The sequence below is a fragment of the Tachypleus tridentatus genome, chromosome 4 (assembly GCF_004210375.1).
Source record: "Tachypleus tridentatus isolate NWPU-2018 chromosome 4, ASM421037v1, whole genome shotgun sequence".
Lineage (NCBI taxonomy): Eukaryota > Metazoa > Arthropoda > Merostomata > Xiphosura > Limulidae > Tachypleus > Tachypleus tridentatus.
Genome location: NC_134828.1, coordinates 61,469,911 through 61,591,806, shown reverse-complemented (window position 1 = coordinate 61,591,806; position 121,896 = coordinate 61,469,911). Strand labels below are relative to the sequence as shown.

General features: G+C 33.7%; 2 protein-coding genes across 3 annotated transcripts; one reads left to right on the top strand and one right to left on the bottom strand.

Annotated features, from left to right (window-relative positions):
• Positions 1–913: 913 nt before the first annotated feature.
• Positions 914–93,719, top strand: LOC143249249 (chondroitin sulfate proteoglycan 4-like). 2 transcript variants are annotated; one of them, XM_076498762.1, is made up of 6 exons: positions 914–1,048; positions 32,673–32,749; positions 47,409–47,616; positions 76,633–76,796; positions 78,681–83,112; positions 88,258–93,719. In XM_076498762.1, exons 3-6 carry the CDS (start codon positions 47,544–47,546, stop codon positions 89,664–89,666), a joined length of 6,078 nt encoding a protein of 2,025 aa, XP_076354877.1. In that variant the 5' UTR covers positions 914–1,048; positions 32,673–32,749; positions 47,409–47,543; the 3' UTR covers positions 89,667–93,719. The 2 variants fall into 2 exon arrangements, with proteins under 2 accessions (XP_076354877.1, XP_076354878.1); XM_076498763.1 differs by lacking the exon at positions 32,673–32,749.
• A 2,366-nt stretch (positions 93,720–96,085) lies between these two features.
• On the bottom strand, positions 96,086–112,247 carry LOC143249248 (uncharacterized). Its single transcript, XM_076498761.1, has 3 exons — positions 112,131–112,247; positions 102,616–103,621; positions 96,086–98,125 (listed from the first exon to the last, which is right to left on the bottom strand). Exons 2-3 carry the CDS (start codon positions 103,450–103,452, stop codon positions 98,003–98,005), a joined length of 960 nt encoding a protein of 319 aa, XP_076354876.1. The 5' UTR covers positions 103,453–103,621; positions 112,131–112,247; the 3' UTR covers positions 96,086–98,002.
• Positions 112,248–121,896: the final 9,649 nt, after the last annotated feature.

Below are 121,896 nucleotides of genomic sequence, written 5' to 3'. Positions count from 1 at the left end.
CCAGTGTTCTAGCTCTAAGTTGACATGCTGTCTTGTCTAACTAATATCGAATTACAGAAATATATTCTAGCAAGATAACCCTATTTGGTCAGTCTCATGTTTACTTTTCTTCTGTATACCTTGAACAAATGTGCTTATGCCATTCTCATCGTAAGGTGTTGCAAGGTGTATTTTTACCTCGATGTCTGGCGTATACCAGCAGACGTTTCTTAAACAACATTTCCTGCAGTCCACTGACGTTCAGGATTCTGGATACAGTACACTGGGAGTACTCTACCTTCTGGCAATGTCCATTTGATTCATTCCATTTCTGGACATTTGAACAGTTTGACGCCCTATAACTTCTGGCACGTGACGAGGCATGACTCTACATCAACTACAGAAAAATTGTCAGAATAAAGCATTGATCCATTTGGAGAAAGGTTATACCAAAACCACACGTTTTGTACAAAGCACTTGTGCATATGTTTTGAAGAAAAAATGCTGAAAACAATTTATACAGACCAGAATAACAACTTGTACATGGTTTAACGGTCATACAATACCTTCTCTTTTACTACTTTGGCATTTACTCAATACTTTTCCATGCAAGTGGACAGTAACATTAATATAGAACAGTATGCAAATATTTTCGTCAAATATACTGTAGTTAATAATAATAACATATACATTTTAACCACGAACATTTATTTAATTTTATATTATTTTATTTTACAGACAACTCTTAAAATCTAAGTATGCAAGAAAGATATATATACATGTGTGTGTTATTTTTTATGTTTTTTTAGTGTTATATTTTCTGATTCAAGAATCAAACATCTCAGTTTTCTTCACTAGATGGCGTTTGAACATACGCGGGTTGTAGAGTCGTTTTAAATAACCTATCCTTGCTTGATCCTTCAGCAATCGTGGCTCCTTCGTCGAGTTGAAAACAGATACAAACGTTGTTTAGTGTTTTCACTAACATTCCGATAAGTGTAACTGTCAGCGCATTTGGACAGAACCTTGTGGATCTTCAACATTCAGGTCAGAACTACAGAGTTTGTTGGTGAGTACACATTTTCTTTTGTTACCAGAGACGTGACCAACATTAATAATTACGGTTAGAATGTAATTTCCGCACAAGGGACATTTGTGATCAGACTTGTATCGATTGATCTCCACCGCTCTCTCGGGGGAATGTCCCTGCGTGTATTTGACAGGTATATCCCTCCCTCGGTTATCACGCCTCTACTAGATCACAAATCTTGCATTACTTCAGCAACGATAAAAGTCTAGATATACTCTAAAATGGTTTGTTACCGGCCGAAAGGCTTGTTCGCATTGATAACTTGAAGTATTAACAAGGCAGGAAAAAATGCAAAAGAAAATTCATTCTAGTTTTCAGGAGGAACTGGTAATCATAATGATATATATACAGAGAAATAGAATTGACTATGTTTTTGTTGAAAATATATGCAGGACCGTCATGTTGCTTTTTATAATGACTAAATACACAACCATCACAGAACTTGCACCAAATGATTATCATCCATGAGCTTGTGTAACCTTTTTTAAGTGACTAAATATATGACCGTAATGTAATCTTTCCCAATGTAGTATTATAATACACGACTTCTTTGTAGCCTTTCCCAAACAAATATAATACAATACCATCTTATACCTTCTCTTACCCACTAAACAGACGACCATAGTGTAGCCTTTCCAAAACAGAATATGACCCAAGACCATCGTCATATCTTTCCCAGCGACTTCGAGTCGCGTGTTCGAATTTCTGTCACGAACATGTTCGCCCTTTCAGCCAGATGGGACGTTATAATGTACAGCTAATCCCGTTATTCATTGGTAAGAGAGTAGTCTAAGAGTTTGCTAATTGTCTTCCCTATAGCTTACTACTCTTAAAATATGGACTGCTAACACAGATAGTCCTGGAGTACTTTTCGCGAAATTCACAACAAAACAATCCTAATTACTAGATACGCAACCATCATGTAGCGTTTCGCAGCGGTTAATTGAACGACCATCTTGTAGCCATCGCATAGTGACTTTAAAACGTACCGTTGTGTTGCCTTTCTTAAGCGAATGAATTAAACTATTGCGCTGCTTTTTCCCAAGAGACTGTGATTTTCTTACAGCAAAGCCACATCAGGCTATCTGCTTAGCCCACCGAGGGGAATCGAACCCCTGATTTTAGCGTTGTAAGTCCGGAGACATACCGCTGTACTAGCGGGGGGCTTCCAAGAGACTAAAATACAAGACCGATTATTAAAAAAAAGAAAAGTTAGTGCAAAAATGAATTATTTTGGTTTACAATTCGACTTAAGTAGAGTGTTTTGGAGACATGTCAGGATAAATTTATCAGTTTTTTTTTTGTCATAGCAGTATTTTTAGTATATATCTATAAAAACTAAGTATAAGAAATGACAATTATTTAAAAATGCTTATTAATTATATTGTTTCTGGCCGAAGACTAATAATGACATACATTACAGATTTGACTCAAAACTAATTTTTTTTAAAATATTATATTTCCTGCCCCTGGACTCAATATTAATTAAGTCATGTACTACAGGTCTGACTCAAGACTAGTTGTTCAATATGTTTCCAGCTCCCGGACCCGAAACTAATGTATGTGTTTTCTTACAATAAAGCCACATCGGGCTATCTGCTGAGACCAGCGAGAGAAATCGAACCCCTGATTTTAGCGTTGTAAATCCGGAGACATAACGCTGCACTAGCGGAGGATCCCGAAACTAATAAATACCGTGCAGTATTTATTAGATTCAAGACTGCTTCAAGTCATCTTATATTAGTCAATTATACATTCTTTTGTCTCAGAAGTGTACATTATTTCGCTAATTTAGTACTTTTCTGTTCTATTTCTTCTTCGGATTGACCCGTAATTTCACTTTTCAGGTTTAGTTTGCGAAGCTTTCATGATCCAATCAAACATAAAATATTCTGCATAATTTAAGGCGCTGTTGAAGCCTATTACTTATTTATTACAAAGGATTTTGACCATTGCTAAGTAACTCGCACAAAGTCGTTCAGAATATACAATGGTCGTGTATTTAGCCTCATAATTTTCTATGTACTAAAGTGTAAAAATATGTATGGTGATTGTGAAATAGTATGCGCACTTGCTTGTTTTCCACATTGGGTAATTTACTGCGTCCATCGAAGGAAATCGAAACACAGTTTTAGCATTGTAAGTCAGTAGACTGTCCTCTGTCCTTTCAGGTGGCACATGGGTACTTACAACAGCATGTAGAGTGTAAGCTCTCCCATGTAACGCGGAATCATGAAAGTTACATACCACTGCATTCTATACGAAATAGTACTAGAGGGCGCTAGTATTACAACTGTTCTCTGTTTCCATTATCATTTTTCTGTTATTTAGTACTATAATGATACTATATATGGTATCACGCAAAATCGCTCCAAGAACCACCAAATCTCTGTCGCTATGGCATATTTCAATTAAGAAATAGTTTCTGGATTATGAAAAAAAAATCTCTACAAAGTCAGCAGTCAGGGAAGCGTCATGGTGATAGAGTCGCATCCTTAAAAAGACCCGTAACCATTAGTCAAGGGAGTGTAGTTTCCAGGCATGCGGTATGCTTCTGTAATCAGCTAGTTTGATGGTACAGCGACTGAGCTCTGCAAACACTACACTTTAGTTTGCATACAAACGTGGGCGACACTCCTAGTGCTATATCCAGAAGCCAGTGGAATGCCCTTTCTGTGATGCTGTATCATGTACACGAAATATTTGCCTTTTATGTAATGCTTTTCATCCTAGTACTCAAGTAGTCACATTGACTTTGTTCAATAATCACATTATGTATTTCACATTTGTTGGAATTTTCATGTTTTTTTTTTCGTTTTCCTTAGCATCCATAAACTCTTTTAATGCTCAAAGACATAATGACGATATTCTAAAAATATAAAAAGTGTTTAATATGATATTTAAAGGGTCATTTATTAAAATATTAACCATTAATACATATAAATCAGTATTTCGTTCTTGGTTCTGAGGGATGACGACTATTGCCCTCCATTGTTATTTTTATTCTTCCCATTTGTATCAGCTTCTCCATTTTAATCTCATCAGCTCCAATTAATTTGTTAATTTAGCTATGATGTAACTACCTACCTCTTGTGCTTAGTATTTAAACTGTATGGAAATGTAAAAGATGATGGGTGTTACCATGACAAGTCCTACTTTTCTTTTTCTACTGTTTGTTTGTTTTATAATTTAGTGCAAAGCTACATAGGTTATCTGCACTAGCCCTCCCTAATTTAGCGGTATAAGACTAGATGAAAGGCAGCTAGCTACCATCACTTATCGCCAACTCTTGGGCTACTCTTTTACCAAGGAATATTACGATTGACCGACCTTATAACGCCCACACGACTGGAAGAGCGAGCGTGTTATGAAACAAGCGTTCTATCCACTTGACCATGCCATGCTCTCTTTCTACTGTATAATATTGCTTAACCAAGTGAAAATGTAAAATGCAACGTGTCTATTTTAAAACCATAATTACTCCTACTGAGTTACCTCTTCCTACTGTAAAAATATTATTTAAACCGGATCAAAGTATAAAAGAAAACTGGTACTGTTTTTGAACCAAAATGACTTCTACCAGCGTGCTTAATTTTTCATATTGTATAATATTGTTTAATCCAGACGGAAATGTAAAAGAGATTAGGTGAGTAATGGTATCATAATCGCTCCTACTAGTCTACTTTGTTGTATGAATATTGTTTAAACCAAATAAAAAAAAGTAAAACAAACAAACAACATTGGGCATTATTTAAGAACCATAATGACTCTCAGTAACCTATTCAATCTTTCCTATTTTATAAATTTTGTTTAAACTCGATGAAAATATAAAGTTGGGTATTGTTTTTGAACAGTAATGACATGTCTGTCAAGTTTTTCTACTGTAATAAATATTGTTTTGAACAAAATTAGTTTTTGATATCATAAACTAATATAAATAAGACGAAAATTATTAATGAATAGTTGTATATTTTGTTTCGGTTTTTGTCCTCTTCACTTTTATCGTTTGTTTTTTGCAATAATATAAAACTATATTATTTACTACAGTCTATAATTTAATACTCGAGACTTGAGATTTAAGGATATTTTAGAAAATTCATACATTTGTAAATTCAATACCACACGTTTTAATTTCCAAAACATTTGTTAAAAGCCAAATCCAGTAATACTAAGTTGAAATATGTTTAGTTTTACTATACTTTACCACTTTGTATCACACTTGAATATGTCGCGTAAACTGCTGGAAACATTATAAATGCGCTTTATATGGTTTAATATAGAGCTGGGACTCAATATGAAACCTGAAGCAAGCATTTGAATTGTATTTTAGTAACAGAAAGGAAGTTGAATATTAATTATAGTGCTTTATGTTCAGGTTATAAAAAAGTAAAAAAAAAAAATTTGCAAGAAGTTCCTAACGTATTAATATAAAGTAGCTTTTGTATGTTTGTCTGCCAGTAACAAATATTGTGCGTGTGTGTGAATTTCTTATAGCAAAGCAATAGTGGGCTATCTGTGGAGTCCACCGACGTGAATCGAACCCCTAATTTTATCGTTGTAAATCCGAAGACTTATCGCTGTACCAGCGGAGAACGTAACAAATAACCTCCATTTTCCAGCTTTTATACCCATAATCACGAAACTTTCAGGGTTTATTTGATATACCTCATAAGAATTCCAGAACGTCACCAATTATTAATTTCTTCATTAATAACAAGCTTGACAGGTATGTTAATACTTCCTCTCTCTACTGCTGGCAGATGACGCACCCACAACCCGCCCCTGCATCTCCGTGAACTCATTGAAATATTTAATACTTGGCGCGGATACTTTTGGTAGTATTGTATGGTGTACTGGTTCTTATTGTTTTGGATGCTTTACCAGCATTAAATAATTTTAGTTACCGACATATAAAAAAAATAAAAAAAAAATTAAACATATAAACCTTCTTTTGTGGATCAATAGTAAACTTAAAACGCTAGAACTGAGGTTTCGTTACCTGTGGGGTACCTCTGTGTTTAACAACAACCAGCCACAACTTATACAATAAAATCAAAATTACCAGCTAGTGGTGTTTTACCGGAGATCGTTAGAATACACCTGTTAATATTTAACGCTATATAAGTATTATGTATTTTTAGAGGAGTGTGATTAGAATCCGTTTTGAGTACTTCACAAACATTTGTCACTTATATAATAATTGTATTTATGTAACTTATATCAAGTTACCAAAATAAACCAGTTCGGGTTAGTTTACATTTTCTGCTGGTGTCTGTGTTCAAAACAAATAAATGGGTTATGAATTCAATACTCTGCAGAAAACAAATATTTTGCTGTGTTTATCTTGGGCATATATAACTTGAACACACTAAATGTTAAATCCAAAAATTATTTTGTCACGACTAAAGTACACTTGGTAAAAAAAAACACAAAAAAAACTTAAATGAAATTCATCCATGCCAACCAACATTCACCGGCTACACAGAAGTGACACAATATGTTATTTAAAAACCAGTCGTGAAATGAAGTAAAGTTTCAATTTAATACACGTTTCAAAATATACCAGTGTTTTACAAAACATATCAAGTTATTTGTGCTTTAGATCGCAGAAAGAACAAAAAGAAAAGAGAACAAACAACTTACCAAATTAATAATAGGAGAAAAACAAAACAGAACAAACAAGTTATCAAATTAATAATAGACATTAAAAGTAGTTGATATCTTTTAAATCATCACTAGTAAGTAAAACTATTGGACAGTACAAATATGCTGGACATGTTAGCTCTGTTCTTCTAGAATGAATTAACGTATTGTTCAGATGTTTCCATGAGATTCTTTATTATTCCAATACTACTTAATTCATAAGAAAGTGCAAAACCAAAACAACAGAATTACCAATTATGATTTTTTTTTTCAACGACTTTAAGTAATACAACGGTATGTCTGCGAACTTAAAATGCTCGAAATTGAATTTCGATACCTGTGGTGGACAGAGCAATAATATTCCATTGTAGCTTCGGGTTTAACTTCTAACAAACAAACTACGATCCCACAGTGGTGTAGCGGTACGTCTACGTATTTGTACCGCTACAAAGCAGCTTTCAGTACTCGTGGTGGGCAAACTACAGATAGCCTATTGAGTAGCTTGGTGCGTTTGTACATTATTCAAGAGCTACTTTACTTTTCTGAAGTAATTTTAAACGTTAACTGCCTCTCCTAAAGCTATGTTTCAACGAAGGTTTGAGAGAATATAAAACAATTTTTAATCTCTCTTGCTTTTGTGTCAGCTCCCTGGTGATTAGGTAGCATGTGTTCAGGATTATAATAATGTAACCGTCGGGTCACAGCGCTGATAATCCAACGTGTAACTTTGCTCTTAACAGTAAACAAACATTGTTGAATATTTCGCTTATAAAAAATGAGATATGCCCAGAAGGTTCCATTGTGCCATTCTAAAGAGTTTAAGTTAACAACTACAGACAGTAATAATGTTGCTATTCTCTTTAACCCTCCAACGATGAGTATTAAATCTTAGGACGCTAAAAACCAGGTTTCGATAACAGTGGTATGCACAACACACAGCTCCTAGTGTAGCATTGTGTATAATGATTAATGTCCTTCTTGTTTTGTAGTCAGTCCGTATGCACATGATCACTGGACACCATTTTAAAAACATTATACTGAATTCCGACGGTGGCATTCCTGATTGTACGTTTCATTCTATTTTCATATCGTTCTTTGTTGTTAGTTGCGAATTTTCTTTCGGAATGACAAGATACTTATCTATTTTTATTTGCGTAGGTGTTTTATAGCAGTGCCACATCGGGCTATTTGCTGTGTCTACCAGAGAGAATCGAATTTCTTATTTTAGCGTTTTAAGCCCGTAGTCTTACCGCTGTCCCACCAGGGGACCTATTTTTACGACTTAATAAACTTCATATCAACACCCTTCATATGGAATTTTAGCTTCTAACTGACGGGTCATCTGCCCCACAAACTCACGTTATAGGAACAGTTCACAGCGTGTATTATAGCCTTCTTAATACTTTTGATTTTAGAGCTAGGAAAGTGTTTGTTTTGTTTGTATTTATTTTACTTAGACATATAAAATAACTTATGGAATGACTACCCAAATAAAAATGAGATGTACTAAATGTTTTGAATACTGTATAATATTGCGTTAAAGTACGTCATTATAATGTTCTGGTAGTGGAATTAAATCACGTTTCTCGTTAGGCCTAGAAGGAGTGCCATATTATGTTACTACAAGCATTCGGTTCTATCTACGTTCCTCAAGTGACATTATAACAAGACAGACGATGAGTTCCCAGGATGCTTAAATATCTCAGAAATGATGAGGTTATTCTAAAGGTTAACTTTAAAGAATGCTGTATATCTGAGTAAAAAATAGAAACACGAGGAAGCTCTGTTCAGTTAGCTTTCAACGGTCTAATTTATTTTGTAAGTTGGACATAAAGAGTAAACGTGATAGTGTTAGGCAATGATAGAGTTTATGTCTCTTCATTTCATTATATTATATCTTCAGGAATGAGAATTTGGAAGCAATAACAGCATCATATTTGTAGATCCTCATTATATCCTCAAGACTGAACAATGGTTGAAAACAGCAGTGTCATGTTTGCAGCTTATTTCGTTATAAGTGTAAATCAGAGCACTTAATGAAATTGTATTACAATTGTCTTTCTATTCGGCAGCTGATTCAACGTTGATATAAAACTCATTATGCGTGAAATGGTAATGTACTGTTAAATTATGAAGTCGTATCATATAGAATGTGTGTTTGTGTATTTTCTTATAGCAAAGCCACATAGAGATATCTGCTATGTCCATTGAGGGGAATCTAACACCTGATTTTAGCGATGTAAATCGCCGAAATTACTCTAAATACGTTTTCATGTACTACATTTAATCAATTTATTTGTCGATTCGAATTTTCTCTAGGATAATACACCGTACTAGTTAATAAATTACTAGCAGGGATGGGTTTTGTCTTAGGTGACACGCATTTTCAGTTGAGAACTTGATCGAGATGATACACTGTATCAGCAAGGGTTGAGTTTTGACTGAGGATGACATATTGTGCCCAAATACAAACTCTGTTAGGTGTGATATCCTTGAGGAATTCGTGAAAGCCTTCCAGTGTTTCAACTAAGCTAGTCAGATGGATTTTCCTGATATCTAGTTCAGTTTTGTAGTTGTTTTCAGTTTCTCCGAAAATCAAGTTAATCATTTTTAAAATATTAAAGTAGGCCTTTTTCCAATCACAAAGCTGACTGAAAGATGACAAATATATATAGCAAGATATTATACAGTCTTTTAACAATATCGAGAATCATCATAATGGAATATCGCTGTTTGAAAATGTTTAATACGAGGCCTGACCATCTTACTGGAGGTGCTGTAAATTAACCAGGATCAGAGACTGCAGTTAGAGTCGTTTATTTGACATATTCGTTGTCTTTCAAATATTTACGAGAAGTATAATATACATGTTTGGGACTAAAAGGCTACGTGTCATAAGGTATGGAAGACTTCTTGGTTGAGATTATTTTTAAAACATCTCGAGAAAATAAAACATGGCGCATGATTCTCATGCAACTTTAACTATTGAAACTCATATCTAATATATAAAGCTAAGTTTGTGTTTATTTGTTCGCACCTTTTAGCCATTTGTTACTTAAATGTTTCTACATTTCATGATAAATCGATACCAAACCTGATGAAGTAACATAGGATGACACGAGGAAAGTCGTGAAGGTGTTGGGGGTTGGACCCAATTTTCTATATACATAAACATCGATATGTGTGTTTGTATCTGTTGCTTATACATTTTCACATTTCTTAATCAATCAGTACCCAAACTGAGAAAGAGATAAAGGATGACATGAGGGGATTTGATCCTCATCTAATTTCATGCCTAATTTAGGAAAAACTACCAAATCAGCACAACTTGGCAGAGTGATACTTGATGACATGAGAAAGGTCATGAGTGGGGTTGGAACTCCATCTAATTTTCTATTAATAGAATTCTTGGAAACAGTATGTCTTTCTTTTCAGTATTCGCATTTGTATTGCACCTTAAAATGTTTATTATGTTAAAAAACTAGAAGCACAATTTTCTATCCTTAGTTGAAAAGGAGTTTTTATTTCAACTGCCCAATGGACAAGTAATCTAGTTAGTAATCAATAAAATAAATGTTCAGAATGTAGTTTAAATTTTTTTCAAGTAATGTTTTGTAGCATATATATATATGTAAAATATGCGCAATTAGATTTGTTAAGAATAATTTGTCTCTGTTGGATTGACTTTCAATAAAACATTCCCTATTACAAAACTTACAAATTATTTAGGATGTACGCCTGTAGCCTAGCGTAATCTGGTGGTTTGAGCGATTGATTCGCAGTCTAGGGACCACAGGTTCAAATCTTATCACTGAACATGCTCATCCTGTTCAGAAGCGTTACAATATGATGGTCAATCTCACAATCTAACACTCCTAAACGAGAGGAGTGTGCGTGTGTTTTTTCTTCTTAGAGCAAGACCACATCGGACTATCTACTGTGTCCACCGAGGGAAATTGAATCCCTGATTTTAGCGTTGCAGATCCGAAAACTTACCGCTGTCCTAGCGGAAGACAAAAGTTACATGTGCTCTGGCCACCACGGATATCGAAACCCGTTTTCTATCATTGTAACTATGCAGACATTCTACTGTGCTACTGGGTGGGGTCTAAACGAAGGATAACTAACTCAGATTTTAAATTTGCATGAAATTCAAATAAACTTACACTTGTACACAGTTTACTCAAAGCCTTTCATAGTCACAAGGATCTGAGTAAATATACATTACGAAGCTACTGCTGGAAGTTATAGGTTTAGCATATTCGCACTGAACTACTGACTTACTAAATACTTAAAATCTCGCCCATACAAGATCCAATGTCCAAGAAGGACAAAACTAAAGGAGAGAAATGCTGTTTCTTTCTCTTTTTTCTAAAAAATTGCTCATTGTACTGCTTTCTGCTAGTATATTTAACTTACTATGATTTGAAGCTTAAAGTCTGAATAATTTTACAGTTTATATTATTTCAAAATGTCAGCGTGTGTCATCTGACGAATAGAATAATGCTACAGTATGTTATATCATAGTTGATATTAACTCACAATGAGGAAACGTACCGACGTCTATATGTTTAAAAGCGATAACGAAAGATTCGTATTTCTAGAATCATTATAAAATATGATCTGTTTAGTAACCAAATGCAATAATTTTTAAAACATTATTACAAAACTGTGAGTAATTATAATAATCATTATGTAACTGGATAGTCATTCAATGCAAACTTTGCACTTGACTGTAATCTTGTGCCCTGAAATTAACTTTAACCTCCGATCATCGCGCAATGAATGAGACACATTTTGGACCTTGATGACCTTAAAATTGCCAAATGACCGACATGTAAAATTTGATTGAGGTCGACATGGTTTATCATGCAACATGTCTCCCTATAAAATGGTTGATTATAAAACATACACGAGCATAGTTTTCCATTACTGAAAGCTCTTTTATTTAAATATTTTAAAAAGACTTAGAAATAAAGTTATTTAAAAGGTTGCAAGATCATCATTAATGAATGACGTAACTCACACAAGGTGTTTCTTTTTTAAATAGGCGTCTTTTAAGTTTATTTATTTAAATAATTATTAAAATTAATCCAACGATTCAGCATTAGGCGTAAGTTAAGCGTAAGTTGAGGCTTTGAAATAATATTGCCGATTTCACAAATAGCAACAAAAATATTTTCTGTGTAATATAACTAACATAATTAAGAAGCCAAAGCCTTTACATCTGTTTCGAACTGGTAATGCTGATGGATACTGATTCTAGCACCCCGCTAGTACAGCGGTAAGTCTACAGATTTGCAATGCTAAAATCAGGGGTTCGATTCCCCTCGGTGGGCTTTTCAGACAGTTTGATGTGGCTTTGCTACATGAAAACACACACACTCACTGAATCTAATAAAGTATCTTATGTTTACTCTACATATGTGTTTCATTCTTGACTTAAATAATAAAGGTGAAAGTCTTGGATATATAGATAAATAGTGCTATTTAACATTAGATAATGAGATGGAAATGTTTGAGTCGTTATCGTGACCGTAGTGTGAATTCAATAATTCACGGTTCGTGCCCCAAAGCGCAAAAGTACTTTCCGTATTTTGAAGCCGAAAGTGCGCTATAAGAGTGATGGTCAAATTTCACTATTCAGTAAGATAAAGTTAACCCAAAGTTGGTGATGGATGCTGTTGACTAGCTGCCTTCCTTTTGCTATCAATTCAAAAGTAAGGACGGCTTTGCGCGGGAAGCTCATTGTATAGCTTTACTTGAAATTCTAAAACAATCAAGTTAACAATAGAATGTTAAAGAATGTTTGCCCTATCTAGTGAGCATCCCAAAGGTCTTCAAAACGTTTTTTGAGTTTTAGTTACTAAAGGAATATTAAGACATTAGTTATTGCAGCTCACTTTACATTGCATTAATCTAAATTTCTTTTTAACAAATATACAATCTGTATACGTATTTCAGAATTTTTTATAAACCTTCAAAAGGGCTGTATGCGCAGAGTTATCCCTAATTTTGAACGAGAGACCAAAAGGAGGACAGCTAGCACTGGACAACAAAACCTTCTCTGCTGGAGAAAACTTATATAATTCAGGGTAATTTGATGGTGCTGATTTTAAAAGTTTAGTCAGAATTTGTACATCAGTTCCATATATTGATTTTTTGTAATATTTAAATATTTTATCAGCACTGTAAAACACCGTGAAATCAACTCGGTACAATAGATTTATGCTGTGAAATTAAATTTACTTGGACAATTTAACGGGTAAAAGACATGTTTTTGGTAACTTCAAACACTGACTGTATTATATTGGTGTAAAATTCCAAGTATATTATTTGTATGTGCTATCTGACTATAAATTTTGCATGACTAATGTTTCTAGATATTCAGGTAAAACAAAGCAATACATTGAAGATATTAACATTGCATCTGCAATGAAACCAGTACCTCATTGAGATGGTCTTCCAGCGTCACATTCATCAGCGAATTGGGAAACAGAAGAATTATCCTGCGAAGAAGACAATGAATCTTTTTCATATAGTAATACTTTTCTTGTGGCACCTTAACATAAAGAGTCTCAACTGATCATACAAGAAGAGCTAAATCTTCTGATTCGTCATTTTTCTATGTCAAAGTAACATGGGGAACTTCCTGACTCTTGCTTACACCAATGGAATTTATTAGCTCCGAGGATCAGAGTTTCAATTAACTGAAGTCGCCATCACAGTCTTGTTTCTCACTATAGCATGTAAGATACTTTGTGTTTCTTTAGAAATGTTGTTGAATTAATAGAGAAATTAGGTACCAGACATCACCCTAAAAAATTGAGACTTTTAATCGACTCATCTAAAGTTAGTCTGGAAACACTAAGCCATCGATTTCAGTTGCTCTTGCTGTGAACCTGAAAGAAACTTATCATAGTAAGCAGATTATACTTGAGACTATTAAATATGATCGCCATAGAAGGAACATCTGTGATGATCTGAAAGTTATTGCTCTCCTACTAGGTCTGCATAGTAAGTATACCAAACACTATTGCTTTTTTGTGTATCTGGGACAGTAGAGATGGTAAGCACCATTTGAAAAAAGAATGACCAGCGCGCAATAGGGATATCTATCAGGGAAACAAAATAGCGAGTATCAATCTTTATTGAGTTCTAAATATGTGTTTGTACCCCTACTTTATTTTAAACTGGGACTCGTGAAGAATTTTGTAAAAGGAATAAACAAAGATGGTAATAGCTTCAGAATCTGTCATACAAATTTCCAAAAATCAGTGAAATAGAATTGAATTCTTTATTGGTTTACAGATACGGGAAGTTCTGGTGGATAATGATCTTGAAACTACTCAATCAGATAGAACTTGCTGCCTGGAAATCATTCAAACTGGTTGTCAAATATATCTTAGTAAATCACAGAGATGAAAACTATGGTGCAATGAATCATTATATGTTCGAGCACTAAGGAAATATGTGGTCTAGGATGTTTCTAATGGTTGACCTCTTACATTTCGATTTAGACTATTTTTAAATATGGCCCAGCATGGCCAGGTGATTAGGGTGATCAACTCGTAATCTGAGGGCTGCGGGTTCGAATCGCCGTCACACCAAATTTACTGGCTTTTCAGTCATGAGGGCGTTATAATGTGACGGTAAATCCCACTATTCGCTGGTAAAAGAGTAGCCCAAGAATTGGCGATGGGTGGTGACCACTAGCTTCCTTCCCTCTAGTCTTTCACTGTTAAATTAAGGATGGTTAATGCAGATAGCTCTCGAGTAGCTATGCGCGAAAATTCAAAACAAATCCTCCTACGATATCTTTTAAAAAGAAATATTGATTCATATATTCTGAAACAAGAAGTTGTATTCATGCACATAAAAATATTGTTTCAGTGATACATTTCTAGACATCGTGCTCCTTATAGCTAAATTAAACTTATTTGACGATGGTGTTTGAATGCCATATTGGAATCTTTTTCCATTGTTATACCAGTGCTCATGCGTACTTTTTTATGAGCTTCGTTAAGAAAAGGTGGAAAAGAATGAGGTAAAAAATTTATCTATGAGATCTATGAATGTCTTTAAAAGATATTTCATTGTATCTTAAGTGATATTTCAGCGGAGTGCAAGCTGTCAACCTCCAGACACCTTTAACGTGATGTATGCATCTAGAATAAGTAGGACGTCAACTGAAATCCATATTTATTATTCTTGAAGAAGAGCTTTCTTCACGCTGTTACCTTATTCGCGAGTATGCGTGAACCAATACACATGGCACCGTAATGTTGAGCTACAACTTAGTGGAATAAACCTCACAGTCACGCGGTGACCTAAAACATCATCAATAACTCGCTCTTGATTCAAAGATACCTCACCCCTCACGTTTTATCTGTTTACAAAATTTATCTTCCAATTCTATGGTGTCTGGGTGCACTGGTGAACATTACACTCCCTGATTCTCTCCATCTCGTCTCTCCCCCCTGACTGACACGTTAAACCTCCCCAAACACGTTTAAACGGAACAGCTGGTTCACAGTATGGTTGTCGTTAAATCAGGCGAGGAGAGTTTTTAGTGTTCACCAAGAAACACTCGTGACTTTACTACTTAAGCATGTTCAACAAATAAACATACCAATATACAGAGATCAATACAAGCACTTATGTTTATGTATACATTACTATTATTTCAGCACTGTAATAAATTTTAAAAGCCTTTTATCAGAGACTGCACTTTCTTTTTTATGAAACCTGTAAAATTATAATCATATAATTAATAATCGAGTTTTTTCGTATGCGATCGCCACTAAATTATTTATAAACCGATGTTTTTATTTTGCTGTATACAGTAAATCTAACCTAATTGAAAATTAACATTTACTTAAAACTGACAAAGTTTAAATCGTGTTATCATGGAGGATTTACCGAATATTTTGTTTCTTCTCAAAATAAAAGCTTTATTGTGTGTTGAGTCATACTTACGATAAATTAATATTCCGATTGTCCATTCGATACTTGCATATTTGTTAAGGGTAAAAAAATGAATACCGAATTTACCAGACTAATAAATCAGTACTTGACATACTTAATCGTAGGAAAATGAATACCAACTTAACCCAATTGTTCATATTATAGTTCACATTCATCTATTTAGTCAAAAAACAATAACAAATAAGTGTACTAAATGAGCCCCGGCATGGCCAGGTGGGTTAAGGCGTTCGACTCGTAATGTGAGGGTCGCGGGTTCAAATCTCGGTCGCACCAAACATGCTCGCCCTTTCAACCGTGGGGAGATTATAATGTTACGGTCAATCCCACTATTCGTTGGTAAGAGAGTAGCTTAAGAGTTGGCGGTGGGTGGTGATGACTCTAGTCTTACACTGCTAAATTAGGGACGGCTAGCACAGATAGCCCTCGAGTAGCTTTGTGTAAAATTAAAAAAAGAAAACAAACTAAATCATGACTCAATTTTATTTGTTTGTTGGATTTTGCGCCAAGCTATCTGCGTTAGCCTTACCTAATTTAGAAGTGATAAATAAGATAGAAGAAAACCAGTCATCGTTACTGACCCAACTCTTAGGCTACTCTTTTATCAACGAAAACTGAAATTGACCGTAATATTTTAACGACCAACGGCTGAAAGGGCGTGTTTATTCGATGACTATATTGGAACTCTCGACACGCACATCATTATATTCGAGTGCTTAACCTCCAGGTTCATACTAGGATCTACATCAGTTTTAAAACTATTGATGCTTCCGTTCATACTAGGGTCTACATCAGTTTTAAAACTACTGATGCTTCATCGCAATAAGATTTACTTTAAAAATAATATTCTTAATTAACGTCAGCTAGCAGTGAACGGCAAGTAAAGTCTTCATTTCGACCTTTCGGTAAATGTGTAAGTTATAATCTCTAATACAGACATACAAATTTACTATATATAAATTTATATAAATGCTATGAAAATAACCAATAAGCTATAGAACGCTTATGATTTACGTACAGCAATAAAAACGTTGTGAGAGTTTTGTATATGATGGTTTTAAGTCATATTCCAAGACAAAGCTTCTGTTCATTTGCAGTTTTATACAATAATAGCACATATATATTTTTCTCTACAAGTGGATTTTCTCGTCATTACTGATACACTGGATTATGTCTAAGCCTAATACGAAAAAGTGAATGATTGTTAATTAAAGGTTGTCTTCCGTTAAATAATATGAAAAGAACAAACATTGCAATAGACTAAGAACGTTTCCTCTTTTCATAGGAATCTGATGCTTCTCCCTTTTCTGAGGACTCTGATCGTTTTGTAAGACAAACGACATAAACTAGTGGGGTGTGACCTAGGACTGTACAAGGACTTTTTAGAACAAGATGAAACAAACTGTGACACAAAAAACGAATTGAAACGTGAAAGAAGAAGTAGTTAGATTAACAGAATGTACATAAAAAGAACATGCGCATGCGAACGAGACTTAAAAGAACAAAGCGTACGTACAGGAGTTAACTGTATTTACAAGTACGAACCGTATTTATACAAACATACTTTTTCAAAACTATGGAGAATCGTCATGGTAATTCCAGTTGATAAATTCAGTTAGTTTAATGTTTCAGTACCTACAGCTTCTAACGATATTTCGTACACGATTTTACATGTCTTAATTAAATATTTATTGTAAACGGAGAAATATGTGATTCTTGTTGGTTTTAGAGAAGCAAAAACTTTTATAAATTGAAAGGATCTTTCTTTAAGCCTCTAAAGACTGTAAGCTCAATCCAAACCCTTATTTACATCACTTCTGTTCTAATCTTCGTTTATTTCACTGTGTGTAAGGAGTTACACTTGAACATATATTTGTTTTTGTCAGTGTTTACTGTCTTGTTTCTATTATCTGATAATTTCTAATAGTGTAATGACGTTCATAGAATAATATTAAAATAAATGACTTTGTGCAATGATCGATTTTCTTTTCAACGATTTAATGCATTAACCTTTTTAAGCTATTTCCACCAATAAATATTACTATGCTAAAACGTCTAGTTTAAATAAAAGTCAGTTACAAATATTTTAAAGACAAAATACAAAAGCAGGCATTCATGATACTGATAAAAAACGTAGGATCAAAGATTAGGTGAATCGTTTTCCTTATTTGGTTATACCTCTGTTTGGAATCAAACGCAAAGCTACACAACGGGCTATCTGTTTCCTGTCCACCACGGTATCGAAGCCTGGTTTCTAGCGTTGTAGTATGCAGATATACGACTGTGCTTTTCGGAATGTTTTAAATTATTTGACATTCGTAGACGTTCGAATTTTTGGTTAACCGAAATAGTTTATTACTAGACAAAACTAGAAATGGGAAATACTGAAAACAGACCCACACACTGAATACTGTAATGTATATAAAATATATTTAACATTGTGTCCTTATTTCGAAAACGAAATACAAGTGTTAAATAAAGGTTTATTCGTAAATAATAGTAAAGTTGATCACACTATATAAGAACGATGTTCCAGATATCTGAATTTATTTCCTTCATTCTTGTTTATTCTGTACAATTAACATGATTACGTAATATTGTTTGTTTGTTTTGAATTTCGCGCAAAGCTACTCGAGGGCTATCTGCGCTAGTCGTCCCTAATTTTGCAGTGTAAGACTGGAAGAAAGGTAGCTAGTCATCATTACCCTCAGCCAACTGTTGGACTACTCTTTTATCAATGAATAGTGGGATTGACCGTCACATTATAACGCCTTCACGGCTGAAAGGGCGAGCATGTTTGGTGCGACAGGGATTAGAAGTCGAACGCCTTAACCCACCTGGCTATACGGGCGTACGTAATATTGTTCTACATCTTAGATTTTATTGTGACACACTTCTAGGAAGGGTGAGGATATAAGTCACATTCAAAACACTGATGAAACATTTAACAGATCCTCTTCCATGACAACGTTGCAACAGATTGAAGACACAAAAGTATGCTGAAGCTGCATCAAGTGAACTAGACAGGGCTAATAGGATCGGTCTGGATTTTAGTTTATTGTTTTTTATATAAAACTGACTTGTTTCGTGGTATGAATGGAAGTTTGTAATATTTTGCCTTTTGAGTTTTCATAAGTTTAAAGATTTTACTATTATTATTAACAGTACAAAATGTACTAACTTACTCGTAGTTTCTTTTCTGAGAAGAACGGGGTTCTTTTGGAATTATAGTTATCTCTTTAAGACTAATAACGTTTATTTGTGTTAGAAAGAAGATTAGCTCCCTTTCTGTCCTAAACATTGTGTCCTTTGGTTCTACCTTGAACAATATAGTTGTGTGAACATTTCTCTTCCGAAAGGCTTTATATATATACATCTAGCCATAAATATACCATTAAAGTCATTGCACTTTTGAATGGTTTGGAATTTGTGTGAACCGAATATAAGGATGCTAAACATGTCGCTTGTAACGCCTCGCATTGCATCTATGATGATCAGGGCTAACAATAGCTTAACTGGCGCCCTATGCAGTAATTAGGCTACGCTTCTACTCACAATGAAGCCTATGAGAGGTTTCCACTTTCGGAAGCCACCTGTAGCCTAGGGCTGTTCAGTACGTGATTCGTGATGACGAGAAACCCATTTGAAGGAAAAATGTATCTCAAGGTAGCTGGTATGGGTATTAAAACGTTTTATTCAAATAAAGTAGAGAACAGCGTTTTGACCTTCTTAGATCATCTTCAGGTTAACAAAGAGAGAGTTTGCAGCTGACCATTGCCGAGCACATGTCTTAGGAACGACAGTGTAAACGTGTACGGGATTGTAGGTGGCGTTGCAGTTTGGTTATTAATTAGTGTAGGTATAAAGGTATTCATTTATATTGGTTTAATTTCGGTTTCAGTTGTATAAGTAGGGCTTATTCGATTTTGCGTTTGTTTATATTTGTTTCCCTACTTAGCACTTGGGTGTTTTCTGTGGTTATGATGTGGCTATTTGATTTGTAGTGTTCAAACACGTGTGAGGGTGTTGCGTTTTTTTTGTTCTTTGAATCTGGTTTCAGTTCTTTCTGTTTGTTTCTCCAATATAGAAGTCGTGGCAGATGTTGTATAGTATTTTATAAATAATGTTGGTGTTGTGTTTGTTAGTGTAGTTTGTCTAATAATTTAATATTAGGGTAATTGTTCCTCAAAGCAGCTTATTACTTGGCTGGTATTTCAATGACAAGATTTTTGCATCTCAAAACAGCTTATTACTTGACTGTAGATCAGTAATGAAGTATTTTGATATTCATTTTGTCCCGAGACGCATGTTACTTAACATTACGCATTTGCTGGAGGTTAAGTTTTTATTTTATAGTATTTCATTAATTATTTGTATTGTTGGAAAATACAGTAAGGTTTCTTTTGATGTTGTTAACCCGTAACTATATGTAGTTTGTAAAATATATATCAATGCTGGAGAAACATTAAAGACCCCTTGTCAGTTAATAATTCTGCTAGAAATTTTGAAAATTATATTTTGATTATTATACTGACAGGCATATGAATAAGAAGTGGCGTATGTATATTTAACGGAAGACCCAGATATAGCCTATCTCAGTAATCTATCAAAATGTTCATTTTGTTAAGAGCATGAAGCTATTATGAATAAGTGTTTTTAACCATTAGCAACAAATATTGCATTACATCTGGAACTCCCAAGACAATTGTCTTATATTTCGAACTATGCACACAGCCATTAAATATCAACCTGTAATCTATTTTTAAAACCACAAGCTAACTACATCTGCAAGATATTAAGGCTTAACGTTTCAGCAATAATTTAGGTTTAACGTCATTTGAAGAAAATAAACCACAGGGTGAAAAACAGGGAAGAGTTAGTTTAAAGAATTTTTTTTATTTAGTTGTAGTTTGTTATCAAGCACAAAGCTATATAAATAGCTATCTGTGTTATGCTCACTACGAGCATCGAAACTCGTTTTCTAGCAGTACAAGCCATAGACATACCGCTGTGCCACTGTGAGAAGAAATCAGTTATACAGATGGGATAATAAAGACTGCTGTAGTTATAACTTGTTTGCTTCAGAAGTTTCCACAAAGCTATAAAGTGGCTAATTTGTAAATGATCTGCCTAATTTTTAACTTGTAGTCTTTGCGGAAGGATGTTGGTCAACAGCACCCGCCGCCAACTCTTAAGCTACTGTAGTCTGATCAAGTAGTGGGATTCGACTGTCAATGTTATGGTGCAAGTATGACCTCAATACAACTATCGAGTAGGCTACGACCGGCCTGCAATTATAGCAGAACTGTATATCGTATTTTTATTTATTTCATGCATGTATTAACAAATATTTAACATTTTCGCAATTAGCTTAATCTTAGCAAGCTAAGTGTGGATGCACAGTATAATTATGATTATTTCTGTAACTTTTACTGAGAAACAGATAACAGTTGGATGAAAAATAACGACTAGTTTACTGCTCAAATCATTTTACGTAATATTTACTTTGTGTTTGGTTTGTTTTGTTTTGAATTTCGCGCAAAGCTACACAAGGGATATCTGCACTGCCGTCCCTAATTTAGCAGTGTAAAGCTAGAGGGAAAGCAGCTAGTCATCACCACCATCCACCAACTCTTGGGCTACTCTTTTACCAACGAATAGTGGGATTGACTGTCACATTATAACTCCCCTACGGCTGAAAGGGCGAGCATGTTTGGTGCGACGGGGATTCGAACTCGCAACCCTCGGATTACGAATCGAGTGCCTTAACCACCTGACCGTGCCGGGCCTACTTTGTGTTACTTTACAATAAACACAATGACTTATATCTAGAACACTTTTGAAAGGGTTCTTTTTCTGGGTGGGTGAATGAAAATAGAAGTATTTTAATCATATACAAAACAACATATTGTTTAGATTACAACATACTTGTACAATTCTCTGTCGAGATGTAGCTCTGTAGCAGGGCTTTGGATTTGGGAATTTGTGCACCGGGTTCGAATCTGATATCACAAAATATTTCCCAAACTTTAGTCTATGGGTGTGTTATAATAGTAATTGTAAACTCCTAAGTATAGATCATGCATAAATACAACATACAAATATATACAAAGCACAATTACTTGTTTGTTTTGTTGTTATAGATAAAGATACTGATCTGGGCTATCTGTGCTGTGCACATCGCGAGCATAGAAATCTCATTTTAGTGTTATAAGTAGTCAGTCTTAACACTAAGCTACAGAGAAACACAAATCCCAAGAAATATACCTCATGAAGTTTTAATGCGTTGTCGTATTGACGTAGTGAACAACAAATTAAGTCAGGGAAGAAAACAGGAATATAAAACAACTGTCACTATTGTGTCTGCAAAGGAGGAAAGCGACCGTAACAAACGGGTAGGTATGATGAAAGCTAACTTTCCCTTTCTTGCAGTCAGTAGTTCAAAACTAGTAACGTCGTGAAATAGTCTTAGTAATTTTGCCATGAATACAAAATACACATTTTTAAATCTTTGAAATATTAAGTATAATGCATTGATGAGCCGCTTGGTCATCATTTATTGTACAGTTTGCCACACAAATGAATTGTTTCGACTGTGTGTAACACTAGGGAATCTGTGTGTAATATTTAATGTAATGCATTATTGTTTCATATCATTTCGTATTGCCTATTTTATGACAACCAGGTCTAATAATAATAATAATTATTATTATTAATTGTTATATTTTTAATTAAAAGCGTCGTTTTCCGCATTTTGGTTGTTATATAAGTCTGGTAAAAAGAACATATTTCTGGAACATTTTATAATAGTGAATGAGAGAATAATGTATATGATTACTTAGGTGTTGATTGTATAAACATTTAATGGAAGTAATGCAGACTATGCGAGAGTGATCCATTTGGTGGTTGACGTGTTTGCGAAACTAGGATGAATAGGAATGACATTTGAAAAGTCTAAAATTAGTTATGCTGCTTAGCTCTAAGGCCTGACACCTAAAAGGAAAGGATATTAAATAATCAAGTTTTGTAAGTTTGGAGGAATTATTAATTATTTTTCTTGCTAATAATTGTAAGGTGATTGTGCTGTAATTGTTTGTTAGAAAAGAAAGATTTGTAATTTCTTTATTGCGCATTTTTTGCGCAAATCTACACAAATGGTTGTATACGTTAAGTTATTCTTAATTCTGAGTTAACAGAAAACTTCAAGACTTTTGTCTGTGTGAACAGTGGTATTTTTGGCTGTCTTGTTTACAGCGCATCCACGGCTCCAAATTGTGAAAAGTTTTTACGACAACCGGAAGTGGTCTAGGGATAAGGGGATTCACGGTATAAGCACACTATCCAACGGATCATTCCCACCCTCTTAGAAACTGGCAAGATTATGTGTTATATTTCTTACCACCTCATGTAATAAATAGAAACGTTCTCACACATTCGCTTTTATAAATCTTCTGTTCTCTGCCATAACTCGAACACATGCGTTAAGATGGCGGTTTGGATTCATATTTACCCATGGAAAAATCGGTCCTGAATAATCGTTTAGTGTTTGACTTAGAAGTCAACAGATTTAGTGACTGTTAACGTATATGATCTTCTTACTTTGGAAAATATAATTTATTTTGTTCATAGCGATATAAACAGGTCAAGGGACGGCACAACATTTAAACTAACCAGAAAAGCGGTGGTAAGAGATAATATTATATGGTTTAACAAGATTGATTAAATGAATGGTACTTTGAATTAAATCTTTAATTAGCACTGTGATGTATACATATGTAGCTTAGAAATAAAGTATGGAATACAAGCCTCATTTGTATTTTGGAACCCACGGGAATCATTACTGGTTTATGAACTGTACGTTTCTGCTGTATGTAATGTGTTTCTGTGAGAAAAGCTTGATTAAGTTTCAAGGGTTGCATCAAGAGATAGTAATATAACTGTTCACAGGTCAAGATGTTCCACATCACTTCCAGCAATACGATAAATTATATTCATACCACCAGCTGTCCTGGCCGCTATCCAGCATCCACAGGGAACATAGTTAAAAAAGTGGTTACAAGTTCAGCGGAAGTGGATGAGAGCAAAGTTAAACATAATACTTTGTGTACTGAACTCAGATGCAAGCAATACCATTTTTATGTCATAATTAGTAATGCTTTCTTCCACAGGTTGCTTAACGAAATATATCGCAAGCTCTGGTTAAATATAACAAAAGGTTGTAATTTGAAAATGTAAAATTCTCTCATCATTTAATTATTTTTGTTGCTGCTGTTTGGAATTTTTTGTGTCACTTTAAGATCACTCTTATAACGCGCCCAAGGCCCCAATGTGCAAAAAGCGATTCTTTTTGGTAATAAGGTACCAACACTAAACACACAGGTGTACAATTCGGCTCAATAACTAATGAAGAACAGTGGCCAGACCAAAATGACTATCATATATAACCATTTAGTGAATATCAGTTTTTTATGCAACGTACTAGCCATCTACCCTCTGACTTACAATTATGAGAGATTAACCATTAATTTTGTAAATCCCTTACTCTGTTTTAAGTATAAGTAGTTATTTAATTTAATGTTAGAGGAGGAAGCTAGTTCAGTAGATTAATTTGTAATAAATAAGTATATCTAATTTCATCAGCAATATTATTTGAATTAGTTTCACACCATAATGTATTTACAGTATTTAGTTTAGTAAATTAGTTTTAAAAAAAAGTTGTATGCTGATTGTTTGTAATGGGTCAGAAACTCCATAGTTTAGGCATAGTCATTCTAAATTTTGAAGTACTGACTAAAGGGAGGGTAACCAAGCAATAGCACACACCGTTTACACAGTTATTCTTAACCAAATTGTGGGATTGGCTGTCACTTTCACAAAGCGCCCACAGACGAAAGTGCAAAGCACATGACATAGCAACCCCAACTTTGAACTTTCAGATCCACCACATTAACCTCTAGACTATTTTCTCCTCAACAATATTAATATAAAATAAAGTTACAAAAATGAACAAGACCACAGATATAAAAATAATCTATAAATTATTTCAGTTAATATACTGTGTTTTTGTCGAAAAAAGCCTGTGAAAACCTACTAGATGCACATTAAATATAGAGCTTCATATAATTAGATAATAAAAATAAACTATATCTTATTTAAGTAAAAACAACAGTAAAATATGTCTGATAGTTTTCTTAAAATGCGGTGCACGACTATAATTTACCTTGAACGTACGTATTTGCAGTGTGATGTAACCATTATATATAAACATAAACTTATCTTTAAATCACAGAGTAGTAAAAACCTTATTAACATTTTTTTAAATCCCAGTTCTATATTTTCGAATTATGTTCTTAACAAGTTACAGAAGACATATCAAGCATGTAACGTCTAAAACATCATTTATCACGTCTGTGGAACCAATTTTTTTTTTTATATGAGAATGTCTTTATTGTATTTTAAGCGATTTTAGTAACAATTTCACACACGGTAAAGTGTTATAACGTCAAGTGACTTCATATTTAAACGAATATCTGCTTAATCGGCCTGTAAGGTTTGTGATTGGTTATCTTCTGCGTTATTGTATTTCTTTGAGGTCGACATTCGGATAATTTGTATACTTTGAAAGTGAAGTTTTTATCTATCCTTTCTACTAGTGAGAAAAATGGAGAATATAATTTTACCTACTTCATCTGAGAAATACAACAAATACTAAAGATTCATTAGATAAATAGCATGCAAGTCACGATACCATTAATCACAAAAAGTTAAAATGGATTTCTGTCTTTTTTTTGAGCAGCAAGTGTGACATTTTTTTGGTCGATGCTTGAGACAAGAGTAAACAAAAGGCTACATGTTGCTAAAAGACAAACACGCGCCATATAGGAAAATGGATAGCTTGAGTTTTGCTTATTTTTTAATGTGTTTGTTTATTGAATTTCGTACAAAGTTGTTCCAGGCCTATTTGCTCTAGGCTTTCATAATATATAAATGATAAACTACAGGAAATACGGTTAACCAACTCTTGTGTTACTCGACGACAGTGGGGCTGATCTTCAAATTGCAATGACTCCACGGCTGAAAGGACGAGGTTTCGATCCCGCGACCTGTATATTGCTAGTCGAATGGCCTAATTACCAGTATATTCCAGGCCCTAGGAAAATTTTAACGCAAAGCTAAGCAATGGGATAAGGGATAAATGCGCTCTGTTTCTCACGGGTTATGAAGCTCCATAAAATTACCGTTGACCCATCGGGTATGTAGTTTAATCTCAGTTGTAGCATATATATATTAAATAATCCGCCAGCTATCAATTGTAAGAACATTTTCATCAAGCGATCCAGCTACTCACCACAATGATGTTTGTTTGTTTTTGAATTTCGCGCAAAGCTACACGAGAGCTCTCTATGCTACCCCTCTCTGACTTTGTGTGAGACTAGAGAGAAGGCAGCTAGTCATCAACATTCACCGGCAACTTTTGGGTTACTCTTTGACTAACGAATAGTGGAATTGACCGTCACATTATAATGCACCCACGGCCCTCAAATTGATAATCAAGCACCCTGACCACCTGGTCATGCCTGACCTACCATAATGGTGAAATTTTTTAATTGTACGCAAGTCTACTTATGCGATTAAGCTTACCAGTTACATACATTGCGACTTATACATGTTTGAATTTGCTTTTCTCATTGCTGATAAATTTTAGTGAAGCTGCATTGGCCACTGAGTCATCTGCTACACTTGCACCAGCTATAAAGCCTCTTTTGAACGTTGCAGTATTTTTGCCTTTCCTCAGATTTGTTACACTGATTGCAAATGTCTGTATTCTAGTCACTTATAGTGCAGCAGGAATCAACTGATACATAATTTATCAACCTAGCTTGCATTTGCAGCTTATTTCAATGGACAGCCAGTGTATATACAATCTAACGCAGAGTTATCTGTCTGCCTGTCTGTCAAGAGGAACTCCGTTGGACATTCCAGACGTCAAGTTGTAATGAATAAGCAATAGGACGAAGGGTCAGAATTTGGCAGCCATTTAAATTTCTAATACGTTAAGCCGACGCTGAAGGAAAGTAACATTTAACAACACACGTAGCAGGGGTTTTGTGGAAGAATGGTTCGTGTGCTACAGTTGTTTCATTTGATCCTCTTGGTATTTTACTGCCTACTTCCCGATACCCCGTATTAAGTACACCTGTACAACCGTGGCATGGACTTGTTCGGTAGAATATAAATTTAACTGAAAAAATAGGGGAAAATAATCAGAAAAACAGATTGAATATTTAGCTGTTTTTCTTGCTGTCTCTTTTTATCTTAATGTATAAGCTATTTATACGTGGCCTTAATGAAAATAATTCAATTATAAAGTATGGGCTAATTATAAATGTTCTTAATAAAAATAACTGAGTGTATGGTATAGGCTGAGGTGTGTGTGTGTGTATATATATTAACACAAATAGTTAATAACCCTAGTGTAGCTTTACGTGAAATTGTAAAACAAACATTACATAAGCAAATATAATAAATATTAAGTGTCGCTTGGTATAATTTGCGTTTGACTAGCAATTTAAAGGTTGCAGGCTCGAATCCTCGTCCAACCAAACATGTTTGCCCTTTCAGCCGTGGGGCGTTATAATGTTTCGGTCACTCCAACTGTTCGTTAGCAAAAGAGTAGTTCAAGAGTTTATGGTGGGTTGTGATGAATTACTGCTTTCCCTCTAGTCTTTCACTGCTAAATTAATGACAGCTAGCAGATAGCCCTCGTATAACTTGCGGGAAATTCACACCTAACCTAACTTGGAATAATTTATAGATAATTATGTAAACAACTATATGACATACACAAAAATATTCAAGTATGTACTTTTTAAAAATATTATTAATAATATCTTACTAGATATATGCCGAATATTGCACTAACTCTTTCAAACGTACCGACCAGCAAGTTTCCTGCAAGGCACGTGCATTTACCAGTCACTAACCATATGGCCCTGAGAAGTATACGTGACACTTAACAGACACGTTTTCAAACATTGTTTTGGAGACAAAGACCACGTTTGGTTTTATTTCACTTTGGTCCTTGTGCTCCATCTCCTCTTTTCGTAACGACCAAGTCAACAATTACAACTTAGACTCCATCAACGTGCCAAGTTTATCACTAAAAATGTTTTCCTTTCAAAATTACATCTTTTACAAAATCTACTTTAATAACTCTAAAACGAGGACTGTACACCACAGGGCTTAGAACATTAGGAAAAATAATGTAGTTTAATATTTTCACAAAGTTTTGTTTAAAATGTGAGATATATTTCCTGAGTTTAACGCTCTTTCACTGGAGACATGATGAAGCGTTTCTTTTCTCATTTATGCCTGTGCATAAAAGGTTAAATGCCTAGTTCGGAGACTTCTGGGGTTCAGACATAGCCGTTCCTAATTTTGAGTTACTGACAAGTGAGGGAGAAGTCAGCTCATAGATATCACCCCTATAAGGGTCTTTGAACTGATTAAGGACTATAGTTAAAAGTGTGGAGCGTATTCAAAGACAACTCGAAACTAAGACCATGCGATTCACAACTCGGCATGATAGTATCTTGAACACATCCAACCTATATGTCATAATAAGAAAGATGTTAGTAATTAACGTAAGCAATAGTAAAAACAACACTATTACATAATAAACAACAAAAACGGATTATCTAACGTTATTATGCATTTTTTACTAAGACAATGTTCTGTTATACAAGCGAAGAAAAATGTGTGACGATTTAGGGTTCACTATATTTCAAGCAAAAAAATATCAGTCAATATATTTATATATCTATATACTGCAAGTTCCTTCGACTTAAGTAATCTGTGTCGCCAGTAAAATTTATCTGTTATTTTGTTTAGGCTGTAGGGGTAAAGTGCAAAATGGGCTGCTTTCGGAATAGTATAGTTTGTTTTTTTTTAACTTGAGAATATTACTAGTTATTTCATATAGACGTAAAAGTCAGAAAATCATTAAACAAAGGAAGTCTCTAAAAGATTCACAGATGACGGTAAATATATCCTTCATATAATACTAGGTTACCTTGAGAGATCTTTCATTTATCATAAGTTAACGATAATCGGGACAACTCAAATGAATGATATAATTTCCGTTCTTATCAAAAACGATCTAATTTTATAAAGTTAAAGCAGGAGTTATACCTCTTTCTTTTCTTACTGGTCACGAAAAAAGTTTCCCTTAGTTAAGTCAAATGAGATAAAGAGGAAATGACTGGTTGACCCTCAATGCCAGAAGCTAGTAGAGCTGGTACAACAGATCGTGAACGTAGCTCGTTGACCAGTTTGCATTTAACTGGAGCATAAAATTAGAAAAGGAAATTAGATTAGGGACAGAGCATCCAATGTACTTAATGATCATGTGCCCCTACAGCTATTAACGAGACTATGCACTGTGCACTAGCATTAACAAACATGAATGTTCCCCACTGGTATGCAGTGGTAAGTCTACGGATTTACAACACTAAAATCAGGGGTTCCTTTCCCCTCGGTGGACTCAGCAGATAGCTCGATGTGGCTTTGCTACAAGAAAACACACACGTACAGAAACAAACATGGAATATATTCACCGTCTTACACAACTAAGAATACTGACATAATGAACGAACATTTCGATCAGGAATGACCTGATCGTTGGTAAGTAAACTGAGAATATACCAGCGTTGAATTCTGTACGTACCAAGTTTCCACTTCTCCAGTCTTGTAATAAATCTCGTTTTAATTTTCTCTTTTCTTTTGTCCTATGGAAATGCAGCGTGTGACATGCTGATGGTAAGGTTACGATTTTATGAAGGACGTCATAGTGGTTTTCTTCGGTAATTTGTTATAATTCCATCGAAGTAAGAGCGCGAGTTGGTGCTTTGGTAATCATTTTCTCATCAAAAATATTCACCAAACCCCCTTTTTCTTCACGTCCGCTTCACCCTACGTGTTTGCTCTAACAGCGTGACGTATAGGCGTTATAAGTACTTGAACTAGCCCTTACCACCAAAGAAAAGAATCGCTGTGTACAACGTCTTGGGTGGTGAGACTGTGACACTTGAGCGCAGTGAACATGACCTAATTACAAGAGCTGCCAATATCAGGCCAAGACTATGTTGTGATGACTGGTAAAAAGGTTTAGGAAGTCAAATATCATTAAGTGTTTACCGCAACAGAGAGGTGGAAGTTCACATATGCGTGTTTGCTTAATGCTATTCATTACACTGAATAATCAAAGTTCAGCTTTCATTGCAACACATTATTTTCGTTAATAGAATTTTTTCAAGTGAAATTAAAGTTGGCATGCTGTTCTGATACATTTTATTTAATTCTAATGGAAGTATTTATTTTAAACTTGTATTATGCTCCCGAAAATTTGGAAAACTTTATAAATCTTTTGGATTTTTAAGAATTAACCTAGTAGACATGCATTTATTCTTACATTCCAGGCCTGGCATGGCCAAGCGCGTTAAGGCGTGCGACTCGTAATCCGAGGGTCGCGGGTTCGCATCCCCGTCGCGCCAAACATGCTCGCCCCTTTTAACCGTGGGGGCGTTACAATGTGAAGGTCAATCCCACTATTCGTTGGTAAAAGAGTAGCCCAAGAGTTGGCGGTAGGTGGTGATGACTAGCTGCCTTCCCTCTAGACTTACACTGCTATATCAGGAACGGCTAGCACAGATAGCCCTCGAGTAGCTTTGTGCGAAATTCAAAAACAAACTTACATTCCACCAATTAACAGGATTTTACATCTTCATTTATCTCGTGAATTTTTTAGAAGTAACCAGTATATGTGTTATTTCTTTTTAGGTTTAATATATTAATATGATATGAAGGCTTTATTAATCGTCTTAGTTTTTAAAACGTTTTGTTATTTCTTCTCTTTTGCTATGAAACAAGAATGCTGCTTTATATTATTTGAATACATTTGTGTCCGTTGTCTTGTAAAATTCAAATGAACTTCTAGATGCAATTGGTATGTTTGAAAGAAAAGCAGTTTTTTATGCTGAGACGGAAAGCAGTAAAGTTAAGATTCAGTTATTATTATAAAATCTAGTTTTTGATTTGTTCTGAATTTAAAATACCGGTACTGAATGGAAGCTTTACAAGTAACTCATATGATATACAATTCAATGGACTGTTGTTGTTTTTGTGTTAGAAAAACTGAAAATATAGTTCGCGGAAACATATTGATATTTCGAGAACAAATAAGTTATCCCATGCCTGAAATGGCTATAAGGCATATGCTTATAATAATAGCATGGGTTGATAATTTGGAATATGGTTGGCAAGGTTTTTGAATTTTAAGATATCACTTGACTTACTTTTGCTGACTCTCCCAGTGTGCAGTGAATTTTAATAATCATTACTGCCAAACCCAAGCAAAATTTAGGTCATTATCGTGAGAAAGGAGGTGGGGGTGGTAGCAAGAGGCGTCTTGGTGAAATATATATATATCATAATGCTGGTGAGATATTGCTTATAATATCAAAAAGTAAAATACGATGTATATTTATTTTAAATACCAAGAATAAGTTGTTACATATTCTGTTATGCAACCAAAATGTATATTTTGTTTTTCAGATATCATTAGAAACTGATTTAAGTTGACATTAGTAAGAAGATGAGAAGATAAACTTTCTGTTTGAGATTCGTGTAAGAGTTTCATAAATTTTTGCATAGAATGTACATTTTTTCACTACAAATGTGGGTTTAGCAGAATTTTATATTCTGAAAAGTTGGGTAACAATTTTAAAACCATCAACTTGGAATACTAACAGTGTTTGTTTGAAGTTAAGCACAAAGCAACACAGTAGGATATCTGTGCTCTACCCATCGTGGATGTCGATATAAGTCCGCAAACATACCGCTGTGCCACTGGGGAGTCAGTTAGAGTGGCCTAAAATGTTCTGTTAGAAAACAAGCTCAAGATATTACACAATGAAACATATCACGTTGAATTTCTTATGAAAAACTCATTTATGTTTTGTTTCCGTAAAAATCAGTTCATTTAGTTCCAACATCTCTTGCTTTCTAAATTTTATTCATACCATTGGTTCTTTGGAAATAAAAAAAACAACAACTACCATCCAAGTCGAGCAAAACATCTGGAAACAATTAAAACACGCGGTTTACAAAAATGACCGAGTTGTAACATTTCATCATGTTAAATCAGTAACATGATAGACTTCACGAATTATACATTGCTACGCATATCTACCATCACAATGAAATTTTAAACAATCTAAATTCAGTACAGATTACTTCTCTAGATATAACTGGTTTCCTTTTAAGTACCAGTATAGTAGTATTTTCAGCGTTTACCTACTTACAAAATATCAATCAGCGTCATTGTGGAAATATATCAGGCAGACTCATCTCTTCATATAGTTTATTTGTTTTTGTGCAAACTTAAACAGTCGGTTATCTACGTTCTGTCTACCTCAGAGAATCATCACCAGATTATAGCAACGTATCTTTGTATACTTTACCGCTAACCTACTGGGAATACGGAAACTTTATATATTATATTGAAGTTATCGTATTTAGTTCAAAGGTAACTGGTTATTTAAAATTCTATTTAAGACTTAAAGACTGATTTCCATTACATTTTTTTCGAAAGCTAATAATTCAAATAAATTTGTACCATGGCAGCACAAAAAATATATAAAAGATTATGAAACTTTTACTAGTTGATTTCACTCTAATTCACTAATGTATAATATTACTATTTTATATAACGAATTTAGTGAGTTTCTTACGAAAACATGTTTCATGACGGAAAAGTAAATTTAAAATAAGTAAATGCCTGAGGTTAGTACTTAAGTGCAATAGTAAATTGTGTGTGCAATTTTTTAAACGACCATTATACTTTATAGAGAAAAAGGAAATGCAACTCCATACTACACAAAGATGAATTCTGACGCTCTATTTCTTTCTAATATAGATTTTTGGTGCGAAAAAGATAAAAGGAATCAGTTATAAAAGAGGAGAATGCAGACAAGTGGACTCTTAGTAGTTGAGGTATATATTATTTAAAATACTGAAATATATAATATATGTTTAGAATTAAGCACAAACCTCTACAATGGGCTATCTCTTCCCACCATTGGTATCGAAACGCGGTCTCAAGCTGTGTGAGTCCGCAGACATTCCGCTGTGCCATTATGAGGCTTAGTGTGTGTTTGTGTTTTCTTATAGCAAAGCTACAAAGGGCTATCTGCTCAGCCCACCGAGGGGAATCACACCCCTGATTTTAGCGTTGTAAATCCGGAGACATACCGCTGTATTAGCGGGGGGCTAGGGGGCTTAGAAAACAGCCCCTATATAACGACATTTGTAGCATAGAATACGGTTACTGATGTTAGCAGGCTAAGAACAGTTTGAAGTGAGTCTACAAATCACATAAAAATTGTATATAAAGAATGTAATTAATAATACGTAATTCTCAATTTGCTCCTGAAGAAGAAAGGTGCACCTTTCGAAAATGCTCGGGTTGTAGATTTTTTATTCACTTGTATCAAGACTTCTTGAACCTGCGTGTTTTTCTAATATCATGAATTAACAATGCAAGGTATTTAATTAGAAGTATGCTTTGTGTCTCCAGAAATAGTGAGTAAACACTGAATAATTCCTACTTTATTTGGAATCTTGCAAATTAAAAAGAATTACGATATATATGATCTTGTATTAGTTTCTAAGAAAAGTAAATTGTTAAACGATAATAAAGAATAGAAAAATATTTTCTGTGGATATAAACCTTTATTGAGCTTACTTTTCGTAAAAACTTACATAAAATCATATAATTATTTTCAAACTTACACCGTAGTTATTTTTATAATGCTATAGCTAAATATCTATAACAAACTCATTGAAACATGAACTAAAAATTCAAAGAAAAACTTTGGTTTTATGTTCTGCTGTCTTTGCAGAAAAACATTTTTGTGAGCTTAATAATATATACCAAATATTTTCCATCCAGTTTAAGCGAGTTATAATGAAATTCTAGGCTGCACCATTCTAAACATACCATGCCTCGAAATAACGATCGTTAATATCATATGTATTCTGATACTTGACTCCACGTGAAACATCAATTAATTCATTAAGGCAATCTTTATTGGTCCAAGCGACCTAATAATTTAATTCCTTTGGACAAAAGTAAATTGATAACAAGTGTAGGTGTTATGAAGAAAATTAGTTTAATATCATGTTCCGCTAACAGATATTCCCGCGCTTTAATGATATGCACGAATTGATATTGATATAAATTAACAGCATTCTAACTTCCGTTACAATTAATCTTAATTACATTTGGTTATCCATAAATTGTGATTAAAGCAGTGGAAACATTTGTAGTTTCATCTGTGTGAGTTAAGAAAAATTACTTTATAATCATAATTCATGACTATATATGGAAGTATTCATGTGGAACAACTTAAACCTTAATGTAACAAAAAATGCCGTTTCCTTTTAACATTTTAATTTGAAATGATACTTTAAAAAAATCAAAACTTCAACTTTATACATATATTACAAATTTCTTCAAGGGACACAAATGAAAAATTGCTAAAATAAAAAAAGAAATATTAGTATCATTATCACCTGCTTCCCGACGTGCAGCTTTAAAACGTACTTTAATGAAATACGAAGTCACAATCTTAACGTTTGGGTTAAGGCGCTTGACTCGTGACGTGAGGGTCGCGGGTTTGAATTCCCGTCGCCCCAAAGATGCTCGTCCTTTGAGCCGTGGGGGCGTTATAATGGTACGGTCAATCCCACTATTTGCTGGTAAAAGAGTAGCCCAAGAGTTGTCGGTGGGTGGTGATGACTAGCTACCTTCCTTCTAGTCTTACACTGCTAAATTAGGAAAGGCTAGCGCAGATAGCCCGCGTGTAAACCCAGTCTACCGAGCTGTTAGCTGGATGTTAACCTGCGTCAGACTGGCATCCTGTCCACCGAGAATGGATTACCATATCCATCCGCTTGTGTCGCTTGAAACTGGCGTTCGATAGTACCAGACTATATGAGATTTAACTTATTCATTACATTATCTAACTCGTAAAATAGTCAACATTTATTAACCGAAAAATAGCAAGAGTTATAGAATTACGACTAAACAGCGAAAATAATGGAAGTAAATTGTTAAATGTAATATAAAGAAACGTTTCAAATGCGTAAAATAAAAATAATTATTGTCAACTGCTACTTTCTAATGAAATATATGTAGTAGCAAATCATTAATACAGAAATCAACAAACACCGAACTTAAAAATGGCATGGAATACAGTAAGTGCATCATGGTGGTTATCATTCGTGTACAGCATATACATCACTGTAGCTATCGGTAATGTACTGGAAGTACATCATGGTGGTTATCAGCCGTGTATAGCATATACATCACTGTAATTATCGGTAATGTACTGGAAGTACATCATGGTGGTTATTAATACCACTAGTTTATACATTACTGTGGTGAACATCGTTAGCATACAGTGCATACATCACCACCATAGATTTAGCATACAGTGCATACATCACCACCATATCTTTAGCATCCAGTGCATACATTACCTTGATTATCATCAGTAAACTGTGTATGTGTAGTGTCTGAGTTGTTAAAAAATGACGTATTAGATATTCCCTTAGCTCATTAAATCTAGCATTCATGTGTGACGGGTCTCAGCTTCAAATTGAGGCAAAAAACATGTCGTCAAAAAATATTAAAGTATCACACATACGTCAGTGTGATTACCTACAATGTAACTTACGTGCATTACCGTGGGTATGGTTATAATACGCTTAAAATGTCATAATAGATATCGATAGTATATGGTACGTGAATATTGTTAGTATATAGTACGTGTATCATCATGATGATACCTTGTATACATTGAAGTGCGTGACAGTGAACGTTGGTAAAATGCGTATCTCGCCATGGTTATTGGTAATATCAGTATATCGATAGTAACGTAGATGGCAGTAATATGAGAGTACTGTGATTAAAGGTTACTATTTCAAAGTTTATTTTTTATTCTATATTAAAATGTGAAGCGTTCTACCTTTCTGCATCAATATCTTAGAAAGGAACACGTGTGTTTCTAGAACGTAGTGAAGATCCGTTCGCTTACTAGGGTAGATTATATTTTCATAATTTAATTACTGTTAGCACAAGTAGCGTGAATGGTTCTTACCGAACCATTGACTATCACCCTGTCGGTATTCAGTTTTTATATTTTAAATAATAGATAAGTAAACTGAATATTTTTCTCTAAACAATCCTGATATTTGGTGGTATATTTAAGTTTGTTACTTATCTCGAGCAATAATCATTACACCATAAAACGTATCGATGTAAAGGGATTCTACATTCGTAAAGTTAAGCTTCTAGAAAACGGAAGATTGCATTCTGCTACCTCTTATTTGTGATATTTATTTATTTTTTACAGTTTTATGATATTAAATTATTCCCAGCTTCAAATCGAATAATGCTGGTAAACGGTCAGGGTTACAATCTTATAAACCTTGGTGAGAAGACGGTTCTCAGACCATACCAGCAAAGTCGTTTTTTATTTCAAATTAAATGTTTATATACAGGAAACTCCTAACAAGCCTTCAACTTGAAGGTGATGCCCTTGTAGGGGTGATTAGTTCATTTATAACCTCAGATCTTCAGTCCTACTCCACTACCTTTACCACGTAATTACTGCACTGGCTGTCATAAAAAATATAAAATGTACCAGACGTAACGTAACCCCACTCCGTAACCATACTAACCTTCCAGGGATTCTGTTTGCTGGATTTATTTCCGTTAGGAAAAACATTTCCATTTAAGTCCCTTTCTTATCATTTAGCTTACTGTGAATAGTAGCTGCAAATAACTCATCCTTCAAAATATATATACACGGTTTATTTTTACATCCGGTGTCAAGCCTAGTAAAAATGTTTTAACATTTCATTTCTTAGTACCTTAATATTTCGGCATAACCAGATTTTTATATTTGCAAAAGAAAACTTACAACGGCGGTTCATAGTTAAATCCATAGGTTCCTGTAAGAACATGTTTGAAAAGTTAAAGTTCCTGTGAAACAGCAATAATATAAACACAATAATTTATGTGCTATAACAAAATATGATTCAAACAAATACTAAATGATGTACAGATAAATTCTTTTGTTTTATTCATCATGAAGTACAAGTTCTCTAGAAATACGTGTTTACAAATTTGAATTCATAGACAAAATATTTTAGGCTTTTATTTCGTCGCTTGGCTGCCGCTTCTATACAAATGCACTTCATTTACCCATTCCAAGTTTTTATGCGATCATTTTCGTGTTGCGAATGTTTTTGCAGACACTGCGGGATTACATTTCTTAGTGAAGTGGTGTGACAACGCTCAAAGATATCCGCTTCTATCTAATCATTCTGCAGTAGAATAGGTTTGTGTCCTCTCACTCCATCTTTCTGGTGACATGTAGAAGCTAATGATGTGGGTTATATAGCTCTTACGGAACATATAAAGAACTCTAACGTCAAATTCATCTTACTAAGATGGATCGTCTGTCCTCATTAGAGAAAATGAGAATATTATAACTATATGATATTAGCTGACATCGTTACTGTACATAATTCACTGACATCATAAAATAAGTAGCTTATCGTCACAACACAGAGCTTGAGTTAGTTTAAAGATGACATCGTCACAAGTTGCTTTAATGACGAGCATACTAAACTGTGTAATACTATTACATATAAGATTCTATGCGCTTGTAAATATGATCAAATGCCACTCATTATAAATCCAGTGAGATTAGCGAAAGTGGGATATGTGTATCAACTATATTACCGTTATAAACAGTGACCTTAATGAGGTACTGACAATGGAAATTTAAGGTTCATTTTAAAACATAATATTTTCCCATTTATCAGTTTACGCAACATACGCAAACCTAGCATTTCGAATATTTAAATGTATTACGTTTATAAATCCAGACTTCGCAACTAGTACAACTGAACTAGTTAATTAATTTATACACTTACGACCTCGCAATAGTTTGAAATTCATTCACCTAGCTACATTTTATTTTTTTTTTAACTGGCAAACACTGTTACTTTGGCTTCACTAGAGAATTTGAACATTGTCAGTTGAAATCAACGCTTTCCTTGGAGTTACTGTTGCGTCATAATTAGAACTCATTTTTTTCCTTATACATATTATAACACTAGAGTAGGTTTTGTAAGTCCTTAATATTGCTAGTTTTGTAAGTTCTGTACTCGTTGTAGTTCGAAAACCAAAATATTAGTAAATTTAAAGTGTATTTATTTTGTCTTGTCATTCAACACTGACATCAGTTTATGTTTGTTATATTTGTTTTTTTAAATATCGCGCAAAGCTACTCGAAAGCTATCTGCGCTAGCCGTCCCTAATTTAGCAGTGTAAGACTAGAGGGAAGGCAGCTAGTCATCACCACCCACCGCCAAGTCTTGGGTTACTCTTTTACCAACGAATAGTGGATTGACCGTCACATTATAACGCCCCCACGGCTGAAAAGGCGAGCATGTTTGGTGCGACGGGGATGTAAATCCGCGACCCTCAGATTACGAGTCGCACGCCTTAACCCACCTGGCCATGCCGCGCCTAACATAAGATTATATATAGCTTTAAAAAAAAGCATTAACATAGTAATACATGTGCATAAAATGCCGTAACTAAAACTTGCTTTAACATCGATTGGACTACAGAGGGCATCACGGTTTCCGGTATTCAAGTTAGAACCGAAAAATGTGCTTCAGCAAGAGACTGGATCTGTTGAGCAAAGAATAACGTGCTTTACTGCCAACAGAACTCACTTTCCAGTAGTGTTCGATCACGAAGATGCGGAGTTTATGGGGTTCGCCAGACTGTGTTCTATTTGCACAAAATAGTTTAAGTGTTTATGTTCAGGCAGGTATTGCCCTTAGCCGTCTTGCAGCGGCAGTTAAGCTTCGTTGAGCCTTCCTTCGCTATCTCTACCGACACAGCTCATGAAAAACATAGATAAAACGGCTTTATAGAGCCATAAAACCGGTTTTTGTATTCTACCACGTGTCTTTTGTTTAAGAATTTGGATGGGGTACTTGTCTTACTCCCTCACAGCCTAGAAACTGCTTCGAATTCAGCCATACTGGGGAGCAATTCAGATTCTCTTTTTCATAAGGAGCTCAAATCTTTATTCAAAATAAAAAAAGAAGAGACTATGGAATATCTTTGTTTAGAATTAACGCACCAAACATGTCTCCCTGACCTAAAGACAACTATTGTTACGAATGTATCATTAAGTAATAACGTAACACATTGATAACGCAACACACTGCTTACAGAAAAAAAACAGTATTATTGTAACTGGAAATGAGAATCATAAGTATTACAGTAAAGATTAACCTGATATTCCTTAATGTTTTCATAATTATAGTGAAACATGGAGAAAACAGTGGTATGTATATATATATTCTGTTAAAGCAGATAAATATTGTGTGTGATACGTAAGCCCATGATTCCTAGCTTTAGCGGATGATATAGACATATGAAAACGAGAGACTGCTATATTACTGGCACTTCAACTCACATTATAACTTAGGGAGTCGAAAACGAACTTTCTGCTTTTCTAATTGTTTCCCAGTGGAACAGTGACGGATTTACGCACCTAAAATCCGGGGTTCTATATCTCACAAAGAACAGAACAGATAAATATTGTTTTTGCTCTAGAAGAAACAAATAAACCCTTTTTTCAAAGCAAACAAGTAAACTGCTACGTGCGATGTTATAACAAATGTCACAAACAATCAACGGATAACATATATTTAAAGTTATGTTAATATTTTTTGTCATAAGCTGTTTTCATTGTATTTTTCCTGAAACAGGATTAGTAGTATTGCATGAAACTATATTCATTATCTCATCTGAAGCAATTGTTTCGTTCAAGCCATGTGTTCAATGTCTCGTCTGAAACTGTATTTGTTATCTTTTATGAATATGTAATCATTGTCGTTATGAAGTTATGTATTAAATGCCTTGTTTGAAGCTGTATATTAATTGTCTATTTTGAAGCTTTATTCATTATTTCGCCTGAAGATGTATTCATTATCTCGTCAGACGTCGCATTCATTATGTCATGTAAAGTAGGCCTAAAAATTGTCAGTTCATGTCTCGTATTGTTAGAAATAGTTATTTTTCAAAACACATTTAAGAATAACGATTTTCATAGAAGCTATATCGATTAACTTGCTTGAAGCTGTGGTATTTCGTGCTACATTCTAATTTCTAAATGAAATTAGGTTTTATGGTCTCTATTGATATCTGTCATCACCAACTCACAGAGAAAAATTCGTGTTTGTCTCACATTTAACGTCGTGTATTTGTAACAAAGTTTATTTTACTGCTCACTCATGCTGTCTCAAAACTTTAAAATAAGAAGACTTTTAAAACGTGTGATTTTGTTCCCAATGAGCTGTTTAAAAATACACCACTTCCATGAAAAGTGTTCAAAATAATTAGACATTTGAAAACGTAGACGTTATCTTGCACATTTTACAGTTTCTGAGATTGCAGTTTCTAGGATCCTAGCTTCTGGGGTTCTTGGTTCTTAGGTTACAGTTTCTGAGATTAAAAACCTCCATTTAAATTCTAACTTCCATTACCCAACACTCAGTAAAATGGAACACATTTAATAAGTTTATAAAATTACGAAAAACAAAGTAGAATTTAAAGTGTAATAGCGAACATTTTGTTTCCTAAATACGAAAAGGCGTATGTAGTTGGATTATAAAGTTGATTACAGGATGTACTTTGTGCATTCTGGATTAACATTAAGTTAACTTACACCTTGTGTAATACAGTCCCACTAAGTCTAATGCACTTATTAAAATTGTGTTTTTCTCAGTATCTGAACCACTTTGAAGCTGATTTAAAACTTTAAATATTAGTACGTTATGTGATGGAAAGCATCGTTTCAAATTTAGTACCTTGTTAACAAACAAGCTGTAGAGAATAATGAATACATAAGCGATATCTAAATAAGACAATCTATCGTCAGTTTATCAACGACATTTCTGAAAACAGGGCTGCCAAACGAATTAGTGTAAAAAACACGAATAATATCACTAAGATCCATGTTTGTTTGTTTGTTTTTTAGAATTTCGCACAAAGCTACTCGAGAGCTATCTGTGCTAGCCGTCCCTAATTTAGCAGTGTAAGACTAGAGGGAAGGCAGCTAGTCATCACCACCCACCGCCAACTCTTGGGCCACTCTTTTACCAATGAATAGTGGGATTGACCGTCACATTATAACGCTCCCACGGCTGGGAGGGCGAGCATGTTTGGCGCGACTCGGGCGCGAACCCGTGACCCTCAGATTACGAAGCGCACGACTTAACGCGCTAGGCCATGCCAGGCCCACTGAGATCCAAGTGAACTGTGTCAGCTGAGCTTTCACCTGATTTTTACTTCAATGGTTGCGATATTGGACATTCAGCTTTTGTATATTATAACAGTGAAACATATAGGGCGAAACACTGAAAGACTTTTAGTTGGTCACATCTGTTGTAGCTGTCAGTTAGTAAGCATAGCTAATCTTGATGTCAGTCGGGTCACGGCAACTTCCGGTGAAAAACACTTTGGATAAACAATTAAATTTCTACCCTTATTTTAACTTTACGTTGTCGTGTGAGTTAGATAACCTCGAGCTACTCTTGTATTTTTGAACTTTGTCTAGTGGATATGCTAGTGTAGTAATGCAGATTCCATTTTACTAATATTTTGAAATGTGAATTCTTGAAGAAAAAGTTTTAATCTTGGAGGCGTATTCATCTTTGTTGCTTTTTTAATTAGAGTTGAAACACGTTCTTGGCGTAATAAAAATATTCCACAAAATGTTACATTCAACTTGTTGAAAAATGATGACTTATATTATATAAATGTTGAAGCAGGACGACACAAAGTCAAATTTCCAAGATAATCTTAACGTTTTATACTGACACAGTACCAGTAAAAGTTACGAGAGATTACATCAGTTTCTACTTCCGAAACGAGTTTGCGCAGTTTTGTAACATCTGTTTGTGGAATACCTTGTTTTTTGTTTTGTCAGATCTGAATCGAGGTTCTTGAATGACAATACATGCATAATTATGAAAAACCTCTGCACGTTTGTATCTGAAGCTTTCAGTTCCTACTACTGCCTGTTTGCAACTTTGTGGGAAGTTTTAATAATATTTATAATTGTCTAGTTTTGTTTGGTTTCGCTTGAGTCATAACTCCAGTTAAACGTTTCGTTCAGAAAGCATTGAAAATGTGGAGTTCTGTAATAAAACAACTGTACACAATGTAGAAAAAATACTCTAAGAATAAATTATACATCAATCTGAAAGTTGCATTCTTTGTTCAAACCATATGTTGCTGTATAACTTGTATTGCAAATTACAATATTGCAATAATAAGCTCAACTCACTCAACTGTAGAAACAAACTCGAACATGTGTTATTAGGCGTAATACAACATGTGCCTATAATATAAACGATATCTTATAGTGGGCCTATGTAATACTTACTATTATAATATGAAACAAATAGCTGTCACTTCGTTAAACGAGTTTGGTTTTCTGTGTAAGAATATCTGAACAAGACCATGTTAAAGCACAAAGACATAAATTAGACAACGAAACGACAAACTTTTACATTTCTTTGTAAATACCATAGTTCTGTGCATTGACAACACTTTATAATACGTTTGTGAAAGATACGGTTTTATATTGAAACACTAAGAAGTCAATACATAATACGGTTTCCTTTTTATTATATTCCCATTTTTCACAAAACAACACAGAAAAAAATGTAAAACCGTTAAATGGGTTAAACGTTGCACATCATGCGACCAAACAGATGTTTGACTCGCCCCGAGAAACACGTTTTGTGACCTGAAATAAACTTACTATTTTTACCGGTTGTAGCCTGAATTATTACTACTATGTATACACGTTTTTCACATTGCTAAAAGTTACTGTTCTTAGTGTAACTTTATATGATTTTTTTTTTATATACGTGAGTAGATTATCTTTTCTGGACAATTGTAGCCCTTTTGCTGTTCATGCGTAGTACTGTTCGTGAGACAAGTACAGTAACTCAATTTATGTATCAAAATTTTCATCAAAATATAAGCTCTAATTTATTTTGACGGATTTTCAAATAAACAACATCTGAAGAGTGACATAGAAAACAGGTTTACCCAATCTGTGTTATGTTTTATCAGAACAATCTCTCATGACTGTCAGGTTACGTTTCATATGATATTGCAAGATTGATTAACCTCCATATCGTTCACTATCTGAATAAAAGAGAAATGTTCTCCATCCATCTTTTAAGAAATAAAACCTGTTAAAGAGCTCGATCCATCTTTTGGTCTGGCCCATACCTCGGTGAATATCTCAGCATCAGATCCGCCTTGAATCTCTAATCGGATATTTCTGAATAAAACATCAGCGAATTCTCCAAACAGTTGTCTCTGCCATTTGCACTGAGGAACAACAGTTTATAGCAGTATTATTATCTAGTTCATCTTTTCACCCTGTGGGTCAGCTGTAAGTTTACGGTAAGCCCTGGGATTTGATTCCTCACGCTGCACAGAGCAAATAGCCCAACATGACTTTGAGCTAAAACGCGAAAACAAACTAATTCTTTGCTAACAATAGGGGACCTAGCGCTAAGGAAGATATTTGAACATGATTCAATTTATATTTTGTTGTGATTACAATAATTAAGTATGAAGCTGACCTAGTCACCCGCTGGTACAGCGGTAAGTATACAGATTTACACTGCTAAAATCAACGGTTCTATTCCCCTCGCTAGATTCAGCAGGTAGACCGATGTGGCTTTTCTATGAGAAAACACACACTCTAATCTGACTTCACTATATGCTCTGAGTAATGTTATGTTCTCAAATATAGAGAAAAGGTTAATCAATAAATAAGGTATCGAAACTTGGTTTAAAGCATTATATAGCTTCAGACTTTCAGCAGAATCACTGGGGATTTATATAATTCATAAAATTAATTAATCATTTTTATGCATCACAACACTAGCTAGTTTAGCGATATACATGATGGTACTTTCTTTTAAAAACACGGTTATACTACGTTTGTTGCTAATTTCAGTGTTTACTCACTTTCAAGGTAGTTTTATTATTTTATATGTAATTGTTTAGTTGTTTGTTTTGCACAAAATTACACTATCACTCAGTTCTTAGCGGAGAATTGAAACTTTAATGTCAGTGTTGTAAGCTCGTAACCTTACCATTGGTCCGCTATAATACAGCATAATGTTCAGCTGTCCCGTCCTCTAAGCCAAACTAAAAACTATTAAATAAAAACATTTAAAGTCTGCGCTTAAAATTTATTTATATATATAGCTTTCTTTTAAACCAACTCAAATTTACTGTCTCCATAAATCTCGAAGGCAACCCATTCCATAGATCATCACCCTATTTAGAAAATAAACTTGGCTTGGCTTAAGAAGGATTATACCTTGCCTAAATCCATATTTATGTCTCATAGTTCTATAATTCTCACTGTTAAATGTGAAAAATATTGATGCATCAAGATATCCAATTCCTTTTATAATCTTAAACACTTCAATCAGGTCTCCTCTAACTCTTCTTTTTTCAAGGAAAAACTGTTTTTTTCTTTTATTACACTCTTAAGGTTATTCCCACTCATATTATTCTTATACTTAAAATTATGATAACCCATATGCACTATTTTGCATTTCTTGTAATTAAAACCCATCTGCTCAATCACTAAGTGATCTAAATCCTTTTACAAAGCGGCAGCATTCTCTTCACGGCTACTAACTTTCTTCTCATCTATCAGCTATTCAAGATGAGTAATACTGCTTAAGTCTTCATTAGTAAAAGCTAAAAAAAAAAAACAGAACTTAATAACCTATCTATTTCATAATTATCAGAAACAAGCCTTCCTTTGTCATCCCTCATGAGTCCTCTCTCCATTCTAACATTTTGTTTACCCCTAATATATTTAAAAATCCTTACTGTTAATTTTATGTTTTCAGCCATTAGATGTCCTAATTTCTCTTTGACCAACTAAATCTTCTACAATGTGAGTTATTTCAAATTTCTTCACTTTGTGATGCTTTTCTTTAATTTTATCTCTTATACCTTTTGTGACTGAAGCCGATTTTTTACTTGCGTCCACCTTTTCCTTTCCGTAAGGGATATATTTCTTTTGAATATTGAAATTTTTTCTTTACAGATTTTCCACATTTGTTCAGTATCTCTAAGTAGCTCAGCTGCCCAATTTACAAGAAATAATTTTTGTTGCATCCCTTTAAAACTTTTTTTTTTAATTTGGAATCAGAATATGTTTGTACCTGATTTTTAAATTTAGCAAAACATCAAACCCAATACAGCAATGACAGTTCGCCAATTTCTACTCTGTCACCCATTTCTATATTAGAAGTCAGTAATAAATCTAAAATAATATTATTTCTAGTAAGTTCCTTAATCAATTGGTGAAGAAATCCATTTTGAACATTTTCCAAAATCTATTTCCCTGATGGTTTGTCTCTAGCATTTGCCAATCAATGTGTCTGAAAATAAAATCATCCATAATTATGAGTTCATTAACAGCTAAAATCTTTATTTCACTGTAAAGTTTCTCACTAATTTCACCACTTTAATCCAGTGATCTGTAATAAATTCCTACTAAAAGCTTTCTCCTTGATATCACAAACAGAAACCAAAATAGACTCCTTGCTGTTATCCGTAATATTCTATTTTCCAAGAAGATGTAACTCACATTTTACGTTTAGAACCACTCCTCTCCATTTCATTACTACTCTGTCCGTATTAAATAACCTACAACTATTTATCTCAGAGAAATTTCTGTCCTCAAAATAATCTACATTTAACCATGTTTCAGTTATTCCCATTTTATCAAAATCTTCTGTTCCTGCCACTGCTCTAGTAATCTGTTGTATTCCATATACTTCTAGAATTACAATAGTAACAAGTAAATCTATTCTTATAAATACATTCTTACTTATTTTTATGCTGACCTTTCTTCTACATCTCAATTTTGCCTTCACCACTACCTAGTCCAATTTAAAATTTCCTTTACAACTAAGTTGACAATCCTGACAAACATGCCTTTATTCTTCTTATTTAAATGTAAATCAAAAAGTTTCCTCCTCCCACTGAACTGATCTTACGAGCCCAACCAGTCAACCTGCTCATCTTTAGGTACTAATTTCAGCCTAGCATTTAGCCCTAGTGACCTATTAAAAATTTCATCTCAACAATTACTTCTTGGCCATTATCTCTGACGTAATTAATTTATATTATTTATTTTTAAGTGTTTTATCAGTTCCTTGTACTTATTAACTAGCTCCTCTGTCTTACACTTCCTTATACTGTTAGACCAATACGTGCACAGCAAAGACTATATCAGTTGCCAGTTCCCTTCATTATATATATTGCTCTGTCTGTTGTCTTCCACCTGCACCTCAGCTAGCTTAATCTAATTTTTTACTCCCTATTTACCCCACAGACTATTCTATCCACATGCTGTGTCAAGGAATCACCTACAACTATAACCTCTTTAATTTCATAATCTATATCCTTCTTTATTTCTTTTGCTTTCCCTCTCTCGAATAGTTTCTTTTCTACATATGCAAGGACTGAAATCCGTTGCTCAATAGAATAGGGTCTTTAAGATTAAGTTTACTATTTTTAACTCTTCCCTTTCTAACTTCCTGACTATCATTGTTAGGCTTAGCTGATGCATCCCTTGCATATAAATGCTTAAGCTTCTTTTGAAGGCCTGTTGTAGTTCCCACAGTCTGTTTGTACTTCTCTTTATCTATTTCCCCAACTTTAGCTAAGCTAGTCTTTAATCTGTTAACTCAAAATATAAAATGAATATCATAACCACTAGCTTTCTTAAAAGTATATGATAGTCCATAGTTCCTCCAAATGAAACCCATTCATTGCATCTATTGCACATAACAAACTGGGAACGCTTAACCCCCGAACTATTCTTAACCATTATATAGTTTGTAAAATTGAAATAAACACTATGGTACTACAAATGCTATTAAAGTGAGTGTATAATTCAAATGATTATCAAGAATAGCACATTGATTTTATAGATTTTTAGATTGATTTTACACATTTTTAATAATTATTTATTAATAACTATTTGCTTTCGGGTTGTTCACCGGTAATGTGGCCAATTTGAAAACAATTAAATTCATGATTTGATACATACAGTTGGGTGCAACGCAGATAGTTCATTGTGTAGCTTTTCATTCAAAAGCAAAAACTAAATAATAACTAATTAAAACTTTGTTACTATCACTTTCATTACACAAGATATACTTCAAGTTTTTATTGCGTTCATAATAGAATTTTAAAGGAATATAATTGTATGATATATTAGTCATGTTTCAATCATTTACACTGAATATCTTTTACAGCTGTATGCTTTGACAGTAAAATGTTGTTTGGAGTATTCTTATATACAGATATATAGCATTCACTTTCTAAACGCGGTAAGGCTTAGTTTGTAGGTTTGAGCCGGGAAGAAATGTAACTAACTCTGTAGAGTTTTGTCAAAGTTCAACTTTCATTTCTCCTTTGCAGAGAATCTCCTGAAAGAAACGACGAAGAGTGATTGTAAAGTACACTCTCGATGACTACGACATTTGAAACCATCAAATACATTATTCAGCGATTTTAAAAGAAAATGCCAACCCGCTTCTCCTTAATAAAGCAGCTATGACGTCAATTTTCGTAATTGGAATTGGATTGCTAACTATTGTTGATTTCCTGGTAACGCCATCACTAACAGGTAGGTAGAGGCTGCATTTCTGAAACTATAAATAAGAATATAACCACCGCATATTTATTAATTAATAATCAAGTGATCCAATCCAGTACAGTTTTATTAGCACACTTTTATTATTTAACTGAAGATCTATATTAGTGGTATACTGTGCTATTGTTGGGCTTGTACATTCAAGAACTAGCGTACGCATTATGCACACCTTCGCCGTCTGTATTCATTTTATCATTAACATTTTACTAATAATAACTGTTAGAAATGAAGAAAGTAACAGATGAAGTCAGAATACAAAAGGTCTGGAAATTTCAAATAATTTACGCAAATTAATTTATTTCTTTGTTCAGCGTTTTCTTCACGTAATTTCTCCTAGTGATTCTAACAGTCTTAGATTAAGTTGCTCCAAACGAAGTTGCATAATTAAAAGGCTGGGAAATAAATAAATACAATTTCTGGCGCTTGTAGTCTTTCATTTAATTATGTCTAACTTTCTTCAGCACATAATTCAATGTCTTCAATGAAGTTGAGTATATATCATCATTTTCACTTTCATGTTAAAACAGTTGTGATTAGTCTCAGTTTCTGTTAGGTGTTACAGTTCTCATAAGTGTATTTCTCATACAGTAATATTCGCTACTAAAATTGATTAATTATAATTGATATTGATACTCACATTTTTAAATGAATTCCGATTCTCTGCAATAGAGAGAAAATTAAACACTTTACATTGTGCTATGTGTTAGAATAGCTAAGTAATAATCTAACCCAACTTCATAAATATTGTTGTCTCAAACGATAACATTTATCAGACATCAATTGCCTCGTAGCGGTTTGTCTTCGGACTTTCAAGGAAGAAACCAGGTTTCAGTATCCGTAGAGGGCAGGACGCAGATAACCTACTATTAAGCTTTGTGTTTAATTAGAAAGAAACAAACATCAATTTTTGAATATTTGTTTATGTTTAGTTATTTCACTATACTTAAGGCATTAGAGACATTTGTTTAGTATTTATTACTTTCGGTGTAAGCCTCATGCAAAAGTGGTCCTGTTTATGTTGTCCACAGCTGACACCGGAAGAACGTTTTATGAGCTTACGCTATCTGGGTATAAATCACGCGTACAGAACTTTTATATTTATTTTACTGTCATTACAGTTTACGGACTAAACATTAAAAGTCCTTCTGTTTATGTTGCGGTTAGCCGTACTAGCCTTCAGAGATTTAAAAAAAAAAACAAAAAAAAACTTCCGTTTCCTCTATAATCAGGGTGGTACATAGCAGACATGGGAAGTACTTTTTCACCATATTATATTAAGTGCAGCATACCCAACGCACAAGAGACTTCTCTGTCTGTTAAACTATAAAATATTTTGTTTAGTACTAGCTCTTTCATTTATTGATCCAGCTGCTTACACATTTAAAATATATTACCAAAGATCTAACACCAGCAAGTCATCTGTTAAATAATGATCAAGTATTGCACGTGCAGGTTTCTCAGCCATGAGAAAGAATAAAGGTTACTGATTATTCTTCATATAAGTTTCTGCAACTAAAGTATTTTCTCTGATAAAATTATGACAAAAAGTATTTACTAACGTTTCTTGCCATCTTTTGTAACCGTCGTCTTTCCTGTCATTTATTTTCTTACAGTCTTCAGTTCTAACAGTAGTAGTAGTTTACATATCTTAAGAAGATTTCCTGGTATAAATGTACAAATTTTACATATTATAAATATTTTATGTAGAGTATTTGTTACCTAAAAATTCTAATAGCAGGAACAAAATTACTCAAACCAAATTTCGTTAATAGCACTGATTTTTCCTTACCGAACTGTAACATGTCATATTTTTTCTGATAACGCCTGACTTTTTCTTTACCAAGAAAAAATATTTTTTCCCTGCATTTTTCGTCATTTCTCGGGCACGGTGAAAAATTAGAAACCACAATGTCCGCCAGTTATTCTACTGCTTTTTAATACTTTAAACCATTAGTCTTGTACTGACGAAACATTAGAAACCACAATGTCTGTCAGTTATTTAACTGATTTTAATGCTTTAAAACCATAAGAACTTTGTGTTAATGAAACATTAAAAACTACAATTTCGATCAGGTAACACAAAAAAACGTAGAAATGGAAATTTAGGTATTTCTTATAATGTCAGTGCTGTAAGTGTCCAAATTTTAGAGATTAGAGTTGAAGCAATACCTCTATGTCCAGGTGGTAAATAACCATATATACAGAACATAATGAGCCATTTACCATATCAAGATATTATCTCATTCATAAAATAAATAATAGACTGCTGCTCTATTGCATAGTAAGTGAGTATAAGATTATCATTTCAGTGACTTCGGTAAAGACTCGAACTTTACAAAATTGCACTTGGTATCACTCCATCAGATTTTGGTTGATATGAAAAAAAAATAATTATTTTCATCACAACTAATACTTGGTACAATAAGCATAAAAATACTCTTAAATTTGCCTTTTCATTTATGTAGATTTCTCCACGCGCACAGCAGTATATCACTGTCTAGTTAACTTTCATCCAATAACTGAGCTAATTTAACAGCCTAAGTATAACTAATGACCTAATTAATTCAGTAGCTAATAAAAATTAATGTATATCAATTATTTTTTAACAGTCTCTGAGCGGGGACCAGATAACAAGGTATATGTTTTGAAATGGAAAGCCTATAACCTTCTAATATTTGGTTGTTTTCTTCTAACAAGAACCAACAGTGGAATATTTGCATTACTTCTCAATATTTTGTTGGAATTGCAGATTTAAGATCCTTTTATTTGAGACAATCCCTTTGGCTTTCCAATTCTTGCATATACAAAGTCCAAAGAATCTACTGAATCAGAAACCTTTAAATTACTGCCGCATCAGAAGTCACATAACATGATAATTTGAATTAAAGTGTATAGCACACCATTTTGCACTACTTTCAACCGTTGTTATAAGTGCTAGAAGTAATGTGAATCCATGCTGTATTTGTTGATCTGAGGAGGGCACACTTTATCTTGCTGGAAAGCAAGGAGTACTTAATCTAATTCGGGCTTTTAGGCTTTTTCTCTTGAAGTTACTGTCATTGGTATTACCTCTACTGCCTCTAAAGTACAATGCCACAGTTGTTATGTGTGTTTTCACAGATGGATGGTGTCTTGTATTAGGTCAAGGCTTGTAAGATAATGAAAGCATGTTAATGTGCTGCTATTCTTGTTAATGTTGTAGAACAAAAACCAAAAAATGAAATCATGGGTGCGTCATACCTGCTAGTGTTGTTTTTTTAATCTATGTCTCATTCTATGGACATTAGTCATTTATTATAGTCGTTATGGTAAGTATAAAAGTTACAGTATTCGTTAATCAGCGACCCACTGCTGTTTGTTGTATTACTAATTAGGTACAGATATTTGGTCTTAGTTTTATATGTTAATAAAGTGTAGATACATGATTCTAGTTTTACACACTAAGAAGGTACAGATACGTAATCCATTCAAATAAAGAACTTTTTGAAGAAACAAGTAGTTTTTGGTAATAGGGAAAGTGGAGTAATACGACCGACCACCTTAACTTTGAATAGAATTTTGCACAATTAAGATGAATGTCTTGGAAAAGCAACATTTTTCAAAACGATAACTGTTTTATTATCAATGTAATTTCTGTTTAAAACAAAACTGAACGCAGACTTTTCAGATATTGAAAAAAGTGCATATCTTTGGATATAGATCCGTTTTACCCATGAGATTGGATAAAACGGTTCCTCAAGCTGTTGTCAAACGGCCATCATGTAACTCATAACAACTGCAATTTAAAATAAATATTGCTTTTAGTAAGTCCATTCTACTTACTTAAATATTCATTTAAATGTTCATTGGAGGAATCGGGAACGTTGGACTGGAGGCTCGTGGTACAGACTCTCCAGGAAAATGGCACAGAAAACGACGCAGTTATTAATGTGAGACGATGACGTACTTTTTGGGTCAAGACTATGGCAGAAATACATATCATTGGTACAATACCAGCGTGGGAGGAAACACCTTACCCTAAATCCTCATTATAAACAATAGTATACTAAAAACAGTCAATGAACTCAAACTATGTTTCATTTACGGCACGTGCAACTGTTTATTATTTTGCTTTATTTTAAAATGCAATTCGCAAAAATTACTACTTTATAACCACAGAGAATCAAAATATTTACATTAGATCAGATTTATTCTAAACAAGATATTGAAGTCGCGCTTTTGCTGTTGACATTGGTGTCAATTTATTGGTGTCTTTAGTCATTGTGTATTGTGATTATTAGTTACATATAACTCACTCTGGTGGCAGCACGTTATAACAGCATATCTATACGTTTTATTTTTAAGAAAACTTGGTTAAAGGTTGACCTAGACCTTTACTGTTGAAATATTTGTAACGAGTGGTCAGTTCATCTCTGCCAAGAATATTTAACTTGCATGTGCATAACTACAAACTTACATAAGTTCTACTTCAGAATTTCTTTCTTCATTGTCTGAAGCACTGTCCCCAGTTTCTGAGCGGAACATCAAATGCGTGGCCAAACATCAGTATAACACACACATAGAAGAGGCATATCTTCTAATGTAAACTAATCAATGAAAATTTCATTTGCCACCCAAAATTGTGTCGCATTGTACCCAAGTTGAACGCCATGATTATGAATTCATACACGTCATTTCAAGTGTTGCTTCGTTCTACTTTACCATAGCTATGATAAGGCCTAGTTTAGTAAATCATCAGGTTCCTTACGATGATTCCTTGTTAATAGAACTGTATTGACAAACATTACTACATTCGCTTTCTTAAAAGTAACTAAGAACCTTAGTGTCGTCTCCTTCTTCTTCTTCATACTTACCATAAAAGACAAACAAGCACCTTCCAAGGATTGCACTACACTACTTCTAAATAAATGTTTCATAAGACGTGAATAACGCGTATCTGCGTGGTAATGAATTACATTTGTCAGACTCAGATATTCGTTAAACATATGAACGATTCTTCCAAATTGTTACTGATTATTGAGTTCCCCACACTGTTCTCCAAAATTATTTGCACAATCTTTTACCAGTATTATCAGGTACTTTGCTAGCTGTACGTTTACTTTTACATACTGCCAAGCATGGCCAAGTAGTTAGGGAGCCCGATTCGCAATGTGTGAGTAGCGGGTTCGAATCCTCGTCACACTAAACATGCCCACCCTCTCACCCGTGGGTGAGAGCAATGATGTCTTTATTTCTGTATGGGTTCCATTACTGCAGCACCCCTGAGAAATGCGTGATATTGAGTTTATAGAATTTTACGAAATATTTTTTGTGTATAAGAGTAAAATGATTTTCCTCTAAATGTGCTTGTGCATTGAATGTTTTTGAGTTTTGTTTCACTAATTTTGGACTGTTTTCTTGCATAGCTGCAGCTCACCTACTCCCAAAATATTATAGCAAATCTTAATTACCTTTTTCCAATATCAAATTATCCAAGAAACGAATCTGCTCAGTGGCTTGGGATATCTCAAGTTTTGACATAGTTTTCAGGCAGAATGATCTAACTGTTATTTTTACATAGATTAACTGACTATACACTACACCTAGGAGACTTCTTTCATCTTGGAAGCGAGACCTTTCCATTCTGATGAAGTTTTCACTTGAGATTTAGGAAAGAAGAAGAGAGAGAAAAAGAGCAGTACAGTACTTATATAAGTGTTAGAACAAAAGAATATTTTATCATTCTTTCCATTTTATGGGACTAATTCTTCCATGTTATTAAAGATTGTAAATTTCAACAGTATGGTAATGTTTCACTGATCCATATTGACAACTGAATGAGCAAGGATGAAATAACTTATCTTTTTTTTATAATTTTCAAATACTTGTATAAGAGTTCTGCTTGAATGAACAAACTGATCAAATTTATGGTCTGAAATAACTGTCATGATACCCCAACTATATAGAAAGAAGCTAGCAATAAACTAGTATATGGTGTTGGTGTATGTTAGAAGAAATCGATTTAATAGCACTCCACAAATAAACCTTGATAAAAACAGTTTTTAACAGTACATATTATGGTTTGTTGTCATACCATAGCTTAAAAAAAACGTAGAAAATTGCCAGTAGAACAGGGAGTTCAGATAAATGCTTTACTTGAATCTGGTTGGACTCTCTAACAAACTGTTTCAGACTTTAAATGTTCCTCAAACATTGTCAAGTATACTATAGATGGTGAGGCTGAAATAAATAAATATGAAATGAAGAAGAAAAACACCTAAACTTTATTGTACTTTTGTTAAGTATCTTCGTTTTTGCTGCCTTTGGGACAGAAGGAAGACTGCCATTGATCTCGAGCATAAGATAAACGATCATGTACCAAATGACAGAAAAGTGTTAAGATCTACAGTATCAAGATATCAGGAGAATGGAGTTTTTGGTTGTATAGCAGTTAAAAAACAGCAACTTTACTTTGATTTCCAAATGTTTCAAAAGATTAAAATTTGCTTTAAAATACAAAAATGGACTGTTGATTGTTGGAAAAGGGTTTTATGGATAGATGAGTCCAAGTCTGAAATACTTGATTCGAAGCGTAGGTTGTCCGTCTGGAGGAAGATACTGACCTTAAGGCATAGCACCTACCATGAAGCATGAGGGAGGAGGTATGGTGGCTTTGGGGTGTTTTAATGCTGAGATGACAAGATATATTTGCAAAATAAAAGAAATAATGGACCAGCGTCATTATCATCAGATATTGATCCCTCATGGTATAACCAGTGATTTACGTATTATTAGCTAAGAAGATGCTGCTGTAGTCATTCAAATGACGTAATAACCCCCGCAGAGCCCTGATCTCAACCCAATTGAACAAATCTCTGATTTTATAGATCTAAAACTTGACAAATCAAACGATATTTCGAAAAAATCTTATACGAGTGTATTAAAGACATTTGGAGTAACATTTCAAAGAATTTTGATTAAAATATATTGCTACAATGCCTAAAAGACTGTCTGCAGTTATTAAAGCAAAAAAGGGCACACAAAATATTAACTGTTTGCTGAACTCAAGTACTTCCACTGAGGTTATTTCTATTGTACTAAATATAAATATTAATAAAATGTAGATGTTTCACCTGTGTTCTACCTTCCACTGTTCTTTCAAAGAAGCCTGAAGTGTAATTTTTGACTTTGTTCTAATACTTTTGCTTAGTACTGTTAGTGAACTTTAAATTCTGCAGTAAAAAAGTCCTGACCATAGTACCACCATTTTTGTTAATTACTTAGTTGATGTTACCCTAAGTTACGTGTAAAACTAACAGTTGGGTTACCAGATTGCAATAAAAAGAAATCTGATAAGATTTGCTTAGTTGAGTTGTAATTAGGTACAAATCTACTGCAACTGACGTAAACTAACACTATTGTTTAACTTTATAAAACCATTTTGTTCAATATAAATGGCACGTGAACTTTGGAAGTGCATATACACTTAATGTTTTCTCAACAAAAAAAATTAAGAAATATGTTCTCTCTGTCTTAGACAATGTTTCTGTAGGGGGAGTTTGTTATAGTTCATTTCAGAGAAAACAAATTTTTACGCTGATCCCAACAAGATATACTTATTAGTTGCATCAGCTACATTCAATTTTACAATCAGTTGACATTCTATGAATTCTACGTCACACATAATGAAACATGTGCCATGAAAAGAAAAGGGAAACCAGAGCTTTTGATATTATTATCATCATACAGAATTAAACATTCATCAAGATCTGTCTAACCACTTAATCAGTAGTTTGGTAAAGTATGAAAATAGGCTTAGCTATAAGTAAACCGTTAACAAGTATGTCATTAGTAAGTCTCAGGTATCTAATTCGCAAGTTTGTAAGTAAGTGTAGAAGCTTGAATGCAAAATGTTCAAAAGCTGTATGAATTAATGTATGCGTATTTGTGCGTAATAAATTACATAATGGTTTTGTTTATAGCAGCTGTATATCTTACTGTCAGTTCTAGGCGACAAGTATCCAAAATAAGTCATGCTCCTCTATGTGTAGGTAATAACTATCTTATTTTTAATTGTTGTTTTTTTCTTATTCTTTCCCTGATAATCTGTATTATATCTGTACTAAATCTGTTTTTACTACAACGACATAATTTTTGTAATTCTAGGCCATGAAACTTAAACAGTAGTTTACTACTGTAAACGATATTACCAGTTTTTGAAACTCTTTAAACTTCTGTTAAACATATTTTTTTCACGAGAATAGTAAGAATCGTTATGCCAAAGCTAGTGTTTTTTTTTAGTATCCAATATGGTCTTACGTCTGTCGTTAAGTTCTTTTTCATTTTTTTCTTTTATTCCTGACACCATATATGCTCGCCCTTTCAGCCGTGGGGGAGGGTGGTTATAATGTGACTTTCAGTACCACTATTCTTTGGTGAAAGAGTAGCCCAAAAGTTGGTGGTAGGTGGTGATGACTAGCTGCCTACCCTCTAGTCTTAGACTACTAAATTAGGGACGGCTAGCACAGATAAACCTCGTGTAATTTTGCGCGAAATTCAAAAACAACAACAACCTTTTATTCATATCTAAGAATATCTTCTCATAAATATATTAAAAAAAGTGAATTGATTTAAAACAACGGAATTTTCTTTAAAGCACATCATTGTGAATGTTAATGATTATCACTTCATTCTCTTTAACAACCACGGACAAGCATGATGAAGTGAATAAACAATGAACGTATTCAACAACGCAAGGTGGTCATGACAAGCTGCCTTCCCTCTAGTCTAGTCCTACGCTACAAAATTAGGGATGACTAGTGCAGATAGCCCTAGTGTAGCTTTGCGCGAAATTCAAACCAAACCGAACTTCCTGTCGAGTGAACATTTGGACTGTCTTTTTTTAATTTGGTAATACGAAAATACTTTTTTCCTAAAGAGTTTGTTTGTTTGTATGAATGAAGCTACACAACACAATGAGCTGTGTTTTCTCCACCACGGGTATCGAAACCCGGTTTCCATCGTTGTAATTCCGCACCATAACGCTCTGCTACTGAGGGAGGGGACATTTTTAAAAAGAGACTTAACAAATTTTGCTTGTTTACAGACTGGATTGTGGCTACAAGATGTCTAAGTTTGAGACTCTGTGCACGCTCTGCACTTTTAGTTACGGGTATGTTATAAACGTTAAAGACAATCCCATTATTTAAATATAAAAAAATAAGGATAAAACCCTTGAGGCGAAGAACACTGCACACTAACTACACTCTTTCTGATCAATTGTTAGGGGCGGATATACATGAACATGGGAATCTCTGGCTTCGCTTCCTTGAACATGTGTGCGTAACGTATTATTCAGGTTGAAACTTCCAATCCTGATTCTAAACTCTTTTTCGTTTGACTCCGTTTATGATTTGTTGTTCATCGTTTACTCTTCTAAGAACGTCTCAGTAAGACTGGAGAAATATCTGGAAATGCTTTGATCTTCGTTTTCCATACTAAGAAATTTCTATAACTAAAACACCTTTCTCTAGCATTGCTTTAAATACTTGTATTAGTTCATAGTGAATGTACTAAAAGGGAACCATTTTATTACTTCCCTGAAAGCGTAATGAAGCTATGCCTGTTTTAAAACTTTCGATACTTAGATCAAACATAAACGTGTGTTATATTTGTAATTGCTTGAAAACGTTTTTGTAATTACACCAAAACTAAAAACGTGTTGTGTTTGTAGTTGTTTTAAAACTTTGTAAAATAAAATAAAAACATTTTGTATCTGTAGTTACTTAAGAACATTTGTATAGTGAAACTAAAATTAAAAACGTACTGTTTCTGTTGGTACTTGAAAACGTTTGTGTAATTACAACTGAATGTAATGTATATGTAGTTGTTTAAAATCGCTTGTATAACTAAAACAAAAATAAAAACATTTTGTGTCTGTAGTTACTTAAACACTTTTGTGTAATAAAGCCAATGAAACAACTGTACTGTCTCTATAATTACTTAAAATGCTTTTATTTTTAATCCCAAAGTAGTTGCTTAAACTAGGTTTTATTATTAAACCAAATGTAAAAGCCTGTTGTGTCTGTAGTTGTTTAAACGTTCCTCTGGTTACACCGAAAGATAAAATGTTTTTGTTTGTAGTTGTTTAAAGCATTTTTATAATTTAAACAAAAGTAAGAACGTATTATATCTGTAGTTGCTTGAAACGTTTATATAATTAAACCGAACTGTAAAATGTATTGTGTCTATAGTTGCTTTCTACTCTTACTACATGTATTTTACTCTAACAAACTTTGTTAGTGAAGTAAACTTCGTAATTATTTCCAGTCTCCACGCTGCGATGACTTCATTGAATGTAATACCATTTCAACAACGTTGGTAAATTCTGAGTCCACTTTACAATATCAAGCGAAATGCGTGGTTGAATGTCATAAGGACGTACTAAGTAGTGCCAAGGAATCAATAATATAAACTTGTTTGATGTACAACAAGTACCGAAAAGTGCTGTTTGATGTAAACTGTTTTTGATGAAAACAAAGAATGACATTAAAAAGTATAAGGTCCTAATTAGAGAGAAAAACAAAGAAATTACTCCAAAAATAAAATATGAAACTTTTGTTATTAAACTGTTTTTCTACCAAGTAGATAAGAAAACTTCAATTTAGTAGCACCTCTTATTCATTGAAAAGAGTTACTTATTCAGTTTCATTGGCAATATTTTGATAGATACAATGACAAAAAAACATGAGCATTTTCCAATTCAGAACAATAACATTTATGATATGACAGGTTCAACTTGTTTAAAGGGGCAACAGTAACAAGTATGGACCAAAGGCATTGAAAACGTTTCTGCATCTGTGTGGTATACTTTAATCAGTGGACAGATGACATTATAAAGATCCTTGTCTCATTCCTCACTCAGTTCTATGCCAATCTTTGTGACATTTCGTGGCTTTGAGGTACACGGCATTTAAAAAAAAGTTAAAGAGGCATGCTATGAGATTTAAATCGCAAATAAGTACTGGCCAGTTATTTATCGCTATTGTTCTTGTTGTTTGGGCCACTATCGTTCATTTGGGAAGACTGAACATTGGGCATTATTTTGCATGAAGACAAAATTTGGTCCAGTTTCACTTATAATATATGGGAAGTACATTAAGATCTGTTCATCTATTGATACTGATGCCTTCCCATGTTATTACTAAACAGCAAATGATATGGCAATATTCAATAAATATTTATTAGGCGTAAGCATACTACCAATTTCCAGAATGTAGATATTGACACAGCCACAAATAATAATTCCTGTTCATATCAGACTTTCAGAATCACCTCATTCATCAATTTTCTGAGAGAAAATAGGATTAAAATGTTTCAATATTATCTGGTTGCACGGTGATGCACGACACATGTAGAAAACAAATTGCTTCATATGCCCTTTCCATCCTATTAAGCAAGAAGTTTGGTGCCTTTTGTAAAAATACTGCACTTCATTGGGCATCTTAGCACATGAACTGTTCTTGAGAAGTTTGTTTCTCACAATATAATACTGTTTACAAGTAATTTGGAACACTTTAAACACTTCAATGTAACAAATGAGACTAGACTGTATAAAATCACTACTTAATTGATAAGCGTAATGGCTAATTAGATACCTTATGTTAAAACAATGGCCAGGAAAGCGACTGACATCATTTCATAAACATTTTATTTTCCGTATTGTATATTGTGCACAGTTCTCCTCTATGTTGTTACTTATGAAACTATCAGTTATTAGTATATATTAGATTAGAGTTATGGGCAGATGCGTAATGGTGCCACTGTCACGATTAAAACAAAATAGCAGAGGCTACGCTACCAAATATCAAACTGAAACAAGTCTTTTAGACCTTAAACTAAATTCTTGAAGCTTTGATTGTTTGTTTGTTTTTTAAATTTCGCGCAAAGTTACTCAAAGGCTATCTGCGCTAGCCGTTCCTAATTTAGCAGAGTTAGTTATCACCAGTTAGTCAGTTAGTCATCACTACCCACCACCACCTCTTGGACTACTCCTTTACCAACGAATAGTGGGATTGACCTCACATTATAACGCCCCACTGCTAAAAGGGCGAGCATGTTTAGCGCGACTGGAATTCGAACCCGCGACCATCGGATTACGAATCGAACGCCTTAACCGACCTAGCTATGCCGGGCCTCCTAAAGGTTTATTGTTTTTATTCAGTTTGGTCATTGAGATAACCATTCCTATTGCTTTCATAAAGTTTATATTAAATAGTGAAAATAAACAAGTAATTTCCAATGGGCATTCCATGCAGATGGCAATTGTTATTTAACAAAGTTGAGCAACCACAGGTAAAATAGTTAGTTCTAACTACAATTGGGGATTTGACAGATACATAGTGAAACGAGGTTACTGTGATTCAATCTAGTTCAGCCACTCTTCCCATGAAATAAACATTGGTACTAGAATATGGATTATTATATGACTATTTTATATTGCAGTTTTTTTAATCAAATGGTTTCTTTTGTAACTAAAGTTTTCACTTGTGACTGAGAGTGCTGCTCCAAGTTGACTTTAGTTGTGGTTTTGAAGAATGATGTTATTCTAAACTTTTTTATTTGAATTTTATGTTTCCATTGAAAACACTGAATGTTCCTTTATTTACGCGTCTTGTGTTTCAGTACAATATCGTAACACGATTTAATCTTCCTTGAAAGACACTGGCATATTCTTTAATTCATAATTTTAGCAGAGTTAGTGTGGTACAGTAAAAATGTCAGGACTAATCTGGGAACGAAGCATGTAAGTTACCAGTATGCCAACAATGGTACCTAGTCACACTATCTTCTTCCTAACCTGCTAACTTCATATACCATCAAATGACCCATACCTAACGTTATGCAACCCATTTAATGTTGGATTTATGAAATCTGTTTAACACTCAAATTACTAAATGTTATTCTAAAGCTCATTAGTGGCACAGTCGGTTATATCAAGTAATTACCCTTTTAGCACAATACACAACCATCTATGACCTAGCCGATCTTACATAAGCCTCTTTTACTTTGTGTAACGACCCTGTTGTATGTGGAACTGGTTGCGCCGCTCGAGATCAGATAAAACGTAATTGATCTTTCTACTTTTTATTCAATTAGATGACTGCATTAGTAAAAATGCTTTCATTCAGGTTTAAGGTCATAAATTACAGAGGCACAATGTATATTCAGAAAAAGGTGGATATTCTCTTCATTCTATTATTTAGTTTTTGTAAAATTTATTTTTCACATTTTAATCTTGCAGGCTTTTCGTCCTCTTCTTTTTTAATACCAAGATATCTTGTTAGTGACATTTTTAACAACATGGTATGAAGACTTAACGACTCACTGTTATTTTTGTACATTAATCATAGTTGATGGATAACAACAAATATGTGCACAGGAATATATAAGTCACGTGTATATATTCTATAATTAAGGAACTTCTTTCCTTCAGACGTGTATACGTATGGGGAGTAAAAACACAAAACCGACGTTTTTGGGGCACAATGGAAAGTAAAATCTTTTTTATCAGTTACAGCTGACTAGTTATCAAAGTTGCTGTTTTTCAGTATTAATTGAACACAGATTTTAATACTGAAAATACAACAATCTTGGTTTCTCTGGTTAAATCATCTCAAAATGTTTTATTGATCTTGGAAAGGAAACACATAAACTACGTATTTGTGAGCATATTGTATTTTATGTAAAATATTATACCCGTCTTGTCAGTCATACCATTAGGTAGATTAAATTTAGAAGGAATGGCTCATTTCAGTAAGCAATTTGAATCAGCAAAAATAATAATCTAATGATGCATTACAGTTGCTATATGATTAAACAATGTATTAGTTATATAAAATAGTACTCACACGAGAAGTCATAAATATGTATTTGTCTATTTAGGTTATAATTTGTTGTTTACCATACACGAATCATCTGCGCTATCCTTCTTTAATTTTAAACAGGTGGACTAAGGGAAAGGAAAATAGTCAACACCTCTCACTGCCCAGTTTTTGACTAATCTAATAAAAAATTAAATTTTGTCAAATACTGTCAAGTTCTAAATTCAGAGAGGATTTTTGCAGCAATAGGAAGTGAATCAGGAACCCTCAGACTCACAATCAACTGCGCTAACCACTATATTATATAAGCTCAGCCAATTACATCATACAAAAGAATTTTTATTTGCAGTTTTATGACGATAGTTAAAATTTTAAAGGGCGTTTAAAAAATTCAACTCTATATTGCTTGACTCAGGTTTGATTTGGTTTAAATTTCGCACAAAGCTACTCGAGGACTATCTGTTCCGTCCCTAATTTAGCAGTGTGAGAGGGAAGGCAACTAGTCATCACCACCCACTGCCAACTCTTGGATTACTCTTTTACCAACGAATAGTGGGATTGACCTCCACTTATAACACCCTAACGGCTGAAAGGACGAGTATGCTTGATGTGACGGGGATTCGAGCCTGCGACCCTTAATTTACGAGTCGAGTGCCTTAACCACTTGGCCATGCCAGACTCTTGACTCAGGCGTTGACAAAAATTTATCGGATTTGATCAATTTAGAACCAGTTTTCATGTAAGTGAATAATAATAATACTTGATACTTAGCACTTTCACACAAAATATCATTTTTTAAGGAATATAGTTTATGTGAAAAAACCTTTAGGTTCTTTAAATTAGTGGTGCTAAATATATTGCACAAACGGTGTAAACAAATGTATGACGAGATGATCTACTCGTCATATTACATCCCACGATAGTGTGAATAATGGAAAGAAGAAGCAGACACGTCAAAGTTGACAAAAGTTTAATTTTAAAATATTTTACATCAGAATCAAGGTTTCTATCGCGTTACTTCAAAAATTTTAATTTTAATTTTTGCTCTTCTGGTATGATCGAGTTAATGTGACAATTCCTTTAATTGTTTCATTTTTGGTATTATCAATCTTATAATGCCACAGAATATTAAAAAATAATACGAATTTATCTTGCTCATCAACAGACATATGCAAACACAATTAAGCCTAGCTTTCGACTCGCACACATCCACATGTTGGATGTCTTAGGAACTGCAAAATTCAAATATGACTTTCACAAAATATTAAGCGTGGTCTTCGTGGATTATCTTTGGACATTAAGTAAAGAACACGGGTTAAATAATAAGCAAACAGAGAAAACTAAATGACTTTCGCCCACGTCGACTAACGACTGTTTATTAACAGTTGAACGGGTTGTTTTACAGATTGATATGTCTAAAATGTCGTAGATATGCAATAGAAATACCCATTCGAATGTACTTTTCGAATTTAGTTTAAGTATCTACACTTGTTTCAGGTAAACCCCAGTACCATATAACATTTAGTTACCGTGTTGCTACAGCTATTAAGTATGCTTTCAAAGGTTTAAGACCGATTGTGTGCAGTTAAACACAAATTAACACAATGGGCTATCTGTACACTGCCTTCCACAGGTATCGAAACTTGGTTTCTACAGCTTTGCCGCTGGTGGGGAGGACAGAAGTTTAAGGGGGCCCGGCATGACCAAGCGTGTTAAGGCGTACGACTCGTAATCTGAGGATCGCGGGTTCGCATCCCAGTCGCGCTAAACATGCTTGCCCTTTCAGTCGTGGGGGCGTTATAATGTGACGGTAAATCCCACTATTCGTTGGTAAAAGAGTAGCCCAAGAGTTGGCGGTGGGTGGTGATGACTAGCTGCCTTCCCTCTAGTCTTACGCTGCTAAATTATGGACGGCTAGCACAGATAGCCCTCGAGTAGCTTTGTGCGAAATTCAAAAACAAACAAACAAACAACCAAACAAGAAGTTTAAGTGGTGTTTCTTTCATGTACACTTCATGACACAAACATACAGGACTACGGGAATGTGTATTTATTGGAGTTTCTATCATAGCTGTTTTAAATTAACTTAACCTGTTCTTGTGATTTGTATTCTCAAGGTATTCTAGTGCTATATAATACGAAACTATTATCTTTCATTTACCTTAATGCTATTTTCTTCTCAAGTGGTTTCATGTTCTTAAAAACATTTAACTATTATTTTGTCATGGTGTTTGTTTAAAATACTTGAATGTAAGGGTTCTGAACGGCCCCACGCTAGTACAGCGGTATATCTCCGGATTTACAACGCTAAAAGCAGCGGTTCGATTCCTCTCGGTGGACTGAGCAGATAGCCCTTTGTGGCTTTGCTATACGAGAAACACACGCGGTTCTGAACACGTTCAGTATGTTCACAGTCAGAAATATCGAAGTGGGTCATCTTTTTCTCATAATATTTTGTGACATGTTTTTATCTAGTTTCAAAACATACAACGTTAACTACATACTAAAGGTTTAAAATATTTACTTGTTATCGTAGCTAATAGCTACAATCTTTCTGTAAATACTTAAAAAATTACTATCACTTGGACTATCAGAAATACCCGCCCTCCGGGCAGGTGTAACTGCTTGTTCCTGTTGAAGGTTATCTATTGGGCCCGAGGCCTTTTCTAAAATAGTCTGATGTTTTACAACAATGTACTCATACTTGACATTCAACAATGTTCACTATCCGCTATAAACGGGATATTATTGAAATTTTGGTCTTAAAATGAGTTATCTTCACAGCATTATGTAGCAGTATAGATTTTACTAAAGCATTTCTTTGTAGGTACAGTTATCAATATAATTGTCTTGGTTTTCTGTTGCAACTCATGAGATTTTCGCTGAAGAAAACAGATCATTTTTTAAGTTTGCTTTTTGTTATTTTATACTTGAAAGTTATTCCTTTTAGTTGGTCACTTTATCGGTTAGATGTAAAAAACATCATTTTCTATGGAAGTTTTAATTGCTTTATATATTGTTCAGCTACAAAAATACTGCCTAGTTATATAAATAGTATCCAGTTATGATTGGTGATGATCGGTACGGTTGTCTCCGAGATTCGAGTTTTCGACTATACATTGCACGTTCCATTATGATCAGTTTTTCTAAACTTTAAAAATACAACAACTAAAAATACACACAAACTAAAGAGTTCCAGTAAGTTCAATGTTTCAAGTATTGCTGTTGTTTAAAAATGAGCCACAAGTGTTTGCCTTCATGGCAAGCTGCTTGTCAGTCACATGGCATCTATTCATGGACATCAACATTCCCGTATGAACCATTTAGCCTTGCAAATATCGCTTACTGCCTATCTATCTATGTCCAGTGCATGACATACTACATCACTCTGTAATAAGGTAACAGATCATTCCCAGAGATATCATGACACGAGATAACTCTACACTTCATCTCGTTAGTCAGAATCCTAGGTATAAAAAGGTATATTTATGTGTTCGTTAGGTTAACAAACACAGAGTAGAGGCTAGCTTAATCCTGACTGATAGTTTTATGGTGACATATCATACATCTAGCGGCTACCATGCGGATAAGCGGAATGGAAAACATGTCGCATATTCTACAACCACTTATTTCAGTTTACCAGCTAACTTTGTATATTACGTATGTCAGCGTATTACCATTTAAAGTAACGGGAGTTTAAATTTAGAAGTTAATTAACTGTTAATATGCATCAAATTTGCCAAAATTAATACACACAATTTCTTTTTTAACACAAGTATATTTTAATATACAAACAAAAATCTGGCCTGTCATGGCCAGGTGAATTAAGGCGTTCGACTTGTAATCTGAGGGTCGCGGGTTCGAATCCCCGTCGTACCAAACATGCTCACCCTCTCATTTGTGGGGGCGTTATAATGTGACAGTCAATCCCACTATTCGTTGGCAAAAGAGTAATTCAAGAGTTGTCAGTGGGTAGTGATGACTAGCTGCCTTCCATATTACACTGCTAAATTAGGGACGACACAGATAGCCCTCGAGTAGCTTTGTGCGAAATTAAAAAACAAACAAACAAAAATACAATTTATAATAACGATTATTATTAATAGTTGTTACAACAGTTTTACAAACTTACAAACAATACTGAGTTTTATATACGTCTGGAACTGAATATTTTATTGACGATTTAAGCCCATGACGAGCAAATCAATTCGAAGTTGATATCGTTGCACCTCGCTTAATCTAATGACGCCTTTCTTGGCTAGCCTCACACCAGGTACAAGCTGACTCTTTCCAGCGAAGATATCTAATGTCTTCATAGAAATAATAATGTCCGAAATAATTCACTGAAGTTGACGGTTTGAAATGTTCAAAATCTATCACGTTCCTAGTCAAATTCTGTAGTTTTCCGATTAATAGACATTAATAATAATTATAGCTTCCGAGGCCAATAGCTTACTGACTGTACATGTAACTATCCAATAATATCCTACTTCTTCTGTCTCTTGGCTAGCCGCTTTTATAGTAATCACGCGAGTTTGTAGAAATTTCAGCACTGTTTTCGCGCGCTTGTGTCACACGAGTATTGTTGATTTTTACCCACACGAACGTTCTACAACTTTCAAGAACAGTCAGGACTTGTGTAATACACAGTTAAGAATATATGTCACAGGCAAAAAAGAAAACTATACAGAAACAAGCCTAGGTACTAAAATGATTGTAAAACAATAAATTTGTTAAGACTGTTTTAAATATTTTATTGGCGAATTTAGTTTTGTTTCTTTTAAATAGCACTGAAGTTTACGGTCAAGGAATAAAATTGATTCCCTCAAAAATGGTAGGTTTTGTAATGGGGCTGTTCTATTCACGAATAGATATAAAGTATCCTAAAAGCCAAAACTTGAAAACGAAATTAGTAAAATATCGGCTAACTGGATTAAACTATCAGATTTTTTGTTAATGAAGTAAAACCAATTTGATAACTTCGTGACAATGTCCTAGCGATGACCAGTATTTTAAGTCTAAAAGAAACATGGATAAAACGTAAAATTTATTGCAAAAAAGCGAAGAAATAATCTGAATTTACATTTATTCATTGATCGTATAATTCTTATATACGTATCTTGAAGTTCATACACATGAGCATTGACGATTTTAATTCTAAAACAAGTTACTTAGAATAGTTTATAAAGACATGGTAAGCTGATAGGCCTGTATCACTAAAATTTCTTGTACGACTCCCACCGTGGATAAAATTATTTTCCAGTAGCTGAATAAAGAAATAAAAAATACTTTAAAACATTACGTGTGTTTATTCGCATATTTAATCTTTAAATACATATGTAGACATTTATAATATTTTTTGAGTCGTAAACATCTCGTTTTTACACATATGTTGAAACTTAAATAGATTTAACAGTTATTTCACATTCAAAAATTATTATACTTAGGACTAATTTGTAGTTTCTGTCTGATCATGTAAGTTTTCAAAACAAATTAATTTTCATTAAGGAAGAAAGCATAATAAAGTTTGAGGCATTTTTAAATATGTATATATGACTTAAATAAAATAAATAAGTTACACATTTCCGTTACTTTTATGTAATAGTGTTAATTGAAAAGAACAATTTAATCTTACTTTTCGAAAGCAGTGAATAAATCAAATACATAACTAAAGATAAGATGTAAACATGTTTATTTTATCTCTAAAACACACTGAAATACGAAGAAGCGCCAGTTGTTACTAACGTTTTCTTTTGTTTGTGTTATTATAACTAAATGGCTAGAAAGACGAGACATATTTAGTTAAGGAAACCGTGTTTTAATTTGCGAGTTTATTTTATCACCTATTTTGGAAAGTTGTTATAAACTTGAGTGATTAAACGCATTCCAATAGTAGTTAGCTATCAATATATTAAAGAGTAAAATAGATTTTGCTTCCTACTGCAATTCAAATCACACAGTTTACAACCACAACAGCACCAGCGATGTTCGGTAAGAAAATATTCAAGGTTATGATTACCCTTGTGAAACCAAGCACTCCGGAAGGCCATGGTTCGGAATTATGTTACATGCTTCGGTGATGTTATATTTAGACTAGAGGGGTGTCCGATGTTTGCTACTAGTCTTCGTTCCGACAAAACTAACAAACTACAGCTGTTGAACTAGAAGTTTCTGGCGATTATGCAAAAAAAAAAAAAGTCTTTCTGCAAGGTTGGCTAAAGATAAAGAATTAACAGTGTAAGTTAATTAGACCTATTTTTTCTTCCAAGCACATGTAATTATTCACGTTATACACGGCATTTACAATATAATGCTTTTGTAAGTAAGGGGAAAAAAGAGAAAGTCTTGTATATGTGTCATCTCCTTTCTCTATGGAAGTGTAATCGACATGTTATAAAACCTTTTATGCACCCATGGTAACAGGAAAAGCGTAAGTTTTGAATATTGCTGGGTTATTTACGTGCTGTTTTAACCTTTAGAAATTTGCAACATAAAATACAGAAAATAGACGTTAAAAAGAGAAAAGAATTCGGGTTGGTTTGCTTTTCGGTTGTTTTTTTTGGCATTCTTCGCACAATAACCCGCATCTAATATTTGATATTTATTATTATTATTTTGTTTTTGAAAGGCTGTTATTTAAGACTTTAGATGCTAACTTGTGATATATACGAGTTTGCCTGGGCAAAGTTTAACTAAATTGATAATGTATAAGTTGAAAAGTGAACCAAAAATCAGAAAAGTGTTTGTTTAGATATAGAATGTCAAGTGTGGTAATGTAGATAAATAACATTGTTAAATAACACTGATAGTTAAAAACTCTATTTTTTGTTATAAGCTTCTATCTGTTTCTCTTTTTAAATCGTATAAAACTTTTCTTAGATCATTATGTAATTAAATGTTTATAGTTCTTTTCTGTTCGGTATAGAAAATAGATGTTTATATTGATTGTGAAATAAAAACTATTTTTTGAATTTTACTTCATTTCTATTTGTATTTTAGATACGTAGTGTTGATGGCCGAAACAAATCTCTATCATTAGAAGATTGTTTTGATCATAAACATCATTTTTGGGTATATTTATATATATATATATTCTATCATGAATCACTAAACATATATTAAAGACTACAGAAAATGACAGTTTTGAGACATCAAAGCTCATTTTACGTTTTAAAAACATTTTCAAGTAATGATAAGATGAAAACCATATTTTACAACTTTCACAATCTTCTCTTTACAAAACAACTACGCTTGTCTGGTTTGCCTAGAAATTTTTTTATTTCAACTTAAGTGGTTAATTACTTCAGGGTTGTATAGTTAGGTTGACAGTCTTATACGTGTGTTAAATATAAGGATAGCTTTATAAACACCTTATTTTATACAAATTATGATATTACTAGCAATTAACGTTATTTTCATAAAGAAATAGAAGGTATAAAAAATCTGTTGCTAAAAAGTGGTTTTTATCTTTCACTATTTTGACAAAATATATGAAGTGAATTAATCATTCATTTATGGGTAAAAACAGTTATGTGTTGATAAATAAAATAAGAAAAACTATTATGAGTCAGACGTAATTCCTTGACTTTGTAACCTTAACGTTTATATAATATGGTAGGAATACTGTTAACAACGTGACGTTAAACAAGATTCATACTTGTTTAAACAATTCAAAATTAATTACAATATCTGCAATTGTATTATAACTTTTCTTCGATAAACAAATGCGAATTTTTGGTATAATTTTATGTTTTAACCGTAACAGCAAAGTTTTCCTTTCCTAGAAATGGTGATCCCGGCATGGCCATATAATTAGGGCGCTCTACTTGCAATTTGAGGATCGCAAGTTCGAATCCCACCGAATATGCTCACTGTTTCAGCCGTAGGGACGTTATGTTATGACATTCAATCACAAAATTCTAAAGTCAATTCTAAAAGAGTAGTCCAAGAGCAGTTGGCGGGCGGTTTGACCAGCTGCATTTCCTTTGGTCTTTCATTATTAAATCAGGGATGGGTAATGCAGATAGCCCTCGTGCAGTTTTGCACGAAATTCAAAACAAATAAAACCAAACCATAAAGATGGCATAATTCTGGATCTTTGTAACAATGTTATTGGTTTAGAGCATTGTAATAATGTGATTGTTCTACTGTTGTGTTTACAGTGTTGCAGTAATGAAACTGTTGTCAGAGTTCGAATATTTTTATATTAAAACCAAAACACAAACTATAGCTGTACTTAACTTGTAGATTCAAACAACTAAAAACGGTTACTGTGGTTGAAATCGAAATACAGGTGGGAATGAAAACCTTTACTGTAGTATATCAGTAAATTATTGTTCAACTTGTACGTTTAGTATAAGCACGTGTAGTTATGAAGTGTGATCTTACGTTGTGAACACACATTTCAACTCCAATTACATCATACAAAATTGGTAAAACCACTTAAAACTTTACATATATCATTCAAGTGTATTATATTAGTATAATCTTTAATTTTCCATCAGAATTCGGATAGAAAATGAATTTAACAAAAATTCGTATTTGGTTAACGATTTCAAGATTCGTCTGTTACGATAGTTAATATCTCAAACTTATTGTTTTTATTAACCGATATTTTCTTATCTATCAAAGGAAACTGTGTGTTTTGATCATCCTAGAGCAGGGGTCACCAAACTTTTTTCACAGGGGGCCAAATTACTTGGGGAATGAGAGCTGCGGGCCGCATGATCATTGTGTTCAATACTCATAAGCTAGAACGAAAGCTCTCTGTACAAGACTCAACACTAAGTTTTGAATGTCACATCAGCCATGTGGGAGTAGCATGCAATACACACATATAATAAAAAAACAAACAGAAATACAACCAACATTTTTATTTACCAAAAGGTTATCAAAGAAGGTGACATTAGCAAAAACAATTGTCACATCACACATATTGACTGAATATCTGAATTTTACTAAGCCGCAAAAAAGTTAGTGAGATTTATGAAATTGGCGTTTGGCTTTCAAAATATCTTCAATGTTCGGTTTTGAATTGCTGCATCCAATCATTAAAATTGCTTTCAAGTGTTCATCAGTCAACCTTGATTGATGTACCGACTTCATATACTTCATTTTTGAAAATGCTTGTTCACAGACATAAGTTGTTCCAAACACTGATGCCATACCAGATGCGAACTGCTTCAGCTTTGGAAAATCATCTTCAGGTATGCAGCTGTAAAATTCAATAAGTTGTCCCTCTCTGTGTTTTGCTTTCAACAAGTCATTTCCTTGCAAATCGATGACCTCCAGCTGAAGTTCCACTGGCACGTCATCAATGACACAATCAAAAGGATTCTGAAAGAGGAGAATGTCACTTTCGAATCTGTCGAGATCCGAAAATCTCTCTAAAAATGCTTATTTAAATCACCAATAATCTTTTTCTGAAAGTTCAGGTTGACATCTTCTGTGATTCCAGCATGAAACTCATTGAAACACTGAAAATGATAGAGGTTTCCTCTTTCCAAATGTGCTTTAAACAATGACAGTTTTCTCCGAAATCCTTTAATGATTCTATAGAGATCACAGACAAGGTTATTCTTCTTCTGAAGTTTCAAGTTCAATTCATTCATGTGGGATGTGATGTCACCCAAAAATGACAACTTTAACAACCAAGTTGGATCCGACAGAAGTGGATCGGCTCTATATTTCTCGATAAGTAATATATCTATTTCTCTTCTCAGCTTATAAAAACGAGACAAGACTTTACCGCAGCTGAGCCACCTCACCGCCGTGTGATAAGGCAAGTCACAGAAATCCGAATCAATTTCTTCAAGAAATGCCTTGAACTGGCGATGATTAAGTGCATGACCCCGAATGAAGTTCACTGCAGAAATTACTGATTTCAATACGCAAGAAATATCAAAGTCTTTCCCACAGAGTGCTTGCTGATGTACGATGCAGTATATGAACAGAGCGCTTGGGAGTTGAAGATCTTCCAACTGTTTCCTGATCAGCCCCACCAGACCCTTTTTTCCTCCACCAACTGTTTCACCTCTAAGCTGATTCCACTGAAGGTTAAAGTCTTGCAAAGTTTTATGCACTTCCAGTTGTTCTTCCGTGCATGCTGCAAACTAATGCCAACTCTTCCGTGATCTGAAAGTCCAAATTAACTCCACGAATGAACACGAGAAGTTGTGACGTACTCGAGAGATCAGTAGACTCATCCAGTGCCAGAGAATACCATAGGAAGTTTCTAGCTTTTTGGCGTATCTGTAATGCGATGTTCTCTCCTAGTTCTTCTGCTCTCCGTACAACTGAAGTTGTTTAAAGGCTGATACTTTCAAAGAAATTGGCTTTTTCAGGACACAGCTCATTTGCTGCTTCCATCACATACTCTTTGATGAAGTTGCCGTCAGTAAAAGGTTTTCCTCGCTCTGCCATCCTATGCACTATTTTGTAACTTGTACGAGTGACAGATTCATTTTCAGCAAACTTTCTCTTGAAGAGATTCTTTTGAGATTCAAAAACACGTTTCATGGATTCAAATTTCTCAGAACGGAACTTTCCTGAAAATTTCAAATATGTTGATAGATGTTTTGTTTCATAGTGACGCCGAAGATTGTACTGTTTCAAAACGGCAACACTTTCGGTGCATATCACACAAGTAGCTTTCTGGTTTTTGTTTCCACAAAGACGTACTTTTCTCCCCATTGAAAGCACAACACTCAGAATCCACTTTTCTTCTTTTAAAAGCAGCCATAACGATGGGTGAAGAAAACAACAGGATCTGAAAATGAAAAACGCAGAACGCTGTGAGAAAAGTATTGTACTGGTCCAAGAACGCACAAACAAAATATATTGAAAGGTACGTTTGCCACGGCACTTACCTAAGAACGAGTTACGAAAAGCGCATAACCCGACTACTAAGAGAAATGAACTTGCTGAAGCGGTAACCCTAGCCCGCTGAATTTACAAGACGAGTCGATAGGACGAGGGTTAAGTGTGTACTTGTTTTCGAAATCCCAATGCTTTCATAGATATGTGCCTCGATATGAATAAACGGGCAGCAAATATGAAAGAAGAATTTTCCTATTGGTTAAAAATGCGCGTGACAGACAGCCTTGTTTCTTTTTATCATAATGTCCTGTGTTTGCCAGGTTAAAGCGACCATCGGTGTGATTTATTTTCTTATGACAGTCGGACATTTGATGAAATGTCACTTTTTAATTCCAAGCGGCTAGCTACTGGCGGGCCGGACAAAATGACCTCGAGGGCCGTAGTTTGGTGACCCCTGTCCTAGAGGATAGTCTGTAAACTGAAAAACCATTGTTAAAAATGTACGTTTCAAATTTAACTTTTAAAAGGTGATTCTTTTTTTAATTCCGAGTTTTTATTTAACTAAGTACATAAAGTGAATTTTACAACAAAGGTCGATGTATATTCTAGCTTCTATGCTATTACAATTAAAAACAAAACAAAATTGCTGTTTGTCACAATGGATATGATAGATATAATGTAGTTAGAATACTAGTATTGTACACTCTTCTATTTCATGAAAATCCTTATAGGTTTAGATTAATAGCATGGCCAAGTGTGTTAAGGCGTGCGACTCATAATATGAGGGTCGCGGGTTCGAATCCCCGTCACACCAAACATGCTCGTCAATTCAGCCGTGGGAGACGTTATAATGTGACGGTCAATCCCACTATTTGTTGGTAAAAGAGTAGCCCAAGAGTTGGCGGTGGGTGGTGATGACTAGCTGCCTTCCTTCTAGTCTTCCACTGCTAAATTAGGGACGGCTCGGTGCAGTAGGCTAACAACCTACTCACTTAAATACTTGTTGAAGTATGCGCAAGCGATTGCGGCCCTATGTTCCTCGATGGAATCTAATGGTGATAACTAACTAACTATCTAGTGTTAATATAATACATAACGTAATTGAAAATCACTTTTTTTACATCATTTGTGAACAGAAACTATAAGAAAAAAAAAAGCCTCATTGTGGAGCCTGAAATGTCGACTTTTACGTGAAATCTGAAGTAGATATTCGAGATAGATGATGTTTGTGTACAAAATCATTGCAGTAAAATACGATGAGTGTTTTTTGAATGATTAATTGGTAATAGTGGTAATTTTACTTTAATCCAAAACTATTAAACTCAGTATTGTTTATTGCATAAGTACCTCTGTTGTTCTGTTCTAAGTTTAATTAAATTCAGAGTAGATTTATAAAATAAAACTTGTATTTGTGTAAGTTTTTCATACACTAAAACCCTCGTTTTTGTGCAGTTTTTGTTTATAAACTAAAACGTTCCTTATTAGGTATTTTGTCTTGTTGATACGCTAAAATGCTTATATCTAAGTTGTATTTCTTGTTCACGCGCTAAAACTCTCGTATCTTTTGAAAAATTATGCTCCGCGGAGCTCCGCCATAGTTATTTGGGGCTCCGCGAAGAAATTTTAGAATGTTAATAAGTGGTTTACTATTCGGACGTTTTTCCCTATCTAAATGAAGTGAATGCAACAGTGCAGGGTACCTGAGTAACGTATTTCAAAGCTCAGAGTAAAATGGAAGAGCTTCAAGGTAAGCTAAAACTTTGGGGTGAATGTATACTTATGAAAGAACTTGATTGCTTCGGAAATCTCAGTGTTTTTTTTTTTTTTTACTTATGAATGAAATTTCCTTAAATGAAAATACAAAAGTTTCAGCCTTACAGTAGATATCTGACTTGTGTAGAGCTACTGGGAAGTACTTCCCTCCTCATTTAAAAAAATCACTGTGGATTCGAAATCCCTTTGTTGACTCTGCAAATACCAACAATTTGTCTTTGAAACAGAATGAACAGCTTATGCAAATTTCAACTGATTACACCCTAAAAGCATGGCCAAGCGCGTTAAGGCGTGCGACTCGTAATCTGAGAGTCGCGGGTTCGCATCCTCGTTGCGCCAAACATGCTCGCCCTTTCAGCCGTGGGGGCGTTATAATATACGATCAATCCCACTCTTCGTTGGTAAAAGAGTAGCCCAAGAGTTGGCGGTGGGTGGTGATGACTAGCTGCCTTCCCTCTAGTCTTACACTGCTAAATTAGGGACGGCTAGCACAGATAGCCCTCGAGTAGCTTTGTGCGAAATTCAAAAACAAAAACAAATACCCTAAAAACAAAATTTCAGCAGGAAGAACTTACACAATTTTGGAATCAAATGGCCATGGAATACCCTACAATAAGTAGCAAAGCTTTGAAAATTTTGATGTGTTTTCCAACAACATATATTTCTGTGAGCAAACATTTTCATTGTATACAGCTACAACGGCCAAATTTAGAAACAGTCTACATTTTGAAGATGATTTGCGCTTACAGGTAATAACCATAACTCCAAATATTGAACTACTTGGTGAACAAAAGCAAACCCATCCGAGCCACTAATAAATAAGAACACTTTACTTTTACTGATATAAATTTTGCAAGCAGAAATTTTTGAACAAGTAAGAAGAAGTAACAACATTTCTTTAAATATTGATATTTTTAATAAACTTATATTCCAAAAGCTTGAAGTAAACTTTATCTGGTGCTAGTGACCGCTTGTGTCAATTTTTAGTGAATTTTTTTATTAAGGCTACGGAATGTTATTTTTCTTTCTGATGTGAAGCTCCGCAGGTCTAAAAAACATTCGTTTCTTGCAAGTTTTTGTTCACATGTTATAATGCACTTTTCATTGTTTGGCCTGATTTCTATGTCACACAATAAAAATATATTAATAGAAACACAAAACTACCAGCTTGTTCTTCTTTTTCTCTAAGTATGTATAGTGAAATTACAGTAAAAATTTAGAGGTAGGTTATTCAGAACTTAGAAATGTTTTTGTTACTTTTATTCAAGAACTGGTGTAATTTTAATTTAGAATTTAGAAGATTTTATTTCGTGACACAGTCGTGGAAGTTGAACAAGAAATTCAACAGATGTTTAAGGTTAATAATCCTTTTCCTACACATCAAATGCAATATTTTCTTTCGACGAAAGTGCATACACACAGAAAATTATTGCAAGAAAAATAAAAAGCGCTAATAATAGCAGATGATGTAAATATTTATTTCATTAACCTAGATCTCTTAGATATAACTCAACTGCTAAGAAAACTCAATCATTGTTGTGGATTGCTTACTAACAATAAATGAAATATAAACGTTAGAAAACAACTGAATTGAAAATAGAAAATTGAGGATTATCTGATAACTTGAAAAGGTAATCAGTGAATCTTGATTTGCGATTAGCTTGCCATCTATGTTACAAAATGCAAATCACTAAAAATAAAAATGAATACAATTCCGATTTTATTATTTTTATGTGCTAGCGAATTGATGTTCATGAAAACTGATATTATTATAACTATCATGGTTCTAAATTTTAGTCAGATTATTAGAAAAGCTATGGACTGTTTATTTTTTAATGAAGCGCTAAAACCGTATTATGAAAACAAATTTATTTTCTTAAAAAAATTGTATTAACAACAAGAATTAACATGTTGGTATCAGAGAATTCTGCCAATTCTCTATAACTTTACAAATTACGCGCGTGTGTATGTGTTTCTTTATAGCAAAGCCACATCGGGCTGTCTGCTGTGTTCGCCGAGGGGAATTGAACCCATGATTTTAACGTTGTAAATTTGTAGACTTAGCGCTGTCCCAGCGGGGTGCTTATAAGGAACAATAATAATGTAAGCTGTTTTAAATACGTTCCTCTAAAAATATAAATATATATATATATATATCATTTTCCCTCAATCTCTTTGCTTGTACTTGTCGAATGCATCCATTGCATTTTAGCGTGTCTGGTGTTATTGCACATCCTGTTAAAAAATAGTATAACTTTCGGTACAGTATTTAACTTATCCAGAAGTTGAGACTTTTTGTTTCATCTGAAAATTGTCAGTTGTTGTAGCTCGCTTTCCCATTAGAAACATTTTTTAGAAAAAATAGCACCACAAAAAGTCGTGTGGCCACGAATTGTTTTTATAATAAATATCACATGTTGCGTTGAAGATAGTTTGTCGGTTTAATATTTGGGGTTTCAAGAGTGAATCTAATATATAATATTTATCAATTGTAGGTTGAAACAATTCATTTTGATTTCGTCTTTTCATGATTTAGCTTCGTTTTTTGGAGACAGCTATGCTTCAGTGCCATTTCAAGATGCCAACAGCAATACCAATGTCTTTATACGGTTCAAAACTCGTCGTAGTAATGCGTTACTGTTCTTAGCATTGGGTCCTCCAGATTACTGCCTGATACTTCTTGAAGAAGGGGAAATCAAGGTAACTCCCAGTTGTTGTATATATGCGATATTATTCATTCAAAGTGATACTTTAAAATAACTGTTTGTCTAAATTTTCAATAATTTAGTAAAAAAATTATAGAAATGAACGCAAGACTGTAACCCCAACTGTTAATACAGTGTATAGTACTGTAGAGGGTTTCACTGTAAAAAGCAATTAAAATATAAAATAAAACAATGTTAAATGTAACATTATTTATTAAGAAGAGATTGTGAAGTCTCGACCCACGGGTAATTAGTTCCTTCAGGTACAAATATTAAATTTTAAACATCAAATAGTGTCTTAAATAGAAAAAAAAACAAACTCATACCATCTGCACAGAGTTTCAAAGTAAACAAATTAACATCAGCAAGTTAATGTTTTGCTTCAGTTGATTTATTATTGAAGCTGATTTTATTTTTCTTATAGTAGCGTTAGAGTTATCATGTATAATTTTAACATGGTTTTCTCCAGATTAATGCGTTTCTAAACTATGCAGTTTAAAGTTACGTCTTTCACCAGTGTGAAAGTTATCGCACCCTTTACAACTAGATGCTTAAATAATTCATTGTAGAGACTCGTGTATTTTTTAAAAATAAATATTTAATGTTTCACCTGTTTTTTTTACAAAAACGTGATTATTAGTATTATTATTTTTGAAGCTGTTCCCCGCATATTGATACCACTTTGAATAACATATCAATAAACTGGCCGATTTATAGGCTTTTCTTTGTTACTTATATTTTCATAGACACTTTTGTGGTTACTATTTTTGAAGGTTATTTTTGCATTCGTTTAATGCGTTTTTTTTAGTTTCAGTTTTGTAAAATCACAATTTGTTTTAGAATTTTAAGAAATGAACTTCATTTCTTTATCTAGATTTTACCAAGATAATTAGAACAATAACTAAACTAAAAATAATTTATATAAACTAACGAAAACTCTATATCTGTAAGATCAACATATGATTCAATTAGTTGTTCTGCGTGTGGCTAAATTTTTCATATTGAAATTAATCCAAACGTTCAGTACGTTCCAGAAGATTTCAACCGCTCCATTGAAAACTAAACGCATAAAGAAAATCTGTTAAACAAGTCTTGAACCGAAAATTCCTGTTGGCTTCAAATAAGCGAACACATAATTAGACAGAACGCTCTGCTATACACTTGTAATGTTTTGTTTTTACTTTTGTTTAGCTCCCCTTCTAATTTAGCGGTATGTCTACAGATTTGCTAAAATCAGGGATTTGATCCCCCTCGGTGGGCTCCACAGATAGCACGATGTGGCTTTGCTATAAGAAAACACACTTTTTAAAAAAAAATCGTTGCTAATTTGCGTAAAGAAAATTTTGAAAATATTTCCATCTCCACACAACAACTGTCAGTACCCCCACCTAACTCCAGTGGCACCGCTCAAGTGAAAATGCTAAAAACAAAAGTTTTTATACCTGTAGTAGTCACAGAACTGATAGCCAACCCATTATGTAGCTTCGCGCTAAACTGCAAACAAATATATTTTGATGCGTGATTGTTTCATCGCGAATTTAACGTGATATGCACCACAAACAATTTTATTGGCTTCTTTAAACATTTATGAATTTTGAGTGGTATTATATCAATCATTTTTTCAATAAATATACAATAAAATGAGATTAGAAAAAGTAAAATATTTCATAATTCTTCTACCTAATAATTGACATGAACTACATTCTTGTGTTTTGTCAATTAAAATAAATTTGTGTTTGTTATTTCACAATATAAACAACTTAAGCTCTTTTCGTGATTTAGAAACACTGAATTGTTTTAAAACGTTATTTAACTAGCATTTAACTATCATGCCTAAAGATCTATGGATATGATTTAATCAGCCTATGTTTTTATGAAGGTGCGGATAAACCTTGGATCTGGAGAAGAAGTCCTGACATCCTTGCCGGGACTCAAGTATAACGACCTTTTATGGCACGAGGCAAAAATCCACAGAGTTGATGGGGAGATCACTCTTGAAATAGACGATATTCACAAAACCTTCCTTCATATTTCGGGTCGCTTTTTCGAGTTGAATATCAAATCTGGTATTTTTCTGGGCAAATTAGGAAGCGACAGTAAAGACCTTTTCAGAAATATACCGAGCTTCCGAGGATGCTTAGAGAGTGTAATATTCAATGATCATGATGTTTTAGGTCTTGCAGCGGAATCACTAGAGAAACACGTTTTTGGAGTTACTTGGGATTGTAGAAAGGAGTTTGAGGCATCATCTTTTGAACCAATAAGCTTCATTGCAGCTGGTGCTTTTATAGCTTTGCCCACATTAGAGGCTAGAAATGGAGGTAATTTGACCTTTGAAATCAAAACCCATTCACAACTAGCAGTACTACTTTACACTGCTGGAGACCATTCTGAAACAGATTTTATCGCAGTAGAGATTGTCGATGGATTTGTAATTTTATCTGTTAACGAAGGCAATGGAGTGATTGAAATTCAGTCAGACGTTATGATCAGTGATGGTGAATGGCACTATGTAGAAGTGGACTTCAGCCCTATTTACTTAGAAATTGAAGTCGATGGCAAACGAGAGTCCCTCAGACCAAGTGTGGGCCAAAATCGATTTTTTGACCTTGACGGTTTCTTGTATTTTGGTGGAATAGAGAAGAATAAACAGTCCAGAGCTCTGCAGCAGGGTATAAAATCGTTTATTCTAGGAAGCACTGACAGTTCATTAGGTGGATGTTTGCAAAATATTAAACTAAACGATCAACACGTCGGCCTCCAAGAAGTTCAAGTTAGCCGGGGTATCAGACCAGGTTGTGTTTGGAAATACCCATGTCTTCAAAGTCCGTGTATTTCTGGAGTTCAGTGCATACAGGATGGTTTGGAAAGCTTTCGTTGTGTTTGTGATAAACCAATTTGTATAAATGAAAATTTTACTGCAGCATACAAACTCTATGCCCAGTTTTCACCTGTTGATGTTGAAGTTTTAGTGGTACGTCCCTTGAATATCGCAGAAGGAGGAAGTAGTGTGATAACTTCTGAAAACATCAACATTACAGTAGATTTTCACACATATGGAGTAACAGAATCATATGTTATTTTCCATATTGTTAATCCACCCAAGCATGGATTTGTAGAAGTTGAGATCTGGAAAGGATCATCGGATAACATTTTTACGTTGTCTGACCTCATTTCCAATAACATACGTTATACTCACGACGACACTGAACACTATAATGATCAAATCCTTTTCAATTTAGAATTTAGAGCCCAAAACTTTCGTTTGCCTTCGTTTCTTGAAAAACAGCAGCAGTTTCTCTTCCATATTATTATATCCCCAGTAAATGATCCCCCCAAATTGATACTGTCCTCAGATCAAATACTGAGACTTCCGAAACACACAAAGAAGACGATTACTCGTGATATTATTCAAGCCAACGACCCAGACAGCATAGATTCCGAGTTAGTCTACAAAGTAGTGAGTTTAGGTTCAGAGAGTGGGGGTTTCTTTGAAAATACTGATTTTTCTGGTGAAAAGCTGAAATCATTCACACAGGAACAAGTAAATCAAAAGCTCATCAACTTCGTTCATCGTGGACCCGCGAGTTCTCGAATTGCACTTCAAATATCTGATGGAATTGAAGACGGACAAACTGCTGTTTTAAACATTGAAGCTTTTGAATTAATTCTTTCACTGGTTAAAAACACTGGTATTGAGCTACCTTACAAAGGGCATGTTCTTATAACAGCAAGTAACCTTACTTTTACGAATAATGCGCCTAATGAAGATCTAAACATTAGATATAGTATTACCAGCTTACCTCAGTTCGGCAATATCCAAAAGAAAAGAAATGATAATCTTTGGAGAAACGTGAGCCATTTCAATCAACGACAGATTAACAAAGGTAAAATTAGATATATTCATATCTCAGGAAACCCTTCTCAAGATGAATTCAAATACACTGTAACATGCGAAGAGATTGAGATCCAAGAGCCTTACAGGTTTTTTATTAATTTTATAAATATATTTTTAAAAGAAATAGAAAACAAAATACTATTTTTGAATGATGAAATGGAAGCACCATTAACTATGGAACACCTAAAATATCAAACAATGCCTGTTATCGCAGATTATCAAAACATAATTTTTACTATAAGGTCTATTCCGAAGTATGGAGTTTTATATCTTATTCCCGGAAAAAAACATAAATTTCGACACAACAGAAAATTACAAGAAGGAGCCACCTTCACCCAGACTGATCTAGAAAGTAAATACGTTTTTTACAAACTAATTCGAGAATCTTACTCGTCTCTAAATGATAGTTTTACATTTGAAGTGAGTAGTTTTAGCACAAATACTGGTCCTAAAAAGTTTTCAATCCACTATCGTAAACTTGAAACAAGTGCTATCGTTGAAATAAAAAGTTTGACTGTAGTTGAGGGAGGAAAAGCAAAAATTGGGAAGAAAAATATACATATATACAGTCCACATTTACCTAGCATCATCTATAATGTAACAGTGGAACCTCAGTATGGTATACTGAAGCTACTTCTTGAAGATCGCATGAAAGATTCCCCAAGTTATTTCACTAGTGTAGATTTACAAGAAGAAAAACTTCTGTATGCTCATGACGATTCAGAACACGATGAAGATAGTTTCCAATTCATTGCTTATTCTCAGAATTCAAAGAATGATGCTGTGCTGTATGGAACTTTGCGCATTGAGGTGATTATGAAAAACGACAATCCTCCAGTTCGATTCATTGAAAAGCCCTTCTTAGTGCAAACAAAAGGAGAAAAGAAACTAACAGGGAAATATCTTCAATACGTAGATAAAGATATCGACTCTTCTCCAGCACAGATGCAATATACGCGACGGACTATACCAAATGGTGCGCTTTACCACATCAGAGATTCCAGTGCTCCGATATTTCAGTTCACACAGGAAGATTTAAATGAGGGTAAGATTATATTCCGACACAGTGGTGAACTTTATGGGAAGACTATCCTTTGGATTACAGATGGACAGTTCTTTGTTACAGGCGTATTAGAAATAGAAGCTTCGGAACCTTTTATCGAACTTACTAGAAACACGGGTTCAGTAGTGAGAAGAGGAAAGAATGTCGTAATAACCTCCCAGAATCTAAGCGTAAGAACGAATGGAGATTTCAGTGGTGATGATGTCACGTTCAAGATTGCTTCTACTCCCAAGCATGGAAACATCGTAGTGAATGGTAAAAAAGAGAACCAGTTTACAAGCATGGATATAGAAAACGGCAATGTAGAATATGAGCACGACAATACTTTTAGTTTCTCGGACGTTTTTAATTTTGTGGCTTTTGTGGATAAATTAAATATTGATGGAAATTTTTCGATAAGTATTTACCCAGATAGCTACTGGGATCCTCTGCAAATTGTCAGCAACAAAACGTTACACGTTAACGAGGGCAAAAAAAGAAAAATTGGTCCTGCTCTGTTAAACATTGCTCACACAAATGTTGATCCAATGAATATTGAATACACCATAAGATCAGGTCCCTTCCATGGTCAATTAAAACTAAACAATTCAGAAAAATTCTTTAAGAAAGAAAATCACATGTCTAGTGTTACTTTTACCCAAGCAGACATCAATGAGGGTCTATTAATGTACGTGCAGACAAAGAGTAATGTCACAAATGACAGTTTTTGTTTTGATGTTACGAATGGGGTTACCTCGTTGCGCAATTTAACGTTTGTAATCAGTATAATTTCTAAAATTATTTTATTGAAAACAGGAAATATAACAGTGGAAGAAGGTAAACTTGTAGCTTTGTCTGAATACGTGCTAGATGTGGACAGTCCTTATTTTGACCATTGGATTTCGGATTTTTTGATCGTAGAGCCTCCTCAAAATGGACACATAATAAATGTCAAAGATCCTGGAAGCATGGTCACTGAGTTTTCTACTATCCAGTTGAAGAATGGTTTGATTCATTACATACACGATGATTCAGAGACAACTCGAGATTGGTTCACTGTTGTTGGAAGACCTGCAGACTTGAGCAAGGAAAGTGCACCAAGCACTATACACGTGCGTGTTACCCCTATCAATGATGAAGTTCCTTACTTGGTGAACAATACTGGCTTAGAGGTGTGGGAAGGATCTTCGGCCCCTATCACCAGTCGCCATCTAGCGGCAGCCGATGATGACTCTGACCAAGAGGTTTTAACTTTTGAGATTTCTGTACCAAGAAACGGATACATTTCCTTGAAACAAAATGTCGAAACTCCTATCCTTAAGTTCACTCAAGCCCAGATAAATAAAGGAATGGTGATTTTTGTTCATACAGGTAGGTCTGTAACCAAGTGCAGTAAAATGGTGCAGAAATAATTTGAGTAAAACTGTAACTAAATAAACATTAAACGAATACACTATGCGTACTAGAGAAAACGTACACAATTTGCCTCCAAGGGTTTAGAGTGGCAGAGTTATTAGTTTATATTTTACAGCCCCTTAACTGTCAATTACTGACACATGTTGATCATTTAACTATTCTAGTGATCTTGATGAAAAATTATTTTATCTCTAAGAATTCTATAGTGTTCTTAATCCGAAACATTATGACCCCACCCCATAAATAATGTCAGTAGTCGTGATATTAGCTTATAATACAGATAATGCGTTATTGTGAAGAAATACTGTGTAGTATTTTGCTAACCTATCAAGCATACACGTGTTTCAAACGTATTTTGTCACGCTGGTGGTTTCTTTGTAAGATATTTCTTACTACACTGGTACCGAAACACTAAATGTTCTTAAACTTATCTTAGCTTACGCTATATACCTTTAAAGTAAACTTGGCAACGTCAAACACAAGTAAGATGCGGAAAACAACCTATGAACTTAAAAAGATATATATGTAAAACGATGATTCAATTCTTAAGTATACAAAATAACCCTTTCGTAATGGCTCAGCGGTCAGGGACACTTAGCGAAAATCTAAGAATTACAGGTTCGAATTCTCGTCACTCCAAACGTGTTTGCCCTTTCAGCGGTGAGGACATTATAATGTGACGGTTGACCCCACTATTCATTAGTAAAAGAGTAGCCCAAGAGTTGGCGGTGGGTGGTGATGACTATCTATCTTCCCTCTAGTCTTACACTGCTAAATTAGGGGCGGCTTTGCGCGAAATAAAAAAACAAGTCTTTTGTCATTCTATTTTATTGTTGTATCATGCACTTATCACCTTGACTTTTAAGTTTTTCCTAACAGTTATATATCATTTCAAAATTATCTCAGTTGTAATCTACATGCTCACCGTCATATTTCTTGCATGTAAGTGTAATATACGGCAATGCTACTCTAGTGTGAGTAGTGATTTTTTTTCCTTTTTTATATGAATTGAATGTACATGTGTTGTTTGTTTGTTTGAATTTCGCGCAAAGCTACACGAGGTATATATGCGCTAGTCGTCCCTAATTTAGCAGTATAAGACTAGAGGGAAGGCAGCTAGTCATCACCACCCACAGCCAACTCTTGGGCTATTCTTTTACCAAAGAATATTGAGATCGACCGTCATATTATAACGCTCCCACGGCTGAAAGGGCGAGCATGTTTAGTGTGACGGGGATTCGAACCTTCGGCCCTCTGATTACGTGTCTAGTGCCTTAACCACCTGGCCATGCCGGGCCTACTGTAGAAGTTGAATTGGTTTGTATTTTCCGTGAGAGTCTATTTGGTGATACATTATGAATCCATTGACTCGTATATTTTCAAGATACCTTGAATTTATACTGTTTTTGTTTATAATACATGAAAGAGCAACCATATAAAGCACAAAAACTTCAATTTTTCTGAATTAATAATATTTTTCTCTTTCACAAGACAATATTTACTAGAGAAGTTAAGGCCAAAAATATAATATTTCATTTTGTTTCATGAAAAACGTTTGATGACAAAGAGGTAGCATAACTTAGACAAAAATAGTTGTTATATTCAAATAACTTTATCAAGGACGACTAGATAAAAATAATATCTGAATAATATATGAAGTCATAATAGTTAACAAATACTATGATATTTACTAGTAATTAGTTGAATTAGCATTGACATTGTCTTCCAATTTACCAAACTGTGTAACTGTAGAAAGTGTCAAGAAATGACTTAGTTTATTCCTAAAATTTTGTTACTGGAGGTGATTAAACTGTTAACCAAATTTATTTTGATTACGCTTTGTCTTTTCTTTCTACACACACACACACACGTGTGATTAATCCGGTATTAAAATGTTGTTACTTGTGAAAATACATCAATATATATACAGTACATAGTGAATCTGAAATGTATATGTTCTTACCACAGGCGTGGTAATCTCTCTTTAGTTTGTCTACATGTGTGTCAGTCATACCTTCTGCTGTGCTGAAACTTTATACTCTGAATGTAGTCTTTCCGTATTACCAAGCTCCAAATGTATTGAATTTTCCTTTAAAAATATATAACAAAGAAAGCTTTTAGAGATTCGTTTTTTTTCCTTCTGTGTCAGGTATTCTTATAAGAGTTTCATGTTGCATGAGGACACAGAGCACCTGGAAGACTCACATATCCGGCCTAGGAGCAAGTTTCGCTTTCAGAATAGCTCAGTATTCTAAAAACAAGCAGAGTAAATAATAAATGACATGCTTGTTAGTTTGAGATAAAGTTTTTTTTTAGAAGTCACGATGCTGGTACCGTTATTCTAAAGTAATGTTATATGTAAGTTCTTATATTCATTTACTTTTCTTACAGCGAAACTAGAGCCTTAAATTCTTGTATAATAAGTTTTTAATATAATTACAAACTTTTATTTGAGCAAGAAGCTTGTTATAACTATGTTATGGTATCATTGTTTAAGCTAACAAATAATTTGGGTTCATGATTTCTTTATTTTCTATTTTGGCCCGGCATGACCAGATGGTTTAGGAGATCGACTCGTAATATGTAGTTTGTGGGTTCGAATTCCTGTCCTACCAAACATGCTCGCTCTTTCAGACATGGCATAATAATAATGTGAACGTCAATTCCACTGTTCTTTGGTAAAAGAGTAGCCCAAACATTGGCGGCGGGTGGTGATGACTAAATGCCTTCTCTTTAGTCTTACACTGCTAAATTAGGGACGGCTAGCGCAGATAACACTCGTGTAGCTTTGCACGAAACTCAAAACAAACCAAATCAAACCTTAGATTTTACCATATGTGGCAAGTACGTCACAGAAACAGGGTTTGATTCCAGGTGCTTGGAATACAACCAACATGGTCACATGACTTCTAATTCAAATTGATCACAGAAACATGATTTTTACTTCTATGAACTGCGAGTACAAACAACCAATACTACTAAGAGACGTTTGAAATATTACGAGAACCCAGGAAAAGTTTTGAAAAAAAACACAGCAAAAAGTATGTATGGCCATTTCTCGATGTTCCTATCTTCTACACATGACGAGTCAGGTAACTTTTTGATGGAGACTAGTTGAAGTCTTTCCAGGCCCTTTTTAATATTACAATACTCGTATTACAACTCCGCTCAACTTTATTGAGGATTATCATTAATATATATAGTTAGTTGTGTAGCATTACTTCTAACTGATAAGATGCTGTTTATACAAGCTACCTCTGGATACACATAAGAGCATTAACTTTTAGCCAGTTCATCAACCAGGGAACTATCCCACTACTAGCCACGTGGAAAAAGACCAATAAATTGCTTCCTTCCTGGAAATAAGATCACAAAAGATAAGAAAACATTCATTTCAGGACGTGGAAGTACCAGAGTTTAAGGTGATTGTACGAAGAAATATTACGAAAAATAACGAGCCTTCTATAAGACTGCAATTTTCACTGCAAGTTTTAAAGTCAATACTCTTTATAATATTCTTGGTCAAGTAAATAGTGAAATAGAAGTAGCCAGTAGATACCAAAAATTAACCAATTTGAGACTAATTTGGTGCTTTAAGTTACATTAAACGACCAAGGCTTCAATATAGAGTGACTATTAACTCAAGTTACATTCTAGATGTTTTGATAACTGACACCCAAATAGAATGACCAAGACATATATTTTCTAGAGCATATTTCCTACTGACGGAAAAAGCAAACTAGAAATAAAACTTTAAACAGAGGATATCTGTTATGTTAAAACAATGTGCTACAGAAAAACATGTAAAGTGACGAAAACAAAGGTGTTTGAAATGAATGAGACACGCGTAAGTTCATGAGAAATGGTAAATAAATGTTGATGACTATTAGTAATGAGATATTCTAGATTGTGCATAATACTCTTGGCTAGTTGCCTGTGTATTTCATATTTTACCTACAACAACTAGATCTGGGTATAAACCTTAAAAACTAAAGATATAAAACTAAAATTAGAAATTATGAAGAATATCATTAATTTTGTTATCGTTCAATTTGTTTTAGTTTTGTGATGTTCCTTTACAAAATGTGTGCCTATTTGTTTTGTTGTTAAGCATAAAGCTACAAAATAGACTTCTGTGCTGTGTCCACCTCGGATATCGAAACAGAGTTATAATCCTTGAGACTTACTAGTAAGTGACTGGGGGATGTGTATCTGTCAGGAGTTATACAGTTCGTTTCCGCATGTGGCCAATCTATTGTTGTATTTTCTGGTGATTTTGACGTACATATAGTTTTATTTATGTTTCTCAATGTTTTAAATTATGTAAGTAATATCTCCTCTTATGTCACATCCGTATGTCTGACATAAAGATATTCCCACTTAGGGAACTTTTTATTCTCTTTGTTTGAGAATCAAAATTATTCACTGGGCTTATGAGGGAGGAATAGGAAGTCCAACCTCTCCCTTTTCTCAGTAAGTAAAAAAGAAATCAAGGAAAAATTAAAAAAAGAGAAAACAGGGAGGGTCTAAAACACCACCAACTCCATACTTCCTACCAGTTTGTATAGTTTGGATGATTTATTGGAAAATATGCCCCAGAACCCATCAAACAGAGATCCCCTTAATAAAATAGTGCCCCTATTTATGCTTATCTGTAATTATTACAGCTGTAAATGTGATAAAGTGTTTCAGAATATTGCGTCCTTAACGTTATGTTTTACCACATAGCCACTGATACTTTTCTCCCTATTAACTCATGAGTAAAAACAAAGAATAATATATAAAATCACATGTCATATCACAATATCTATCATATCCAATGCTAATGAGGCCTTTCGCACAATACCATGGCTATCATGTCGGCTGGGAGACGACAGACATAGCAGTGGTTGAAAAATGATGTTATGATAAACAGTAAGAGGTGGTTTTGAAGATTATCCAATGATAGGAGGTGCTTCGTAGCAGCAGAATAATTTTAGCACTATTTCTTATTAGATATGTGCATATATACATATATTTTTAAGGGTTGAATATTTTTATGTCACCCACAAAGGCATTACAATGATACTAAGAGCTAAGACGTTTTTCTTACTTTTACAGGCGAAAGAGCTGGGGGATTTCGATTCCAAGTTAATGATGGGCTCAACAAAGACTCCCCTCACGTGTTTACTATCACAGCAAGAGAATTGAAGTTAGAAGTCAAGGTAAATGTGATACTAAGGGTTTTGCCTCGAATGCAGCAATCCATTACACAAAATCATCTTTTAACTGTAATCAACAACAGGAGCTTCTCTCAACAGATAGTTTATCATATCCGTCGCTCTCCTCAGTATGGAAAAATTCTTCTAGAAAATCACGGTGGTTCTGTATCTGAAGTATTTAAGTTTACCCAGAACCACGTAAATAATAACATGGTCTTATACGAACATACTAAGCCTATGGCTGACTTAGTAGTTAATGACACTGTTCTTTTCGATATCGAAACTGAGCGTGCGTCGCCCTTGAAAGACGTTGAATTTCACATAGAAATATCTGTTGGAACTTTTACTGTCAGTGATCTACAAAAACTGGTTGTGATAAGTCCGGTAAATGTCGAAGAAGGAAGAAATGTTTCTATTGGAATGGAATATATTAATCTTCAGCCTCTGCTATTATTGTGGGAAGAAAAGGGAAAACGTGAGTTTATCAACAAATTGAAATTAACAGTAGAAGAGTTGCCAAAAAATGGCTGGCTAGTTTACGATAATAAGAATATTACACAGAGAAAGAGATTACTGTTTAATCAGGACATACTTCACAAGAACCTGTTAACGTATTATCATGATAATTCTGAATCATTCTCAGACAATTTTACTTTAGGATTTTTTATTTCAGCGGAAGACACGTTCACGGACATACCACCTTTTAATAAAACTTTATACGTAAAAGTTTCGCCTGTTAACGACCACTCTTTCAATCTATTAACAAAATTCCCTTCATGTGACGTTGTTCAAGGACAGCGGTCACTTATTTCTTCGAGAGAATTATACACTGAAGATGAAGATGGACTTCCAAATAACATCGTATATGAAATTACTAGTAACGCTAGCAACGGTATCGTTGTTCTAGGAGAGGACAGCTTCTCTGCTGTCGAGAAATTCACTCAAGCAGACATAGATAAAAATTTAACCTACTTCGTTCACGATGGAAGTAACTTTTCAGGAATGTTTCGCTTCAAAGTTTCTGATGGGAAACATCAACCAATTTTTCATAGTTTTCACATCCATCTAATCCTTCTATCTTTAGAGCTACTGAATAATTCTCGGGTAGAAATAAAGCAAGGTTCAACGGTAGCAGTTTTTCAACCTAACCATTTGAATGCTGTTACGAATGGTAACAGAAAAGATATTTGGTACAATATTACCTCTCCCCAATCTTTGGACGTATATTTCTTGGAGATAATTTGGCATATAATTTTACCCAACACGACATTGATACAAATGCTGTGTTTTACATGCAAATGGATATGACTGTTTCTGAAGATTATTTTATTGTTTCTGTATTTTGTTCGTATATTGAAATCCTAGACCAAATAATTAACATTACTGTCGTTCCACTTGTTTACCAAAGTGACTTGGAAATATCCAGTGATAGTCAAGCAGTCTTAACATTAGAACAACTAGATGCATCCAAGTTAGCAGAAAAGACAAGGAGTAACCCGATATACTCAGTTGATGTTAAGCCTAGGTTTGGGGCTCTACAACGTCAACATTCGCTTCCAGAAAAGCGAGAGATCGCTGAAGTAAATTCTTTCACCCACGAAGATATTGTCAGAGAGCAGATCATCTACAAAATCTTAACTCTGGATTTTGAAGACACAGTTACCGACATTTTTTATTATACACTCGATGCACCTGGTGTACAACCCGCTCGTGGACATTTCGAATTTATTATTAATATTCAAATGTATACGGTTTTGTCAAATACCACTGAAATTCCTCTTTTCTCAAATACCAACTTCATTGAAACTGCTGACACAAATAACTCGTTAGTGAAGGAGGAAGATCTTTATCACGCTGGAGTGATTATATCTCTGCTCAATGATGAATATATTATGATAATAGGCATTATTGCCAGTATTATTGTTCTTGCTTTAGTAGTTATATTCATTAGTAGGCGTTGCTATATTCGAAAGAAAAGGCGACTGATATCTAGTAATAATCATAATGGTAAAGTGGTTGGTACTCATGCAGTACAAACTGAACTAAATGTTGAATGTGTGCCGTCAGATAGTAGTTTATCTTTGTCTGATGACCTGCCTCCTCCAGTTCCACCTACGTCACCATCAGACTTTGAGAGCCATAGTTACAGTAACTCTCCTAGAAATCAAATTCATCCCACTATACATGACCAACATAAAAGCACCTTGACGCCAACTCCATCTCCGCGTTCTCCTGGGAATATTGAATGGACAAGGACCATTCTTAATGTTCCAATGTGTAAGGTGACTCCTCTTAATCATCGGAATAATACCCTAACTAATGAATCACCTGTAAAGGAACTGTCTTCAGACGTCAGTGATAACAAAGAGTGGGATGGGTATAGTGAAAAATCCAGTGATGTCGAGTATAAACATATTTCCAATAAACTGTTAGGAAATAAACAGTATTGGGTATAATGAATTAATGGTGTTTCATAGAAACAAATACATTATAATGGTTGTCAGGACCATATTCATGGAGTAATTTTATACTGCACTACATATTATTACTTTCATCTGGAATTACTCAAATGATATCAATTATATAACAATGTTATCGTTGAAGATGTAACATTTCCTCTGTGTTGAAAAATGGGGTCACATAAACTCAGGTGAGACAACATGTATACAATACCTTAAGCTCGAGTGAACTACAAATCTCTCTTATTAATAGCCTTAACGTCTAGGAAAGTGTAGACTTCCACTTCACACGATTTTAACTTTCAGGGAAGTATATATAACCATTCTACACGAACCTAAGTTCTACAGAATTGCAAATATATATTCCACATAATCTTAACCTCCAAAGTGTAGAGTTCTACTACACGTGAACTTTTCCTCTAGAGAACTATATATCCCTACTTCACATAACCTTAACCTCCTGGAAAGTAGAGATCTCTATTTCACACGGTCTTCAGTTCTAAAGATGTGTTAGTCCCCACGCCACATGATCTTAAGATCTATACACCACAAATTTCTATTTCACATAAATTTAACCTGAAAGATGTACATAACTTTACTCCACACAATCTTGACTGAAGTGGCTCACAAATAAAGATAAAGATGTCATAGGCTAATTGGAAGTAGGAGTATATGGTTATCCTTTGTCATTCTGAAGACCTAGATGGCGTTTCTGTAATTTTTCCTTTACTTTCTTTGTTATCAAACATAATGACACAGTATCTGAGATAAATTAATTCTTTTGCGATTTTGTGGTGTTGTTTAATCTCATTAGATAATGTATGTTTGTAATAGTTTACCACTTTTTTAACATGCCGGTAGCAGAATATAATATGTGGTATTTTAATAATCAAGAGTAACTTGCACTGAAACTACTTATATCTGGATATCGACTGGTGCTTATCTATACGATACGATAAATTTCAAATAGCAACTTTCTCTCAAAAGAACTGTTTAAAAGTACACCAAAACATAGTCAAAGTCAATAATAATTCTAATCGAGGAAGCCTGATAAGTAGTGACTGAGAAAGGTGGTATATGTATATATTGATAAATGTACTTGTAAATAAAACATCATTTGGAGCTACAGTATTTGATAACCAGAACGGGTATGATTATTCTGAATCTAAACGTTAGTGTGCTAAAATTCATACAATTGATTCTCGTGAAGCTACTTCAGAATATAACTGTTTTATCAGTAATTTGTGCTAATTTTACGTGAATGATTTTGTCATTATCGTCAAATCAGCGTTTCAAAACTTTCTTACATTTTGGTAATTGAAGTAAAATAATGTTGTTTTCTCAAAATCTTCAAGTTATATACAGGAGTGTTTGTGATTTATGGTAACGATAAAAGGATAGGTTCCTAGGCTTTATAATCAACCCCTTTTTTAACGCTATGGAATGTTTGTTTTGTACAATGTTTACTTCAGGTGGCTTTTACGTAACACAATTATATCAATGTTGTTCTCCTCCTTTTAATATGTTTTTAAAAATTCATCAAATGTGGAGGAAACTTTGGAGGACCAGTTTGATCAATGCAAAAGCACAGAAGTCAAGAGCAGGTGTCTTTAAATGGTATACCATAAATTCTAGATTTTGCTTGTATGTTGTACAGGGTGTGACATGTTACCTTAGATGTGTGGCTTGTTGATATGTTTTGACGTATCCGTGCTTTACTGATAACCAATCTATATGAGAATGACATTTTTTCACAAGAAAAGTGTCAGCGCGGTAGCATTAGAAATCCTTTGAAAAAACTTTTGTGACGTACCATGTACCATTTTTAAGTGCGGTATCACTGGCAAAAGGATAACAAATGAAACTCACTTTTCCAAGCACTTAAGAATACATTATTTTTTTAATGTGATATTGTACTTTCATTTGCAAAATGCTACATATTGATTGTACAACTTTAAGTAGTTGATCTTCCATTTAGCTATGTGCTTTGCAACAAGTTTATGAACACAGCTTTTATACCATTTATATAAATCTAAGCCAGTGTGAATTATCTTGTTTTCTGTTAAAAAGAGATTACTAGATGAACTCTTTGGTTAATCGTGGTGACAAACTGTTCAACTATCTTCACTAACTCTGGTGTGCGACAGGTAGCCGCGTGTGAGGTATCCTTTTGTTCTCCACTTTAGAACCACCCATTCCCTTGTTTTCTCATGTTGGCCAATGCTACAAATATTCCTTTATTTTTAAACGAAAACTTTTGTGCCTTGCATTATTTTATAATTGCAGAATTGAGTGTTGAGTCGGAAAGTATTGTAATGTTTATCCTCTAGAAAAACAATTGTGGGTACCCCATCTGTACTTGCAAGTCACCAAATTGCAGTGGAATTGTAAGTCAACTGGGCGATGGGGAGCTAGGAGCAAGATAATTTGGTATGTAAACTGTTACCATAGATCTCTAACAACCTTCTGCTATAAGAAGTGTTTGTATGTATATATATTTCTGTTCGTATGTATTTTATTTGAAATATAGTGTTTGTTTAAATGCATATTCGACTTACGTATGTGGTTTGTTTTTGAGTGCCTTTCTAAACAAGTGTAGTTAAATACAGTTGTTGATAGCTTTTAAGTACAAGAATCTTGTCTTTTTGTCAGTTGATAACTTGTTCACTTGTTATGGGTCAAAATAATAATTAAAAACAAACAGAATGAATAAACACATTTCAGTTTATAAGACAAGAGAAAGTATTCTTGTGTATATAACACGTTGTAATAATTAAAAACAAACAGAATGAATAAACACATTTCAGTTTATAAGACAAGAGAAAGTATTATTGTGTATATAACACGTTGTAATAATTAAAAACAAACAGAATGAATAAACACATTTCAGTTTATAAGACAAGAGAAAGTATTCTTGTGTATATAACACGTTGTAATAATTAAAAACAAACAGAATGAATAAACATATTTCAGTTTATAAGAGAAAAGAAAGTATTCTTGTGTATATAACACGTTGTATTCTTCCATTAAATGCCGTGTGTATACTTGGATCATAATCATAGTTTTATGTTTTGTACTTCTGAATTTAGCATACTTCTAGAATTTGTTTATAAACCTTGTTTCACCTTGCATTCTGTGAGAAACATTAGAAGATAATTTGTTTCAGAGAATTCAATATAAAGAAATTCTAGTACAAAGTTGAGCAGCCATGATTACTTGTACACTTTTATATAAATGTTATTTCTCAAACAGTAAACGTTGTTATTCTAAAAGACTATAGAATTATATTAATTTAGTATATTTGTAGACATAACAATTATCAAACTGGTTTAAATTATTTGGAAATCAAATTATAATTTATTAGAAATATTTGAGTTAGCATTTTAATGTTTTCTTAAAATTTCATTTTGAAATTCACATATGGTGTAGCTTTACGCCAAATTCAAGACGAACCAAACTAATTTACTCAAGAGGATTTAATAAGTCATATTAAAAAGATTTTCAAGCCTCTACAAGTCGGTACACCATGAATCTTGAAAATGCAGCGTAGTATCCACTGTAAAATGCGCCACTTCCACATCAGAATTTCCTTAATCTATTTGGTGTAGGTGGATGACAGTTCTCATTGTCCGTTTCAATACTCCAATGGCAGAAACATTCATATGTGTTGTCCTGCTGCTTGAGAGATGTGATGGTCGAACAAGAAGCTTAACTAAAAGTCCTATCGTGGTGAACCTCATTTTCAGATAAAAAAATTCTCCAAGTTACTCCAAGGACAATAAGTTCTGCCTCAATGAAAATGTTGCTGACTGAAAACCTTTATTAAGGGGAAGCAGCCAAAAGAAACGACTGAAATGGATAGTAGAAATGAAATAGCGAAATGAGCAGGTTTAATAGAGGGTGTTGTTTCTCAGTAAATCCAAGGTTTACTCTTACAACGTTAAATTACAGCAACACGTTCAAAGTAAGAAATGAAGACAATACCCTTACCAAAATACAGCACATACAAGTAAGCATCTATGTAGCTTTGGGGTATAATCTCTTCTAGTGGTGTTAGATGCTTAGTAAAAAGTGATGACATACCAACAGTTGAGAATACATGCAGATTCCAATACACTGTTTATTTCCATTAGGAACACATCTAGTTTACCAGGGGTTTGTGTAGGATATTGAACACAAGCATATGTCCATATATTAAAAACGTACATTAAAATAAAACACATAGTTGGTACGGATCCGACCCTCATAGATGGAATTTCCATCTACATAGATAAGGAAGAGGTTATTACAGAAACCAGTTGAGAAGCTTTTAGAATTGGGTGACATGCTTCAAGAAACATTTAATGCACTTTCATCGCTAAATTCTACTATAGCACGCTGACCAAATATCTTTCTCGAAAGCGAGAAAAAACCTTACATACAAAAAGTATAGGGTGGACCAATATTATCTTTCCTACTTTAAAATCTATTGCTTACATAACTAAGAAATTACGACCATGCAGTCCTGTAACCAAACTCAAATATACTGCATATATTCAAGTTATTTGTCTTTATAGAATTTTTATGCAAAGCTACAAATAGCTGTCTGGCCATAATCGTTCTTAATTTTGAACTGAGAGACAACATGGAAGAACGAATAGTGAGATTTTGGTAACTCGTATACGGCATACAATCCAAAAATGAGGAGTTTATTTTTACAGCATCGAAAAGCGAGCCATGAACCCTATAAAATAATCAATATCAGTGGTAAACGGTAAAAAACATTTGATATATTAGAATAAACTCCTCACCCACACCACAGGTTGTATTAAAGCCTAATTTTCAATTTTTACAACACAGATGAGATAAACTTAGAAACAATAATTTTGTTAACGACTTGGTGTATTTGGTTAAGAATAAGCATTCAAAACTGTATCATCAAATTACAAATGTTTCATAATAAAGGTACGTTTTATTTAAATGTATAAAAGTGTTTCCAGTAGCAGAATATAGTTCTGTTTAAAAAGTCTGGTTCGTGCTACATATATATATATATATATATATCGTTCTGTTTCTACCTATAAAGAGAAAACAAAAGTGTTTGGGGAAATGTACATTGAGAACCAAAATGATTTATCTCTAAGAAAGATAAATGTGAACAAATCTAATTATTAAATTTATTGAAAAAAAATGAATTTGCGTAGTACACAAAATGTATCAATTAAAGAGATGGTATAGAAATACAGTACCATTAACAAATGCATATTTGGGAGAAATTATATGTAATGTTGTTGAACTATATCTTTGAAACAACATTTTTTATTACTTTAAAGTAATATATTATTGTTGTCACCTAACGTGTTTAGAAGAGGAATTTTTAAAAATCAAGATTTGCTTTATTGATTCACGAATATCTTTATTTCCAAGTTAACAGTGGTTTACAGGAAATAATTATTTATGTTTGAAACTAGACCCTGACACCTTCATTGTTTACTTATTATTACCAAATATTCCTGAAGAAAAGTTGCATTAATGTTTTTCTTTAAAATTCTTTACAAGAATTATATATTTATAAATAAGAAAAAAGGAAGAATAATTTCAAATTTTTCTCTAGCTTTAAAGAAAACAGAATAGCTTCTCACTTCCATATGAAAATTAATTGAAAGTTTTGGTATCAAAATAACTTATATCTAGAAACTTGTTGTTCAGTATAAGTTTAACCAAAGAAACATATTGCATGTAAATTCATCAATATTAATACTATTTTTTTATTCAGATCTTAGTTAAAGCTAATTGAAAGTGGTGGTGTAAAGGTTATAATAATGGCGGCTTTTCAAACGTTTCGTATTGTTTTACTCATATATAACCTTCACGATAAATAACTAAAACTCCAGAAAAGTCAAACAATAGAGATCCATACGTTAGATACTTAGTTTAGATGTATTGCTATCTCAAGGAACCCTCTAATTATATTATAATATCAGCTTTTCCTATTTTAAGTAGACCTACTATCTTTGTTTCTAACCTAAGAGTATTTGTAAAATGCTTACAACTTTGCATGCATCTGTACTTAATTGTAAATATCAAATTTTCTGCTAAGATACGTTGTTTAAAACAGCGTAGTGTAAATATTGTTTAATGCTGTTTGAAGATATATTTACTTCACGCGTTTTATATACAGGGTATTTGTGTCAAGGTTATTTGTTAGTTGCTCGAGTTAGGCATTTGGTTGAATGTATATTTTAACGTATATATGCTAAAATTAGTTATTCATACAAATGTAGTTATCAGATGTACATTGCACAGTGGGAATAAATGTTCAGTTTATGCGTTTGTACACTTATATCGTACGTACTTTCTAGGGAGATTTTGAATATTAGATGTTTAGTTTAGACAAAAATAGCTCGAAGTTAAAAAGAGTTAAATGGTACCCTATTGTCACAAACAGCAAATGATTCTAGTACTGTTCTACACATTAATGGATAAAATTTACAGTTGAAACAGTTTGTTTGTTGGTGGTGTGTTAAGCGCAAGATTTTACAAAGGGTTATCTGTGTTTTGCCCACCAAAGACATCGAAACCCAATTTTCAGTTTTATTAGTCATTAGACTTACTACTGAGCCAAGGGGAGTCAAGTTCAAACAGAGGAAGGGATAATACGGCTTTCAGACAACGTTAAGAGAGAGAATTAAGACATAATGTTTGAAAAATTTTATAAGTTAAATGTTAATTTGAATGATGAAATATATTGAAAAATAATTAGATGTTAATGTCTGCTCTTCTAAATTCTTTAGTCACCATTCTATTCAAACCACTGACGAAGTAAAGACTGGCGTTGAAATTTTTTAATTTAAGTTTATAAACATTTTGTTTTCACCCGGTATGAAATTCGTGTGTGTCTAGTTTTAATTAAATCACATACATTGCTATTTTATTCTAACAGCAGAATGAGAGCTTCTGGTAACTACTTCATGACATATAGAGAATCTATCGGTTCAAGTGACATGTTCCAAGTTTAAAATGAATTTTACCAATCTACCGAAAATTTTAATAACTTAAGTGATAAAAAATAAATGTGTGAATTATTTTTTTCGAGCTAACAGAATCATAAATTTTGCTTTGAAAAATTTGTCTCTGTTCGAAGAATATCAAATTGACAACGGCACTAAGTGAGGGTTGTATTTTTTTAACAGATTATCTATCGATTTAAAACAAAAACTTGTACAAAATGGTTGCAGCTATGACCAGGATTCCTACTGTTTTGCTGAATGTTTTGATGAATGCGATATCCACCTGGTTTTCTCGAGGAAAGGACTTGTAGAAATTAATCTGAAATAAAATAGAAACACTGAATCTACACTTTTTTTCAGTAGAATAAACATGATTTATACAAAAACAACTGCTTTTATGTTTTCCATTATAGAAAACTAATATATATTGAATTACATCAGTATGCTAACGGCAAATCGTATGTGTTATTAACACTGAGAATCTTTACACGTGTTGCAGTGAAACAGTAACTGGAAACCCTTTAAGAAATTTGACAATGAACACGATATAAGAAAGCCTAAAACGAAACGACTGTGAGTATGTTGAAGATAAAAAATATGTATACAGTTCATATTAATTTCTAAGCAAAATTTACAAAGAAATATTAAGCCACTATTACTTATTTGTTTTTAAGTAAATTGTACTGTAGAATAGAACCAAACCAAAAACAAAAATATTTTTCTTTGATTAACAAATAGAATTTTAAAATAAAACCTTACTATAATATTTCAATTTTTCCCACTACTTTGATTTCCTTTTCCCATTAAATATTTAATATATTATTACTCTAAGATACTTTTTTTTTTTGTAAAACAAAATTGGATTTTGTAATATTTCCACTATCTGTAACTTACATATGTAGTGTTACAATATACTTGATTATTTTAAATAATTTGTTTTGAATATTTTAAAGAACGCTTCAATTAAGTTGTTTTTCTTACCATTCAAATGAATTTTTCATCAAATTACTTCTTTATATGTATATTCAAATTATTAATTTTGATATCTTCATTATCAAAATTTCCATTATAAAGTAATAATGAACTACCTACAAGGTTGGATATTTTCCCATTATACTCAATTTCCCTTATTCCATTTTAACAGATCTTTAAAAAAAGTGGCCGTGAGATTGTATGAAATATTTTGATATCCAATAAAAACACACGTTATCATAATTGATAAAATTATTTAATTTATTAATCAGATTGTGAAGTATATACTCTATATTAATATTCTCCTAAACTCGACTTGATAGTCTGAGAAAAACTTTATTAAATCTAAACATTTTTAATCCTTTTTTAACTTCATTTTACAATTTATAAAAGAAGTACTGATAGAGTAATTGGTCTTTATTTTCGTCAATTTCACAACTGCCTTTAAATTTTGGTGAATTGAAAGCATATTTCAAATTGTTCGGGAAATATTTCCTTTTCTATTGAAGGGTACGGGTTCGAGTTCGAATCCCCCGTACACCAAACAGCATGTTTGGTAATATGGGGATTCGCATGTGAGATTGAGATAAAGAGCATTTTTTCACAGGAATATTTCAGCAGAAGCACAGTTTTATATCCTTATGAGAAACTGTAGTATTATGTTTTAAATTTGAAAGTAATTATTTTAACAGTATAGTATTTTTCGAGCCTGGTATGACTAGATAGTTTGGTGCTCGACTGGTAATCTGAGTGTCACAGGGTCAAATCCTCATGACACCAATACCAAACATGTTCGTCTTTTCAGCCATGGGAGCACTATTATGTCACGATTAATCCCAATATGCGTTGCTAAAAGAGAAGCTCAAGAGATGAGTTGCTGACTTTCCTTTAGTCTTTTACTACTAAATTAGAAACAACTAGCGCAGACAGTCCTCGTGGAACTTTGTGCGAAATTTAAAACAAACCAGTCCTATTAACTATCGAAACATTTTTAAATATTGAGGTTTTTCTATCAGTTGTTTCATCAGTTAAATTTCATTGTTTTTAATATTATTTTTACTGACAATTATTTTTTCCTATAGTAATCTTTTTATTGTTTTATAAAACTAGTTAGATAAGTTCTAGTTTTTCTAAATTAAACTATTTTATTATGGATTGACATTCTTGCTGTAAATTTCATGTATGTGTTGAAGAGACTTTGTTTCACTTGTTTCAGTTTTGTTCTCTTTTTATTCTTACATATTTCACTATTATGAGCACTAGTATTTCACAATAGTATTTTAAGTAATAAAACGATCAGCGTTTCAGGTTTACTAGCTGTCCTTTTTATTGAGTTGAATTTGTCTGCTCTCAAAAATATGATCAAGATATAAATTTAACTATTATCTAGTAGTAAGATGTATGCAAGAGTAAAATACTAAAGCGAGTTAACATATTTATGTATTATTTCACAAAATCATCTTCAGAAGTTATATTTATGTCTCCTATAATTATATTTCAATTAAACATTCTTATGTAGTGTGATTTGAGTTTATGCACCATATTTATGGTATATAAACTGCTACAATATTGAACCTGTTCTTAAACGTACAATATAAGCTTATTACTTCAGCTGCAAGAATTCTGTATTTACTTCTTGTAGACTTACACATCACTTATAAGGGCCAGATTTGTTATAATTTCTAAATACAAAATATTTCTTTATACACTTATTTGTTTAAAATATTAAACCCAAATTTCTGTAATGACTAGGACACATACATTATGCAGAATTACTATCAATATACAAAACAAAATCGGCCTGGCACGGCCAGGTGGTAAAGGCGTTCGATTCGTAATCCGAGAGCTACGGGTTCGAATCTCCGTCACACCAAACATACTTGCCCTTTCAGCCGTGGGGGCGTTATAATTTACGGTCAATCCCACTATTCGTTGGTAAAAGAGTAGCCCAAGAGTTGACGATGGGTGGTGATGAATAACTGATTTCCCTCTAGTCTTACACTGCTAAATTAGGGACGGCTAGCGCAGATAGCCCTCGTGTAGCTTTGCTCGAAATTAAAAAAACAAGACAAAACTCTAAATTATTACATAAACTACATATGTTCATCTGTAATAATTTAATTACACTTGAACCAGAAAAGGGATATTATAAGAATTCTAGACTGGTCTTATTTAATAGAGATAATTATTTTAAAATTTACTTAAATTTTGTTCAGTGTCAATTCTTATTACCTTCTCATGTTCCGATTTTCTCAGAAGTATTTTCCCCTCTTAATCAATATATATATATATATAATAGTGCTTATTAATGCCTTCTCTCCTTTTCCAACTCGTTTGTTTCTGAGTTGTCTAGTAGGAAAGGAATGAACTTTTCACTCCAACTTTTTTCACACAAAACTCGTGTCTCAAATATACTTTTCGAAGATTAAGTGAAATAGTTTATTATGCAGTGTAATATTAAGAAATAAATGAAGTAATAAAGTTTATTGTTAATTTAGCTGCCATTTGAAGCTAAACGTTGGCTCTTTAGAACCCCACTGTATTCCATATCTCAGTACTACGGACATATTTTTATGGATCTTTTCATTGGTTGTAGGATAATTCACTTCCTAAGCGTTTCACACCTTGTAAATTAATGAATGTCACTTTTATTTTTTGATTATTTTTGACATTTGAATTTACAAAGAGTGAAAATACCGCGGTGAAAATACTTGGAGTCAAATTACCAGTCATACTTTTCATTGTTTTATGTTTGTGTGTTGATAATTATGTAATCGGTTGAGTCTGCTAAGAATCATCAACAGAATTTACTCAGCCAAGGAAATCACGGAAAAAAGTAGTTTGGAATGTAAGCACAAGATGAAAAATGATAACAGACTTAGTTATGTCATTATCAGTTCAACATTTGTTTGTCAGTGTACACCGGAAACAACTAGGAACATTAGCAGATAATCCTGAAGTCTGATGAAATCAAAGAATTGTTAAATATATCACCATAAATGATGTTTCAAGTACGATACAAGAATTCTGCCGCTAGCTTTGAACTTTTTTTTTTACATGCACTAGAATTGAATAGATTTAAAGTAATTGTATGTAATGCAAAAATAAAGGTTTTCAAATTTATCTTTGATTTTTTTTTTGGAACAGTTGCGTTACAACAACTTAAATGATTGTCGTTAAACACACCTACAAGACTTGAATGTTCTTTTAAATATATTTAATAATTTACCTATTAGTGGATACTGTTTAGCTAGCAGTATGACTTGGAAATTAGCGTTATCTCTACTATCCAGCAACGGAAAAGTTACTTCTTGTTTTACAAGTACTTTTATTTGAACCAGGAGTTCCCTTTCGCTGAAGAATAAGTCATATTACATTAATTGGATGGGGAAGGACTCAAAATACTATTATTTTCAGTTGTCAGAGATGACACCATTTAAACGGCTGAACTGCATTAAGACTTATAAAGATTGTAACAGCCTAATAACTTATTCCCTTAATTTACTGGATACAGTTTCACAAAATACACACTCACACATACACATATATTGTAACTAATTTGCGCTATCAAGACTTGCAGGTTTTCTCCCATATCCATCCCTGACCATGAATGTCAATAGAGACCTTGAACAAAATAATATTTAAAACAATAAATTTCTCTTTACACACACAACACCACAAGTTTGGAAACAAGCTACTCAGTGTATATTTTTATAGATTATTTATTTTTGTACCCAAACATTTGTTGTTGATTATTTATTTGCAACCAAACTACTCCTATGTTTTTAAGTAGATTATCTCTGTGCATATATCAGGTTTTTAAAAGATCACACTTACCCAACCCCCCTGCTTCTGGATCCACGGTGTAACCCTCTCTCCAAGGTGGGTGCCTATAAAATTCACAGTATCTGAAGCAAGCTCTTCCATTCCGTTTTCATATAAATGCAAGGTCATTTGAGCGCCAAAGGAAAGAAGGGCTATCAATCGGCTCCAAGTTATAAGGTTGTTGTTGCCTTCAAATACATCGTCAGTAACAGCTTTGAAAACGTCACAGATGTTATTGGCTGATATATCCAGCTTTTGTACAGACACCTCGAAAGAAGTTCTATATATTGTTATCATTTGTTCAACTAGCTTTCTTACTGACTTGGCAAGCGGGTCATTTAAAGGGCTGTACTGTTGTATAAGTTTAGTATTTCTCCACAGTTTGGTAGTCAAGACGTATCTAATAGCATCTTCGGAAAATCTCTCAGTCTCATCTTTAATTTTTTCATACTCCTCGTTGTTTACGAGAGACTTCAGGAAACTATCATGTGAAGAAATGATAGGAGTAAAAGAAAAATAGGACAAAGCTTTAGTTACTCCACAAAAAAGGTGACCAGTTTTTTGTCTTCCTCTTGAATTCGTTAGGGGCTGTTGACAATTAATTCTGAATTTCGCTTTCGGAGTTGCTGCTTTATGGAGAATCGTTTCTTTTTCTTCCACTCTTGATTCTTCGCTGCCAAAGAAACCTTGAACTTTACGGTATATTTTTATTGCTTTATGGCCAAAATCGCCGCTGAAGTGAGTTACTTCTGCAGAATTACATCTATCACGAGGACACTGAAATTCACGATTAGTAGTTGGAATGGCTATATTTTGTTTTATGAAGGTTTCTCCCTTCATACAAGCCATCTTGAGAATTTTCTTTGTATTGTACTACTTGTGAACAACGTTGTTGCTCACAAATAGAGTTATTTTCGTTTAATGCAAAATCTATAGAAAATCGTTCTTCTTCAGGTTTTGTGTTTAGTTTTTCCGAAGCCATCCGTTATTTGTAATTATCTTTCGATTTTCCAGTAGTCTATGAAAATATAAGTAATAAAATATTAAAATGAGTTGACATGCCCTTTTTTTATGGTCAGGTTTCAAACATTTACACAATTACATAAACGTTTTTGAAAGAAAACTTTTACTTATTTGCGAATTTCCCTTTCTTCACCGAAAGGCGAATATCACTGAAAACAACAACAACAAAACAAACAAACAAACAAACAAAAAAACATGAAGTAGAAACCTAAGTGATTCTTTCTTTCGCTACTTCCACTGCAGAACATTGGTTTCGCTGAATTCAAAGAGCGAAGATAAAAAAGTAGGCCTCGTATGGTTCTCGAATATAAGTAGTTTCTTTGGTTTTGATGTGTAGTCCTTTATTCATCATTAACAACATAAGCTACTTTATGTATTTAGATATTATGTGACATACCGTCACATTTTATTATCCTTTAATATTCGTCAGATTAACTGGTTATTTATTTATTTATTTTCCCTCGCTAGAACGTAAATAAAAGTAACATCGAGGCCTAACCTATTCATTCATATGCTTCTTTCTCTGCAACGCACTAGTATCGCTGAATTCATAGTTTATGAACGCTTGTTAGTACTCTTGCCATCCTTTCTTCTGTGAAATTTACAAGTAAATGAATAACCAGTTAGTTCTGTGAATAATAAATAATAAATTATGACCTAATGTCACGTATCATCTAAACACCTAAAGTATTTCAGGTTATTAGTGGTTAGTAAATGACTACACATTGAAACCAAACAAAAAACAAACTTCTTTCTCCAGAAGACTTAAAATATTATACAAATTCTGAAAGTTCTGACTATGAAATCACAAAAAAAACTAGAACTAATTTTAAATTTACAAAACTAAACCTAAAATACTTTCATACTTTAATTTCGATCCACAGAGCTTAAGCAAATCATTACTTCTCTCAGCAAATTTTTAAACATTTGTAACAGGTTATAAACTATCTTTATTCTTAGAAAATGATTAATGCAGTGAGAAACTTAAAACTACATTACTAATATATCTATAGTTCCTATAAAAAATACAAACTGCATATAAAAGTATACTTGAAAATATTTCACCAGAAAAACAAGTTTCTCGATGGTCTGTATACCATTCTGATAATTTGTTTGTTTTTGAGTTTCGCGCAAAGCTATACGAGGGCTATTTGCGCTAAGCAAAATGTGTTTAATTATCTTGGATTAAGTTTCTTAGGACTAGAAAAATTATTTTTTCATTATTTTGAGTTTGATTACATTTTAATTGCATTGTACTAACTTTTTGTTGTGTTTCTTCTCAGTTAAATTGAAACCTTTTGGTTCACTTCACAACACCAGAAATTTAATAAAATAAAAGTAATATGTTTTGCTTTCTTTGTTTGTCCCTAATTTAGCAATGTAAGACAAGAAGGAAGGCAAGGAGTCATCACCACCCACTCTTGGGTTACTCATTTACCAACGAATAGTGGGAATAACCGTGACATTATAACGCTCCCACGGCTGAAAGGGCGAGCATGTTTGGTGCGACGGGGATTCGAACCTGCAACCCTCAGCAGCGTAAGGCTAGAGGGAAGTCAGCTAGTCATCACTACCCACCACCAACTCTTGGGCTACTCTTTTACCAACGAATGGTAGGATTGACCATCACATATAACGCCCCTACGGCTGAAATGGCGAGCATTTTTGGTGTGACGGGAATTCGAACCCACGACCCACAGATTGCGAGTCGAGCGCTCTAACCACCTGGCCATGCCGAGCCATTTGTTTGTGTGAAGTTAAACACAAAGCTACACAAAAGGCTATCTGTACTCTACCCACTACGGGTATCGAAACCCGGTTTCTAGCGTTGTAGGTCCGTAAACATGTTGCTGTGCTACTGGGGGCGCTCTGAGCTATATAATAAATAAATATTGTTGTTGAGTATTGAACAATGGAGGTCTGACAGTTTGGTTGTTTGTATACAACAATGTTTATTTTCTCCAGTGACACTTCTCATTCATGTGGATTGTATAACTGAAATGAACCACAAAACAGCTAAACAATAAAATCTAGTGAAAGACAACTAGTAGACAGAACTAAAAATAGAGTTGAGGTACGTATAAAAACACATAGAAACATTAACCCACGACAGAACTAGTTGACAAAGGTTATTGAGACCTATGTTGCAGTCACGTTCTATAGGTTGATAAAGACATTTGAAGAGTATTGGTAAATTCCACTGTTAAAAATAAAATAAAAAGAATGCCCATCATGTTATATTTATCTGAAATGTATGCAGGTGGTGGTAGCGTTTCGCAACGTACAATAATTCAGCAATGACTGCGAAGAGAATAGAATTTAGAAATGTATGTTAAAATTTTATTTTATTTTTCATCAGAGGTAAAATGTAGAAAAAGAATATGTGACATAGAGGCTTAATGCATTATTTGATTGACCGTACTTCAAAAAAACATTGATATTAGAATTTGTAAATGCTTTTTCAAGTAGATGATAGATGGCAGCAGTATTATGTTTCGTCGAAGCCACAACTACGAAACATTTAAACATTTGTTATTTCTATCATTCATTTTCTCCATTTTAGCTTACTTTACTTAATAATATATTATGTAGAAATTTAAAAACAACAGTATAATATTAATATAATTAATAAGTAGAAAGTAAACTGTCTTTTTATATTAACATTTGACACTACTAAGTTGGCTACTTATTGCATCAGACACGCCTAATAAACTGGTCATACTGTTTTTTTGTAGTTTGTAAATTTACTTTTTCTGTTACGTTACAATAAAATACATGACTTATTAAAACATTGTACTTATATTTCATAACGAGCAACACGTAAGTTTATGTTTCTTAACATTTCTGTTTTCTTTTTCTATTTATTTATTCTTAGGTACATTTAGTAGGTCTACTGTTTTCGTAATCACGAGCACTGATTGACAACTTCGAACTAACTTTGATAATGTAGCCCCCCGCTAGTACAGCTGTATGTCTCCGGATTTATAACGCTAAAATCAGGGGTTCGATTTCCCCTCGGTGGGCTGAGCAGATAGCCCGATGTGGCTTTGCTATAAGAAAAACACACACACACAAACACATTGATAATGCGTGATGAATATAAGGTGTAAATGAATCTAGGTTTATCAAACCTAAAGAAACGAATGTAACTAAACAAGTCAATATTTTGTAACCGTAAATATTCTCAACAAATAGGAGTTCAGTCTTTATTGATTCATTGTTCCAATTTCTAAAATTATCACCAGGTTTGTGATTATCACCTTAGTGCTATTTGTAAACTTTATGACAGAAAGAAAATACAACCATATTACACTACAGATTATACAGGGTGTTCGGAAAGTCACTGTGCAGTTAGACATAACGCATTCACACTCGCTTGCTTGATTCATAAGTTAAATTCGTTTCTGTAATAAAAGCTATTGTATCTATGATACATGTAACAGCTCTAGATTATATGATACTTAATGATAAGATAACTTGAGAAGATTTGATTGAGTTAAGTATTGTCTTAAACCTGTGTGTGCGTGCGTGTGTGACTTTGCTATAAGAAAACACGTTACGCTAATTGAAATATATTGATTAAAAATTAGAAAATCATTTTGTTTTATGGATAAAAAAGATCCGTTCAGGTGTCTGTATTTTTAAACAATATATTTCAATTATCGTAACTTCAAACGCACTATATTATATTGCAATTCAGCATGTGGTTAGAATAGTTTTATACCTAGTTAAGAGATACTTTGTTAATTTTTTGTTTGCGCTAAGCTACCTGTGCTCTCTCCACCGTAGGAATCGAAACTCAAATTTTAGTGTTATAATTCCGAAACCTTACGGCTGATCTGGAAGAGTATGATATCTGCAAAAACTATTTTATTTTAATAACGTTACTTATTGATTCTCTCCTGTCTATTTATATTTTATTATAATACAGTTTGCAACGTACATGTCCAAAACTCAGATCTCGAAAACTATTGTTTCGATCCTCTCAAATCATAACAGGTAAAATGTTTATACCTAGACAGTATTTTTACAGTTGAGCAAAAAATCGAGCAATTGAAATTTCAAAAAACAACAACAACAAATTTCAGATTTAACCAATAATATTACAAAAAGGAGTGAGTTTCAAATATAAAACAATGAAAAAACCTTTTGTGAAAATCTCATAACTGTTGCAACAGAAGAGCTAGGCAGTTTCATTTATAACTCTGTCTACAAAGGAATATTTAAATTAAATCTACTCTGTGATGTAATGCTGTGAAAATACCTCATTTTAGATTAAAATTTCAATGAAATCCTTTTTTTTTGATGAAGGGTGAACATTATAGAAATGGTAACGGATTTGTCGCTATCCGTTTATTTTAATACCTACGCTTGTTTCACTATAGTTTTGTTTTCTTTTTTTGCATGTGATGTATATTCTTAATTGTGTATTGCGCAAGTTCCGCCTTTAACGAAATTTGTAGAAAATACTTGACAATAATAATCGACAATAACTGTTTCATGTAAACTCTAGCGTGTTCGAACATTGTTGACACGTCGAGAAACTCGCGTGATTTGTATAAAAGCAGCTTGCCGAGAGGCAGTGATAGAAGATTTTTATTACACTATGTAACAAATTTTGTTCCTGGATAGTATGTGTTATTTCTTAATTGCTTATGTTGTAAAAGTAAAGAAAATGGCTATTATTCCCTTCATACTTTGCTTTTGTGACCTGGATAATGAAATTTAGAAATTAACCTATTTTATATGTAAAAACAGGCAAATTTGCACATTTTCATTTACATAAGGTCTGAATAAAACAACATATGAATCAAGATTTACATGTATTTATACTAAAGTTACACAATAATGAACAAAAATATTTAAAAGTGAATAGTTTTTTGAGGTTTGTGACTGTAATGTTAATCACTGTCACGAATCAATCCCGAAATACAGTCTCCCATTATGTTTTCGTTATACGCTCCCAAGTTTCATAAGCAAAGTTTGAAGAGAAAAATAGGTATTTTCCATTTACTTTAGACATAAGCAATTGGGAAATAACACTTTCTGCCCAGGAACAAGAAAAAGTAAAAATTTTGTTACATAGTGCTATTGGTCAGCTACAATTAGTTGGCTATAGGCGTCGGAAGCTATAATTGTAATTAACACCTATTAATCGGAAAACTACAGAATTTAACCTGGAATGTTTATACATTTCGAACATTACAAATTGTTCATCTTCAGTGAATTACTTCAATCGTTATTATTTCAACGAGGACATTAAAATCCTCACCAGAAGAAGTGAGCTTGTTCCTGGTGTGAGGTGAGCCAAGAAAAAACATTGTTAACTAGGACAAAAAGTAATAAAATCAACTCAGAATTAATTTGCTCGTCGTGGATCTAGAACATGATAAAATATATAGTTATAGACCAACTAGAAGACTCAGTATAGTTTGTAAGTTTATAAAACTATTGTACATAAACAATTATTTGTAATAACTATTAGTAATTATGAAATGTATTGTTTTTATGTTTATATATTAAAATATATTTGTGTTAAATAAGGAAATTGTGTATATCAATCTTGTTGGCAAATATAAATTTGATACATGTTAACATTTAATTAGCTTCTAATCTCAAATTTCCTATTATTTGAAATAGCAATACGTAATATAACACATCGGAGACTCGTCCGAAATAAATTATAATTTCACCGTCAAGTGTGAGTGCATTGTTGTAGAACTGTCAGAAACTTTCATAAAAGGCCGCAGGTTTTGTTTGTTTGTTTAGAATTAAGCACAAAGCTACACAATGGGCTATCTATGCTCTGTCCACCACAGGTATCGAAACCCGGTTTTTAGTGTGTAAGTCCACAGACATACCATGTGCCACTGTGGGGGGAGGCAAGGCTGCAGAAACTAGCAGAATATACCTACCTGGAGGGCGGGTTTTTTTTCGTACCTACTAATGTTATCAAAATAAATAAAAGGTATAGAAAATTATTGCCACAATAGCAAAAGTTATTGAACTTAATTGTTTTCAACAGAATTTCTGAATCAACCATGTACAGTTAAAAAAGGTGGATATTTTAAATGGTTCAGAAATAACAGGAAGGTGAATATTTTATTACTATTATATAGTAGTACATGACATGATGAAATTATATTTTTTGAAGTTTAAAACCAAACATTTTAAAAATAAAGTCAAAAAATATCTCAAAAATAATATTTGAAAGTTAATTGTGAAGTCATCAAAATGCATGCTAAAATTAACTCTTTCAATATAATCCTATGTTTTTCAACTCTAATACTTTTATGATCACTGGACAACTATTCCTAAAATAATATGGAGAAAGTTTGCTTGTTTTTCTGTTGTAAGTACAAAGGATGTCTGTACTCTTCTTACCACGAGTATCGAAACCCAGTTTCTAGCGTTGTAAGTCCACAGATATGCCGAATGCCATTGGAGAGGGGCAGATTTTGACTGATTTACTATACATTGGAATAGTTAGAAATATTTATCCAGTCACCCTTGTTACTGAATCTCTTTTCCGAATTGACTGAATAAGCGCAATGATTCGGGCTATCGACTCTGCAAGACACGGGATCGATACCCATTGCCGAACATGTTCGCCCTTTCAACCCTGGAGGGGTGTTACCATTGACGGTAAATCTGATTATTATTTGATAAAGAGTAATCCATGAGTTGGCTGTGGACGGTGTTTGCCAGTTGCCTTTCATATAGTCTATCTTTAGCTTCAAAGTGTAAGATGGCCAACCCAGGTTAAGGCGTGCGACTCGTAATCTGAGGGTCGCGGGTTCGCATCCCCGTCGCGCCAAACATGCTCGCTCTCCCAGCCGTGGGGGCATTATAATGTGACGGTCAATCCCACTATTCGTTGGTAAAAGAGTAGCCCAAGAGTTGGCGGTGGGTGGTGATGACTAGCTGCCTTCCTTCTAGTCTTACACTGCTAAATTAGGGACGGCTAGCGCAGATAGCCCTCGAGTAGCTTTGTGCGAAAATTCAAAACAAACAAACAAACGAAGCCAACGCAGGTAACTCTCGAGTAACTTCGTGCGAAATTCAACAAACATTGGTTGAGTACTACTGCTTGTTTGCCAGTACCTTAAAACAATAATTTAATATTAATTTATCTCCTATATAAAGCTAATCTGATTAATATCAGTACCGGGATCGTTAAATGCCTTTAAATTGCTATATAGGAAGACTGTGTAAAAATTTAAATGAATGAAAGTTATTGTGCGAGATAATAACGTCACAGAAAAATCTAATTAGCATGGATCATAGAATTTGTAGTTTCTTTATCAATTAATTTTTGATATTATGCATTTCGAGTTACATTTTTCATAAAAAACTGTTTCTTCTAATGTATTAGCTGTTTGTTTTTGTTTTTGAATTTCGCGCAAAACTACTCGAGGGCTATCTGCGCTAGCTGTCCCTAATTTAGCAGTGTAAGACTAGAGGGAAGGCAGCTAGTCATCACCACCCACCGCCAACTCTTGGGCTACTCTTTTACCAACGAATAGTGGAATTGATCGTCACATTATAATGCCCCCACGGCTGAAAAGGTGAGCATGTTTGGTGCAACGGTGATGCGAACACGCGACCTTCAGATTACGAGTCGCACGCCTTAACCCACATAACCACGCCGGGCCAATGTATTAGCTACTTCTTTGTTTGGATCCATTGATCACTAACTTTTGATCAACATATTAGGCCTACTTGGTCGAAAAATATTCTGAAACAACAGCTAAACAAAAGGAGAGAAAATTCTCAGTAGCCGCGGCTCTAGTAATTCTTTTAGGCAAGATTAGATTAATCTATGATACCTTCCCCCCCCCATTCATCTTACCTATATTTTTGCGCTAGTAATGCCAAACATGAGGCGCGCAAATATCTAATTTTATTTTATTACTCAACAGCTTATCTTCTAATTGAAATTCTTTTAGGCAAGATCTATTAACTATAGGCGTGGTCAAATACATTAATCGAAGTATTTCACTTCATGTATTCAAAACTGTAATTACATCTCAAAATAGTCAAGAGATAAAAGAACTACGCGCTAGAAGTTTGTACTTAAAAACTCAGTTATTCCATGAACCACTTTGCCGCCACAAAAAAAAAAAAAAATCGAATATTTTGGATACACAACTGTATACAAAGATACTTAAAGTAAACCAAAAACTATATTTCGTATTCATTTGTTTATTGTTTAAAAGTTTCTACCTCTAAAATCCCTACTCTCGGCGACTCGGCAATAAACTTGAGGGTTTATAACGTTAAAGTTAAAATCGGGGTTCAATGTCAACGACAAGTACAGCATAGTCCTTTGTATGATTTTGCGCTTAAACACGAAAAAATAAAGATTTATTGCAATATTACAAAAGGTATTGAATTTACACTCCAGTTATTACCATACATTTCAAATATGTTATATTTCTAAGATATAGGTTCTCTTTCTCAAAGCAAGTAAAAACTAATAAAGTAAATAATATGATACTCACCAGAATAATACACGTCCGAAGTTCTCTCGCTTGTTCTGGTAATGAATAATTTTTTCCGTTACAACGAAGCTTATCTAGTGTTAGACTTAGCGAAAAATTTACGTAATCTACACATTTGTTGGGCAAGAAAGGTGAAAGAAAAATCTCTTATCTATACAAGCTCATTCAGTCGTCGTGGCTGAGTTTCCCGTCATGTTTGGTTTGTAGATGTATCATGTGTATATTTATCGTGTTTAGCAATACTTTTTTTCAAATTACTGTTTATCGAACAGAATGCTCGTATATTATGCAACGGTCATGTTGGAAGTTCATTCTAATAAACCAATGAATTTTCCATTTAGCTCTTCTTATTATCTGTGAATTTCAATTGAAGAAAAACAATATATGAACAGACAAAAGTATTGCTGAACACATAAACAATATACGTAACATACCAAAAACTAATTATGGCTGACAAATCAACCAAAATACATGTCAGGTTAAAATCCATAATGGAATTATTCTTTTCGATAAAAGTCAGCTTAACGTTTATTCATTTGCTTATATTTTGAGTAGAAGTATTTATTCAAATTATTGCTAATACCCAGTAATCAAAGACAGGTTTATTGAATTTTTCTACACTCTATAAGACATTTGATCGTTTTGTGAAGTTAGATTTCAATAGAACGTGAATGTTTTTTTTTCTTCTTTTGAATTTCAGTAAACAATGACACCCAGCCAAGTTTTAACATGTTAGGGCCTGGCATGGCCAAGCGCGTAAGGCGTGCGACTCGTAATCCGAGGGTCGCGGGTTCGCGCCCGCGTCGCGCTAAACATGCTCGCCCTCCCAGCCGTGGGGGCGTATAATGTGACGGTCAATCCCACTTTTCGTTGGTAAAAGAGTAGCCCAAGAGTTGGCGGTGGGTGGTGATGACTAGCTGCCTTCCCTCTAGTCTTACACTGCTAAATTAGGGACGGCTAGCACAGATAGCCCTCGAGTAGCTTTGTGCGAAATTCCAAGACAAACAAACAATTAACATGTTAGAATTATAATTAGCACAAAACAAAATTACACATTCTTTGGTTACCTTGGACAATGATACATGGGTAAAAACAGCCGTAAGTAACATATTTAAATGCTTGTGTAAATTTTTTTTGTTAACATTTATTTTTTATGATAACAGTGTTAATGCATTTTTTATGAATAACTATTATGATAAAACTAACACTCAAAGGGTAGTTGTGAAAATTAATAGTTATGAGAAAAGGAATGCAAAACCTACGAATATTGCCATGTTTCAGATTGTTTAGAAATAATAAAATACAGTAAGCAGAAGTACAACAAACAACTAAAGTGCATATTTTTAGAACTTTTGAACCCTGCCACACAGATTATTTTTGCATTTTTCTAAAACTTTTGTTCATGAAACATACTCACTAGCAGTAATAGTCTTGGATCCAGAAAGTTTAATAGGCCTAGGTCTTATGAGATTCAAAAATAGTTTACAAGTTGAAAACGAATCAGATACCAATAACCAAACTTTTTTGTTTGTTTGAGTTTTTCTAACTAAACTGTTTAGTTATTAGAGATTTTTAACCTTCGTTTTTGGTACTTTTTCAGGACCATAAATCACTTGGCCATTTTTAGAGGATTTTCAGTACTGAAAGTTCAAAGGTTCATTTTCATGACATCAGTTTTTTAAAGACCTGTTCAAATCCTCTATATATAAGAAAATAACCAAGGCAGTGGAATGATAGGAAAACTATTTTATCAACAGTGAAAAAGTAGTAAGTCACATCAAATGATTTACTAATTTTAGTGAACTTCATAAAAAAGAAGTGAAAATTAATAAATGAAACTTCTTCCCACAAATGAAATAAATTAGACAAGACTGGCCAGTGCAGTGATTGCATATCAAGTTAGAGAAACAAATCTTTCAGTCTGAAGAACTCTTAAGTTTGTTTTCATGTTAAAAAGGAGATTAATGTTGATTTTATTTTTTGCATTCATTATTCTTGATAACTCCAAGCAACAGAACTGAATTGACCAAAATACCAAGTTAGAAATCTTTGAAAAATATTTAATTTTTATATTTAAACTCTGAAATTTGTAATGGTTTTATAACATCAGTATATATCCTTTATGGGCAAATAGTGCCATTTGATTGAAATAATATGAAGGGAGTACAAGACTTCTCACAAAGATGGTTATGGCTTTCATAAAAACTTTCTGCCAGTACTTCCTAATATCATGTTACAAGCATATACCTGGTTTTATATTTTTATATATTTATGCTTCTTTGCACTCTTTTCAGGTTACAACTGAATAAAATTACAAAACTAGGTATACACATATAACATCATATTAGGAAGTACTGGCAGAAATGTTTTATGACTGAAAGATAAAAGGTAGAGAGTCCTAACTATAAAATAGCTGGTAGGCAATGTAGTGAAGAACCCATGACCAGATATACAATAATTTGTTTTAATATTGGAACTTATTGTAAAATTTATGCAAAGAGAGTTTAAATTACAAAGTTATAATAGTTTAGATTCAGTTATACGCTAAAATTTACTGCCAGAGTGAAAGTACTAAATTTAATAGACAGGAATTAATTGATTAAAGCCAGCAAGATATCAGTAGGTAATGCTATTAGAAAAACAAGTTTGTCTAAATCCTCTTCTTTTAGAGGAATTTTCTTTGTATGCAGAGAAATATTTTATAGGTATTGGCTTATAAACATATAAAAATGTCTCTTGCCTAAATATTATAATTTAAAAAAATAAATACTTTTAAAATAGAGGAAAACTTAGAAATTAAATATCTGAGATTAAAAACAATAATAAAAGAAATACAATGAAAATGTTGTAATTCTATAATTCACCTGCAAAATGTTGTTTGAAAGATTCCCATTTATGTATTTTGATCAATATTCAGTACAACAAAAAATAACAACAGAATTACAATTTTTCAAATCAGCTAAATTCTGTTTTTATTTTGTATCCTTTATAAGAAAAAATTGCTATAATTAAAATAAATTATCCAAATGCTTCTGTAAATTACTGGGTAGTTATAATGCATAAATGCTTAGAAACTATGGCTAAATATTAATAAAGAGAAACAGTAGAATTTCAGAAAAGGCTTAAGCAAGTCTGTGCAAGGGATACATCAGTTAACAGACACATGGGAAGTTAGAAAAGGTACCATTAGAGTAAAAGTAGTGAATTTAGTTATAATTAGCCCATTCTGTTAACAACAAATTTGAGCTATTGGCTTCTGCAGATGAGGAACTATAAGAGGGAAGTAGAAAAAAGGGTCAGAAAAGGATGTGGATAATGAGGTGGTTATAGTTATAGGTGACTCCTTAACAAGACATGTGGGCAAAATTGTCTGTGAGGTAAATAGGAAGAAAAAAATCAGATATGTTACCCAGTGGCATAGGCAGAGGACATAACTGAAAGAGCAGGAGGCTAGCAGAGATGCAATATTTATGTTACATATAATTTGGTCAGAAGAGCTAATAAATAAGTACAAAGTGTTGATAAAGGCATATAAAGAAAAAGGCAGTAACTTAATTTTGTCAGGGATATTGCCATAATTAACTATGGGAATAATGTTGTAAGTAGGTCACTGAGGCTATTTGCTATATATATTTAGTATGTAATGATGAACAGATAGGCTGGTTGGACTTATGGATTTGATTCAGTGGAAAAAATTATTATTTTTTGGAATCAGTAGTTTACATTTAAATGGGGTAGAGGTTGGCTTGTTTCCTACGATTGGTAACTCAGCTGTAAGGGTAGTTTTAAAGACAGTGGTGAGAGCCAGGAGAGTTAAATGCAAAATGAATAAGTTGTGGAGAAAAGATAAGCATAGAAAATAAGTATTGAAGTAATTATCAGGAATATGCTTAATTGTTACTATTGTAATGTTAAAAATATAGGAAATAAAATAGATAACTTTAGAGCATTGGTAGGAATGGAGGATTTTGATTTTAGTGGGAATAACTGAAACATGGTTAAACATAGATGATTTGGATAACATAAGTTTATTTGAAATAAGAGTTAGAAGCTATACAAAAGGGATAGAGTATTAAAGATGGTAGGAGTAGTGATATTATATGTAAAATGTGAGTTACCTTCTGTTGAAGTTGAGGAAATTAAAGATAATAACAAGGAGAATAAATCCTTTTGGGTTTCTGTTAGCAGATATAAAGGAAAAAAGCTTTTAATGGGAATTTGTTGCAGACAGTCGAATGATGTACTGTTTAGAACATTTCGTCCTCTTGACAATATTTGGAGATCGAACTAAAGGCTTTTAAACTGATACACGACTACATATTCCATTCTCGTTGAGTCTTAATACTGTATATATGGACACTTTTCTGTCATTAGGTTATGCTCGAGACTTGTGGCAGTCTTATTTCTGTCTCGAAGCGAAAATACTTAACATCAGATTCACAGAGTTTAGATGTTCTGCCTCTTCTTTTCCTATTGTTAAATTTACCTGTCCTGGTCTCACGAGTTAAGGTATGATTGACACAGTGTTCGGGGAGCATTTCAAGTCTGCAGCCTTTTGTCGGTTAGTCAGGCAGCATCACGTAAAGCTTTCATACGAATTCTTTGTTCTACTGACACTTCTCTGTGTTCTTTCAGCCATGGTATGACAACAGACTTAATATATAGTGTTAAACACTGCTTGTATCAAGGTTTATTTGTGGAGTACTGCAAGGTTGATTTATTCTACCATGACCCGGCAAGGCAAGGTGGTTAAGGCGTTCGACTCGTAATCCGAAGGGTACGGGTTCGAATCTCCGTCACACCAAACATACTCGCCTTTTTAGCCGTGGGGGCGTTATAATGTGACGGTCAATCCCAATATTCGTTGGTAAAAGAGTAGCCCAATCGTCTGTTCACAGTTGCAAGACTCACTACCGAGTTCTAAACTGTCTCCGGAAGCAACATTAGCACAAGAACTGTTCATCGGGAGCTTCATAAAATGGGTTTCCATGGCCAAGCAGCCGTACAGAAGCCTAAGATTACCATGCGCAATGCGAAGCGTCAACTGGAGTGGTGTAAAGCATATCACCATTGGACTCTGGAGCAGTGGAAACGTGTTCTATTGAATGTTGAATCACGCTTCACTATCTGGCAGTCTGAGGGATGGATATGGATTTGGCCGATGTCAGGAGAATGCTACCTGCCTGAATGCATAGTGCCAACTGTAAAGTTTTGTGGAGGAAGAATAATGGTCTGGGGCTGTTTTTATGGTTTGGGCTAGGTGTTTTAGTTCCAGTGAAGGAAAGCCTCAATGCTACAGCATATACTGTCATTTTAGAGAATTGTATGCTTCCAACTTTGCAGCAACAGTTTGGGGAAGCCCATTTTTTGTTTCATTATGACAATATCCCCATGCACAAAGCGTGGTCCATAAAGACATGGTTTGCCGAGGTTGGTGCAGAAGAACTTGACTGGCCTGCACAGAGTCTTGACCTCAACCCTATCGAATACCTTTAGGATGAACGGGAACGCCGACTGCGAGCCAAGCCTACTCGCCCTACATCAGTTCCCGACCTCGCTAATGCTCTTGTGGCTGAATAGGAACGAATCCTCGCAGCCATTTCCAAAATCTAGTGAAGAGCCTTCCCAGAAGAGTGGGGGCTGTCATAGCAGTAAAAAGGTGACCAACTCCATGTTAATGCCCATGGTTTTGGAATGAGATGTTCAACATGCACATACGGTTGTGATGGTCGAGTGTCCACATACATTTGGCCATGTAGTGTATGTACATATATGTAACAATGTGTAAACTCAGTCCTAGAACGTTTTTATCAAAGATTAACCCAACAAATTACCAATCATCCTGGTTAGCAGAAATTGGTAAATTTCAATGTAAAAATGAAAGCAAATTACTTCCAGTTTTAGAAATTTGTACAAAGCCATATATATCATTAGAACAATCACCATAGATAGGTGTGAGATTACTGAAAGTTAACCTCGGGTGGTCGTTCAGGCCATAAAAATAAAAACCCTAAAAGTTTACAACACTACGATTCACCTGACTCACTGTTAGATCTAACTGATCGGACATTCAAACATTATGTTACTATTAACGAAACTTCGCTGACTAGTCATAAACACAACACTGTAGTTTACTTAACATGAACTGTAAACAAAAAAAGGGTATCTTTTAGAATATTGCGTAAATCTAACAAAGGACTATTTACACCTAGCCGCCCTAACTGTGAGCTGATAGGTTAGATTAAAAGCATCCACCGCAGATATTAGGCACTCTTGCTTTATCGAATAGTGGGAGTTAATCGTCGAATTTATAGCGACCCCATAAACCCAAAGAGAGAACTGTATTTTTGTGAAGGAAAGCAAGCCACGAATCCTGCAATTCAGAGTGTGGACATTCTAATCTCTCCTTCATGTCCCGCTGGAAAATATACCTGATTATTTCTTAGTGAAGTAAATTATGTAAACGTAACGCCATCATTATTGTTTCCCAATCGCTCGATGGTAATTTCTCGGGTTTTGATATTCAGAATGAACAAAGCACAGATAGCCCATTTTGTAGGTTTGCGCCTAGTATGAAACGAATAAACAAAACTATGTCATTATTTATCTATTATCTTCAACTTATTTGCATAATTATGCAAATTGTTACAAAATGACGATAATATTTATCAGCATAAAATAAGACCAATAAAGCTGTCACAACACGACAGTTATATTTGTGGCAATAAAATAAGAAAAGCGAACTGTAACTACATTACTATTCACAGTACAAAATATAATTGAAACACTCACCCCAAATCAATAATATTTATAAATATAATATATACAAAACTGTCGAACAAAACGGGCCCGGTATAACCAGGTGGTTAAGGCAATCGGCTCGTAATCTGAAAGTCATTGGTTCGAATCCCCGTCACACCAAACGGGCTCGCCTTTTCAGCCGTGACGGTCAATCCCCCTATTCGTTGCTAAAAGAGTAGATAAAACACTGCTAAATTAGGGACGACTAGCGCAGATAGCCCTCGTGTAGCTTTGCACGAAATTCAAAACAAAGTAGATGGTTTGGGGAGAATAAAATACAAAAATCATGTCATCTTGATATTGTTTATTGAGTGTTGATATTTAGTATCGCTGAGTGAATTATCACATATAAGAAGGTTTTCCTAAAGTAACGCAAATATATTTTTCTTTAACAATAGGCTGTAGAACTGTTTATTCATTTATACGTTTACTGGTACAAAACGTATATGTTATGTTGTTTTGTTTTTTTAACAGATATTTTATAAAACAAAACTGTGGCTATTACAACAAACACTTACAAATTCTGTCTTGATCGAGCTATAATCGTAAATTGTGATATAAAATACAAAAAATGTCAATTTGCATAAAATGAAAATATGGTAAATTCTTTAATTTATGTCAACTACATGTATAGTTATTTATAATTATCATTCACTGGATCAGAAAATTTTATACCCACATATTACTAAAAACCCTAAAAGATCGAATAAATACTTTAGCATTAAAAATATAATGGGCCTAATACTAATGTCTTACGACAAGTGTTCTCAGTTTCTCATATATTTATATTTCTTTACATTCTGTTTCTTTAAATGAATAATCTACGTTATTCCATATGAAAGTGATTTTTAGCTGTGTCCAATCACTAGTTGAGAATGACTGTATTTATACTTCCAGTTTTATTTTATTCAAGGCATTGATTAGTACAGGTAAGAATCATCGGAGTAATGTTTCTATGATTTTTTTTTCTTATCAACTTGTTGGCCAGGCAGATTTATTTCTTTCGTTTTTGAATTTCGCGCAAAGATATACGAGGACTATCTGCGATAGTCGCCCCTAATTTACCATTGTAAGACTAGAGGAAAGGTATCATTACCCATCACCAACTTTTGGACTACTCTTTTTAACAACGAATAATGGGACATTAAAACTTCCACATGGCTTAAAAGGTTAATATCTTTGGTGTGAAGGGGAGACCCATGACTCTCAGATTACAAGTCGAGCGTACGAATCACTTGGCCATGATGGGCCCCCGTCTAGTTAGAAAATAATATCATTAGTGCCATTAGACTATTGGGTTTTTGAAAGCTTTATCGGTGCCGCACTGCCATCTATAGATACAAATAGTTAATAAAGACTCGGAAATTGCTACTTTAATGAAAATTGTTTCAAGTAGTGTGTGAGTTTTAATACGAGCTCCTGTGATTTTATGATAATTGAACATAATACAGGAAGTGACACTTAAAACAGTTTAAACTCAACATACGTAAAAAATACACCCAATTTATTCATATTAGATTAAATAGTTCTTATTTAAGTTCATAGAATAGGTATACGTATCAGCCGGTTTGTCAGTCGTAAAATATATCACTAAAACGTCTGTATATAAGCAAGTAATTAAATGGGGAAATTGTTGATACGGTACAAAGCTGATAATTATTGAATTACATTCTTAACTTCAAAATCCTATAATTCACTTCCTTTTCAGAATAGGAACGAGTGGCTAAGGTGACAATGTTTTTGAGACATTTTCTGTTCTACATCTATGTAGTTTTTACGCTTTCTATGAGGATAAAATACAGCTGACATTGTTGAGCATAAGCAAGAAAAGCTACTGTGGAAGTTATGTTCCTTTTATTTGTCAGTAATGCATATTTTACGACATTGACAAAAAGGAATTGCCATAATGTCTCTTAATGAAAGATGTCTTCGATTTAGTAAACTACTGGGAAACTAAGGTGCGTTAGGAAACAAAGAAGATAAGCAATTATTGGAAAGAAACAAAAAGGTGTTCATGTTTTAAAACGAGGTAAACGTATTGCAATCATTAATGAGTATGTTTAACACAACAATCAAAATTGGAAATATGTCACTAGTTTCGTTACCTTTTATATAAACAGATTATGTATTATTCGTATATACATGCAGATGAATTTTACAGGGTAGTCTGCTTGACATGTGCCTTTTATTAAACCTATTGTTTTGTTCATTGCTTTTAACGTGAAACACTTACGACAGAGTCTTTTGTAGTGAGGACGACACTGCAGAGCTATTAACAAGACGCATAACTTTTAAATACACATTTCTCATCTTATCTATCCCAAAATGGTAGTACCTTATTTCCTTATTATTATTTTTATTATTTCAATTAATTCTTTACTTGGGAGAGCAGTCACCTTCCCACAACTGTCTGCAGGCAGTGAAGGGTGACATAGACGTGGGATGTTGTGGGCTTGAACACCCACATCTCACTCTACTAATTTCTATTTCTGATTCTATATTTATTGGTACTTTATTTCTTATGTGAGATTGGCGAATGGAGGTTAAGACGGGCAGACAATGTATCCACACCGCAGTGCGGATTTATTTCTAAGTCACCTCGAAATCCTAGAGTACATTTTATTATCCCACATTGCAGCTTGTACTCTGGGATCTTTTCAGGTAATGCAGCATTTTTTCGTTTATTTTTTTAGTTCAGTTTGTTTTTGAGTTATAACAAACCAATGTATACATATATATATACAATATATATATATATGTACACACACACACTTACATCAGTTAAATAGGTCTAGCTATTTGAAAGTCAGTATCAAAATGTTAAGAAGTGTAACCTACGTTTTATTATTATCACCAAGATTATAATGTTCCATTCTGTTATTTCAATCTATTTCTCATAATAAGCTCTAACCAGAACTAAATCACTAAAAAGGAAATGTGCGTGTACCAAGACGTCCTGGATAAA

Bases quoted from the DNA above. Each gene is read 5' to 3' on its own strand.
- LOC143249248 (XM_076498761.1), bottom strand. From the start codon at position 103,452: ATGGCTTGTATGAAGGGAGAAACCTTCATAAAACAAAATATAGCCATT. The intron at 98,126-102,615 runs GTAAGTGTGATC...ATTTTATTTCAG, and splicing joins TCCAGAAGCAGGGGGGTTGG to ATTAATTTCTACAAGTCCTT.
- LOC143249249 (XM_076498763.1), top strand. From the start codon at position 47,544: ATGACGTCAATTTTCGTAATTGGAATTGGATTGCTAACTATTGTTGAT. The intron at 47,617-76,632 runs GTAGGTAGAGGC...TTCATGATTTAG, and splicing joins GGTAACGCCATCACTAACAG to CTTCGTTTTTTGGAGACAGC. The intron at 76,797-78,680 runs GTAACTCCCAGT...GTTTTTATGAAG, and splicing joins TTGAAGAAGGGGAAATCAAG to GTGCGGATAAACCTTGGATC.